Raw genomic sequence first — 144,179 nt, 5'->3', positions numbered from 1 at the left:
CCAGAGACTCGAGGGGAACCTCTGCAGCCTTTGGAGGCCGAAAAACAGGCCCATTTTTCGGCCTCCAAATACCGGAAGTGATGAAACGGGCCTGTTTTTTGGCCTCCAAAGGCTGCAGAGGTTTCCCTCGAGCCTCTGGGAGGCCGAAAACCATCTGGGAAGCACGCACATGTGCAGTGCAGATAAGTTTGGCTGGGGCTCGCATACCCGCACAAATGACTCTGCGTGCCACCTGTGGCATGCGTGCCATAGTTTCGCCATCATGGGTCTAGAAAATTCTTCCACCCATGGATTCTTGGACCCTGATTGGTACCAATTAGATTTTCCTTGTGTTACCCGTTGGATATTTTATTCCGCTTATGGAATCTACTGATGATCTACAAAGAGACAGTATTTGTTTCTCCCTGTGACCTAGGATGTTGTTAACATTTTTCTTGTTACTCCGCAAACCAATTGGTTTCTTCCCAAGAAAGGTTGAGATTTAATTGATTCCAATATCTAGAATTCTACAAAGTTGCTTCATGAAAAGTCAGGCTGCCTATCCATTCTTAACTATTCTGATTAAACATTCAGAACCCATTTTTCATTCTTTTTTAAATGTGAAGTGGAAAGTGCAGCAAGCATGACATCTTCTGAATATAAAACCTGGACCACTGCAACTTCTAATCTATATCAGTTCATCAAAATAAATTTATAATGAATGAGACATTGGGCATCTTTCTTGCATGGAGATTAAGGCATAAAGAAAGCTTATTTTGTCTGATATTATTATTTAGTAGTATCTGACCAGGATCGATGATCTGAACCCAAAATACCTGGGCTACGAACTTCCGGTTTGTCGAAGCCGCGAGCGGCAGGGATTTGCGAAGCTGCGCGATCCTGCCGCGCTAATAAAAATTCCAGTGACTACTCCTCCCTGGCCGGCAGAACTCCTTTTCCCAGGACGGTGCAGCCGGCGGTCAGTAATGGCCGCCACAAAGAAGCTGGCAGCCGGGTAAGAATGCGCTGCAGGAGGAAGTGGAGAAAGTGATTGAGAGGAGAAAGTTTTTCTTGGCTCCTAGGACTCTAAGACATATTTAATAAAATTCCTGAAAAGTATGACTTTCTCTGAATAATACCTGCCAGAAAGAAAAAAAAGCGGCTGTTTGAAGGTGCTGAAAGGATAGCTTTCCTCTTTTCCTACGGAATAAATAACTGATATTAAGAAACCTATTTCTTTTAGGTGAAAATTGGTTTTAAGCGATGAGTGGGAAGAGAGGATTAAAAGAAAACATTTGTATGCTAAGACTTTGTTGGAGCAGATGCCTTAAGGATTTGAAGACTAGAATATATTGCAATAAGATTTTAAACAGATTTGGACTTTCTTTCTCTTGGATTGATATTACCCAGAAGGAGAAAGTGAGAACTCTGCCTTGGTTTGGACTGACTGATAACTTTGGGACTGTTTTATTTTTTTATTTTTCTTTTGAATATTCTGGTTGTTGTAAGAAGAAAGAAGGGGAAAAGAAAGAAAAAGATTTAAAAACCGATTGGTTTCTTCCCAAGAAAGGTTGAGATTTAATTGATTCCAATATCTAGAATTCTACAAAGTTGCTTCATGAAAAGTCAGGCTGCCTATCCATTCTTAACTATTCTGATTAAACATTCAGAACCCATTTTTCATTCTTTTTAAATGTGAAGTGGAAAGTGCAGCAAGCATGACATCTTCTGAATATAAAACCTGGACCACTGCAACTTCTAATCTATATCAGTTCATCAAAATAAATTTATAATGAATAGAGACATTGGGCATCTTTCTTGCATGGAGATTAAGGCATAAAGAAAGCTTATTTTGTCTGATATTATTATTTAGTAGTATCTGACCAGGATCGATGATCTGAACCCAAAATACCTGGGCTAAATAAAAAATTCCAGTGACTACCAGTACAGTAGAACCTCGGGTTGCAAATGTTTCTGTTCGTGACCAAATCAGGTGGTGAACAAAAAATCCACCTGGTTTTTGAAGTGGGTCACGATTCAAAAATCGGGTGGCGAACAAAATCGGCGCGGAAAAGGAATCTTTTTCCTTTTCCGCGCCAATTTCCCCTTCTGTGCCATTTGGCGGGGTTTGTCCACGCATGCACAGATGGTCATGCTTCCGGTCACAACCAAATTGGGTTGTGGCCGAAAACCTGGAACGGATTACAATCGCGGCCCGAGGCTCCACTGTATTAGATAAGACCAAAGGGATATTAACTTTTTGTTGCCACCTGGTGTTAATCTGGAATTCTGCAACCTAGGAATATAGCCCTAATTTGAGCACTTTGGAATGGGCAACGATGGTGTGGAAAATAATAATAGATATGGTACGAGATAATCAGTTTCTCTTGATAAAGCTTTATCTCAACGCTCATACTCATTCTTTAAGTTTGAGGAAAGTTCTTGATAGAATAAGAGTTGGGGTTGGAAGATAGCGATAGCAAAAGCAATAGCATTTAAACTTCTATACCGCTTCACAGTGCTATACAGCTCTCTCTAAGCAGTTTACAGAGTCAGCATATTGCCCCCAATAATCTGAGTCTCATTTTACCGATCTCAGAAGGATGGAAGTCTGAGTCAACCTTGAGCAAGTGAGGATCAAACTGCTGGCAGTCAGCAGAATTAGCCTGCAATACTGCATTCTAACCACTGTGCCACCACACCAGATCAGTTCCTCCATTTCCCATTAATAGATTGAGAGTTCTACTAATTGTCAGTCATCATTCATTAACTTGATTTAACCTGGAAATCATTTCCCCCACAATGTAAGTAGCAAAGAGGAAGAGTTCTGAATTAAACTCTTCAAACTGCTTACTGCTTCAAACATCTTTTTTTAAAGAAAAAACATGGCCTGGGGCTTTAGGAAATGAAATGATAGATTCATATGAATAAATATATAAATATGTTCAGTTTAATATGTCAATAGTTTAACAATGATTTGAAGTTAACAACAGTTTGGAAAAAAAGTGATTTATGATCTCACCCTTGCAAATCATTGCAAGCATCTCCATGATCAAAATTTGGGCGCTTGGCAACTGGCATGTAGTTGCCAAACCCCAAATTTTATGACTGTTGCAGTGTCCTAGGATCATGTGATCACCATTTGTGACTTTCCAAAAGGGTTTCCCACAAGCAAATTCAATAGGGGAAACTAGATTTGCTTAGTAACTGCATGATTTGCTTAAAAACAATGGTGAAAAAAATATCATAAAATCAGGTGTGACTCGTTGCTTATTGATGGAAGTTCCAGACCCAATTGTGGTCATAAGTTGAGAACTACCTTTAATTTTATTTTCTTGGAGGCTGGTACTCAAAAACTTCTTTCAAAAGTCTGAAATATGTATCTATGCTGTCAGAAAGGCAGCCAGACAATGTTGCTTTATTTCTGGACACATTATTTCGGAGGGTTGGTGGCCACAATTTCTTATGGCTTTTCATTGTTGATCAATGTTAATTTGGAGTAATTTTTAGAGCACTTTCTTAAAAAATGCATAGATCAATTAGTCAATTGGTTAAGGACTTACTAATGCATTGTCAGCCCATTTGTGAATAAGTCTTATAAACATTTAAAAGCATAAAAGGAGAGGAAGAGGCGCCTTCTGAAGATGGGACTGAGCAGGGGATTATAGTATTGCACATAAAAAATACATGTAGGATATAGGCAAATGCATGTGTACATGTGTGTGTGTGTGTGTGTCCTGAGTGCAGTGCTGTATTAAAATCTCCATTACAGGCAATGGAATAAAGCATATCGACTCAGTTCAATGGCTCTTTCATTGAATGAGCAGTATACAGCAAATACCTTCTCTCTAACTGAGTCTATTAAAAATAATTCTACCTGGTCTCTATCTGTTTCTTCTGAATTTCTATTTTTAATTTTTTTACTGCAATATATTTTATTTACAGAAACATAAGTAAATGGAAAATGTATGCACATAATACCCAAAGACTTGTGAAGTTGGCATATGTATAATTTACAGCCTAATTATATGCAACTTTATTCAGAAGCAGGTTTTGTGATTCCAGTGGGATTAGCAAGCATTAAAGATTCATTTGACATTATTTATCAATTTATCACACATCATTTGTCTTTTATCAGTTCTGCTTCTTCCTTAATTTACTTATAGTATAATTGCAGTAGCATTCCTACAATCATTTTTAACTTTACATTTTAAGAATAATGGGATTATTTTAACTATAGAGGCAGTCTTTGTGTGTGTGTGTGTGTGTGTGTGTGTGTGTGCATGTACCTGTATATGCATACGTATTGTTTTATGAAAGCATAGTTATCAAAATAATGTATTTTCACATAACTCAAAATTATCTGATGAAAGAAAACAATTATATTATTATTTATAAATTGCTTTATCCAAGCATACAAACTATTATGCAATCATATATATTTAGAAAAATCACCACCAATTCCAATGAGGCTTATTCTCAGGAAATTGAATCTAGAATTTAGGGGGCGGGGTTTGCTTTAGAGAAAGCAAAGAAGTAAAGTACCATATTTTTCACTTTATAAGACACCCCTCCCCCCCCCAAAAAAAGTTGGTGGAAATGTCTGTGCATTTTATGGAGCAAATATTGCCACTCCTTTGGTGAATACAAGACAGGCTGTGGTGGAGGGGTCCTTTTGCAGTGCTGAATCCCGCCTCTTCTGTCTTTGTCATTGCCCGCCTCTTCTGCCCGCAGTGCAGGAGTCAATAGGCAGAGCAAAATATATTACAGCTTTGGGTGTGATTATAACAGAATATAGAGTTAATTTGTTACACGTTTATTAGGCTATGTTGGATGATTGATTGATTCTAATTGTCTGTTCTGCATAAAGAATGCATTGTATGTTCAGAAGCTATAGAGATATTGTATAGGGAAAATAGTACAGGATGCATGGTGGTGTATTGTAGTTAAATTTGAAGTTAGATTCTTGTTTTTTTACATACTTCTTACTTGTGTCCTCTAGGTTAACAACAATACAATGGCAGTGCATTCAGGCAACAAATCAAGAACTTCCAGACTGGATATTCATCTCCAACAAGCATTTTCAGCCTGTCTCAGCCTTGAATTGCAGCTAGAAAGTTACTCACGGTAACTTGGCTTTCTTGTTACACAGATGTGTGTAGCAGAATTATGTTGTACATATTTAAAATAGCTAGAAAAAAATGTATGTACAAAGCACAAAGGTTGCTCAAAATAAAATACTTTTAAAGTTTTAAAGCTTTATCACTGTCCCATTTTTGTTTTTATTGTTTTATTAGAAAACGAGATTCGTGCATTAAGAAACAGACAAGATCATTCAGCTGAATTTGCCTGCCTTCTCTACTGTTTTGGATTTTAGGAGTAGATGCTGCTATTAGGGCCAACAGAGGAAGATCCCTTCTATTGCAGAAGTAACTATGTACAGCTTCTTTCACCTCTATCTCCTAGTTTTCTCTACTGCAAGAATATATGCATAAATTGCTGTGGATGTTATTGAGAAGCCAGAAATTTTAGCAGTTTAGTTGACAAATAATATTAGCAGCCATAAACTGTGAAAAAATGGTCACGGGATGTGAATCATTCCTATTAAAAGCCAGTTTGAAGGATGTGGAGCAGCAGGGCTCACACACTGAAGCAGAGACAGATCAGCACGGTCCAAAACCAAACATTTGTGAGAGTTGTCCTTTAAAAGAATGTGGAATGATTAGCAACTGCAAATGACTACTAGTAGGAACTGTAACTGGGAGGGGCATCGGTGGTGCAGCAAGAGGGAGCAAATGAAGATGTAGGCATTGTGGCATCATTATACAAATCAACTCACTTGTGTACTTGCATCAAATAAGGCACAAGGATTCTTTGGGGACACTATGACCTACGTGTCATCAAGAGTTGTGGCGCGCTGTGGTTAGGATGCAGTATTGCAGGCTGACTCTGCCCACTGCCAGGAGTTCAATCCTGACTCACTCAAGGTTGACTCGGCCTTCCATCCTTCTGAGGTCAGTAAAATTAGGACCCAGATTGTTGGGGGCAATATGCTAATATTTGTAAGCTGCTTAGAGAGTGCTGTAAAGCACGATGAAGTGGTATATAAGCCTAAGTGCTACTGCCACTGCTATTTTGATATCGTCATGATTTGTTGAGGAAACATGTGGGAAAAGGAAAGGATGGGCTGGTTCTTTGAATCCCAGACAGACAATTTTGTCTTGGAGGAAGGCAATGACTAAGGGATGATATTAAAAATTAGTATTAGAGAGCAATGAGATATTGCAACATTTGGCTGCAGATCTTCCTTGTACGAATTCAGTGAACCTTCCATGTCCTATCCAGCAATAAAAATCCCTTCCATCACTAGAACAGAACAACTCATCAACAGATAGTACATTAAACCAGCAGACCCCAACCTTTTGGACACCAGGGAGTGGTTCCGTGGAGAGAGGTTTTGCCATGGACTAGAAGTGGCATGGTTTCACTGTGCCTGCATCCCATGGATGGGGCTTTGCTTGTTTGAGCAACCTGGTTTCTGGCATGCCTCAGAGGTAGGATTCAGCAGCTTCTGACCACTTCTGGAGAACCGGTAGCGGAAATTTTGAGTAGTTTGGAGAACCGGCAAATACCACTTTTGACTGGCCCCAACCCCATCTATTCTCTGCCTCCCGAGTCCCAGCTGATCAGCTGGGTCAGGAGAATGGAGCTGGAAATCAGGTTAGTGGAGTAGGGAAAGAATGGGGATTGTACAGTATCCTTTGGCCCCCCCTCTTCTAGAAGAATGAAATTCTAGGAAATATAAAAGTCAGAAATTTTCTGGATGGAAGGGCATGCTTTTAAAGCAATCGCTCCCTACGCCCATGTCCCCCTCACTTTTATCCCAGGGTGGGATAAGACATAGCCCTTAGGACTTGATGGATTCCTCTACCCATCTCCCCATGGCCCTGGAAGATTACACCCCAGCAGACACCAAGCCTGGGACCAAGCCCACAGTTCTCCTGCGGCCCCATGGGGTCGCCCAGCAGGAACATGCCACAGCGGAAGCCCAAGCCCACAGGGTACCTGCCTCTTATCTCACCCGGCTCCGCCCGGACCTCAAACCACGGGCCGCCACCACACCAGTGTTCATTTTCAGTGTCCTTTTCCTGACTAACCCAGATGGCTTTCAGTTATTGATATTATTTTAGTTTCTTATCTTGGAAAATAAAGAATTGGGAAAGTGGGGCTTTCTCAGAAAAGACAATGTCCCTGCAGCCTCCACTTACATGTGCATCGAAAATTGCCTCTAGGCATTGATTCCACCTGAAGCATCTGCAACAGATTCAATAAATGGATTATATGCATTATCACCCTGTGGTTAAATGTCTGTACTTGCTATCTAAGATGCTGAGTGCCAGATCATTTAGACACCTGTATAATTTCATTAAAAGGGATCACTCAGTATAGTTTCACAAAGAGAGGGGAAATAATCCTCCCATTATAAATTATTTGAACAGGTATTGCTGAGTGGTTTTTCAAAGATGCGTGCCGCAGTATCTCTGTAATTATGTCATTATGGGCAATTATAATCTGGGAAATGTTCCCATTTTTGGTGTGTGTGTGTGTGTGTGTGTGTGTGTTTTAAATACAAAAATTGGAAAGAAAAAAAAAAGGAAGCTCCAAATCAGTTTTGTTAAAAGGCCTCAATGATATATGTGCAGTTGAGAGAGGCTCAGCAAACAGTTGCCCCAATATTTAATGTGTATTTGCTAAGCAAATACACATTAAATTTGCTAATTTGCTAAGCAATTTCTAGAAAGGAGGAGTGCTGTTTTCACAAAAGAGGTTGAAAGGTTTAAGGGTAGAGAAGTCTTTTTTCAACCCTGGCAGCTTTAAGATGTGTGAACTTCAACTCCCAAAGCCTAGCTGGGGGATTCTGGGAGTTGAAGTCCACCCTTTTTAGAGCTGCCAAGGTTGAGAAAGATTAAAGTAGAGAGGATAGTTTGACACAGAGAAGGAAACTCTGTTCTTGAAGCAGCAGACAGATGAACGTGATTTAAACTCATATGAAAATAGAAATTTATGAAAATGCCCAAGATAGACCCCTTAAAGAGGCGAGATGGAAAGCACGGTCAAATGTGGAAGTTTCTGCAGCTTATAGTCACTCTGATAAAAGTAGCTTTAGGCCAATGCAGCATTTGTTTCTTGACCTTGGTCTATCTTTTATGTCTAATATGATATCTTTCTTTTTCTCTTTTATACCGTTTACATTGATAAAGCAAAAAAACAAAAACTCAGAAATAGGTTTTTGTGCTGCTTTTTTTCCTGAAAATTTAAAAGGACTCCACTAAATCTGCAAGAATTAAAACACACAGAGCGGCTCAAGGTCATCAAATAACTATATTAGATCATGAACCTGTTTAATTAATTAGCCATAAGAGCATTAATAATAATAACCCAATATATTACATTTGGTTTCCCAATATAAATCAGTGGGAAAATAAATCACAAATGTGATCACAGATCCTTTCTGTAAGTCACAAAAAAATTCAAAGAAACTAGTTCAGGAACTACATGCAGATTATTACCACAGAGAAAAACTCCATTGACAGGACCGCTCTCCTTTTCTAATGTGTCAAAATAGTACAACTAAACCATGAATAAAGAATAGAGATGAGAAACAAAAGGGCAGAGGTTCTGCATGCAATTGAAGTACTATAGATGGAAAAGAGCCATCAGATGTTGCAGGGCTAGCTTACCATATTTTAATAATATAACAGAATGATGCACAATCGCACTCCTTTCATAAGTCAATTACATTCCAAAATCTAAGATTACTCCACTGTCATCTTTGAGGGTATAAATCCTGGAAAATCTTAAATCCAATTAAGATCAAGTCATCCATTCCATCTATATTTCTATAGAGGAAATGCCAGGCCACTATAACTTTTCTGTTTATTCTTTGTAGTGAGCAGAAAGGGTGGGCTTTTTACTTGCTATGATAAATAGCTTTTCACTTGCTAGGGTAAATATTCTCACGGGACTTGGTAGCTAAGCTATGCCTGTATTCACACTTTTTGTGATTCCAAATTGGCAGAGTTTGCAGTTGGCACACTGGTGCCAACAACTTTTTAAAGAACAGCAAACGTGTGGGCTGTTTGTGTCCCCACAGTTCATCGTTCTGCCACTAGGTAGAAGCAGAACATCTTAGAAAACGGCTTCCGTGGCTGAAAAGCCTGATGAAATTATATAGATGTTTGTGCACGTCGATGCAAGAAGCTGCAAGGTTAAAAATACTAGATGTCTGTAAGTCCATTTACCTGGGAGTATGTCCTTCATCAATCAGTGGAGCTTACTTAACCACCATCCCACCGTTTATCTCATTACTTAATCAATTTGTTAACAAGAGAATATTAACAAAGGCTATATATATCATGCTAGTTGTCTCTTCTGCATCTACAACATTTAAAGAAGAGGGTGCATTGATTTAGTTTTCAGACAGACATATACTATGCCCCGACACCAAGAAAAATGGGAAAAGCAATTAACTAGAAATCAGAAGTTGTCTGGTGTGATCTGCAATGTGCAGGATTCTCTGGCTGGTGTCCCAGGTATGTTGAATTACAACTCTCGCTACTGGAATCCAGACAGTCTACACAGCTGCCTGGAATATTTCATTGAACAGAAAGGTTGGACATAAACCAAATAAATTAAATTGACTAAAAATGAATAGCCATATTGGCTGTGGATAACGTGAACTACTGTCTAGTATTTTCTAGAGGTTATCGGCTAGGGAAATCAATCAACCAATCAGAATAGAGCTGGAAGGGACCTTGGAAGGATTCTAGTCCAATCCACTGCTCAAAGAGGAGAACCTATACCTTTTTCAGACAAGTGGCTGTCCAGACTTTTTTGTTTTTTAATAATTTTTTATTGGTTTTTAAAAACAAACATAAACAAACAAAACATAAAAACATCAAGCCATCTTCCATAGGTGTGCATACAGTGTGCCGGTTGGTTTACAAATTGTTTTGTGCTTCCATTTTGTAGTCTTCAATTACAATTACATTGCATATAATCTCGTATTTTCAATCAAAAATTAAATACCTTAGTATCATTATTAATCAATCATTTGACTATACTTTTAATCATTCATGTTTTACAAGATAATCATAATTTACTCAGTTTGTTTTATAACAGTTCATATTATCATCCCAAATCTATCCTAAAATCATTTTGTAGATATAATAAGAAAGAAGTACATCTTTATATATTTATTATTTTCTAAGAGTCTACATATTTCATTACTGTATTTTATTGTCTAACCATTGATAGAATAGATCCCAAATTTTATAAAATTGTTTATCCTCTTGTTCTCTAATTTCAAATGCCAATCTACTCATTTCAGCATATTCCAATATTTTCTTAATGATTTCCTCCTATGATGTTATTTTCTCATTTTTCCAGTTTTTAGCAAATACAATCCTAGCCGCTGTTAACACATTTACAATCAGGTATTTCAAGTCTTTACTATATATTTCAGGTAAAATTCCCAATAAAAATATCTCTGGTTTCAAGTCTATATGTTTTTTTGTCATTTTTTCCAACCACGTGTGGATTTTAGTCCAGTATTTTTTAGCATCCACACAAGTCCACCACATATGGTAATATGAGCCAGGTGTCTGATGACATTTCCAACATTTTTCGGATTTATTCTTGAACATTCTTGCTATTCTTGTTGGGGGAAAATGCCACCTGTAAAACATCTTATACAAATTTTCTTTATATGCTGTTGACATTGTCATTTTATAATTTTGAGACCACAATTTTTGCCATTTCTCTAAATCGATCCCATATCCAAAATTCTTCCCCCAAGCAATCATAGTTTCTTTAACTTGTTCTTCTTCTAATATAATTTCTAATAAATATCCATACAATTTTTGCTGTCCAGTCTTTTCTTAAACCCTCCAGTGATGAAGTATCTACAACTTCTCCAGGCCACCAGGAAAAGTTAAGATAACTTTTTATTCCTAAACAGGGCATTAAAACTAGAGAAATAATTTGGTTGCTTTCCTTCAGTTGTACAGATAGACCCAATGCAACTAATAGAGGAAATTGCTCATAACACGTAATTTATAAGATTGCTTTGTGGGGGTTTGTTTGTTTTTCTGCTTTTCATTTATTAACTGACTCAGCCAAGGCATATGCACAACACTTTTCTATTAGCTAAATAGAAATATGTATCTGTGATTTTGGTATCCAAGCAATGCACCTCATCTGTATGCATGACAGAGCAATATTAGCTTTTTATTTCAGGTGCAAAAATATTCAAGAAATTGTTGGCATTGTGTGAATTAGCAACAGGAATCGACAGTGATCTAAGATATGCCTTCCCAGGCAACAGTCAGGAGTCTGGCAGCACCTTCCCAGAATAATACGTTTTATTAAAAGTAACCATCTTGGAAATAAAGAAACTTGGCCAGCATAATCGAGTAAGGGATTGCTGACACAAATACATCAAGCAATTTTGAGCTATCTGCCAGTCTCCACAAATACAATGGATTTGTGAAACAAGTTAACACATTAACAAGTGTTAATTAATAAGGTATTTGTACCGGGTCTCACATGTAACTTACCTACCTTGCTTTCCCCTGCGTCTTTCTCCATCTCTCATTACAGATTAAATCCTACCTTAGTTTAGCCACACCTTTGCATCTGATGAAGTAAGTGCAACTCAGAAAAGCTTGTGCCTTTCAATAGTGTTTCTTAGTCTGACTGCATGCCTGCTAAGAAATTCTGGGAGCTGAAGTCCACACATCCTAAAGTTGCCAAGAAACACTGCCATAAACTAACATGGCTGTTCCAATAGCGTTCCCCAAACAAAGGAAATTATAAATACACCATTATGCAAATCTTTATGAGGTTGGTTGTATAATGTCCAGAAGAATTTTGGCATGGAAATATAAGAGCCAGATAGAGCAAAAGCTGGAACCCAAAACCAGACTTGTTACTTTTAGACAAATTGTGTTCCAATAGATTCTATTGAAAGAAAGAAAGAAAGAAAGAAGGAAGGAAGGAAGGAAGGAAGGAAGGAAGGAAGGAAGGAAAGAAAGAAAGAAAGAAAGAAAGAAAGAAAGAAAGAAAGAAAGAAAGAAAGAAAGAAAGAAAGAAAGAGAAAAAGAAAGAGTGTATCGACTAGTTTAGTCAAGAAATGTACAGCATTGCTATCTATCATAGTTTAACATTGCTGTATCTGTTAGGATTAATGTTACTATTTCAGCTTCATACTCACAGATAATGGTGAAATGTTGAGGAATCTTATGACAGAAATAGATCTGGAGAAAATTTTAAATATTTCTCTTGCTCTATAAAATTAAGAAAACTGCTCAAGGTCCCACCTCTTTGCCTTTCTCTCCCATTGTCTCTCCATCTCTAAAGATAAAGCAAAACTGAATGGCATTTTAGTCTAGTTCAGGGGTCGCCAACCTTTTGGACCTCAGGGACCACCAAACTCATAATTTTAGATCCCAGGGACCACTAACTGGTTCTGTGGGTGTGGCCTAATTTGTGGGTGTGGCTTGATGGTCATGTGACTGGCTGGGCATGGTTTGTATGTAAATATTATGTAAATATTTATAAATATTCAATATAAATATTGAGTTTTTATAAAAAAGAGCAACTTTTACCCAAAATCAGGCAAAGCAGACAGGCAGATTAAGTTGCTCATAGAATCACAGATTCACTTAGAGATCTGTGTTTCTGCCATTGGCTAGCTCAGTCTGTCACATAAAATTTGCTTGCAAGCAAACTCATAAAATTTGCTAGCAAATTCACAACACACCATGTATGTAAATATTGAATTTTTTATTTAAAAAAAGAGCAACTTTTACCTAAAATCAGGCAAAGCAGGCAGATTGAGTTGCTCACAGAATCATTCAGTGATCTATCTATCTGCCATCGGCTAGCTCAGTCTCTCAAATTTGCTTGCTGTGAGTCTGCGCTGAATTTGCTTGCAAGCAAACCTTCAGTCCTGAGGGAGGTTGCTTAGCTAGAAAGCAAGAAATCCAACCATTTCCTGCTTCCTAGCTAATCTAAATCTCCCGGCACAGCAGAACTGATGATGGCGGGAAAAAGGAAAAATAGCAACTTAGCAGCCAAGTTTGCCGGGTAAGGAGTGAGTAGGCGGTGAGGGTTCCCGTGGGCCATGTGAGCTGAGCAGCCTTGTGTTTCTGAGCAGCCTGGATTAATTGCTTTGGGGGTGTGTGTGCTCTAGAGGTGAGATTTCTCTGTGGCCCACCAAAATTTTCTCATGGCCCACCAGTGGGCCGCGGCCCACCGGATGGCAACTGCTGGTCTAGTCTGTCCTTAAAAACCATTTAGATTAAGTGTTTTAGGAATGTACACAACACATTCATTTTTATTGCTCCAGGGGATAAGACCTGAACTAATAGGGATGTGACATAGAGGATTTTGATTTTCCTGTTGTAAAAGCTGTTAATTCATGCAACATGTTGGCTCAGAAGGTGTTAGATTATTTGTGGTAGGTCACTGTGTAGTATGACTAGGATAATTTATTGCAGGATAATGGGACATGTGAAATGGATTAATTTTGCAAAAAAAAGTGTGTGGTCAATGTGGTCTCCTATTGACTGGAAAACAGAGGCTATAGAAGTTCATCTGGAAAGATGGGCCTTAAAAACTAAAACAAGTCAGAAGGTTGCGAATTATGATTCAAGAACAACCTTGTCATCAAATGGCTATTATGTGAGAGTACAAAATGCCCAGCATGGAGAAAAAGAAGTGCAAAATCTCCCTAATGAATTGCTAATGTGGTTAAAACCCTTGCACAGTAGATGGCATTTTAATGCAAATTTCATCCCTTCCAGCACTATTGATGATCTTTGTCTTTTCAGTGGAAAACTTCTCTGCCCAGATGTGAAGTGATCCAGTTACAATCTCCATGCCTGGCCTTCTGCCCAGGATACTGTTCAACAATGTAGATCTTTAAGGATTTCCTCCCTGTTAAGGTCCTTACACTTCCCTTCCCACTCCAGCTTACTGGCTATGAAAAAGAAAAGTTTCTTTCTCATTAAACTTTCTCTGTTTCCCAGGGGTACAGAAAAAGGGGGGAGGGGATGTGGGGTGGGGAGGGAACGGCACAGCACTATTGGCTTGGTGCCAACATTAATATTGAGTTCAGAATTTCCTGTTGTGAAAGGCCCCAATAGAAGCAGAAACGTAACTATTGAGATTGTAGCTCCAGTGAGTTTCATCTCTGGCAACGAAGATATATATATAATGTCCCCTGTGCATCATGCCCGGCCACATACATTGGACAGATCAATAGAAGAATAAGTACCCGCCTGGATGAACACAAAAATGCAGTCAAAAAGCTGGAACACACTTCCTCACTAGTCCAACACATGGAAGCTACAGGTCATAGCATCAACTTCAATGGCACCAAAACCCTGGCCACTATAGAAAACCCCAGCCACAGAATTATCAGAGAAGCCATAGAGATTGAAAAAAGACCTGAAAGCATGAATAGAAGAGATGACTCCACCAGACTGTCAATTATCTGGAAGCCTGCACTCTCAAACAAAAAAAATCTCCACACCACAAGCCAAGCAAACACCTGGGCACAAACAGACCCCCCCGATACCTCCAGCTCAAACACACCCCAACCAAGCACCCAGGTGAAACCTAGCTTCCTAACAAATGATAGCCGTCCATTTACTCGGAGCCAAGCTGCACTAAAAGCCTCCAATACAGGAAACACAATGTTGCCAGCTAATCAAGACAAAAAAAAAGCTACAAAACAGACAGAAGATATTAGAAACACCAATCAAGCAGAACACAGCAAATTACAAGACCAATAAACACAGACCAAGACTCCCAACCAATCAGGATGAAGAAAAAACCATCCTGGCACAGCAGTAGGCTAGCACCAAATTTAAAACTGAAACGGCTGTGAAAGTCTGACTCACAGACGAACACAATAAAGAAGCCTGATGATGGAGATGAGATTCTGCCGAAACGTTGCTACAACTTTAGAAGCACAACTATAATGACATGGGAAAATACCTGAACAAAGCTGAATACCATATATATATATATATATACACACACACACATATATATTTGTTTTCGTAGATTTTCAGGTGTACAGGTATGTAGGTCTAGGTGTTTTCGGGTCTTTTCCCGTGTAAGATTAAGAGTATCTTGGCGATGTTTTGGCGAGGTCCCACTCGCCATCCTCAGGCTGGTGCTTTCGGTTTCATGCCAGTGCAAGTAGTGTGTGATCGGAGCTGCCGTCTCTCTATAAATACTGGTGGTGGGGGCTGATGTGCTGGGCTGGTTGGCTGCACTGCTGCCTCCTGATTGGTTGATGGAGTTAATGTTGGTATAATGGGCTGTGTGATAGCCTTGTGAGTTTTGTTGTGGAGATATCCTGGATCTTGTGCTGTAATCTCCTGGGTCGTTTGTTTTGTAGTGATCTTTTTTCCATTAGCCTCTCGTGTTTTAACGCCTTGGGTAATGGGTTGTGTGATGGGCTTGCGAGTTCTTTTGTTGTGGTATCCTGGGTCCTGCATTGTAATCTCCTGGGTCATTTGTGTTTTGATCTCTTTTCCATTAGCCTCCTGTGTAGTAATGGCTTGGGTAATGGGTTGTGTGATGACCTTGTGAGACTTATTGCTGTGGTATCCTTGGTCTTGTGCTGTGATATCCTGGGTCATTTGCTGTGTTGCAACTTCTTGAGTTCTTGTGGTGTAATTTCCTGAGTTTTCTGATGTGATATCCTGAGCGGGTGGCTGTGATGTAGCATTCTGAGTTTTAGTCTGCCACCTGCTCAGGATATCACATCAGAAAACTCAGGAAATTACAGGTGCTTGATTGCCCAGGACCTCAAACCATGTGGTCCTGTCCACCATTAAACCATCTTTCCAAATAGCCTCCATGTTTCCAGTGTCTTTCTCTCCACTTGAACCCAGAATGACATTTTTTTTCCAACAAGACATTTCTAAATTGGATGGGGAATTTCTAGTGAACCACTATTATTACAGTCAGAAGATCTCAGCAGACTTGGAGACAGCATGAAACAAGCAATGAATTCTTTGCAAATACCTTAAATCAGGAGGCTTACATGCTTCCGCTGATGAGAAAAGATTATATTTTTGCAACTAAAGTTATTTTGAGGCTCCAAATGCTTCAAAATGCTTCTCTCCCATGGGGGTTCTTTGATGTAATCACTAATTAACAATCGCAATGAATTGGTAGGGGACGGCTACCATGAGACTGTTATTATCTTGGCGAGGCACGTTCTGAGTAACCACCGTATGAACAAGCATGGGTAATTCCTACCTTTTACAATTTGTAACGCATTGGCCGTCATGGCAACCATATGAAACAGATTGCTGAATAGATGCTGGTGACTTGCCAAAGGATTTTTTTAAAAAATTCTGACATGGATTTGTGTCAAGGCTGCAATAACTTTCTTTCGTTATGAACTTGGTATTTGGCATTCAATTAGTATTACATTAAAGGCTCATATCGTTGTAGGTACAGAGTTATTTTTATTGCAACTACTTTTGATGTTCGCATTCTCCTTCTTGTGAAAGCAGACTCTAGAGCTAGCTAAACATTTCTATTTGGAAGAATCAGCTCTCGTATGAGAAATTCCCAAGGGCAAACTTTCTCAGCCTCCGGCCGTCCAAAATGTGTGAGAAATGCAACTCCAGCTGGCAATTCTGAAAGGCGTAACCTCAACACTTATTGGTGACAATATCAAATGGTGGAAACCTACTTGGGTGGGTGGCACATTCTGTTAAAACAGGGTTTAACTATGGTTTACTGAAAATAAAGCACAATTGGCTGCATTAGACAAACATGCCACTGAATTGCTTGACTTCATGGACACATTGATGATTTGGTAGCAATAGAGATAATATCTCAATGCTGTGTTATAGTTTTGAGGATTTTGTTTTTTATAAATGTTTATTGGTTTTTAAAACAAACATAAACAAACAAAACATAAAAACATCAAATCATCTTCCATATATGTACATGCAGTGTGCTGGTTGGTTTACAACTTGTTTTGTGCTTCCATTTCATAGTCTTCAATTATAATTATATTGTATATAATCTCGTATTTTCAATCAATATATTCAATACATTAATATCATTATTAATCAATCATTTGACTATACTTTTATTCATTCATGTTTTCCAAAATGATCATATTTTACTTAATTTGTTTTATGACAATTCAAATTATCATCCCAGATCTATCCTAGAATCATTTTGTAGATATAATAAGAAAAGAATACATCTTTATATATTTATTTTCTAAAAGTCTACATATTTCATTGCTATATTTTATTGTCTAACCATTGATAGAATAGATCCCAAATTTTATAAAATTGTTTATCATCTTGTTCTCTAATTTCAAATGTCAATCTACTCATTTCAGCACATTCCAATATTTTCTTAATGATTTCCTCCTGTGATGGTATTTTCTCATTTTTCCAGTTTTTAGCAAATACAATCCTAGCTGCTGTTAATACATTTACAATCAGGTATTTCAAGTCTTTACTATATATTTCAGGGGTACTTTAGAAGACATTATATATGGGAGTCTCTGTGGTTAAATTGGGAGAAGATTAAAAGACAATGTTATTTGAAAATTCCAGTCTGGCTATCGAGTATTGAAGCATTTTCTTATCCTATAATATACAAAAAGGAACAAACATTAAGATATGGTGAAATATTGAATGAAAAGGGTGAACTTAAATCTCTACAAAAACTAGAGGAACAAGGTATAAAGATGAATTCGTTTTCATATGCGCAAATACATTCAAGGTATGATAAAGATTCTAAAACAGAAGGTTTCTATGATAAATTGACCGACAGATAAGATTTTGACAGGTACTGATGAAAAGGTGATTAAAAAATTGTATGGATATTTATTAGAAATTAAACTAGAAGAAGAAGTTAAAGAAACTATGATTGCTTGGGGGAAGAATTTTGGATATGGGATTGATCTAGTGAAATGGCAAAAATTGTGGTCTCAAAATTATAAAATGACAATGTCAACAGCATATAAAGAAAATTTGTATAAGATGTTTTACAGGTGGCATTTCCCCCCGACAAGAATAGCAAGAATGTTCAAGAATAAATCCGAAAAATGTTGGAAATGTCATCAGATACCTGGCTCATATTACCATATGTGGTGGACATATGCGGATACTAAAAAATACTGGACTAAAATCCACACGTGGTTGGAAAAAATGACAAAAAAGCATATAGATTTGAAACCAGAAATATTTTTATTGGGAATTTTACCTGAAATATACAGTTTTGAGGATTTTTTTACTTTCCACATTACTTTATAATTCTGGGATTTCCTGAAGATGTTCCAACCAAGTATTGAGCAGTTTCAACCCTGCTTAGTTTTCTGAAACTTAACCAGTTTGGTCTGAAGAAATGGCTGGGTTTACTCAAACCTCTAAACAAACCAAAAAAACGCAGTACATTATGGCTTAGTGCAGTGGTTGCAAACCAGTGGGCTGGGGGCCACTGCTGATCCATGAGAAAATGTGGGTGGTCCATAGAGAAATGTCACCCCCAAAGCAATTAATCCAGGCTGCGCGGGAACACAAGGCTGTGCCACCCACATGGCCTGTGGGAACATAGGCTTGTGTCACTTGCATTGCAAACAACATGAGGTAGTGAGGGGAGGGGGGAAAGGACAGAGCGGGGGAACTTGCCCCACTCGCCCCACACGCCTGGCCTGGCCACCAGGCTGCTTCTTTCCAGTTCTTTCTTCTTCTGCTTTTGGCTGCATGCAAGGAAAGCAGCAAAAGTCTTTCTTTCTCTCCCCGAAACTCCGCCAGAAATGAACCGTTGGGACCCTGTAAGGCATCCTGTTCCAACAGGCTGCGCCGGCACAAGTCTCACAAAGACTCACTTCTGGTGGAGTTTGGGGGAGAGAAAGAAAAATTGCTGCTGCTTCTGCTGCTTTCCTTGCATGAAGCCAAAAGTCTCTCTCTCTCTCTCTCCCCCTGAGAATGGAGCTGGAGACGGTATCCTGCGATCCCAAATAAAGAATGATCAATTGGTAGGAAAATGGGGTGGGGAATTTTTCTGCAGACTTTTTTTTGGGATTTCCCCAGGGTGTCTGGTTTGTGGGATTTAAAATTATGAGTTTGGTGGTCCCTGAGGTCTAAAAAGTTGGCGACCCCTGGCTTAGTGCACAGACATATCACATATGTATATTGGCTTTATTTTGTATTGGATTTCTTACTTCCCGAAACAATTCTGAATATTGGAACTTGACTGGTGATTGTCTTGAAATTAGATTTCAGCCCTAACAATAACAACAATAACAAACATAATTCCTTGGGAAGAACAGATAATTTAATTTACTTAATTTACTTAAGTCAAGAGTATATAGAGGAATCACACCTTATGTTTGCAGCTGGACAATGTATTTTACAAGAAAACAAAATAGATTAGCATATTCAATACTGATATCAAGGATTAAATAGAAAATCATTGCGAAAGCAGATCAGATTAATTCAGAGAGTTGTTGAAATCTATTTGTAGACTCAGAAGACATTTTGTACTAACTGGGGACATTTTGTACTAACTGTATGTATTAGCTGTCTTCAAGCAGAGATTTGGGAAATTCCAAAGACATTTCTTTGTGAAGTTCCAGACCCTCTTACACAACAGTTTGCTCTGAAGTCATTGCTTATAAAAAGATTAGGATTAGAAAAACTAATTTGTGTTGTTCCATGATTCCTCAGACATCAATGCTTTTTACCATGTGGCCTGGCAATTTTTTGGATTTGCAAGTTAATGCATTTTGAAGGATCAAAATTAGGGAAAACTCTTAAGAATGTTGATGAAGAAGACCACTAATGATGCTGTTTTCAAGGGTCATATAAACTGAAGATTAGTAATGATTTTTTGAAAACCCACTGTACATTGTACACTGTACAAGGACCTTGGAGTACTCATCTCAAATGATCTAAGTGCTAGAGCCCACTGTAACTACATAGTCAAAAAGGCATTAAGAGTTGTTAATCTAATCCTATGTAGCTTCTTCTCTGGTAATATCACACTACTAGTTAGAGCATACAAAACATTTGCTAGACCTATACTTGAATACAGCTCATCAGTCTGGAACCCATATCATGTATCTGATATTAACACAATTGAGAAAATCCAGAAATATTTCACAAGAAGAGTTCTCCGCTCCTCTACTCATTGCAGAATACCTTATGCCACCAGACTTGAAACTCTAGACCTAGAAAACCTAGAACTATGCCGCCTCCGGTCCGATCTAAATATAGTATATAAAATCATGCATTGCAATGTCCTACCTGCAAATGAATACTTCAGCTTTAATCATAACAATACAACAGCACACAATAGATACAAACTCAAGGTTAACCGCACCAAACTTGACTGCAGAAAATACCGGGGTCAATGTTTGGAATACTCTACCTGACTCTGTGGTTTCTTCCCCAAACCCCAAAAACTTTAACCTTAGACTGTCTACTATTGACCTCACCCCCTTCCTAAGAGGCCTGTAGCGGGCGTGCATAAGTGCACCAACATGCCTACCGTCCCTGTCCTATTGATTATTTTTATTTTTCTTATAAGTATCTATCTCATGTATTCAAAACTATATTTATTCTTATACCTGTATCTTGTAAGCGACTGACAAATCAAATAATACTAAATACTATTGGAAATGCATATTTTCCCAAGCACAACATGAAAAAAAAAATTAAAAAGCTAAACACAGCCAGATGTGGTTAGTACTTGAGTGGTAGGCTATCCAAGAAATACTAAGGCTGTAGGCTTTCTTTTAAGTTTTCTTCAGGAAGAAGACAATATCAGGAAAACAAGCAGTGCCTTGCTGGATTGAACTCTTGGTTCATCTAGTCCAACAATTTGTTCTCACACTGGCCAACCAGCTGCACAAAGAAGTCCATTATTTCCAGCAGAGGGCTTCAGAGCGATTCCACTGTCATCAATGCTAACAGCCAAATCATTTCTGCAATGATACTACCACATAGACACGTCCATGAAGCTATCAGGAGTCAAATCAGATTTGCAGATTTTACTTTTTAAACTATTTGGCTAATGAAGTAGATCACTCTTTCTTTTTGCCTCCCTGCCTTGTAAAGCTGCATTTCTTGAAACGCTTTAGCGCTTCTGTCATCAGCCCCCTTATTTTTCATACAATCAGTAGCCTGATTGTAACATGCATTTACATAACAGAAACTAAATGTGGATTTGTGCACAATATTCTTCATAATGAACTCTGCCTTTATAATTCCATCAAGGGTTATCAGGAAATGCGCTGTTGCCCCTAGCCTAGATGATCTCTGATCAGCACAACTACATTATTCTGTACCACAAAGAAAGGAAAAAAATATATATCCAGAGTTAAAACCCACAGGATTAGCTGCTCTTGAGGCTACAAAACAAACCTGTTTTATAGCTTAACAGGTAAGACCTCAGCCAAAAACTAATGGATACATTAAAAAAACAAGATAAATACTTGCATAAGCTTCGCCTTACTTTGACGGTAGGGGAGGATATCATACATATAATTGCAAAGTTCTCTTTCTGTAGTATGGAGAAATAGTTTTTATTGGCTCGGTTGTTCTACCACCAAATCCGTCTGAGAACTGGTTCTTCCTGAAGAAACTGATCTGATCTCAAATTGCAATGCAGATCAGTTTCTTTGCAGAAATGTCTGGCTGCTATAGATTAGAGGGAAGACGTGTTAGGGAGGGAGGGAAGGGGGACCTTCAGAATATGTGAATGACAGCTACTAATGAATCAGCAGTTGTCGCTACTAACTCTAGGTCAGTAATGAATTGGAGCAGATTGCAAGCTGGATTATAGGTGATACGAGTCAACACCTTGGAATTCCCTTAAGCCTTTTCTTACGCAGTGAATGTTTTCTACCAACAGATGCTGGACATTAACCTTTATTTAACATCCAAATAGGAGCTGCAAATAATTCTATTTGCAACTGAATTTCTAAGCAATTGCAGGAGGGTTACCAGCTGTAGAAGATGCACTTTTAATTGGAGGCTGTGGTCCTATGCAAATTGATTTGGCGATCAGACTGAATGAACTCCCTTCATAATTCACAAATGCTAAGCAGTCACGACAAGCATTGTGTCTCAGACATCGTGATCTGTAAACCGTGGTTGATAGTTTAATGTGTAGGAAGGAGAATCCGTCTGGTTAAATTCCAAGCCAGGAGAAAGATGCTGGAAGCATCCTAGAGGCTGGGGGCTGATTGGAAAGAAAGTCCATTTATTGATGAACAGAACCACCAGGGTTTGTGGTTCCTGACTCAATGGTTGAATGAGTGGATGGACCTTTATAGGTTTCTGTGACTTTGAAGTTTGAACTGTGCTGGGGGTTGTGCAATGAAGGGGCTTGTGAGCAATTCCCATTGTGGCTAATGGTTTTCGTCCTGTGTTGGATCCTGGGTGAGGGATTGCTTGTTCTAATCCTAACATTCTGCTTTTGTTAGCTGTCAGACTTTGCTGCAAGGAGTTTCAAAATGTCCTGTCTTAAATGGGCTTCTGCCGGAAGTATTTGCTTTGCTTATCAATGGAGCCATCTAGATAGTTTGCTTCATCTTTTCAGTAAGCTCTTCATCTCCTTAAGTGCTGGCATCTGCTGTGGGCTATTAAGAAAGACTTGGGGGCTGCTTTCTGCCTCTAAAACATGTTTCTCCATTTCTTCTTTAGGGAAATATAATATTCTGCATTTTTAATATTTCTCAAATTATTTCATTATTCTGGGGTGGGGGCTTCCCACAATTGGATTAAGACTCACGCCACTAGGGAATACTGGGTTGTAATCTCACCTCATATAGAAGAGGCTAAGAATGAGGTACGCAATGTGGTCCCTAAGTAAAGGCATGTAAGGTACAAATATTACAGAACTTAGCTATAGAATTACATCATACTTTTGTTCGGGAGTTTGCCGATTATTCCCCACAAAAACAACCCTGTGAGGTAAGTGGCCTAAAGCTACCCAGGGAGTTTTCATGGGTGAGGGAGACAAGAATCTGAATCTCTATTCCTAATACTATACTAGGTTTCTCTCCTCCCACCTGTTGTGATTATGTGATAAAGATGTAGTGTTTGGGTATTATATTACTGAAACAGTTCAGTAGTCCTTCAAAGTGATAAGTATATGTAAGCATATTGCAAAATATATGTACAAGTAAGATGGCATGATTTAAAAGTATATGCATAACATGTTGGCAGATCAAAGCTGCAAAAATCCAGACGGTCACTGGGCAATAAGAAAGAGACATCAAAAATAAGATTTGGTTTACATACAAGTCAAATACAGATTCTTGAATGATTGGACCTTCTCAGTATCTTTCTTATCTTCAGCTATATTTTTTTTTAAAAAAACTATTCAGCCTTTTCCCCACAAGGAGATATCCATTCCATTCTTCCTATTTGGACAATCTTGAACTATCCACTATTGACGTCACCCCATTCCTAAGAGGTCTGTAAGGGGTCTGCATAAGTGCCTACTGTCCCTGTCCCATTGTCCCCATTTATTCGTGCCTATTTCCTGTATTCTTACTCATGTTTATACTTATACCTATTATCTTGTAAGTGATTGACAAATCAAATGAACAAAATATATAAAACACAATGCTGATCTTTCTTCACACATCTTTTTCAGAAAAGGTGGAGCTGTTAAATAACAAGTTTAAACTTTGAAGAAAAATAGTGCGTGTTCTCTTTCCCTCAAGCCAAACAAAACTTTATCCTGCCTTAAAATGATAGAGGAATCTGTGACCCTTCAGATATTGTTGAACTCAAATTCTCATTTGCCCAGCCAGAGATAACAAAAATTATTATCTACAGATGTTGTAGATATCCACAAGTTTCCCGCCTTGACCAAAACTACACTTTTTATTTCCAGTTCATCATATAATGCTAGCCGAAGATGCTACAGGCGGAATAGGCTCCAGCAGTGACACCCTCTGAGAAGAGTAGATGGGAGAGACCTTTAAATTGTGTTTAATTTTGTGTTTCGCAGCTGCGTCTTCTGTAGCCTATATAATGGTTATATCAATCTCACAAATGTGACCTTGGGCAATATAAAAAGGCAGCTAGTCCTTGACGTATGACTGTTTATTTAACGATGGTGTAGAATTAAAATAGGCTTGGAAGAGGTTCTTTACAGCCAGGAAACCACTTCCCTCCCTCCATCGCCAAATGTTGCACCACCACTCCTGTGGTCATAAGATCAAGACTTGGGGTTCTTGGCAACCTGCTTACAGTTGTGACTGGTTGCCCCACAATTATATGATTGCCATTTGCAATCTTCTCTATTGCCTTCCTCAGAAAATGGGGAAAGAAGCTGCAGGGAAGTTTGCAAAGCTGCTGCTGCCTGCCGGAAACTGGGCTGGCTGAAAGAGCTGCCTACCAAAGGGAGCTGAACTCCTTTGACAGGGTGCAGAAATGGAGCTCAAATTCTGAAAATCTGTGCCCCTTCCCCACCTCCACCTCTCCTCCATTCCCCCACCCCCCATGCTGTTAACAACCCACAAGATTGTTAACAACCCCCAACTGAGAGTGTCAGGATGGTGGCTGTTACCAAAGCAGACATGAGGGCAATCTCATGACAGCACACTCAACAACTGCTTCACTTGACTGAGATTCCAGTTCCAGTTGTGGTTGCAAACCCGAGAACTACATCTGGTGAAAATTCAGCAAGCAGGCATAATAAAATATAGGAGCAAACAAGCCCAACTCCAATCATACAAAAAAGGAAACAGACATAGGTGGGCTGCAAGACTTAGGGGCAAGGAATCAAATCTGCAAGATTTTGCTATGAAAGTCAGTCTCAATAAAACTAGGTGTAGCCTACTTATGTGGAGTTGCTTTCCCGGTCTGGTCTACTTAGGGAAGCTGATTAATGATTGCATTTGAAATTTAAACCCAAAATGGACCTGAGGTTTATGTGCTGCAAATCTCATTGCGTTGTACTCCACTTCTTCCACCTCCTTCTGATTCAGCCAATTGGGGAGGTGTCTGTTTGAGTCACTTCTGAATACTGATTAGACACCTGCAATGTTTTATTCCTTCTTGCCTTGACAATGGAGCCTGCATACCTCCTTCAAGCCTTCTTCATTGCTCTCTATCGAAGGTGATAATTTTCTTCTTCTGCTTCATTGTGTCCCAGTCTTGGAGCCCGCGTGGATAAGTCTCCGCTGTTTTTGTTGGTAAGGTTTTTCAGAAGTGGTTCTGGGGTCCTTTCTAGGGCTGAGAAAAAAAATGATTGGCCCAAGGTTACCCAGATGGCTTGATGTCTAAGGTGGGACTGGCCTCATGGTCTCCCGGTTTCTAGCTTGATGCCTTAACCACTTACACCAAACTGGCTCTCATAAACAGAGAAGCACATTTGGTATAAAATTGCGGGGTTCCTGGAATAATGAACCACATGTGACAATATGCAGTTGAGCATCACAATGAATCACAAAGTAACCCCCGTCATGTAATGACCTGTTTTCCTGCACCCTTGCAGGTCCATGGAGGTCAATGGGCACCCTTATCCGGTCGTTTGGGAATGGGGCTAATTTACAGAAATCCTCACAGGAGCCCTCCGGGCATGTCTGTGGCAGAGGTGGCATTCAGCCAGTTCTGACCAGTTCTGGAGAACCGGTAGCGGAAATTTTGAGTAGTTCAGAGAACCGGCAAATCCCACCTCTGACTGGCCCCACCCCCATCTATTCTCTGCCTCCTGAGTCCCAGCTGATCGGCTGGGTCTTCTTTTGTTGCCCTGCACAGGAGAACGGAGCTGGAAAGCAGGTTAGTGGGGTGGGGAGGGAATGGAGATTTTTCCAGTATCCTTCCCCTGGAGTGGGCTGGAAATGGGGATTTTACAGTATCCTTCCCCTGCCACACCCATCAAGCCACACCCACCAAGCCACGCCACACCCACCAAGCCACGCCACACCCACAGAACCGATAGTAAAAAAAAAGTTGAATACCACCACTGGTCTGTGGTCCTTTGGGGAGGGCCTCATATTATGTTTGGTCCCCTCTGGTGACCTCCCAGGAGGTTAAAAAAAAAATCAAAGGAAGAAAAAAAAAATATCCAAAGCTACTGTGGTTCGTTTTCTTAAAAGAACCTCAAACAGCTGCATGAATTGTATTTATTATTTATTAAGCTTACATCTGGCTAAGTGCATTTCAGTTTATGAACCAGAGAAGGAAAATATTGAACTACTTATTGATTTTTTTAAAAAAAGAAAAGAAAAGAGGGCTGCCGAATCTGGGCTGCAAAACTCCAAAGGATGGTTAGAAGGCAGCAGGTTTTCTGTGTCTGCTTCCATCTAGGGCAGGATTCTTCAAACTTGACAGCTTGAAGACCTGTGGACTTCAGCTCCCAGAATTCCTCCTCCAGTTATGTTCGCTCAGGAATTCTGGGAGTTGAAGTCCACAAGTCTGAAACTTTGCCAAGCTGGAAGACGCTTGATCTAAGGATTGTTTCGCTTTTGCATTCCTGAAACAGTAGCTCTAAAGGAGACCACACACCTCCAGATATGCTTGTAAGTATAAAAGAGATCTGGGAAGATTACCTGGAACCGGGCTAATCTGCCTAGCACAAGATATCTGATACTCTATTTATAGAGGTGTATGTCCTAGAGGTCCCCGCATAGGTCATAGGAACTGATGATTCATACTAGTCCGTATTTAATGTTAGTTAAGAGGTCAAAAGCATGTGAGTTGCTGCCACCTTTTACAGTAATTTTTCCACGTATCTTTCCCGGTAGTTTCCCTGGCTGATCTATCATCAATGCTATATTTATTTCTTTAAATAAGGGCTATTTCATATACTTTTGCAATAATGCATATCAAAAAGATATTACTTGTGTTCACCAGCAGGTATTTTAAGCTATCACATACAACAAGAAGCAAACCAATTTATATGACTGCTTAATGGCACCAAGCATCAATTGATATCTACTGATAAATGTCTGAAAAAAAATTGTTTAACAATACAGCAGAATCCTTATTGCGCTTCCCTTACAGGTTAGTTCTGCTGCGCGCTCTAAATTAACTAAAGTAGGATACCAACACTGATCATACGATCCCTTGGCCATCGCAACAGTCATAAGTACGTACGAACCAATTGCCAAGCATTCGAATTTGGATCACATGATCGAGGGGATGCTGTGAAGGTTGTAACTGTGAAAAATGGTTATAACTTGTCACTTTTTTCAGTGCTATTGTAACTTTGAACGGTCACTAAATGAACTGTTGTAAGTCAAGGACTAGCCTGTACTCGTATCTTGAATGCCTTGAATCATCTAAAGCAGGGGTTCCCAACCTGGGATGCTCGCACCCCCTGGGGGTGCGAGACGATATTCCAAGGGGTGCGAGAAAAGTCCAGGTAAATAATAGGATATTGGCTATATGTTGGCATTTTTATTTATTATGCAATGGATTAACTTTGTTTTCATTTTAGAGTGAAGTATCGTTATTTAGTGGCCGTCACATACATAGCTGAAAAGATTCAATCCTACCATATATTTAATGCGTTCAGTAGTTCCTAAAGTCTAAATTTCAGGGGGTGCGAGGTTCGAGTGAAATTTCTTTAGGGGTGCGGGGCGAAAAAAAGGTTGGGAACCACTGGTCTAAAGCCAGGGGTCGCCAACCTTTTGGACCTCAGGGACCACCAAACTCATAATTTTAAATCCCGCGGACCACTAATATGAATTTTGACTGGCAGTGGCTTGTTGACATTGGTGGGAAAGTCGGTCCCGTATTCCAGAGCTTCAGTAGTCACAGGACTGGCCCTTTGATCATCCCGGAGCAGCTGCTCCTCCGGGTACAACGGCCTGCCATGAACTGGAGGAGCTGCTCTAGGATGACCAAAAGGCCAGTCTCGTGACTACTGCAGCTCTGGAATATGGGACCGACTTTCCCACCAACGTCAGCAAGCTACCCCGGAGCAGATTTCCCTCCCCCACCATTGGTCTTACCTTCCAGTTCCAACTCGCGTGGCTCTACTCAAGGTAAGGTTTGCGCTTGACTGAAGGGTGGGGGCCAGCGGTTGGGCAGGCCATGTGGGCGGTGCAGCCTTATGTTCCCGCGCAGCCTGGATTAATTGCTTTGGTGGGGTGCTTTGGGGGGGGACATTTCTCTGTGGACCACCAAAATTTTCTCATAGACCACCAGTGGTTCCCGGCCCACTGGTTGGTGACCACTGATCTAAAGAAACATATTCCTACCGCAGTTACTTTACTCTATTTACTATTTGTTTAGTGTTGAGTTTATTTTTAATTTAAATGGAGCTCAACCTCTGGTGATTTCATGGCTGTGAGAATGAATTTTTGGTCATGATAGGATTTTGCTCCTACCTTCTTCTAGGAGTCCACCCCCCCTCCCAACTCTCTAGTCTAATCTTCATCTCAGAATGCCCTGGTAATCTCCCAACCAAGTACTAAGCTTGTCCCATACAGTTTAGCTTTTTGAAAACAGCTAAGATGGTTAAGTTCTGGGCATTGTGGAATTTAACATGAAAGGGGCTCTATTTGTTTTCTTTGTTGTGCTGATTGCTCTCTACATACATGTGTTTTACCTATGGAACAAAAGCTTAAACTTTTGTCTTCATGTTATGCAATTAGGCAGCATAAATTTATCGGCCCTCCCATCATGTAATTACCTAGGATCTAAGAAGCATATTAGAAAAGGCTGATGTTTAGCTTATAATTATTCCTGTTTACCTGAAGGACATAATTGGCTTTTTCAAAATAAATTTACTTTAAATGTACATGACTGACTTAAATTTAGTCCTCATTTGATCTGAAAATGAGATTGTTATAAAGCTGCTGCTTTGCATTTATTGGATATCCAGCTGCAGGTATTATTTAATTGGGGTTGATTACCATAATCAGATGTTTGAATTGATTTGAATTGGTTTAAGAAGAAAACAATATTTTCAAAGGTTATTTTCAGAAATTTGAAAAGACCAAAGAATAGAATACTTGATTCATCATATTGTAATAATTTTTGGTTGGTTTCAACTGCACAAAAAGACTGCTGTGGAAAAAGTTCATTAAAGGGACGTTAATGCAAAGTGTTACCACTATCAGGGATGGAGTCCCATTGTGGTCTAAATCCTTGGCTAGCTAGGGAATTCTTGGAGTTGAAGTCCACACATCTTAAAGTCACAGTGACTTAGCTCTCTCACAATGTTCTGGAAAGAGGTAATTGCATGCATTAATTTCTCTTTAAGACAAAGGTTAACATTCTCAGATGCAGACATTATTTTGAATTATATGCCTATTATATGGAAAGTGATAGCTAAACAATGAAAATGAAATTTCTCTCTGTTCTTGTTACAGCCAAGAGATTTATAGTTCTTCAATATCGGACTGACAAATTTAAGGCCCAATTCCCACTGGATTACTTGAAGTTATTTGCAAGAAAGATACGGATGATGTATGGAAGTTTAAAATGACTATGGTAATCTTTTACTCAAACATATTATGTTACACATTAATCTATATTGAGAAACTTCTGTCTGTCTCTCTTTCTCTGTCTGTCTGTGTATGTGTAATATGTATGTCATATCATAACATAGCATTGCATTTTTATTACTTGTTTTTTGTTGTTGTTTTGGTTAGTTAGAATTATGGAACACAATCTTAGTTGGTTTTATTTTTTTATGAGTATACCAAGACTGCCAAACTTCAGCAATAGTAATATATCCTGTACTTTTGCATTTACCACCAGCATATTCTGAAACAAATTGACTGATTCTTCCAAAACTTCAGGGAACATATTCAGTATACTCCAGGCAGTATCCCTTAGCTGTTTGTTTGGATTCCTGAAAGAACCTGGCCCCATCCATGTTTATAATTCTAAGATTACCGGCCCACCTCCCCCTTTCCCCGTTCTTTTATCTGATATGCCTGACCCCATAGTGCCCTGAGCTAAAAAAAAAAAAAAATCAGTTCGGCACTTCTACACTGTGGACACAATCTCGAAACCTGTCAAAGTCAAGAGATAAGATTGCACTGTTGGCTTTTTGCTTCCAATTCAGCTCTACCTCTGTCCATCATTAAAATGGACTCCAGTCACATAACTAAGTTGGCGACAGGCTAGTTGTTGACCATATTTTGACTATACAGTAGCAAATTCAGTATGTTCATGCATAGTGCTACGTAATAATCTTGTTAGCACTACACCAATCCAGTCACTGTGGTATTTATTCAGTAATGCATGAGTAAAGGTAGCATGGCTTGGTGTAATTTATGAACTTGGTGATAGCCAGGAGCTGATGTTTGAAGGTCACATCATCTTGTGCTATGGAGTTGCTTTCATACCAATTACTGTAGACCTGTTGATTGTTCATCCCTAGCCTTTAGAGCAGAGTCATCTGTGACGAATGGAGTTGAAATGGAGGTTTGTAGTATTGCAACAGAAACTCTCTCTCTCTTTCATATGCATGCTGTATACTCACTACAAAACAGGCAGGCCCTGTATCACAACACCACATCTATACTACTTTTCTAGTTCTGGCCTATTTTGTGAACACTGCTTCTTCTCATGTAAAATAAGCTCCCAGTTCATCAGGAGGTGTCAAAAAGTCAAGCTGGCACTGACATTGTGTAACAAAGCCCAAATGTCAACCACACATTCATAAGAAGTAACAAGTGGAAGCTTGTTAAAGAGAGATGGAACCTGGATGTAAAGGAGACATTTCCTGACAGAACAATTAATCAATGGAATGGCTTGTCTCCTGGAGTTGTGGGCACTCAATCCATTTGTCAGGGAGGGTAGAGAGTTTGATTAGAACAGGGGTCTCCAACCCCTCCCCCCCTCCAGTCTGTGGACTGGCACCGATCTGCAGCATGCCAGAAACCAGGAAACAAACGGGCACATAAAACCATGCCCCCTCCGATTCGTGGAAAAGCCCCTCTCCTTGAAACCGGTCCCTGGTGCTCAAAAGGTTGGGGGCCACTGGATTAGAAGACCTCCAAGGTACCCTTCCATTCCCACGATTGTATGATTCTAATCAGTTAGCACAGGAAATAGTTCTCTTCCTCCCCACTGTATATTTGTAGTGGGGTATGTGTATGTATGTGCGTACATACACCAGAATGCAAAGGTGTCCTTTTCCTGTACGTCACTAGAATAAAAGCGAAGGATGTGGGTAGTTTTTCCTCCACGCCAGATTCTTACACTAAGGGCAGCTTTAGTGAAATATGAGAAGGAAGTCAGGTGAAGAACGGCTAAGAAACTAACCATCAAAGAAGCTAAGAGCCTGGAATAAAGACTCAGAACGCTTAATCACGTGTCTTAAGGTTGGACCGCTTTAATAAAAGTGGGTTTCATCAGTCTATATAGAACAAATAGAAGCTTCAGTAAAAAAATGGTTGATTTTCTCCATTGCAGAGTTCTCTTTGATGGGTAATTACGTGAAAGCCAAAAATATATCACAACATATTTTGAATTATTTTCTTCTTGCACTTTGTATAGCTCTTTAGAATACTCCTTTTTTCTTAAAGAGCGGTAACATAGTTCTAAATGAGACAAAAAGACAATATTGTGTCTTTTCTTCCCTAGATGAATAGCTGACACATTAACAAGGATAGTACCCCAGTCCTTGATTCATAACAGATGCATTTTACGTGAAGAAAGGATACAAGGTTTTGATAGCAGGGCGCCCAAGAGTTTCCCAGAGCGAAGAACATCTGACTCATCATCATGGGAATGCATATACACACCTCTCTACCAAGTTCCAAAAATATAAAATAACTACCCATGATCGTCCATGAAGGCACTGAAACATACATCGCTTCAGCCGAGAAGCAGAACCAGGGAATGGTTGCTAAAGCTGGTTTGAAATGATGAGGTATGATTTACCTAGACTATTTGTACTGCGTAAGTGATAAATCTAAGGTATCTAGTGAAATCCTAAATTAATGGGCACTATGCCTATTGAACTCTATGGAACTTAGTATAGGATCAGGCTGATGATAAAGTTTATATATAAAGTTTATACATATACATATACTGTATATATACATGTACATGTGGTATGAGCAATAATGGTTTTTCATACATATATACCTGTACATATACATGTCTATATACTGGTGTGTGTGTGTGTGTGTGTGTGTATGTGTTTATGGTATTGCCTTCCTTATTCTCAGTCCTCTACCAGAGGCCTGGGAGTTTAAGATTTCCGCACAGTATCTTAGCTCTCAGAATATATATTCTTTTATTCAATCATGTCTGACTTTTGGACAATGCCTGGACACATTTTCTTGGTAAGGTTTTCAGAAGTGATTGACACCGCCTTCTTCCTAGGGCTGGTACAAGGTCACCCAGCTGTCTTTGTGCCTAAGGTAAGACTACAACTCACAGTCTCTGTTTCTAGACCCATGCTTTAACTGCTATGGTTTTTAAAAAATGCCTTATATATTTAAAAAAAACAGAACCAAAAAAAATAAAAAATAGAACAGCAACAGAAAAGCAGGAAGTGAAATCAGTAATAATGGTTTCTCACACATTCATGTATATGAATATAAAGAATTTGGGGTTCTGAAATCGTTGATAAATAAGTTGCTTTGGGGACTTCATCGAAAAGAGCTGATTGCTAAGATAAACAATTTGTAACAAAGGTGATTCAATTACTCAATATAACTACTGTGTAAGAATTTTACTAAGGAGTTAGATGCTCTCTAGAGTGCACAATAGAATAACCTGCATTTGAGAATCAACATTAACTTCCTATGGGAGATCTTTGAAAATCTTCTTGGTTAACAGAAAAGATCATAAAGCTTTCGTGCGCAGGTAAGACTGCACTTACCTGGAACACTAATAAGAAGCTTACTGCTCACTTGACAAAACAATGAAGGTTGGATTGAGAATTAGGTCTACCTGTACATCATTTGTGCAATGACTTCATTATGACTTGTATCAGAAAGCTACGCTTGTAGGTACTCTTTCTGCAAACAAAAGAAATACATAGAAATCATATTCAATGTTCCATTCTAGATGCTCCTCCAGGATTGGCCTACGATAGCTGTTTTTCTCCAACCTACATACCGCATGTTATTTTCACACTTCATATTAAATCTTAAAATGATACACTGTGCCATTGCTGCATTGTGAAATTGGTTTGATCTCCAGTGTTAACATTTAGACAATGAACGGGGGAAAAAAAAACCTAAACAAGACAGGCCCTAGCAAATACAGGTAGTCCTCAACTTACGACCACAATTGACCCCAAAATTTATGTTGTTAAGCGAGAAATTTTTGATGTGAGTTTTGCCACATTTGCAGTTGTCAAATTACAAATGCAGTTGACTTTGCTTGACAGGTGTCAAGAAGGGACCACATGACTCTGGGACACCGCCACTGTCATACATGTGAGTCAATTGCCAAGCATCGAATGTAAATCACGTGATATTACAACAGCCATAAGTGCGAAAAATGGTCACTTTTTTTTTTTCAGTGTAACTTTGAACCGTCACTAAACAAATTGTTGTTAAGTCTGGGACTACCTGTACTTGAATGGGAGGCCGGGAGGAAGCCTCGTGTTAAAGCTATTAAAACGAAAACAAAACATTAACAAACCAATTCCGTTCAGAAGACGGTGGGGTCCTCCGGGGAGTTTATTTCAAGACCAGCGAGGGCAAATTCTGCGCTACTAGTCCCCATTGAATCGGCCTGCGTGAAATGCTTTCAATGTATTTTTTATTCCTACGCAAATAATTTTATTCTTGATTAACCCGTTGAAGAGTTCGGCCGAATCGCGATTCTTTAACCCTTCCTTCCTCCGCGTCCACCTCCTGAAGGGAGCGCGGCAAAACGAAGCCCGCCCGCCCGCCCGCCGGGCCTCAGAGAACCCCGCTGACGGCCGCCGGGCCAAAGAACCGTCTCTCCTCCCTTCCTCCCACCTCTCACCGGGACTCCCGGACGGCTCCCGGCTCGGAGCCTTTGCCAATCAGATGGAAACAGGCGGAGCTGAGAGCGTCGGAGGCCGGCCCCTTTGCGCGCCTCGGAGGCAGCCGGCGCCGGCGATTGAAGGAAGGCGAGAGCGGTGACGGCCGCGGCGGCTGCGCAGGCCTCTCGTCACCGGCCTTGGCTGGGGCGCTGAGGAGGGCGGGGGAGGGTGGGGGTGCCTGGCGGCCCAACAAGCACCTGCTGCTGGTGCCGGCCCCGCCGAGGGCTCTTTCTTGGGCTGGCGGTGAAGCGAAGCGCCCGCGCGTCTGTCGGAAAAGCGGTGGCGCAATCCGGAGAAGCTGCGGCAACGAGGCTCCGGGCATCGCGACGGTGGAAGAAGGGAGCTTGAGCGAGGGCATCGCAGGCTTGGCAGCGTGGATGAAAGTTTGGTCCGAATTCCGTGCAGGGTGAGGAACAAAGCCGTCCCGCCATCCCCCCCGCCCTCCCTTGCCGCCCGCCTCCTTCCTCCTCCTCCTCCTAGTAGCCCACACGGAGAAGCGCGGAGCCCTTTCCCCGCACCGCGTCCTGCCTCTCCTCCCTTCCAGCTTCGCTCCCTTCGCCGTCGCTTGGGCCTCGGCCACCTTCCCCCCCAACCCCACCGCCGCAACTCCCCCCGATGGAGAAAGGAGCCTCGACTTCCCCCTCCGTCCCGCCTCGCGTCTCCTTTTGCTCCAAACTGGACCCAGTCCTTCCTTTTATTTTTTATTTTGTGTGTGTGTGGGGGGGGCTCCTTGCTTGGAGAGAGTTGGACTTTGGAAAGCCGCCCCTTCCCCAACCCACCTCCGCCCCGTCCAAGAAATTGCTGTAATCTTTTTTTTTTTAATTTTGGGAGGGAGTTCCCTTGACCGTTTTGGGGCACCTTTTTTCCCCTCTGGGGCTTGTTCATAGCTGCCACTTAGGATCCTCTGAAGTTTCTCAGGTTCCCTGGCTCCTGTTTAGCACACTCCCTAATCTAGTGCGGTGGTCTTCATAGAATAGAATAAGAATTAGAATTAAAACTAGGAATAGGAAGAGAGAACAGAACAGAACAGAATTTTTTATTGGCCAAGTGTGGTTGGACACACAAGGAATTTGTCTGGGTGCAAATGCTCTCAGAGTACATAAGAGAAAAGATTCATTCCTCCAGAGTCAAGAATCATAAGGTACAACACTTAATAATAGACATAGGATACAATAAGCAATCAAATTCTACTAGAAAACAGTCAGTATAAATGGTAAGGATGCAAGCCCCACCCCCCTATGGACAGGAGGACCTTTCTACCCTGCCCAAAATCCTGAATGCCTTTGCTGGAAGGAATGGAGGCCGAGCAGCAGCAAGTTGCAGGGATTCCTCAGGAGAAAATTGTAGTTTTTTGGGCCTCTTTTCAACTCATTTTATTCTCCACCGGTAACCTTCCTTCTCTTGGTTGTTGTTCCTCCACTGCCACCCCCCCTCCAAAAAAATATCGAGGGACATTGTCTCTGTCCTTTGAGCAAGCAACTTTCTGTCCTTGAAACAATTGCTGCTTCTTACATCTCTTCCTCATTCTGTGGTATCCTTTCATCAATAGAGGAAATTGTTTCCTTGCTTTTGTGCCCTGATTTGACCCAAACTTGCGATAATTATAAGTAGGCGAAAAGGTAATTTTCTGGGCAACAGTATGGAAATAGTTTGTCATTCACCTTCTCCTAAGGTGTGGGCTTGATTTGCCAGTCTCCTTAACAGCTGAAGGATTTCCTGGTGGTGTCCTATCCAAGGACTAATTGGATCAAATCAGTCAAGGTCAGCCAGATGCTCCTGGTTGCTGTGACTTGCTTTCCCCTAGGTTAATATTAAGGGTTTTTTTTTTTTTTTGGAAGATGTGGCTAGAAGTGTGAATAAGTGAGTTTCTTTTAAATATTGTCCTTGGGACTGGTGAATAAATAGAGCTCTTGAGTGGGCTGTTTACTTTTGCAAAAGTTTTATTTGTTGTAGAATTAGTGGGGTTCTCTGAGTGTTTGTTTCTTAAGCTTGACTGCTGGGAGAAGCGAACTATGCGTTCTTTGTTTTCTCCCCCTGAAACATGTCTTCAGTTATAATTTGTAGTACCCTCAACTTACAACCATTAATTTATTCATTTGAAGTTACAACAACACTGAAAAAGTAACTTGTGACCATTCTTCACACAACTTTTACAACATCCCCATGGTCACGTGATCAAAATTCAGAAACTCGATAACTGGCATGTGTTTATGATGTTTGCAGTGTCCTGGGGTCATGTGATCCCCTCCTTGTGACTTTCTAACGGTCAAAGTCAATGGGGAAGCCATATTCACTTAACAACAATGTTAGTAACTTAACTGCAGTGTTTCATTTAACAAGTCTGGCAAGAAAGGTCACAAAATGGGGCAAAACTCATTTAACAACTGTCTTGATTAGCAGCGCAAATTTTGGGCTCAGTTGTGGTCATAAGTCAAGATTTACCTGTACATGTTGCTTTCAAGCTTTTCAAACCATGGCTGGCAGATGTGGTAGCAGAATTTTGTTTATTAGCTAGTAGAGTTATGTTGTGCTTTCACATTCTCTCTTGGGGTATCTATGAAGTGCCTTTCTCTAACAAAGTGGCTGCACCTTGAAAAGAGGCACCTAGGCTTTAAACTGTTGAATACAAGTCAATGTCCAAATGATGTATAGAAACTTTTGGAGACTCAATCTAAACCATTGCCCTGAGCTTTAAATAGTGTGTGCGGTGTTTGGTTCGAAAACATGCTGGCAAAGTGTTGGCAACTCCTCAAAGAAGCCACACCTTTTTCTGGACTGGCACATGTATGTGTGTGTGTGTTCAAAGATCTTATGGAGGCATGACACAATGCAATCACATGTCATTCCCCGTTATTGTCTCCTGAATTCCAACGTGTATTTTCCTAAACGTAGGAGGATCTGCTTACAGGTACAGCAAACGTACCAAATGCTACAACTGAAGCATTCTTGCTTTCTCCAGATTTGAATACTGTAGATTGCTAGGCTCCACCTTTGAACTAGTAGATGTCTTACTTTTGCTTCAGAAACCAGTGGTATGAACCAGAGGATTGCAATTGTTTTCTTTTAGTCATGAGAGATAGTTCCCGAGAACTGGTGTTAAGAATAAAGTCGGAGACTTCTGATATCAGTGGTAAACAGAACAGCATTCTTCATTCTGTGGTTTGCAGGTGTGGTGGACTTTATTATCAGCAGGACAAAAGACCAAACATTGCATGGACAAAAATTGAAGTTCAACCATCAGCATCTCAAGATTAGAATAGAATAGAATAGAATAGAATAGAATAGAATAGAATAGAATAGAATAGAATAGAATAGAATAGAATAGAATTATTGGCCAGGTGTGATTCAACACACAAGGAATTTGTCTTGGTGCATAGGCTCTCAGTGTACATAAAAGAAAAGATACATTCATCAAGAGTCCAGAATCACCAGGTACCACACTTAATGATAGTCATAGGGTACAATAAGCAATCAATTCATACTAGGAAACAGTCAATATAAATCATAAGGATACAAGCGACAAAGTTACAGTCATACAGTCACAAGTGGGAGGGGATGGGTGATAAGGAGTGATGAGAAGATTAATAGTAATAGTAGTGCAGACTTTGTAAATAGTTGGACAGTGTTGGAGTTATTTGTTTAGCAGAATCAATGTATCTCTAAGGACAATACAGAATCACCTGACACTTGAAGAAAATCTTTGCCAGGACGGTCCTTAACAATTTGAGAGCAAATCCACCAGGATTTCTGTACTTCAGAGTTACATAATGTTTTCATGGCAATGATCCTTTTTGATCTTTGAGGGGCATGCAAGGAGGTATATTCCAAATAGCAGGGAGAAGAATAAAAGTTCATTTTGACTCTATTTATAGTTACACTGACTTATACAGTGAAATATACAAATCTACAGAGCTGTTCTTCTCACCTTCAAGCCTGCCTGTGGGTTTCCCAGAAGCAACTGGTGGTCAGAACATTGAACATGATGGACAACAATTTCTTTGTTGCGTTTATATCCCACCCTCTCCTCCCATTCGATCTCCATCCAAGGGTTTTTCCTCTGTTCTTCTTCACCTTTCCCTGCTAAAGAGATGCATAAGACATGTGATGTGAAACAAGCAAGCAGGTTCTTTTCAAGGGATCTGCTGCCCAACTTGTATGAGTTCAAAGGAATTTATTTGCTTCTTTTAACAGGCTGGAACTTCACTTCTTCTTACTACCTGAACAAAAGTATATGACAATATTTCATTTTATCCGTACAGCTGAATGATGGAAAAAAAAAATCTAATTTTGGTTTCATAGACCTTCCACAAACTCTGTAGACAACCTGCTCATCTCCCTAAATGCTTTTTTAAAAAGCAAAGCATAGATAAGGGTGGGTGATGATTTCTATGTTTGACAAGAAGTTGCTGACAGTGACAGACAGTGGTTATTATGGAAATTATTACCATCAAAGCTTAATGGAAATTTGTTAAGAATATTATGCTAATCTCTAAAGTGCATTAAGCACATCATCACACTAGTCTAAGAAAAAGACATTACAAATGATGTCATCCATTGCTACTACAAAGTTAAAATAAAATTCTCTCCAGCAATGTAAAAGAAATGAATTGTTTTGCTTATAATCATACAAATACATTCAACAAGAGTAATAAGTCAGATAGAGATTAATAATAAGCATTGATTGCATTATTATTCCACCTTGCTTCCAAGGAGACCAAAACATTAGAGCAACAATAAAATAAGTTTGGCAGACCAATACCACATCTGTCTAACATCACTCATTCCCCTTCTGATCCGAGCTGGGTTTTCATCAGAAGTTTTCCAAATAAACCAGAAAAACTCTGTTCTCAAGGGACAATGGCAGAAGAAGAAACAGACCCAAATACTACTACCAACTCCCATAATCTGGTGCCTTCCAGAAAAACAACACTGGATTTATTTATCTACAGTTTGTTGACTATTCTACATCTGGCCAAGTTAATTCAACACATTAAGAAACCACATGATGATTTGGGATGCATTTTGAGCCAAGCCACTGAATCAGATCACTGGTCCATCAAACCAGTATTGCAAACACCTGGGCAATAGATTTTCAGGGTTTCCCACTGAATTTTTCATTCTATTCTATTCTATTCTATTCTATTCTATTCTATTCTATTCTATTCTATTCTATCCTATCCTATCCTATCCTATCCTATCCTATCCTATCCTATCCTATTCTATTCTATTCTATTCCACAGAATAACCTCAAACTTCATTATTGCGTAGTAATATAATGGTATTGTGCATGTATCTCTATCCAATGTGAAGCATCTATGATTCCCATCACATAGATTCTTCTTCTTGTGCTATAAATTGGGAGAGAATCTGGGAGGTTGATCAAATGATGGCCTACTCTAAAACTCTGGGTGTGTACCAAAACCATGAAGAAACCTGGATGAAGCTGGCCTGGAAGTCTGGGCTGCCTCTCCCTTGTTTGTTTACCCTGGCTCTTGTCTTTCACAGGCCTCATCATGTGAGTTTCTTGCTGCTGTTAGCATTCCTTGATGTAGTTGCTTTTGAGCTTTTGTTCTTGTTAGAAGGCAAGGAGAAATGGACACTTACGTAAGAGCCTGGTAGAGATACATGCAGAACAAAGGAGAGAAACTGCAACCTGAGCCAATCAAAGAGATATTGACTGTTGCAGGAATTAAGGGTTTGGTGGTGGTGGTGGAGTTGTTGAATTCCGTCTTTGTTGATGCTTCTTGAGATATTGCAGGTTTGTGACAGTAAAAATGCAGATGCTGTGTTTCAATGGTGGGATTCAAATTTTTTTACTACCGGTTCTGTGGCGTGACTTGGTGGGAGTAGTGTAGCTTGGTGGGCGTGGCTTGGTGGGCATGGCAGGGGAAGGATATTGTAAAATCCCCATTCCCTCCCCACTCCAGGGGAAGGTTACTGTAAATCTCCATTCCCTCCCCCTACCCCACTAACCTGCTTTCCGGCTCCATTCTCCTGTGCAGGGCAACCAAAGAAGACCCAGCCGATCAGCTGGGACTCGGGAAAAGAGAATAGATGGGGGCGGGGCCAGTCAGAGGTGGTATTTGCTGGTTCTCCGAACTATTCAAAATTTCCGCTACCGGTTCTCCAGAACTTGTCAGAACCTGCTGAATACCACCTCTGTTCTGTTTTTGTTTCAAAGGTAACAGAGCAGTTGAGAGGAATGAAGCAGCCAGGAGTTCTTCCCTTGTAACAATCTTTATGAAGCCACCTTGTTTCCAACCATTATTATGTCAGTTATTTTAGATTAGCATATCTATACCATGGATCAAGAATAGTGAATTGTGAGAGAGAAATGAAGGAAGGACAGTGTCTTGCCGTATGTGAATTGCATGCACTAAATGCCATGTTTGAATCTCAGTACCTGGACTTTCTTATTTTTCTTAGAAGACGTCTTGCTTCTCATCCAAGAAGCTTCTTCTGCTCTTCAAAGAAAAAAAAGGTCTCCAAAGAAAAATAAGGAAGTCCAGTTGCCTCTTGAAAATCTCGCTCCAATTCCTTCGTGACATGTTGCCTCCTTGTATTAAGTCGTATAAAGGCAATTTGTTCTCCTTTGAGCTATTTGTAATTATGGGAAGACTTCTAAATGTGTAAATAACTATATATATTTCCATTACTTCATCCATCCATCCATCCATCCATCCATCCATACCTATTTCAAACTTCAGACAGTGTTACATATTGCTACGGTCGAAAATTGGGACACAAGTTTGATGTGGATTTTTAGGACTCTGCATTGCTGGTTCATTTTATAATTCTTAGCAAGTGGCAGACTTGTTCAGAGGAATAGTTTCATTTCCGCCAATAAAGATGCATAATAGTTTCATTTCTGCCAACAAAGGCGCACAGCCAGTGTGCAGCTCTTAGATGAAGAAGGTGAGAAGGGAGAGGAAAACTGTTTTTCAGAATTTACTGCTGAGGTTCCTTTCCTCACCTGTGAACATTTGACTTGTTTAAGACAGCATTTCTTAAAGTGGGACAGAGAGCTTCAAGGAGACGTCCAAGATCCTTTCAGGGGTCCACAGAATCAAACCATTGAAAATTACAGTACAATAATTACAATAATTTGTAATAAGTGCCCTATTAAAATCCCACCAAATAATTGTGATCACCCATAGCAGCAGTGAATGCATCCATTTTAATTTTGAATACAGTAAACATCAATAAATACAACCCATATAGACAAAAGCTCTTTGGGGCTCCTCCATAATCTTTAAAAGTGGGAAAGTTCCTGAGAGAAAAAAAAAAGTTTAAGTAACACTTTGTTTTTAAGATATAACAACTCTTTTTCCCAGTTCGGTTCAAAATGCCAGAATGGACTTCCAGCCTCATGAGAGTTAGAACCTGAATGCTTTAGCATGTGATTTCTTGTCTGTTCCCAGGGTAGATATATATGTGTAGGGGTGTGTGTGTTGGCCGAGGAATTCTGGGAGTTGAGATCCACACATTTAAAACTCACCAAAGCTGAGAAATAGTGATCATTACTCTGAATTAGTGCTTTGGTGAGTTTAAGATGTATGGATCTCAACTCCCAGAATTCCCTAACCACGTGCCTTAAAGTCGCCAGGGTTGTAAATCGAGGATATAATGTGACAGAGATTTGGAGATACTATTAAAAGGGGCATTTTTAAAAAGTTAAGAAGTCATTTAGTTTGGAGGAACATTCTAGTGCGCACTTTTTAAAAAGAGAGGGGAATTATGCTCTTCGTTTTTGTGATATGCTCGTCTATAAATGACGCAATGGATATGAATTTGAGCAAACTCCAGGAAACAGTGGAGGACAGGGTGATGGGATTGGTGTACTATGATCCATGGAGTCATGAAGAATCAGACATGACTTAGCGACTGAATGATGACAACATCCATAAATGGCTGTACTCTAAAATTATGCTTTAAGGTTATCTTCAGTGAACTGAAGAAATGATGTTTTGCTCCCTGAAGGAACCCTTAAGTTTATCTTGCCCTCCCATTTGGTTATTTGCCTTCTCTTATTGATGGTTGCTTAACAATGATCCTATCTGGATCAGAGTTAATCTTCACAGAGGTAGATATCTCCTAGAGAATTGTTATGTGATGTCAGTGGCTACATTTGTGCAAATATATTGCGCCATGTTCCTCTTCCTTTAACAAAGAAGGCCAAGAAATTGGTTTGTTGTGATCCCTCTTGTGTAAAATAGCTTAAAGGCTGATCCAGAACAATTCACGTGAGGTTTGCAAAGCAGCTAATATTTTAAGTTGGTAGATAGGAGATTGACTACAAGCTGGTCAACAAACCAGTGCTATTTTAATTTTAATTTGATGGGGTCAGATGTCACCCATCATTATACCCAATTAAAATGAGAAAGAGTTGCACTACTGGATTAGTTAGTAACTTACTTAGTTTTGTGTGTGTGTATTAGTATTTATTTTTAGTTTTATTAACAAATAAAATTTGAATCACGAATCTCAATTTGTAGAAAGAGCTTTCAGTATAAAGCTAAATAGTGAAGAACACAGTGGAAGGAAAGATGATAATATTTCATTTTGGGATGGAGACTAGAGGATTCAACTTTAGCCCGATGGGGGAAAGTTCTTGAGGGCTTCAGCCAAATACATTCCCCCTCCTTGCTACATCTCCTATGGATTACTTTGGAAAGGACTATGGCTAGAGCAGGGGTCCGCCAGCTCTTCAGCTAATTGACCTTTTTATAAAGTTTTGTATTCTTCATCAACCCTCAATTTATTATATGAAAATAATGTAATAAATATTATTTTAACTAATGAGGAGTGGAAGAAGAGGAGGAGGATAGAGAGACAATTCAAGGCTGCTCTTGCTGTTGGGTGACCATCCAAATTTGGATGCTACTAGCTACCTCATCTTTCGGACCTAGGGACTAGCCTGGAGCTCTGCAGAGACCCCTAAAATTAATTGACCCCAATCGACTTTCCATCATTATCAACTTTCTATTGACCCCCACTCCCAGCCATTTATTGGCCCCCTTCAAATCCCCAGGCATTTTTCGACCCTTTGCATACTTCCATCAACCCTTGGAGGTTGATACTGACCATTTTAAGAAACTCTGGGCTCGAGGAATGACATAAATGGCCGTCCTTTTGTTTGTTGCCTTGAGTTTTTCTGCATATGAATATAATTAATAAATGGGTACATAAATAATTAAATGTAGTATGAAATAGGAGACAGGGCTGGTCTCTTCTACTGAGACACGAATACCTGTGGGTGATCATGGAAAGTCAATTTAGAGTTGTTTTTTGTGACAGTAAAGATAAGTGTCTAAACTGATAGATAAAAATGTATTCTAGATTAGGCTCTTCAATGTATAATTCCAATGCCATTTATAGTTTACAAACCTTTTAAAGGCTTCCTGTGCCGCCTCTGACTATTTATTTTTTGCTGAAAATGGACAGTCCAGTGTCATTTTGAGCCTTAAAAGCAAAGACCTCCCCGTCACTGTTCCTGCCCACACTGTAGTTTTTGCCTCCCCAAATATTACATTCGACCTTTGGCCAGCAAAAAATTGCAGGCTTCTTTTTTTTTAAAAAAGGAGTCAGGGTGTTCTTATTTTATAATTTATCTTTCTAAAGCAAAATGGTGTTAAGATACCCTGCTGTGTTGTCGTTCTTTTGTCCTGTGTTTTAATATAGGGGCTGGGAAGAACTGTTGTTTTATCAGCTGCAGCTGTTCCGTATGGCATGGGGTTTTTTTTTCTTTTCTTTTACCAAATGGTGTTATTGGTTGTAACATCCAAATTGTTGGTCTTAGCATCCAGTTATATTTCCCCAGTTTTTGAGATGTAGGAAACCAGCGCCAAGAAACCAGAAGTGCTAAAATCTTTCCAAAAAAGTGCTTTTAAACCTAGAGTCCCATTGTGACCAAAACAATGTGTAATTGTTTAGTTTCTGCTGCCGTATCTCCTTCCTGTTTAACATTTTTATTAATAGCTACGAGGCCTACATATTGTATATTGGGCAAAAGAAAGAGACACCTAAAGAGACACATAAAGTCTAATCTTGTAATAGTAAGCCCTTCCTTTGTTTTAATTTCTCCATTTGATAATGTTGTTTTAGGCTTGTTTTAATCTCTCCATTTGATAATGTTGCAAAAAAAAAAAATTAGGTAGAAGCTTGCTTTAAATACACAGCCTGCAAATAAGAACAATTTAGATAAATTATTCTGAAATAGTTTTTCATTGCATCAATGATTAGATCCTGTTTCACTGTGTTTTTGGATAAATTCCAGGCATGTGAAATCTGTTTAGTTTTTTTTTATTACAATCCAATGTCTAGAAGCCTCAAGTAAAAGACCTACATGTAGAAAATTATGATTCCAGGAATTGGAGTCCAAGAATCAGATGAAACCACTGATTCACAAGCATGTAGAGATACCAAAGTGTTCTTCATTTCACTAATACCATTTTGAATGTTTTGGAACAATGCTTATGTTCTAAAGTTAAATACAAATAGACTTTGACATCCTTTAGGGTTTTTTTTTGTTTTTTGTTTGTTTTGCAAATCAAATGCAGACTTTTTTGTGCATTAAAATCAACCGGCTGCCCTTGCTAGATTTGCATAAAAGCAAATGAAGTAGAAAATGGTTTGGCTGCAATTGATGTGGCACAAGTCTTGCCTGACTATCATGTGTTTTTCTCAGTGTTCTGGTGGTGCACAGAAGAAACTTGGGTGGGAAATAGCTTACCTGCTGAAGTCTGTAGCTACAGAGAATAAGGCCAAAGCAACTATCTCCTGCATTGAGAAAATGGCTTGTTGATCCATGGCCCTGTGATTGCAGTGGGTGGGAACTAGGCTATGCCCTTATTGTTTTTTGGGGAGAGAGACAAGAGAGGGGCTTAGGAGATTTAGTCCAAGGTTTGAGTAGTGTAATTGTTGGGATAGAGCATTACCAGATTTTCTTTATTTAGACAACACATGCATTGTATTATATTGCTCTAGTGCAAGGAACAATTTGTATTGAGTAAAGCAAAAACTTAATTGCACCAAATTAGTCTATGGAGATTTGGGATTTCTTTTAAATAAGACAACCACCTCATTATATTACTTTATTGCAATTTACTACAGGATAGCATTCAGTTCCTTCCAATTGAGATGCTTAATGAGATAAATGCAACCACAGGCTTCTCAGAAACAAACTTTTATTAGTATATTGCAGTTTTCAGGTATGAAATTATTACCACATTTTTAACCACAGGATGGTTATAACAGTAAAAGTTATTCTTCATAATATTATTGCTTTATTTCAAATGTATCAAAACCGATAAATATAATTATATAATTTATGGAAACAAGTAGGTATTGACATGATAGCAGTGTGCCAATATCTAAAGGGCTGTCACAAAGAAGGGGTCAACCTATTTTCCAATCCAAAGCACCTGAAGGCAAGACAAAAATCAATGGATGGAAACTAAATCAAAGGGAGAATCAATCTAGAACTAAGGAGAAATTTCTGACAGTTAGAACAACTAATTAGTGGATCGATTTGCCAGGAGTTGTGGGTGCTCCAACACTGGAGGTTCTTAAGAAAGATTAGACAACTATTTGTCTGAAATGTTATAGGATTATAGCCTGAGCAGGGGGTTGGATTAGGAGAACTTCAAGGTCCCTTTCAACTCTTATTCTGATTTTCTTCTTTTTTGTTGATTTTTTGTTGATTTTTTGGGTGGGATCCAGATTCTTTAATGAAGGATCATCAAAAATCATGGTTGCATTCAACAAGCCCTAATTCTATCAAAAGGATAATATTTATGCCAAGTTATCATGACCAGCATGATACCAACTCTGCCCATTGTGTACTTTCTAGTCCAACCCCCTGCTCAATCAGGACACCCTATATCAGTGGTCCCCAACCTTTTTTGTACCACGGCCCGGTACAAATGATCCACGGACCGGTACCGGCATCAGCACGCACGACCAAGGCGAGCCGAGCGACCGGCCAGCCAGCCGTCCCCCGCTTCTCCCCGCCACCTTCAACTCCTCCTTTGTACCTTCTCGCGGTCAATGGGCTTTTCGGGCTCTTAATCTCCTCCTGAGTAACGCGAGACTCCACCGCCATCGGGACGGCTCTTCGTTCGAAGCCCCCCCTTCGACGAAACTAAGGTGCGAGGATTCCTTCAGCACCCAAACGCCGCTTTCCAACCGACGACCGACAAGCTCACCCGGAAGCACTTTCTCAAGCGCCGTTGAAACAAGATGGCGGCACCCAAGCAACCACTAGCCACCATTCTTTGCGGCCCGGTACAAAATGATCCACAGACTGGTCCCGGTCCAGGGCCAAGTGGTTGGGGACCCCTGCCCTATATCATTTCAGATAAATGGCTGTCCAGTCTCTTCTTAAAAACCTCCAGTGATGGAACACCCACAACTAATAGAGAGGGGGAATTAGCTCTTAATCAATCAATCATGCCCAGTGTGTTCTCCCATTGGGGCTTCAAACCAACTGGCAAAACCAGCTCCTAAGACTCTTGCAGAAAGTCAGAACGGTGAGAGCCAATCTCACCTCAGAGGGCCAGAGCCACATCAGAGTACGCTCTTTTCCTGCACCCCACCAGTTAAAATTCCTTGACTGACAGGATCTGTGGTATGCACCCTCTGCCAGTGTGGGTGGGGCAGTTGAGTCTCATCAGGGTGAGATGGTTCCTCAAGTAATCTGGACCCAGGCCATACAGGGCTTTAAAGGTGTTAACCAACATCTTGAACTTCACCCAGAAGGAAGTGAACTGGCAACCAGTGCAGCTTGCAAAACAGTGGTATGACATGGGCCGCTTCAGGAGCCCTAAGATCTGCCTCCACCACAGAACTGCCAGTCTGGGCCAGCTGTACCTTCCTAATGCTCTTCAAGGGTAGTAGCCCCATGTAGCCCAAATGTGAGTTGAACAGGGATGGAATGACTGAGTTCATGGACTCCGGATCCAGGAAAGGCTGCAACTGGAGCACAAGGTATCTGCGACTGCCACCTGCTCTTTGAGCAGAAGTCACAAGACCAGGAGAATCCCCAAGTCGAGGACCTGTCTAAGGTAGTGCCACCCATCCACTTAAGTCCCAGATCTTGGAAGCTCCATGCACCCAAAGCCGCTTAATTGTTCTCATTGTCAGAAGATTTCTCCTTAGTTCTAAGTTGGCTCTCCTTGATTAGTTTCCATCCACTGCTTCTCGTCCTCACTCAGGTGCTTTGGAGGGTAAATTTACCCCCTCTTCTTTGCCCCATCTATCTCTTTTCCTTAGATAGACATACCCAATTCTTACCACTGTTACACAATCATTGTCGCGGATACATCTCTTTCACTTACATATGTTCATTTCTATATTCTCAGTGACAACCTTGTCTAAACATTGAATGTAGCAGTGTGAACCCAACGCGTGTCGCCACATTGACGAACTATCGCAAATGATGGTTTATGAAAAAAATGTCATTTTTACCAGTAGAATGGCTGCCTTGATATTCTTTCAGTCTGTCTCTGAGTTTCGTGTTACACCTCTGAACTGAAGACTGCTGCTTACCCTTTTTTCATCTACATACTGAACTTTCGGATTATTATTTTTTTGCCCTTTCCTTTCCTTAGGCTTTTGCTGTAGCAGATGTTTTATCTCCATGTTCTGAGTCACCCTTCTTTCACCCACATTATGTTCCATGTCAACCTTTCCCAAGCTTAGCACTTCTGTTTAGAAGTCCATCTGTAATATAATTGGAAGATGGGAGTGAAGAGGTGGCTTGCAAGATTTTCCCAGGTTGACCAGACAGGAAACACTGCACGATGAGCTAATTCTACTTTATTGTAAGGCTACCAGAATCTTGCAAGTCTGATTGTGCAAATCTCCCGCCATCTTTTTTTACAGCCTGAAAGGTTAGGAAAATTCTTTTCTGAATCACTTTCTCTGCCCATTATGCAGCTGTGGGCTGTGCCCTCTCTTATCCGATTCTTGCCTGGGCAGCATCTCTTCCTTATCTCCCAAGGTCATTCCATCACACCATCACACCTGTCTGTAGTTGCAATGCCATTTTGATAAATTAGTAGGGGTTTGGGTCACAGTTTTTCCTAGTTTCTTGCTGAAGGGGAATGATAAATTATCTCCAAGATATACAAATATAGTACACAGGGGTGTGCCCTCGTATATATACACACGCAGGGTGCTTTATCAGAATTTGCTTAATACTTTCAGTTACAAAAAAAGCAATCAGCAAGAAAGTCCTTCTGCTTTCCATTATGGAAAACAATGTTATGCACTAAAGCATTTTTTAAAATAGCAATTGCACTTTTGCTATCTAGAAAGTCTTTGGTAATTCACTTATGTCACTTTTTAATAACCTCAAACTCACCATTGTGTGTAGACTTCTAAGACCATGTTGAAAGTTAATTTCAGTGTTCGTTTAATTTAAACTAAGGATGAATTTTCAGTTTTTTTTGTTTTTTTTTGCAACATTCCCGGATTGGGAGATTTGCTCATAATCACTCATGCCCTCAATACCTCTCATCTGGACTATTGCAATGCACTGAACATGGGCCTGCCCTTGAAGAGCATTCAGAAGTTTCAATTGGTGCAGAATGTGCTACACAGGTAGTAAAAGGAGGTTAGGTATTTGACACATGTAACACCATTCCTTCATGAGCCAGTGTGTTTCCAGATAAAATTCAAAGTGGTGGTTATTACCCTTAAATACTTATATGGCTTGTGGCTGGGTTAGCTGAATGATTGTCTTCTCCAAGTTGTTTCTACTCATCCAATTTGTTCAGGCAGGTTGGGCATGTTGCAAGCCCATTAGCCAAGGAATGTTAACTGGCAGAAATCAGGAAATATGCCTTTTCTGCCACAGTCCTTGCCTTCTGAAATATTCTCCTTTCAGACATCAGGATGACCCCAATCCGGTTGGCCTTTCACAAGGTGGTGGAGATTTGGTTGTATGCCAATGCCTGGGACCCAGTTACATTACGGGCCCTCCTTTCTGGCTGTATACCATCATTTTCACTCGGTACCAATATATTTATTTTGTACTGTTTAAACTGCTTAAATTGTTTTTATATTTTAGGATATACACTGCCCAGAGTCAGTTGTTGAGACAGGGTGGGTGTATTGCAGAGATTCAAACTGAGTTAAGAATGAATCTCCTTATCTACCCCTTGCTTAACTTGAGTGGTCTAAAAAGGTTAAACAACATCAGGATCAAGTAGTACTTGAACGGGAGACCTCCAGAGAATGCCTGATAGGCTAGAGTGGAAAATAAAACAAAATATGGAAGACAGCAATAGCAAACCAATTTTGTATTGCTTTCTATAGGCATGACTGTGTAAGTCACAAGGATCAGCCCAGCTGAGGCTTGCCCTTTGCATCATGCCCTTGGGACCTGTTTTCCAAAGTGCAATGTTCCTTCCTTGCTTTGTTTCCTTTGCTTGCTTGCTTCAATTACCCTTGTTTTGGAGCTGTGCTGGCATTGGGTTTTTAATTTTAATGTTCACTCTTTTCTTCATCTGAACACTGCTGTTACCTTATTAGCTCATACAATAATACAGTAAGCCTGTCCCCTTGAATTAATTAAGCAAGTAATTAAGCAAACTTATGGACACTGATCTAAAGCCCATATAGCATGCACAATCTATCCACATCCCTAGACAGATGTTGGGATCATTAAGCACTAAAATTAATTTAATCAGGATTTAAACACCAGGTAACACAGCGTTGAATTCAGTGTTGTTTACATCTGAGTAGATATACTTAGGAGTGCCATGTTTGATTTTTGATTGGCGAAAAGTTGCTTTGAACCTGTTTTATGGTGACTTGACTAAGTTAATCCTTCTGTAATTGGATTTATTAATTTCTGTGTGAGAGTGAGGATGGATGACTACTTGGAAATCGCATTCTAGACTTTGCGCTTGAGGTGGAAAAAAAATGAAACTTTGATTTGGGGTTTTATGGATTACATAGGTTTGTTGTTATAGAAATGGCTAGTTTGTATTATTATGTAAAAGTAAAAAGTTGAGCTTTGATGTTATTATCTTATTCTACTGCACCAAAGGGAGTAAAAAGTCAGCACCCTTTCTTTCTTTTTTCCCCTTGCCCTACACTTTTTCCCCTTCCCTTTTTCCTCTCCTATTTTCCTACTATTTTCTTTCGCATTTTTGTATTATATATTATAAGCTAATAAATAAATACAACGATTTTTTTTAAAAAAGAGTGAGGTTGATTGATATATACCGAGGGTGCCCCTGTTTTACTAACAATTAGTCAGTTAAATAATTTTAGTTAGCAGCTATAAATTCATACCAATATTATTTATGTATTTATTTTGCTCTGGGCATTTTGAGAGTGTTGTTTCCGACAGGCACGCATACACACCTATACGCCTATATATTCAAGTGCTTTATACACACTAGTGGAAAGAGGGGAATTCCCCCATCTGCCTAGCCTGGTTTGCTTGGGAGTGAAAGATCTTGATATTCATCATTTTGCTGGCTTGTGAAAAGCACATTTTAATACTGCTTTAACCTAGATGAAACGGAAGCATTTTTGTTAATAGCTATGCTAATTAAATGACATTTGCATGAGTTGCTGTCATCCTGCTTATGGCATTACAAGGCCAGGATGGAAAGAAGCCCTTTAATCTGACCCATTATTGCTGTTTTGATGTTCTTAAATTTAGAACCTGTGTGTTATTTTGCATGACCTTTACAGCTAAAAATAAAGGTAAAAAGCATATAGTAAAAGTTACTGTTTCTGAATACCAGTGGTAGTAGACCCTGAATGTAAAAGGGACACTGCATTTGTTCTAAATAATAATAATAGAATAGAATAAGAACTTTATTGTCACTTTGAATGTATATTAACCGACATGCATTAAAATGAAATTTCATTGCACACAGCTCTCAAAGAATCACCACCTCCAATATATACTACATAAGCACGACTAAATAAATAAATAATTATGCATATACCACATATAATATATGACACAGAGAAACAACACAGTCTAGTTCAGATGTATATATGTACATGGCAACAAAAAAACACCCCGAATCTTGCAAGTTTACCAGATGGGTGGCATAGGGAACAAAACTGTTACAGAATCTGGTAGTCCTGCTAGAAATACTTCGAAACTTCCTCCCAGAGGGGAGCAACAGAAACAGACTGTAAAGTGTGTGTGTGGGGTCCTCTAACAATGCTTTGAGCTCTAAGCACATACCACTTATAAGCAGTATCCTGAATGACGGGGAGCGAGCTTCTTATAATCTCGGTTGTCCTTACCACTCTCTGTATGGACTTTCTATCTGAGGCATTGCTGCCACCAAACAAAACAGTGATGCAGTTTGTTAAAAAGCCTCTCAATTTGTGCCTCTGTAAAAAGTAGCCAGGACAGAAGAAGAAAGATGTGCTCTCCTCATCCGACGCAGGAAATGCAGATGCTGGTTTGCACGTTTCACTAAGGATGACATGTGGAGAGACCAGTTCAGATGGTTAGTTATCTGCACCCCCAGATAAAAGAGTTTGCTATTGGCTGGGAACAGGATGCTGAACCAGCCAAATCTTTGTCATGATGCTTGGTATTAGTTTTAGGAGGCCCTCTGCAAGAAGAAAGGTTTCCCAGGGTGCCGTTTTGGGTTAATCAGTAGATCTCTTATCTCCTAAACCTTCTGGTGGCTTTCTCCTCATAGGTTTTCCACAGAAAGGCATGCAGATGGTTTTAAGGTGGCAGGAAAGGTGGTATGTGTGATTTACACAAACTCACTATTCTTTTATTTTGAAAGAATCACCACCAATATGATACCCTCTAGATCCGTGATGGCAAACCTATGGCACGCAGGCCAGAGATGGCACACAGAGCCCTCTCTGGGCACACGTGCCGTTGCCAGCTCTTTTGGTTTCTGGCATGCTAGTCTTCACACACGCCAGAACACCAGAAACCCGAAGACCAGCTGGCCGATGCGCATGCGCATGCTGGCCAGCTGGTCTTTGTGCATGCTAGAGCGCCAGCTGCTCTTCGGTTTCTGGCGCATGCATGAGTGTGTGCGCGCGCTCCCATGTGCACGAAGACCAGCTGGTGCACTGCACACATGCGCACTGGCCAGCTGGTCTTCGCTTTCCGTTGCTCCGGCACACGCGCACACACTCATGCTTACTACGCATATGCACCCACATTTTCCAGTTTGGGCACTTGGTGTCGAAAAGGTTCTGCATCACTGCTCTAGATATATTAGACATCTGGCCACATTGGAGATGGTGAGAATGATAGTGCAGCATATTCTAAGGCCACCAGGCGTGTGCCAGTTTTTCAGATACATTTCTTTGTGGACTTATGGTATTTAATATGTAATGCTTTTGTAAATCCTTTTTAAAATGAGCCTGGCATTCCTTGTGTCTTGTCTAAATCATATGCCCAGTGACTTATCTAGGTATTTCTAAGTGTTGGTATTCATTTGGCTTGCCCAGCAGTGGCACAGTGAGATTCTAGCATGTGATTCAGTGACTCCAGTATAACTCCGTGCCTCCTATGATTAATATAGCAGAGCATGCTGTTATCTGTAAAAGGTAAATGATTTTTTCTTGGCTTGACTCAGGGAGCATAATAGCTGTGGGAATGACTGCTGAAATCCAAGAGCCAACTAGTGATAGTGCCCTTCCAATTCTGATAAACGCATAGACTTCAACAGGCCTCGCTGTTATCTTGGGGTGGGGTGGGGGGAGGACAAATAGAATTCACCCTAATTCATGGATTATGAATTCTTAAGAATTCAGCATACACATGTGAGCTCAGAAAAAAAACAACATCTTAAAAAGCCGAAACATTTATTTTAGTGCTGAATATAACTGAATTAAATTGTTGCATATGTAAGGATTTGTCTCATGTTTTGAAATTGGGGAGGGCAACAATTTAAGGATAATGACAGGAGAGAGCGATTAAGGTTAATCAGTGCCTAAAAGAGAAAACCAGTTTGGTTTAATTATTAAGGTGTTGCTCCAGAAACTAAGCGTTTGTGGGTTCTAGTCCTATTTTAGGCATGAAAACTGGCTGCGTGACTTTGGGCCACTTCCTCTCTCTCAACCCATAATAACATCAGCCTCAGGCAACAAGTTGGTTGGTCAATGCTTTTCACAACCAATGAATCAACATTCAACTGATTTTAAAAAAAAGTAAACCAGGGGTATCAGACTTAAGGCCCAGGGGATGGATCCAGCCTGCGAGGTACTTAGATCTGGCCCCCAGGGCCGCTGGAAACAGTGAAGGACCGCCCCGTGGTGCCCCTGCCAGTGAAAATAGAACACGCAGCCCTTCTGAGCTCCATTTCACTGGCAGAGAGTTGAAGGAAACTGTCACAAGCCGAAAACGGAGCTTGGGAGCCGGTTTTTGCTGGCAAAGTGCTCAGGCCGCCACAGGCGCCCCCAATACGAGTGACGTTGAGTTGGCCATGCCCACTGGCCATGCCCCCCCTGAGGTCAAACACAACTCTGATGCGGCCCTCAATGAAATCGAGTTTGACACCCCTGAAGTAGATTGTGCACTTGGGGGGGAAAAAGCTGGGGGGAAAAGAAATCTATCCCTGAAGTATGGTGATTCTGATTTTTTCAATGGGAAGAAGATATTCGTGACTTTCTGAAATGAGGAGTTTTGTGTAAGCTCATGTAAATATTTATTTTTGGAAGATTTCAGAGAGGGATCATATTATTACACAACAGTATGTTTCCAATAACAAGAAAGGGACTAGCTATTTATTATCTTAAGCAAGAGCAAATAGTCTTGTCTCAGCAAAGAACTTGAATTTGTTGCATGGACGGACTCAGTCTTGTAGACTAATGATGCTGAGCCTAAATACTTGTGTGGCTTCCTATGAATCGTTTATATAATTGGGATGTTTACTAATAATGTATATATGGAAACCAAAATAGACTCTGTGTAGGTAGCTGGTGGGAAGACATAAGATAATTTTTTTAAAAAATTGAAATGCCACGGTTTCTGTTTTTCTCTTTGTGCTGACAAATACTGCAGAAGCTGCTCCAGAAAGATTTTCTTTTTTTTAATTATTGTTATTCCTTTGCATTAAAAAAAGCAGAAATAGAAACATGATCATAGAGGCTCAAATAGGCTTTTTTTTGCAGATCTCCTAGTATGCCACAGTTAACCTTCATTCTGTTGTTTTTATAAGGCCAGGTTTTCTTAATTTTAGAAAGAGGAAGGTTCATTTCTTTACACAGCCTAAGTTAGAAAAATATATTACAATTGTAAATATCTATATGAGCTTGAGGAACATAAATGTTGCAGTCCTCCATATTTAGTATATTGATCCAAGATAATAGTTTTACAAACAAGGCTAATCTATTATGGAAAATATCAATACAGCTAGTAAGAGGTGACCAGATGAAATTTATTCTTCATTGTAAGTTTATTTCTAACTTTGCTGTGTTAGTTATTTTACAATACAATTTGTCACGTGCATAATACCATCAAAGTAATGAAATATATGCTCCAGTTTTTCAGTGAGTCCAACAGCCCACACTAACAAAGAGTCAGTTTCTTAATTGTTGAATCAATTCACATGCATTAGGATATATGGACTATGAACTGATACTGGATTTATTGTAAAAGATTGGTAGAAAATTTCCCCAAGTTCTTCAAGAATCTTTTCAAACAAAGAAACCATTCAATACGTAGCAATTTCTTTATCTTTTTTTTTTTTTTGAAAGAAATAACAAAACAATTTAAGTTAAAATACGGACAAGAAAAGGGATTTTTTAGCATTTAGTTGATGTTTCAATCAATCGTTTCTTATGGTCAAAGACCAGAATTAAAAAATTAAAACATTAAAATGGAACAGAACAAGATGTAATAGTATATTACTGTTAGTGGTGAAGTCATTGATGGACTTCAATGTTTTTTGCAATTATTTTGCACCAGAGATAAATGTTCAGTCTCCCTTCCCATTTTCCTTTCCCCTTCTTTTCCTTTGTTAAAAATAAAATTTATCGTTACATTGACTATTTAATTTAGTTTTAGTTTAATTTTGGTTCCAATTAGTTGATACAATAAATAATTAAATATGCATAATAAACATAATGATCATATGGATACAAATAGTTTATGCAGTATACTGTTTAAGAAGCTATTGTTAGGACTGAAGGAGAATATCTAGATTTTACTGGAGTAAAATCCTTAAAAAACTGATAAATGTGTAGTTTATGGCAAAAATCTTTTCCCAACCTTCATGGGGAGTTTGTTCTGTGTGATGAATATCACTAGAGAAAACACTACCTCTGTTCTAGAGTTTAATGAGCACCAATAGTCTATGATATGGTTAAGTAAACATTCTTTTCACTGACATAAAAAATTAAATATTAGTTGGTTCTTTTATCATCCTCTCAATATCTTTATGCTGGCTGACTCCCTTCAGGCCGCCATTTTTGTTTAGATGATGTGTTTGTTTTCATTGTTTTTTGGTGTGTCTTCTGGCTGCTGGCAGCTAGATATCATCCATTCTCTTCATAGTCCCTTGCCTTAGTACTATAGGTAGTCCTTAATTTACAACAGTTCATTTAATGATCGTTCAAAGTTACTGAAAAAAAGACTTATGACTGCTTTTCACACTTACAACCATTGCAACATCCCCAGTGGTGGTATTCAAATTTTTAAACTACCGGTTCTGTGGGCATGGCTAGGTGGGTATGGCTTGGTGGGCATGGTAGGAGAAGAATACTGCAAAATCCCCATTCCCTCCCCACTCCTGGGGGAAGGTTATTGCAAAATCCCATTCCCTCCCCACCCCACTAACCTGCTTTCCAGCTCCGTTCTCCTGTGCAGGGCAACCAAAGAAGACCCAGCCAATCAGCTGGGACTCGGGAGGCAGGGAAGAGTTGGGGGCGGGGCCAGTCAGAGGCGGTATTTGCCAGTTCTCTGAACTACTCAAACTTTCCACTCCCGGTTCTCCAGAACCTGTCAGAAATGGCTGAATACCACCTCTGAACATCCCCGTGGTCACGTGATCAGAATGCAGTGGCTTGGCAACTGACTCATATTTATGACTGTTGCAGTGTCCCAAAAGGTCATGTGATCCCCTTTTGCAACTCTCTGACAAGCAAAGTCAATGGGGAAACCGGATTCACTTAACAACCGTGCTATTAACCTAACAACCATCATGGTTCACTTAACAACTGTGGCAAGGCAGGTCATAAAACCGGGCAAAAATTTATTTGACAACTGTCTCGCTAAGCAACAGAAATGTGTGCACAATTGTGGTTGTAAGTCAAGGACTACTTCTCCTAGTAGGTTTTAGGTAAGATTCTGTGTGCATGTCAGACTGCCTAGTTGTCTAGGTTTGACTTTCCTCCTATTTCTTTCCTCACCTTTCCCTAGAATTTTGTGTTATTATAATGGGTGGTGTTAGTATCGCCATATGTGTGAGTGCCAAAAATCTCATTCCTTCTTAATCAGGGGTGCCCATGGGACAGAAGAGAAGTCTTGCATTCCTTACATAGTTTTCTTATCCTCCAGTGCAACTTATGCTACCCTTTTGCAGAGTAGCTGCTATTCCCCATTTTTGGTTATGTTTCGACTCAGTGTAACTCAGTCGCACGCAGTCTAGCTAATCAGATTTGAAACTATTGCCTATACAGGAGAGTCCTTGACTTATAACAGTTCATTTAGCGACCGTTCAAAGCTACAATGGCACGGAAAAAGTGACTTAACGACCTTTTTTCACCGTTACGACCTTTGCAACGTCCCCCATGTTCACGTGATCAAAACTCAGATGCTTGGCAATTGGTTCATATTTATGACTGTTGCAGTGTCCCGTGGTCATATGATGCGGTGCTAGGGTTGGCAGAAGCTGGGACAAGTAACGGGAGCTCACTCCGTTACGCGGCACTAGGGATTCGAACCGCCAAACTGCCGACCTTTCTGATCGACAAGCTCTGAGAAGTAAAGTCAATGGGGAAGCCAAATTCACTGAACAACCGGGTTGCTAACTGAATCAGCTGAAGTGATTTGCTTAAGAACTGAGTCAAGAAAGGTCGTAAAATGGGACAAAACTTACTTAAATGTCTCACTTAACAACAGAAATTTTGGGCTCCATTGTGGTCATAAGTCGAGGACTACCTATACAGGATGTCCAACTGTGTAGAGGAGTGATGAGGTGACAAATGAAATAGAGAAATCTATGCTAGTCCCTATGATTGATAAAGAAGAGAAGAGGAAGCTATCCAGAAGAAGCTTTTTGGGTCTGTAATCCTTTTTCTTAGGACTTTTCCAGAAGGAACTTTACCTCTTATTACATGTGACGCTTAGGAAAAGTAAGCAGGTTCCAGCCCTTTGTATTGGTAGATTATCTGGTCTATGAGCTGATCATGTCATGTCAGGAATCCATTCATTTTTAAGAAACTTTCCCTTAATTCCATAAAATTAACATCTTCTACATCTTCTCTTGGTGGAACAGCTTTTTTTTTTTGGAAAGCCTTTTCATGATCTTATCTTTTTAACCAACTCTTCTCTTTCAACATATTTGACCCCTTAATTGGGATAAAGGTAAAAGTTCCCCTTGCACATACGTGCTAGTCGTTTCCGGCTCTAGGGGGCAGTGTTCATCTCTGTTACAAAGCTGAAGAGCCAGCACTGTCAGAAGACGTCTCCGTGGTCATGTGGCTGGCATGACTAAACGCTGAAGGCGCACGGAACGCTGTTACCTTCCCACCAAAGGGGTCCCTAGTTTTGTACTTGCATTTTTTACATGCTTTCAAACTGCTAGGGTTGGCAGAAGCTGGGACAAGTCACGGGAGCTCACTCCGTTATGCTGCGCTAGGGGTTCAAGCTGCCAAACTGCCGACCTTTCTGATCGACAAGCTCAGCGTCTTAGCCACTGAGCCACCGTGTCTTCTCCTCGCTCATTCACTTGCTTAATGACTTAGTTTGGTTAGTTACAATTAAGGGCTATTTGTCTTCACACGACCCTGGGCCCTTAAGACGTTGAAACTTTAAAAACACAAGATAAATAAAATTAAACAATAAAATAAAAGCAAAGACCGTACACACCCAGAAAGAAGCAGTGCAATATACGATAGTCAAACGATTTTACAAAGGGGCATTACCCTCCTTGCTTTCCCAGAGATCAGCTTTTGCACTTCTTTTAGCTCAGTGAAGGATTGAAATATAAATAAGTTCAATGAAAATCAGTGTTATAATTAAAGAAACTGGGCCTTTATTATTGCAGCAAATACATATTTTAAAATTCATAGCAAGCTCATTGGGAACAAAAGAAGCATTAATAGATTTCTTATTTTAATAAACCAACCTTTAGTGAGTCTTGAGTATATTAATATTGTTGGTGATTGAAAATTAAATTACAGGGAGGTTAGTTAATCAGTGTGTCTTGTACTGAAGGATAAAGGCATGCCAAGACCTGTATTAATTTTACTAATTTATTTCATCAACATTAATGTCATAAGAAAAGTCTCTCTTTTAAAAAGGGTAGAGTGTTCCACCTTCTCTGTTTGCTCAGAATTGATTTTTTTTTCCTGTCCCTTTTTTTCACATAGCTTCTTTGTGCATATGAAAAGCCTAGCTTGAGGGGGTGTGAGACGGAAGGTGCTTTATCTATAACGCCTGCCACCTTGGTTGTCAAGTCATGGGAACCTCTTCCAGTTTAAAGTATGGAAAATGGCGGCTGGCCTGTTTTTACTTTCAGAGCTGCCCTTTTAAACCAGGAGGAGCATTCCCCACCCCCCAGTTTCCTTTTTTAGTGGCACACCTCTAAATCTGTTCTGATGGTACCACTTAATTTGATAGTGTTGGAAGAAATATCCTTCTGGGTTCAGTTCAAAGTGGGAAAAAAGACACTGGAAACATGGAGGCTGTTTGGAAGGTTTAATGGTGGACAGGAACACATGGCCTGGAGCTCCAGAGTGAAAAGGAAGGATGATCACATGCTTCAAGGTGAAGGAAGAGATCAAGAAAAGGGCTGAGGTGCTGAGAGTGCCTGGGTTTTATAACCTTTGTTGGGATTTGAATTGGAGCTTGTATTCTGATTGGTTGTCAGACTCCCATGAGGCCATGCAGGGGCAACTCTGTAGGCTGTCCTGGTCAGAACCTGCTGAATACCACCTCTGAACGTAGTGTCCCAACCCCTTATCGTCTTTGTTGTTCTTCTGTGCGCTCTTTGTAAGGTCTCAACACCTTTTTTGTATTATGGTGACCAGAACTGGATGCGATATTCCAAGGGTGGTCTCACTGGTGCAGTGTAATGCGGTGCTGTCATTTTTATTTACTTATTTATATCCTTTATTTTTACAAATAACTCAAAGTGGCGAACATATGCAACATGCCTTCCTCCTCCTGAGTTCCAGGCTTGGTTGAGCCTTGCTGGATGATGATGCACTGAAAGGGCTTTTGAGCAATTGCTGTAGATTTACCTGGAGATCTTTGCTATGTAAAGTATTCTGGCCCAGGCCTTAATGGCCCACCCATTAACAAAGGTGGGGGTGAGTTTCTGCTTCTGAGTTTCTACTCTTTTTAGGAGAAATATTCTGCCTTTTTAATATTTCCTAGGATATTTCAATTTTCTAGGAGAGGGGTGGGTGCTAACTTCCTACAATGGTATGATTTCTTGAAAAGATTTTCTGCCATTTTAAGTGGGAGATACATTAACACAGGGGTGTCAAACTGGCGGCCTGCGGGCCGGATGCGTCATACACAGGCCACGCCCACCCCAGCTCTGTGTCACATAACAGCAATGGGACGCCGCGAGTTTGACACCTGTGCATTAACATTTTACTTCAAACCTGAAAATAGTCTACAAGCCCTCGCCATCCAACGCGGAAGGATTTGGGGGGGGGAAGCAATTGTGGGGAGCATGAGTTACCTTAGTGGGTCAGGGGAGTCCTGTTCTATCACTAGCCCCCCTCAATGACCTCCCCCACTCCGAGATACTTCATTTGCTTAACAACCTGTGCATTCGGTTAGTGAATGCGTGGCCGAAAGGAATTTTTCACGTTCATTTTACGTGATTCACTCCAACGAATCCTCGGGTTATGACTGTAATTGGCAGGCTCCATTATATTCGCAACTCAAAGATTACCTGTATTAGTTTTTATGTCTAGTAATTGTAATTTTTAATAAAAACCACAACATTAAACAATTAAGGGTAGTTCCACGGCTATGAAAACGTACCTCATTCCTGGTTTTGAGTTCCCATCGCTCAAATGGATAATGGAATGATGGGCATTATAAGCAAGATTATACGTTTGCCTACTTTTAACACTTAGCTGGGAGAAAAGTGTTTGAAGCTGTAAAAAAAATAAACAGGCACAGAAAAGATGAGTTTTAGTCCCCAATAAACCTCATTTTTTCTGAAAACTGAAGATCACCTACAAGCGATTGAAGCAACTGGTGCTTCCCACACTCTTTCCTAATCAAGACCATTGATATTCCCAGCAATATTGATTCAGCTTCTGGAAATTATGTGAGTGGTTCAGATTTGAGCTAGCTGAATAAGATAGGCCTATTGCTTGCAAGAGGTTTTCCTTCTTCTTCAACTCTCTCCTTGTTTAATAGTGCCAGTTGGAGCTGTTCTGTTCCTTGTTAGTGGCAGTGTTTTCCTTACAGCTCCTACTAAAATGTGTTTATAAATCGGCTGTGTGGCCTTTAGACTTTTTGTATGAACTAACTGAAGTATGTAATCAGAAGCTTAGAATTCCTGAGCACTGGTAGTTTTGCAATCTGGATATGGTTTCCGATTTTGAAAACAGAAATAAAACCTGGAGGCTAATGAAACTTGCATGGAAGTGAACAATACTAACTATGAATAGATAGGAGAAATTTTCCCATCTGTTGGCGTTTTATGTTTTTCAATATGAAATGTGCATGGTTTTTTTTACTTTTGTTTTTTTTACTTTTGTTTTTGTTTTGTTTTACAAGCCAGTTTTCCCAAGCCTGTTACTTGCAGCTGTTAAGCAAGATCTTATTATAACCTGTGGATTTTGTAAAATATTATGTAAAGTCTTTAGTACTTACTGCTGATCCTTTGAACTGGTGCTGTGCTGAAAAATTCCTTGCATTTTTATCATTCATAATCATTAAGGCTGCTGGAAACAAAACGGCTTCTGATTATTTTTCCCAAAAGAAAATGAAAATTTGATGAGATTCTCATGGAGGAGAGAGATGTGGGGAGAAATGGCAGTTTTTCACTACGGAATTCTGTCTTGGCTTTCAGCAGCCAGCTTCCCTCACTTTCCATTTTTTTTCAATTCAATTTCAAGGGAAATTGTGAACAATAGTTTTTATTTAAATCGTAATAAAATCGTTTGCATGAACTACAAACGTATACCAAAATAGGATGAAGGAGCTCTGCCAGAGGTTGTTTCCTGAAGAGATAGCAAACTTGGTGTTCTCTGCTACCTTAAAATAATCAAGTAAGCTCAATAAAGTATCAGAAGAATTACATCTCAAACTTAATGCTAATACAATAATAGCAATAAATTACGATGGATAATAAAACCCTATATTTATTCAAAACAAAAGGAGGGAGAAATAAATAAATAAATCTTAGAATTATGGGGCTGGAAGGGACCCCTGCCCAAGGCAGAAAAACTTATACCATCCCAGACAAATGATTGTCCAATCTCTTGAAAGCCTTCAGCAATGGAGCACCAGAAATCCAGGAGACAAGCTGCTCCATTGATTAGTTGTTTCTCACTGTCACGGAATTGCTCCTATTTCTATTTCTAGGAATATTTCTACATCTCTCTGATGAGCTTCCATCCTTTCCTTCCTTCTTCTCCTACTCAGGTTGATCCCCTCTTGACCTCCTTCTTCCCTGTGACAGCCCTCAGGTCTTCCCTGAGCCTTATCTTTACTAGGCTAAACATGCTTAGTTCCCACAGCTGTTCATCATACAATGTAGTCAGTGGTGGGATTCAATTTTTTTTTTACTACTGGGCATGGCTTGGTGGGCATGGCAGGGGTAGGATACTGTAAAATCTCCATTCCCTCCCCACTCCTGGGGCAAGGTTTTCTGCAAAATCCCCATTCCCTCCCCACCCATCTAACCTGCTTTCCAGCTCTGTTCTCCTGTGCAGGGCAACAAAAGAAGACCCAGCCAATCAGCTGGGACTCGGGAGGCAGAGAATAAATGGGGGTGGGGCCAATCAGAGGAGGTATTTGCAGATTCTCCGAACTACTCAAAATTTCCTCTACCAGTTCTCCAGAACTGGTCAGAACCTGCTGAATACCACCTCTGAACGTAGTCTCCCAACCCCTTATCGTCTTTGTTGTTCTTCTGTGCGCTCTTTGTAAGGTCTCAACACCTTTTTTTGTATTATGGTGACCAGAACTGGATGCGATATTCCAAGGGTGGCCTCACTGGTGCAGTGTAATGCGGTACTGTCATTTTTATTTACTTATTTATATCCTTTATTTTTACAAATAACTCAAAGTGGCGAACATATGCAACATGCCTTCCTCCTCCTGTTTTCCCTATCACAACAACCCTGTGAGGTGAGTTGGACCGAGAGTGACTAGCCTAAGGTTACCCAGCTAGTTTTCATGGCTAAAGTAGGACTTGAAGTCACGGTCTCTTGTTTTCTATCCTGGTGCTTTAACCGCTAGACCAAAATGGCTCTCACTTCCCTTGATGTTCCTAGATGCTATCTCTTCTGTTGATGCAGACTAGGACTGCATTGGCTTTTTTGGCAGCTGCAGCCCACTGCTGACTCATACTTAAATGATACTTAGAGTCCTTTTATGTTACTACTATGTTGAGCCAGTTACTGCCTATCCTGTACCTGAACATTTTGTTTTTCTTGCCTAAGTGTTAAGACCTTACTTTTCTTAGCACTAAACTGCAGCTTGTTAGATAGGACCCAATGCTGAAATCTTTTAAGAATCTAAATTTTGACTGTCCCTTCCAAAGTGTCCCTTCCAAACACTGCGTGTTTCCCTCCACATAGATATAGTTCCATTCGTTAAACATTCGTTAAGACCTGGATTAGTCATCAGTAGTATGCAAAGAATACCTCATGATGGAATATTCTAGAATGTTTTCTGGGCTTTGCTGATCCATTCTTTTGGAAGTAAATCTTTCAGAGTGTTTCTAATCATCACTAATACTACAGTAGTGGAAGATTTACTCCCATATAACTTCCTGGCCACCCTTGAAAATAACTGAATCACTATGGACTATAGGAAGAACAGAAACTTCCAGATTTCCCAGGAAATTGCCAATACTCTTAGTGCAGCATTTTGACATTTTTAAGCAAAAGGCACTTGAAGAATTTAATAATGGGTGCTCAAATTACTTTTTGGGATGGGGGGACAATTTCAGAAAATATGTAGCACTAGAAAGAAAGCCCATGATGAAGCAAATGCACTTATAATGATCTTAGTGATTTAAAAGGTACTCTATAACTATTAGCTTAGTAACCAATAGTACATAATGGGACAAAAAAGAATGGAATCAGGATTTATAGCTCATACTTAGATTTTCTGAGACTTCAAAAAACTGTTTGAAAAAGAACATAATAAACATATTTCATTTCACTAATATGTGCATCTTAATCTTGATGGTACATTATTAATGGTAGAAGAAAAAACTTTTTACAATGATCTGGATGAGGTATGCAATATATATGAAGTGTAATAAGTTATGCAGTTCAGAAACTTTTTTCCTATAGAATAATTTCAAAATGTTTCTCAAATTTTAATTCAGAAGGGTTATTGAAAAGGAGTAAAGCACGGTAGTGTAATTCTAAGTGCATTTGTTAGAGAACAAGCCCCACTATATTCAGGAAGGGCTACTTCTAAATATCCATAAGGTTTTCTTTTTTAGCCTATATGGATTTGTCATTATAATTACCGTACTTTAAACTAGCTGGTTTAGACAGCTTGAATATATCGATCTATATACATTACGTTTCTGAAGTTTCCACGCCTCAAAGAATTCTCCTTCAAACTTTTGTGTTACGTAAGGATATACTGGCCTCTTACATGTTGGCAGCTAAAGAAAAGCGTCCTTTTAAGAGGAGTGGATTTATTCCAGAGTTTGATATACTAGTTGGTTCAGCAAAACATCTTATCATAGTTTACAAGATGTTGGGGTGTGAGTTTCAGTGAACAAATGGCTGCTTTCTAAGATGCATGAACTTAAAAGTATATATGTGGAAATCAAAAGAACGTGAAAATGACTCTTAAATGTTAAAGTTACTATAGTATCTTAAAGTTACTATAGTTGGAAGTTGTTTTTTATATATATATATATATAAAATAAAACCATAATCACAATCTTTCTAAAAGTCTTTTGGGTTTTTTATGACGTGGGTTGGGCTAAAAGGTAGGTGTTGCTTTGCTTCTCTGTGGGCCAAGCAAATGGGCGGTAGTGAGGCATATGATGGAAAGGTAGTGTTTTGATAATGAGGTCTACTGTTACGTGTTCTTGTATGCATTTAGTTGTAGTATCACACAATATGAACTTTGGGGGAAAATACACCTGAGGATTGGGCAAAAATTGACCTTCATGTAAGAAGACCTAGATGTAAAATAAAAATGAAAGATGTGCCCTTTGTCTTCTCATGGTGTTGGAACACATGGATTTTTACTTCACAAGTGTTAGAGAATAGTTTATGGTGAATTTTCAGACTGCTTACAAGGAACTTGAGACGGATGGGACTGTGTGTTGCTGGTTTGGCAGGACACCAATTAAGAAAAGGGATAGCTAGCATTACTAAATGTTAGTCAGTTGTAAAAGATTATGGGAAAATATATTCCTGTATATGAATGATATTTAATATATCTATGGTTGTGTTATGTGAATAGGAGAATGCCATAAAAGAAGAAAGAGTCAGTGACACATAATATGTTATCTCCAGGAATGCAGATCTGCATATTTCATGGCTTGTTTTAAGTGTTTGAGCTTTTTTTGCTCTAAGCCATTTCTTCAGATTTCTGAGGATTTTCCTCTTCTAATTCGTACATGTTCCCAGCTGTCGATTTTTTTTTTTCAGTTCAAGTCATACTTGGTTTGAGGTCATAAGCATGGGACAAGAGCATTATGTTCTAAGTACGGTGATATTGGGAGTCTGCTACTGGCTTTGATGTTATAGCCTGTAAGTTGCTTCTGGATCGTCTGCAAAGATTGTCTAGGGAGGACACTTTTACCTTGGTTCTCCTTCCTGAGTAGATTGTTACGGATGATGGCAGTGGGGGCTAGTAGGAGTGGTTGGGTGTATGGCTTCTCTTTTGTGGACTGCCATAGGGCTCAACTCTCCCCCCTCCCCTAATAACCACATGAAGCCAATGATCAAGCAAGTGATCTGACGGGACATGTGAGGTTTCATCAATACGCTTATGGTGCTTGGATATATCTCTCTCCAAATAAGAATTGCATTTAAGCTTTTGTTCCCGTGACTTGTAAATGTTGGAATGGGGTGAAACAGGTTTAACTGCAGTTGTCAGTATGGAAGCTTATGGATTCCAGTAGGATTTCATTTTTGATTCTGGATAAGTTTTATGCTCATTTGCTGTATGAAGGACTGGCTGTGTATTCCTGTTGATTCTTTTCATTTGTTAGGTAGATAATTGTTAAATTATTGTATTTGAATCTTCTTGGAATGCTGAATGTAAGCCAATCAAAGTTATTGCACACAAATCTGAAAAAAAAAAGTAAATGAACATATCAGGGCTATGTTTTCCTCTATTGGCCCTCTTTGGTACATTTCTTAATTTTATACTGATGCTAGCTTCTTAGTACTGCTTCTATAAATAATACCGGTATTAGTAATATTAGTACTTTTATCTCTGTACTATGCTGGGCTAAGGACACGTTTTCCTAAACTTATGAGAACCAAACCTAGAATTTCTTAGCTCATACCGTACACTTAGAAACAATAAATTTCTAGATCTTTATAATGAATGACATACACTCATATTCTATTAAGTCAACTAAAATTTTATGTTGGTGGAATGTATGTTTAATTAGATAAAATACACACACTTTGACCCAACAGTCATTTTCATTATGTGTCTGAGGGAAAGGAACGTGGATTTGATAGAGATTTATTTAGTACTGACTTATTGAAATCAGTATAAGCAACTGATTTAATGTATCCCATAGATTTAGCGTATCTTGTTTAAATATGACTGAATCTGAATGCAGTCTGAAACTTTCATGGGCAAAAAGTATTAGCTTTCTGTAGAAAGTCATTTGGTAAAATAAAATGTGAATTCAATTTTTTTTTTTAAAAAAAAACATGGTTTCTGCAGTGTGATGGCTTTTAGTAATAAGGACATTCTGTATAATATAATTACAATATTTCTTCTATCACAAGTGAGGGCCACTTTATTTGTTATTTCAATTTACACGGCTTTCAATCTGAAATATATGACTTTGGGTTGTCACACAAATCCAAAATAAACCTTCCTATCTTTTTAAGTGTTCAGTAAAAGTCTTTCTCAGAGTGTTCCCATTTAAAGTGAGGACTGTATGGAGCAGAAAGCAAACCTTATCAGTTGTGTCTCCAATTGTGACATAATATCCCTTGAAATATTTTTGACCTCTTCCTCTCTTGCTTTTAGAATGATTTTGGAAACTTCTTTGAGTTCAAATGGGAAGAGAAATTGATAATTTTTAATTGTTATTTTTCTGATTGTTTTTATTCAGATCACTATAGACTATAAGATTGCTTTGGGTATTCTTGGGCACTGCCAAGAATTGTGGGATTGATGCAGTACAGAACTTATACATGTCCTTACAATAATCTTATACTTTCCTCTCCTTCTTCCATTTGTGTTCTTCAGGGACGCCAACCGTCATGTTAAGATAAAGCAGAAAGGTGCAGTGCTGAACATGCTAAAGAGGCTGGACAAAATAAGGTTCAGAGGACATAAGAGAGATGAGTTCCCGGACTTAGCAGAATCTCCCAATGCTTCAGATACCGAATGTGGAGATGAAATCCCTATGAAAATACCTCGTACATCAGGCTACGATGAACTGAGAGACCCTGTAAGTACTTAAGATGTTTGCACATTTTATTGTGGTTGCGCCAGTGGTGGGATTCAATTTTTTTTTACTACTGGTTCTGTGGGAGTGGCTTGGTGGACATGGCAGGGGAAGATTACTGCAAAATTCCATTCCCTCCCCATTCCACTAACCTGCTTTCCCGCTCCATTCTCCTGTGCAGGGCAGCAAAAGAAGTCCCAGTCACTCATCTGGGACTCAGGAGGCAGAGAATAGATGGAGGCGGGGCCAGTCAGAGGCGGTTCTCCAAACTATTCAAAATTTCCGCTACCAGTTCTCCAGAACTGGTTAGAACCTGCTGAATACCACCTTTATTATTATTATTTTTTGTTGGTCCCCAACTATGCATTATGCTTAGCTATGTTTTGTTTTCCTTAAGAATTAATTAATTCATTACCCATTATTGGCAATTATGTTTCAGTATATCTGGAGATTTCCTTACAGAGGGCTATATTACACTCAGACTTGGCTGTATCTTTATCTTTTGATTTAATTTGGGTTGTTTTATAATTATTGATGTACTCACAAATTGTGAGGTGATTTTATAAATTTGACAAACAAACAAGCAAACCAAACTAAAAAATAGGGCATGTATACGCTATGTATGCAGTAATGTACTCATTTGCATCTAAATATAATTATAAAGAACTTTGAATTTGATGCAAACAGTTGTTAGGAGGAGGATGGCATATTTTGTCTTTCTTGCTGCCTATATACTGATTGGATCTGGAGATCTCCTGAAAAAGCAAAAAATGCAAATATGAAGGGAAGTGACTTTGGTCCTTCCGTATTGCATCTTTCTGAGATAGGAATCTATATTGAGAGTCTGTATTGGACCTTGAGTGAAGAGCTTTTTCTTATTAGAGCCAAACTTGATTTTTTTTTTCTAATTTCAGGTTTGAAGAAGAATGAATATAAATAACAATTTAGTAAAAACGTAATCTCTTTATTTTATTTGAACTAACATGGTCTTTAAGTCTAGAGCAGCCAAAGGCAACTAAATTGTACTAATATGATAAAGGTTTTTTTTTTACATTCAAGACACAGTGAAAGTAACAAGATCTCCCTAGTGGTTGTTCTAAAATGTTGTGGACTTGCTTGTTCCAAACTCCTCAGTTAAAAATAACTTGCTCTGTGCCATGTCATGAGAAGATAGTGGACAGATGAGCTCTTATATTGACTCCATGAGGTGACCTTGAAAGGTGAATTAGAAGGTTCATCAAAGCAAAACGTTCCCAAGGCTAGTATGGTTAAATTTGTTTTCCCTGTTGCTGGTTTTCTCACAAAACTAAAAACCTTTTATTTCTTTCTGATTCTTTTATACGTGTTTTAGGTTCCTCTTTTGCTTTATTTGTTAGCTCTGAGTTGAGTTGAAACTCCTGAGTCATTTTTTTCCCCCTTCCATAAAGCTTTATTGCAAAATAAAGCTGAAATGGATGCTGAAATGTTTCTTTAAACCACTCTGTTCACAGAGCTCCCTAAATTTCATCGAATAAGCCAGAGTTAACCGCGTTCCACATACAATATCTCATAAACCTGGATTGGTTTACTGAACACAGTGGCTGAGTTTGTTTAATGATTAAGCCAAAACCAGACAACTCACATAATAGACCAAAAGCACTGAATAAACACAGGGAATATTTTATTTATTATATTTATATCCTACCATTCATCCAGGAAGTTTAGAAAGTGCTATATTATTTTTTTTCTCATTTTTCCCCTACAATAACAACCCTTTGAAAAAGGTTCAGCTAAATTAGTGACTGGCTCAAGGTCACCAAGTGAGCTTTCAGGCATTTGATTGAATGTGAGTCTTCTTTGTATCACCCCAGCATCTTAACCAGGGGTGTCAAACTCAAGGCCCATGGGCTGGATCTGGCACATGGGATGCTTAGATCTGGCCCACGGGGCCACTGGGAAACAGCAAAGAACTGGCCTGTGGTGCCTCTGCCAGCGAAAACAGAGCTCGGGAGGGCTGCCTGCAGCCCTTCTGAGCTCCAATTTCACTTGCAGAGGGTGGCAGAGGCCATCGCAGCTGAAAACGGAGCTTGGGAGCCCGTTTTCGCTGGCATAGCTCTCAGGCCACCACAGGCACCTCTGACGTGAATGACATCAAGCTGGCCACACACACCCGGCCACACCTTCCCTCTCAGAGGTCAAACACAATCCTGATGTGGCCCTCAATGAAATCGAGTTTGACATGCCTTGACATTCCCAACCATCACATGTCAGAAGCTTTTTTTACATTTCTGGTATAATCAGATCTGTCCTTAACTTTCAAATCTCTTTGTGGTTTAAGCCTCTGTGTATCTTCAGAACCAGCTCTCTCATTTCCAGCACTCATTTCTCTTGTTCTCTGCATTCATCTCGAGAAGGTAAAGACCCAGAGGTGGCATTCAGCAGGTTCTGACCAGTTCTGGAGAACCAGTAGTGGAAATTTTGAGTAGTTTGGAGAACTGGCAAATACACCTCTGACAGGAGATTTTACAGTATTCTTCCCTTGGCCCACCCATCAAGCCCCGCCAACACAACCGGTAGTAAAAAAAATTGAATCCCACCACTGTACAGACCCCACCCTCCATGAGTTTAGGGCTCTGAAAGCATTCTTTCTTGATAGTGGCCTGCACTGGAACAGTGTTCTGTAGTGATTCCCATCCAGCTAACTTTTCTCAAGATTGTTAAAACTACATATTCCATTAAAAATTTGGTGTTGAAAGGGGATTCAGGTTAACTCTGTTATATTTTGGGGATTTGTTGCACTGGGGGTTTTTATTTGTGTGGATATTGTTATTTTAATGGTCCTAAGCCTCTGAGATAGGTGGTATACGAAGTTTGTAAGTGTGTATAAACAAATACATAAAAGTAGATACAGATACAGATTAACAGAGTTGGAAGGGACCTTGTAGGTCATCTAGTCAACCCCCCTGCCCAAGCAGAACCTACACCATTTCTGACAGGTGCAGTCCAGTCTCGTCTTGAAAGCCTCCAGTGATGAAGCTCCCACAACTTCCGAGGGCAATTTCTGTTCCATCGATTGATTGTTCCCACTGTCAGAAAATTTCTCCTTATTTCCAGGTTGAATCTCTCCTTGATCAGTTTCCATCCATTATTCCTTGTCTGACCTTCAGGTGCTTTGGAAAATAGCTTGACCCCTTCCTCTCTGTGGCAGCCCCTCAAATATTGGAAGACCACTATCATGTCTCCCCTGGTCCTTCTCTTTACTAGACTAGCCAAGCCCAGTTCCTGCAACTGTTCATCGTATGTTTTAGCCTCCAGTCCCCTAATCATCTTGGTTGCTCTTCTCTACACTCTTTCTAGAATCTCAACAAAGATGTGTGGTGATCAAAACTGGATGCAGTACTCTAGGTATGGTCTTACTAAGGCTTTATACAGTTGTATTAGTACCTCACTTGATCTTGATTGTATCCCTCGTTAATGCAACTTAGGATTTCAAGTATTTCAAGGAACATTGCTTTTGTTGTCATATCTGGATGCTAGTAAGCTGGCTACATATCAGTGAAATGAGTGAAATTTCTTTTGCAGCTTTTCGGGCTCTCCCATTTTTGCAATTTAACTGTTGAGAATCATTGCATAATACGGTGGGTGGATATGACTGAAGAAAAAGATTTGTTGCACCAAATATAGAATAGAAGCTTGTTGAATATAGAAGCTTTCCAACATTTTGCTGAAGTTTAATTAACGTTGGCGCTGCTAGATTTAACTGTTCCTCTGTCTCTTAAAATTAGGTATTGCATAATTCCCTCTCTGACAATTTTTAACTGAAGGATAAAATATTAATTGCTGAAATACTTCTCTGCTGCCTTATAGTACACAAAGTAATAAAAAAAAAAGCTCCCCAATCAGAAAAAAAGATTGAAATTTATAAAACTGACAGTTGCAGTGTGAACTTCTACGGCAGTATGTCACTTAGACTTGAGGGACAAAAGGGCATTTGGGGAACATGTCAGGATGTTAACTTAGCCCTTGCAAGCAGTTCCTTAAAGCAGCTACATTTTTCCTTGGGATTGTCCATTTTTCCTCTGCAGTTGAAGCAGTGTCAGGAAAAGACACATCCACGGTGTTATGGACCAGGGGCTCCATATGCATCCTGGCATGCTCGGAAGAATGTTTTTTTGTCTTTAATCCTAAGTGCTACTGAGGCCTATCAATTTCTGATTTGAGCTATTGTTGGGAGACACTCAGCCAGGAAGAAGGGAGGGCAAAATTATTTTTGAGTTCTTACAGAGCCACAAGAGATCCAAAATGGACCCCCCCCACTTTCAGCTTCATAAAGCCTTATCTATCTGTTCCCAGGCTAAGGCCACCAGTCTGAGGAGGTTCCTGTATAACAGGCAGAATATAATAATGCTTGAATTCTACACATGTGGGTGTGGGGTTGCTTGGGCTTGACAACTGTTTAAGTTAAGAGAATAAAGAGAAATGTAGAGAATAAAGTGTGTAGAGCCTTAGAGAGAGGCCAAGGCAACAAGCAAACATATTGCTTAAGCCTAAACGATGAAGAAAGTATGTGTAAACATCTTAGACATATGTCTCCCTAATTCACATGAGTATAATAACAAAGAGAAGAAAGAAAACACAGTCAGACTTGGATGATTCTGCTTCTATAGCCAATATAATAAAAAAAAAAAGCCATTTTAGTCTTAATGTGGAGTTGATTTATTGAACTGATCTACATTCTGAGGCTGACATTTTTTTTTCAATTATTTATTCATCACAGCATTAAGATTTCTGTTGCATTTCAGTTCCAATTGGCTTTGACCAGCATACAGAAAAAAAAAAAAAAACCACACGCAATGCATTAAAAATGAAGAAAACATAACATAAATAATATAGTAATAGTGCCCTCTGTCAGGGGCAGGCCCAAACCAACCCCAAGGGCTGGAAGAGACCTCAGAGGTCCAGTCTATTCTTGAAAACCTCCAGCAATGGACCACCCGCAACTCCTGGAGGCTAGTTGTTCCATTGATTGTCCTCACTATCAAGAAATTTCTCCTTAGTTTTAGGTTCCATTTCTTTTTAAAAAGCTTCCACCCTTTATTTCTTGTCCTGCCCTCAGGTGCTTTGGAGAGCAAGTTGACACTCTTCTCTGTGTTAGCATCTTCTCTTTGATAGGGTAGGCCTGCCTAGTTCCCTTAACTGTTCATTGTATGGTTTAACCTCCAGATCAGTGGTGGGATTCAGTTTTTTTTAGTAACGGTTCTGTGGGCATGGCTTCGTGGGCGTGGGGTGGCTTGGTGGGTGTGGCTTGGTGGGCGTGGCAGGGGAAGGATACTGTAAAACCTCCATTCTTTCCTCACCCCACTAACCTGATTTCCAGCTCCGTTCTCCTGTGCAGGGCAACAAAAGAAGACCCAGTCGATCAGCTGAGACTCGGGAGGCAGAGAATAGATGGGGGCGGGGCCAGTCAGAGGTGGGATTTGCCGGTTCTCTGAACTACTCAAAATTTCCGCTGCCGATTCTCCAGAACTGGTCAGAACCTGCTGAATCCCACCTCTGCTCCAGATGTCTTTTCATCTCTGTTGCTCTTCTCTGTGACGTCACTAGTGCAGTATTCTTGTGATCTAAACGCTATCCTTGGTTTGATATAGTCTAGGACTGCATTGGATTTTTTGGCAGCTGTAGCACATTGCTGGCTCATACTTAAGAGGTGGTTCATTAGAACACCTAAATCCCTCTCTCAGTTACTACTGTCGAGCCAGTTACTGTCTATTCAATACCTATATGTTTAGTTTTTAATGCCTAGGTGTAGGACCTTACTTTTCTCACCAATGAACTGCATCTTGTTGCTCAGTGTTCACTTTGTCAGGTTCTTTCGGAATCTTGAGTTCGTCTTGTTAGCAATGCCCCCCAGCTTGGTGTTTTTCTACAAATTTGATGAATTCACCTTCTATCTCCTCATTGAGATCATTTATGATAATGTTGAAGAGCACCGGACCCAAGAGAGAAGCTTGAGGTGCCCCACCACATGCTTCCCCCCTATAAATATAGTCTTATCGAGGCCTACCTGTTGGGTGTGATTATTCAGCCAACTGCAAATCCATCTCTTGGTGGTACTGTCTATTCCACATTGTTCTCTCACCAAGAAATAGGCTCTGGTCTACTTTGTGAAAGGCCTAACTAAAGTCCAAGTATACCATGAGCACAGCATTTCCCTGATCCAGTAATTTAGTCACTTTGTCAAAGAAGGCAATAACATTTGTCTGGCATGATCTGCTTTTAACTAACTCATGTCTTCATCTTGCAATTGCCTTGTTTGTTTCTAGGTACTCACAAATTCTCCACTTGATTATTTTTTTTGCAGGATTTTCCCAGGTTTTGATGTCAAGCTGACTGGTTGATAGTTTCCAGGATCCATTTTTTCCTCTTTTAATAGATTGGAACAACATCAGCTCTTTTTTAGTCTTCTGGTAGTTCGTCTGTGCTACAAGAGCTTTGAAATATTATATTCAGTGGCTCCGAGATTGCATCTTCCAGGTCCTTTAGATCTCTGGAATGTAAACCATTATTTTTTGGGCCTACCTCGACAAATAAACAATCTGAGCGTTGCCTTAGTAGTGGCCCATGCCTTCCGTCTCTCAAAGCCATTCCCAATACCCATTACATCATCTCATAACAATCAATAAAAGCAATAGAACAAAAACAGAACAATCCTTTTCACTAGGCACCAGACCAACCAAACTATTAACCTTCTGACTGAACCACCATTTTAGCCTAATGCTTATGTAATGAGCCTGTTCATCATGGCTTCTGAAAGGCTAGAAGGGTAGGATTCCCTTAAATTTCAGATGGAAGGCTATATCAAAAGGCTGGGACAGCTAAATGGAAAGTGCACCTCCAAGGCCCCATTTGGGTCCTGATAGATAACATTGTTTACATAATAGGAACCCATAATATATCAACTCTGCCAGCACTTACAGGCTGGGGAGATACCATAGGCTCCATTACATAAAGCTTTATGTAGGGCTTGTATTGCAGTTTTAATGTGATTTCTTTCTCAAATCATTAATAAGTTGTGCAGTTTTCAAAATTATAAGAGAGAAGGTGACTCTGGAAGAACGGATTGTTCCTGCTAAATAGTCTGGCTCAGAAGTAAGCTTGACTGAGTTCCTTCAGTCCTACTTTCTAGATAAATCAATATAAAATTATAGCTTGAAAAGGTACTGAACCCAGGGTACTTATTTCTGAACAGGCATGCTAAATGTCCCTTTCCTCAGTAATTATGTGAAAACCTTGCCTTCATTTATAATTTAAAGTCATTTCTGCTTCACCTTCTAAGAACTCTACGTTGATGTGTTTAAAATACTGTGAAGTTAGATTAATATCTTATGGGGACAAAGTTAAGTGCTAAGCAAGTGTAACTTTCCATTTGTGCATCTGGGTGTATTAATAAGAAAATAAGACTGATGGGAACATAGGAATTTGGGGTAAAAATAAAAGCCCAGAATACAACTTGTTACATCATTTTTATTGTTGAAGCATTGGCCTCTTGTAGTTTAATAGGGGATGGCGATTAGAATTGACTGTGGAATTATATCCAGTTACATGGAACTGAATTCTGTTATATTGATTCTGGATCACTTGATAGTACCTCAATCTGCATACTTTTAACCCTGATTTCCGTGGCAGAAATACTTGTGATTCCCAGTGGCTCCTTTTGAAGTATCACCATTTCTCAGAACACAGTAAAAGCATTGAAGCAGATAACGGGAGTACAATTTTAGCCTTTCAGAATGACACTAGCCTACCTGCCTGTTTACTGTTAGGTCAGCCATTGATGATACGACGTTATTTTCCACAGATGACTGCATAGCCAATCTTCCATAAAACAAGAAAAAAAGATAAAAACAGGAGTGATTCTGATTTCCTTTTTAACATGCAGAGACAAATAAAAGGACTGCATAGGAATTCATATTCCTAAAATGTTGGGGGAGGGGGTATATGTAGAAAATTAATTTCTAGATGTATGTATATTGAATGCCTTGAAAGAAAATATCCCACTATAAAATTAAAAGCTCTTAGGTCTGAATTTTTTGCATTTGCATCGGAGATAAGCTTCACTATATTTAAATGTACTAAACAAGGATATTAGCACATGTTTCAGTTTTACTTTCAATGTTTGTGTATATATTATAGGTTTAAAAAGTGGGAAAAATGCATCGCTGCCCAGATAATTCTTGATCAATGTATATGTTTTCCTCGCAGATCTGTGGTTGAATTTTCTGCTTAATTCTTTATTTCTGAAATGTAGTTTTTACAGATTCATCCTTTCTAACTTATCTACATCTCTTGCTACAGTACCATTTTCCCGGAAGGGGAAAAACTATAATTATCAGTGGCAATATATTTACCTTCAAGTGATATCATTTTAAACGTCATAATAACACAGATACGTTTTGAGGCAAACTTTGTTGTCTGCATTGTTTTTCCCACCAGTTTTCCCACTGAACTGCTATCAGCTCCCGTTAATCCCTACGCGACATGTTCTAATCTCAAATGCAGCTTTAGGAACAATAATTTAACATATTAATATATAACATATTAATAGAATAACAATTGTGCCTTGACTATTAGCTCCTTTCATGCATAGCCATCTGTTCTTACAAGATGTTTTAGCATTCATTCACCCTCTCATACATATGCATCTCTTCCTTTCTTTAAGTTTATACCGTAGTCCCCAATTTATGACTGATCTCTTAATGACCATTCAAAGTTTTGATGGACAGCCCCTCCCCCACAAAAAGCTACTTGCAACCTGGCTTCAAAGTCACAACATCACCCTTTTTGAAGTCACATGACCGCATTTTAGGAGCTTGGCAGTGGGGCCACATTTGTAGCTGTTTGCAGCACCCCAAGGTCCTGCGACTATGATTTATGACAATTTTTCCAGAAAGAAGTCTTTATGTCTGGTTTCCTGCAACCCCCCCCCCAAAAAACAAAAACAAAAAAACCACTGCAAACAGTGGGTCACTTAATGACCATCATATTCGCCTAACCACAGTCACAAGAAAGGTAATAAAATCAGGCCCAGTCACATGTGGTGATGTGCTTTATGATAATCATAGTTTACAACCAGAATTACAGATTAACAGAGTCATCTAGTCCAACCCCCCCGCCCAAGCAGAAGACCCTACATCATTTTTGATAGATGGCACTCCAGTCTCTTCTTGAAAGATTCCAGTGATGAAGCTCCCACAACCTCTTGAGGGCAAACTGTCCAATGGGTTGATTTCTCTCACTGTCAGAAAATTTCTCCTTATTTCCAGGTTGAATCTCTCCTTCAATTTCCATCCATTTTCCCTTGTCTGGCCTTCGGGTGCTTTGGAAAATAGCTTGATCCCCCTCCTCTCTGTGGCAGCCCCTTAAATATTGGAAGACAGCTATCAATGTCTCCTCTGGTCCTTATCTCCACTAGACTAGCCATGTCCAGTTCCTGCAACCGTTCATCGTATGTTTTAGCCTCCAGTCCCCTAATCATCTTGGTTGCTCTTCTTTGCACTTTTTCTAGAGTCTCAACCAGTGGTGGTATTCTACCGGTTTGGCCCGGCTCGCCCGGCCGGTAGCGCCGATTAGCAGCAGAGACCGAACCCGTTCTTTCCGACTCTCTGCTGTTGGGCCCACCTGTCCCCCAGGCTCCCATACTAACTTTTATGTCCTGCTTTGGAAGCGCATCTGCTTTGCGTGGCATAGCAGACCGCTGCACGGCAGCTGCTGAAGCAACAGGGGGTGTGCAGGATTGTAGGAGGTGAGTTGGAAAGCCGCTGCACCTGTGCAAAGTGTGCATCGGGCATGCGCGCACACGCAAAGTGTGTGGATGTGCACCCAGCCACTTCCACCAAACCGGTGGTAAATTTTTTTTTGAAATGCACCACTGGTCTCAACATCTTTTTTTATAGTGTGGTGATCAAAACTGGATGCAGTACTCTAGCTGTGGTCTTACTAAGGCTTTATAGAGTGATCCTTCTCTTCACTAGACTAGCCATGCTCAGTTCCTGCAACCGTATAGCTTCTGTCTTGCTTGGAAATTGATATACACACACACACACACACACCCTCCCTGGTATTTTTATTTATTTTTTATATATTTATATACCCAAATCTACATGAGCATATCAATCTGTCCTGATCTTTGTAATGCTGCATTATCTGTCCTATTCTCTCTCTGTGTATTTTTATTTATTTATTTTATTTATTTATTTATTTGATTTACCAATTGTTTACAAGATAATAAGTATAAGTGTATACATAGTTGTGAATACATGAAATGGGTACATATAAGAAAAATAAAACAAGAATAAGAGAAACAATAGGACAGGGACAGTAGGCACGTTGGTGCACTTATGCACGCCCCCTACAGACCTCTTAGGAAAGGGGTGAGGTCAATAGTAGACAGTCTAAGGTTAAAGTTTTTGGGGTTTGGGGAAGAAACTACAGAGTCGGGTAGAGTATTCCAGACATTGACCACTCTATTGCTGAAGTCATATTTCCTGCAATCAAGTTTGGTGCGGTTAACATTGAGTTTGTATCTGTTGTGTGCTCTTGTGTTGTTATGGTTGAAGCTGAAGTATTCATTGACAGGTAGGACATTGCAATGTATGATTTTATATACCATGCTTAAATCAGACCGAAGACGGCGTAATTCAAGGTTTTCTAGTTCTAGAATTTCAAGTCTGGTGGCATAAGGTATTCTCCAACGAGTAGAGGAGTGGAGAACTCTTCTTGTGAAATATTTCTGGACTTTCTCAATTGTGCTAATATCAGATACGTAATGTGGGTTCCAGACTGATGAACTGTATTCGAGTATTGGTCTAGCAAATGTTTTGTATGCTCTGGTTAGTAGTGTGATATTACCAGAGAAAAAGCTACGTAGGATTAGGTTAACAACTCTTAATGCCTTTTTGGCTATGTAGTTGCAGTGGGCTCTAGCACTTAGATCATTAGAGGTGAGTATTCCAAGGTCCTTTACAGAGCTTGGGTCATCAACAAGATCTTGACTATTCAGCTTGTATTTTATTTTCTGATTTTTTTTGCCAATATGTAAGACAGAGCATTTATTTGTTGAGATTTGAAGTTTTTAAAGTTAATATCTCAAGAATATTACAGTGGTAGGAATCTTTAAACATTGCAAGTTTTTTCCCCCCTCTCCTCACCCTCCCTGATCCCCTCAAACTGTTCTTGCATATTCATGAGAGAGGGTTTATCCTGAGTGCCGCACTCTTCAGTTTACGGACTTCCTAATTGTTTAAATGGCCCTCTTGAAACCATGGCCCATAATTGACTTGGAAGGATCCTTATTTGGAGGCAGCTTCTAGCCAATCAGAGGGAATTTAGATAATGACGTTTCTTGCTGCAGAAATCAAAGCATTTGGTGTGGAGGTCTGAGCAGGCGCACTGATGCGAGACACGCCGCCGTGAGGGAGATAGGGTTCCTTTCATAAGCTTCCATTGATTCATGTCAGCAGGCTAATGCTGTACATGGCTCTGCCCAGCTCTTGGTTTGCCCCAGATAAACTAGTAAATAAAAGAAAACCATTGCTGATCTACTGCTTTGTATTTGCATTTTGGAGTGTGTGCCAGGGGTGTGTGTGGAATGCTCTTGCTTCTTTTCTTCCTCCAGAGATTGGTTTCTGAGCTGCCAGCATCTTTTCTCTTTTCTTATAACCCCCTCCCCTCCCTCCCTCTCTCCGTAGGCTGGTCCTGGGACTGTCATCATGGCGACAGGAGTTCCCGATTACAACAGAACAGAGTCTGACAGATTAAATGAGATCAAAGGCCACTTGGAAATTGCCTTGCTGGAAAAGCACTTTCTCCGTGAGTACAAAGAAATTGAGTTTTTCTTTGTTCAGTCAGAAGTATACTGCACACAGTAATCGCCAAACTAGTTTGCTTTCCATTCAGTCTAAGTTCAGAATATTTTAATGATGGATAGAAGCAGGAATTGGGTTATGATAATAAAACAAGCCCATTTTTAGATTCTGTTATTAACATAGTTCTTTTACGGGTAGTAAAAGTGGTTTTTGTATAATGGTTTAAGTGTTGGGGCTTTAGTCTGGCTTTGTTTAAATTGTATGTGCATTTAATTTCTGTTTATCAAATTTATTAAACTGTGGCGCACACAATGAACCCATGCATTTGATATATTTTCAAGTATACTCTTTTAATTATGTACAGTATAAAATTAATCTATAAGCATTAAAAAGCAGAAAAGGACTGCAGTCATTGTAAATATCTAAAACTGCTTGCAAGACAAGTCACACAAGGAAATGCTATATTGCTATAACATTTTGGATAACAAGGCGAATTGCAACTGAATTAAGTAAAAAGTGTTTGAAGCCAAAGCAGGATGTTTTGGAACGTTCTCCCAAACATCATAAATCTCTGGTTAGAATGTACAAGTAAACAAGGAATGGCATCTAAGTAATTATTTGTCAAAACTGGAAAGGAGTGCAGCATTAGTTTGTTTAACTATTTTGTGGCAAGATACAATTGATGTGGAAAGGAAAAGCCCTGTGGAAAAAAAAAAGAGAAGTGTGCATGTCTACTAAATAAAAGGAATAGCAAGATTGATCTATTTGATTCCATCGTATCACTGAAGGTAATATCTCCAGTATACTAAGATGCCCAAAATGTATCTGATAAAAATCCAGCAGCAATCCTTTATCTGCCTATAAGTTGTGAAGAAAGGATAGTGCGTCGGCCCTTACTAACCTACTTTCCAGCTCTGTTCTCCTGTGCAGGGCAACAAAGAAGACCCAGAAGATCAGCTGGGAGGCAAAGAATAGATGGGGGCATGGCCAGTTAGAGGTGGCATTTGCCAGTTCTCCAAATTATTCAAAATTTCCACTCCAGAACTGGTCAGAATCTGTTGAATACCATCTCTGGTTCAGACTGGAAACCCAACCCATGAGTGCTAATACTACATTTCCTGTAAATTTACAGTAAGACTCTTGTAAGTCTGAAAGCACTGTCCCTCTACCCCACCTTTACATTCCAGAGAAATAGGGAGGTTTCCCTTCTGAAATGCTTTCTCTACCCGCTATCTCTCTTCTGGTATCAGATTTCTCTTATTAGACGATTGCCAAGGCTGTGGCTCTTCCTCCTGTCTTCCAAGATTATGCTCACGCCTATTACATAGTAGCATATCTTCTACCATTTTTCACCCATTCTAAATACCTGAGCAGAAGCAGGGATCCGTTCCTGGAAGCATATGTTGATATCAGGCTAGAATTCCAGAAGAAATCAATACATGAGTATATATGTCTTCTTCCCTTTGAGGTAGACCAGGCTAGGAAACCAAAGTTATGAATGTTAATATTAACTAAATATTAATTTTTATTGCAAAGTTGTAGTAACAGAATTTTGCAATTCTCAATGGGCTTCCTCTTCCTTCCTTTTATTTTCAAGAGAACTAGGGTGAACAGTTCAGTCTGTTTTCTCAAATTAACATTTCAGTATTGGACTCAGATTTTTTTTGTCCATTTCCCTGGTTGCAGCTTTTCATTCTGTTCTTCAAGGTTATTCTTACTGCCCATTACAATATGTATATTGCTGGTAGAGAAATCTAGGCAGTTGCTGTCTATTTAAACATAAGGGAGATTTTGGCTGAATATAGGAGCTCCATTGCCAGAGTGACGAGGGATAAAACATTTTTTAAGTGCAGAACAGCCATATAATTCATATAATGCAGCATATAATGCAGCTAAGACAGGTTTTTTAAGGCACTATAATTATAAGAAGGAGGAGGAGGTAAAGCACAATCAAACTTGGAAAATTCAGTTACCATAGTTTAGTTTAGTTTATTGTCATGGCACCTCATACAATGAAATTAAATGCCATCTTCAGTGTACATTATAATTATAAAAATAAAACACAAACACACATCCTTCACATTCTATAGTCCAGGGGTCTTCAAAGTTGGCAAGTTTAAGACTTGTGGACTTCACCTCCCAGAATTCCTCTTCCAGTCACGTTAGCTCAGGAATTCTGGGAGTTGAAGTCCACAAGTCTTAAACTTGCCAAGTTTGAAGAGCCTTGTTCTATACGATTGAATTGAAAACCCGATATTGCATTAATATTGCACTATACAGTAGAATTCAATAGAGTTAGTGCCCTGCGATAGAAGCTGTTTTTCAGCCTATTCCTTGTCCTTGTTTTTATTATTCTGTACCATCTGCCAGATGGTAATAGTTAAAAAAAAGGGTTCCCAGGATGAGATGGATCTTTAAGAATGTTTTGAACTTTCTTAAGGCAGCGGGAGCTATAAAGTTTTTCCAAAGGTGGGAGAGGACAACCAATGATCTTCTGAGCAATGATGTTAACCCTCTGGAGTGCTTTCCTATCTGCCACTGTGCAATTGGCAAATCATACACAGGTGTAGTAAGTTAAGATACTCTCTATGGTGCAGCGGTAGAAGGTCACCAGCAGTTTTTCATTCAGGTGTTGTTTCCTGAGAAGTCCCAGGTAGTATAATCTCTGCTGGGCCACCTTCAATTTTGCCTGGAGCTGATTTCTTGGTCTACACAGCAGAGCTGACATCAATCTTGCAAGTCTCACTGTGCTATACTTCCTCTTCCTTGTTGTAGTTCATCTCCAACAAACTCATCTACTTTATTCTTTATAAAGGGCTACAGGGGCACTTAATCTAACACACACCATTTTTTTGTGAGACAACCAAATATTACCAAATATGGAACCTTGAAGACTGCTTTGTATCAGAATTTTAGGAAACATTGTGAAGAAAGTAACACAGATACTTCTTGACCTAAGACCACAATTGAGCCCAGAATTTATGTTGCTAAGTGAGAAATTTGTTTAGTGAGCTTTATCCCATTTTATGGCTTTTCTGGCCGCATTTGTTAAGCGGAACACTGCATTTGTTAAATTAGTAACGTTGGTTGTTAAGTGAATCTGGCTTCTCAATTGATTTTGCTTGTCGGAAGGTTGCAAAAAGGGATCACATGACCCCAAGACATTGCAACTGTCATAAATGTGAGTCAGTTGTCAAGCATCCAAATGTCAATCATGTGACCATAGAGATGCTGCAGCAGTCATAAGTGTGGGGGGGAAAAAAAGGGTTCCCAGGATGAGATGGATCTTTGAGAATATTTTGAACTTTCTCAAGGCAGCGGGAGCTATAAAGCTCTTCCAAAGAGGGGAGAGGGCAACCAATGATCTTCTGGGCAATGACTTAAGTCACTTTTTTCAGCTCTGACAAATAATCTGTTGTAAGTTGAGGACTACCTGTAGTCCATGGCTAGGTTAGAGGATAAAGAAGGGCTAGGTAATTAATTTTTCCTAGGGGCTCACATGAGAAATTGGAACTCCTGTGAAGGGCTGCTGTTGCCCCACTCCAATCCTGCACTGCCTTCCCTAGCCTCTATTGCTGATGCCCCACCTAATGCTGCATGCTGGCCTGGGACAACCTGCAGGCAGGATGTGGCCCATGGGATGTATAAGGTCCAGGTCTGGGTCAGAGTATTATTCAGCCGATAAATTGTGATACTTGGGTTCATTGCTTTCAGCTTCCCAAATGATTCATGCTCTGTACTCCCATGGGTATTCTCAGTTCTTATCTCACTTGAGTTATTGCAGATTTGGAAGAGGATGACTTCTCAAGATTTTGAATATTTTATAAATTTTGAGTCTCCTCTTGCTAGAGCTGACTTGGTTCAAGCAAGATGTTTATAGACAGTTGAATCCAAACAGTTGTCTGGGTATTGTATGCTGATAAAGCTTTTAGAACCTGCCACAAGTTGCAAACTAAGTTATCATATGATGGGAATAAAATGTAATGAATTGTAAAATAGGATGGGCTTATATGGGCCATCAAGTTCAAATCCATGCTTATGACCTTCAGACTTGCATGAGTCACATCAGGTCTCCCAAGTAAACCAGACAGGAAACTGGATGAACTCATGCTATTTTAAGGTAAAAGAAATATATCCATTATCTACCCTGGATGAGTAGAAATCATTTGATCCAAAGGACCTGGAAGATATAATTTCGGAACCATTGAATGTAATTTTTCAAAGCTCCTATAGCACAGGGGAACTACCAGAAGATTAGAAAAGAGCTAATGTGGTTCCAGTTTACAACAAGGGGAAAAATAGATCCAGGAAATTATAGATCAATCAGCTTGACATTAATACCTGGAGAAATCCTGGAAAAGGTAACTAAGTAACAGGTTTGTAAGTACCTGAACAAGGCAATTCCTAGAAGCCAGCATGGGTTTATTAAAAAACAGAACTTGTCATACAAATCTTATTGTCTTCTTTGATAAAGTGACTAAATTAGTAGACCGGGGAAATGCTGTAAACCTAGTATACTTGGACTTCAGTAAGATATTTGACAAAGTAGACCACGGCTTAATTCTTGGTAAGATATAACAATGTGGGACAGACAGTACCACCTCCAAATGGATTTTCAGTTGGCTGACCAATCACATCCAACACACAGTCCTCAATGGAACTACAACTATATAATGGGGAGCATTCAGTGCCTCATGGTTCTGTCTTGGGCCCAGGGCTCTTCAACATCTTCACAAGTTATCTAAATTAAGGGATAGAAAAGAAACTCATAAAATTTGTAGATGACACCAAACTGGGGAATTGCTAACATTTTGGAAGATAAACTCAAGCGTCAGAAGGATCTTGATAGACTTGAGGGTTGGATCCTATCCAACAAAATGCAGTTCAGTGGTGTATTTAGGCAGGAACGCCAAACACTAGATATAGAATAGGTGCTTCCTGGCTTAATAGTAGTAACTGAGAGAGGTCTCTAGATATCCTAGTGGACCAAGTATGAGCCAGCAGTGTGCAGCAGCTATCAAAAAAGCCAGTGCAATCTTAATGCACTAGTGAGGCCACACTTGGAATATTGTGTCCAGTTCTTGTCACCACAATATAAGACCATTAAAAAGAGATCTAATCCAGAACTAGGGATAAATTTCCTAACATTGAGAACAATTAATTAATGAAACAGCTTGCCTCCTGGAGTTGTGGGTGCTCTATCACTGGAGGTTTTCAAGAAAAGATTGGACCATAATTTGACTGGGATGTTATAAGATGTTCTGCCTTGAATCACATGGTTGGACTAGAACAGAGGTCCCCAAACGTGGCAACTTTAAGCCTGAAGGACTTCAACTCCCAGAATTCCCCAGCCAGAAAGCTCCTGAATCTCTTCTAACCCAATGATTCTTTGCTTTATATCTATTAGACCTGCAAGTCTGAAGGTACAAATTTCCTTCTATTGCTTTTAACCACTTGATTTATTATGGCGAGTCCTTCCTAAGTTTCTTTCTCTGACAGTTAAACCCCAGGAGTCTCCTGTGCCTTCTCTTTGATTGTTTCCAAGGCAGCAGTGCCTAGGATGCCCAAGGTCACCCATACATTCATTACCCATATATACATTAGATGTACAAGAGGAAAAGATTGTGCCATTTGGGAGAAATCAGTTGCGTTCAAGATGCTTGGAAATACCTACCTTGATATAGATTGAAGGAGTAGCCTCATACTGAAAAGTTTCTCCAAGTGCTCTTGAGAAAACTCAGTTGGTTTTGAGATGGCTAGTTCGTGGAGGATGCGCAACTAGCTCCCACGCTGCCTTGTTTTAAATGACAAATGTGTTTGTTCACCCAGCAGGGTGACAGCTTCTCTAGGATTAGTCTTTTCAACTGCCTTTTAAAAATAACTTTTTATTTTAATTGTATATTCTGGTTGCAGAAACAGTTTATTGAAAGCATTTTTATTATCCCGTTGGTGCAATGCACTGCATTCCTTTGGAGGCAGAACAGTATAAAGCAATAAAAAATCAAATCCAATAGCAGTAGCAATAGCACCTAGACTTATATACTACTTCATAGTGCTTTACAGCCGTCTCTAAGCGGTTTACAGTGGTAGCATATTTCCCCCAACAATCTGGGTCCTCATTTTATTGACCTTGGGAGGATAGAAGTCTGAGTCAACCTTGAGCTCCTGTCAGGATTGATCTCCATCTGTAGGAAGAATTATTTACCTCACAAAGTTGTTGAAGTTGTTTCCACATGGAACGAATTTAAGTTCGTTCCACATTGAACTTACAGTTTTATTTGCTTCTTTTACACTTTTTGAGACATGTGTTTCTTTTTCATTTTCTTTTTAATTGTAAGCTACTAGAGTTGTGGAAGCGGGCAGCCTCAATAATTGAAAAAATTAAATGAAACGAAGGCTGTGATTAAATTAAATGAAGATTGGAACAAAAAGTAATGGGTGGAAGATTATTAAAGGGATATCCAACCTGGAACTAAGGAGAAATTCCCTGACACTAAGAACAATTACAATGAAAGAAGCTTGCTTCCTGAAATTATGGGGTGCTGTATTGCTTGAGGTTTTCAAAAAATGATTGGACAACCATTTGTTGGGAATGGAATACGTCTCCTGCCTTGGATATGTGCTTATGGGCGTTACTTTTAATTAGTGGGCTGTTACAAGAATGTTTGTGGAATGAAAAAGAATTATGCAAAGGTAGGATGGCTGTGTGGAATGCTGAACTATTATACTCTGTACTAAAGAAAATCCAGCATGAGAACACAGGCTCAGATAAAATAATCTCCCGATTCCCTTTTCAGTTCCCTAATTATGTGTGATAAGAGTAAACAAATTGCATACTCTTTGGGAATTGTCCATCTCCCAGACATTGACACAAGTCATCTATATTCCCTCTCTAAGCCAGCTCACGCAGTTCTTAATGTTCCCTCTCCTACAGCTCACTCTGTTCAGATTGAATCCTGGATGGGTTGTTTTTTTTTAATGTCTGCTGAGGCCACTTTCAATAGATCAGTTGACAGCTAATCATCTCAAATAGTGATCTGGCTTTGCTGACCTACATTACCTCGTTGGCTCTCTAATGCCTGGCACCTTACCAACTAGAGTTCTGCTACAGAGCTAGGATACTGTTATAATTACAGTACTCTACTGTGCCCTTCTGCTTGAAGCTAATAAACAGTTTACTAGCAAAATATTTGAATGCGTTGGACCATTTTCTAGAAACTAAAGATGGTATTACGCTTTTACCCAGCATGCCCTAATCAAAATAAGAATAGCAAATGCTAAATAAAACATGTCTCTTCCTTGGAAGCCCTGCTAGATTCCTTCCTTCCTTCCTTCCTTCCTTCCTTCCTTCCTTCCTTCCTTCCTTCCTTCCTTCCTTCCTTCCTTCCTTCCTTCCTTCCTTCCTTCCTTCCTTCCTTCCTTCCTTCCTCCCCTTCCTTCCTCCCCTCCCCTCCCCTCCCCTCCAAGGTCCTTTCCAACTCTAGTATTCTGTGTTCTGTGTTTTTCTCAAATAAACTAACTTTATATTCCTTCCTTTTACTTCTATCAATCTAGATTAATTCAAATGTCACAGTACTTGATTTCTTTTCAGTTTTTTCTTTGACTGTTCTCATGAAATTGTTCAAAACTTTAATAAGCCTCTTTTGTAAATCAAGTATAGGAAAATCTGATGCTCTTTGTTTACGGTATTCATAGCTCTTCTAATTATTAAGACTTCAGTCAGTTTCCTTTTTATGTTCAGTGTAACTAATCTTTTTTCGTGTCATTCCTGTAGCCATTTGTAAATGCACTTTCAACTCAGCCTCAATCCTGGCAAGTAAAATTTGTTCCCCTTCCATAACATTTTTTAGACCCAGTTTCTTCATAGAGACAGATGTCTCTGTTGATACTATTAATTTCTGAGTCCATTTTTCAAAAAATATGCTTCATTATGCCCGATGTTAGAATATTTTGCTCCATTCTAGACTTGTAAGTTAAGTTTATATGCTTTTTCCCCTTAATTATAATCTTCAGTTCCCTCTAGTGTTCAATTTTTAAAATCTTATTTTAAAAAAAATTCAGAACAAAATCATTTTATGGAATGCATGTTTAAAATAGCTTCTTTTAAAATAAAGTATACTTTAAAAATATGTTTTGAACCAAAACTGGTTCTTAAGGCTTAGCGAAGTACATAAATTGTGTATAAATCAAATTTATATACTAATCCAGGAGAAATTGATTATTTCAGATTGCAATTCACAAAAGATTAACATTCAAATCTAGGTCTGGGTTTTACTAAATGATGCTCAATTAGTTTCTTTCTCATATTAGTTTGAAACTTTAAACAATCATTTTCTTCTAAACCCTTTCTACAGGTAGGCCTCAATTTATGACTGCTCATTTAACAATGGTCCAGAAGTATGGCAATCTTACAAACCACCCCATGGATATGTGATCCTGATCTGGGTGCTTGGCAACTTGTTTGCACCCATTGCCTAGTGCCTCATGACCATGTGATCACCATTTGCCATCTTCTCTGCTGGCTTCCTCAGAAAGTCAGCGACGAAGCCATGGAAGGAAGGTTGCAAGCTACTGCCACCTGCTAGAGTGGCTCCCTCTCATCTCTATGGCTAGCGGAAAGAGCAGCCTGCTGAGGGCTGCTGAAACCCTTTACCAGGGTGCAGAAATGGAGCAGGGGATTTTAGTTCCATTCCTGTATCCTGTGAAAGAATTCCCTTCAGTGCACTGAGGGGAGCGGAAATCATTTGGCAGGCAGCACTGTCATCCAGCCCCCAGAATGGAGAAGAAGCAAAAATCCATGCAGAGAGCAGAGAGGCGGCACAGTAAAGCAAGCAGCATGGGATGATTCAGACAGGTGGGGAGGAGGCCAAGGTGAAAATCCATTTGGATTTTGCCAGGAAGGATTTTCAGCTTCTGACCTCTCCCTACCAGGGGTGGGATTCAAAAATCCCAGCAACCGGTTCGCTGCCTGGTTGCTGGGTGGGCGTGGCCATGGTGGGCGTGGCCTACCGGAACTTCCAGGAAGGTCGTTTTCGTCTTCCCCAGGGTCCGGAGGCTTCCCTCAAGCCTCTGGGAAGGTGAAAACGGCCTCCCCCCTGGGTCCAGAGGCCCCCCGGAAGCTGTTTTTGGACTTCTGGAAGGCCCATTTTTTTGCCCTCTGAGAGCCCCCATGTGGACTCTGCACTTACCAGCATTCAAAATAGGCCACGTGGACATTCCTGGGAGGGGCAGGGAGGGGCGGGCGGGGCCAGTCGGTCGGTTCATGTACCAGTTCGGTGAACTAGGTGTAAATTTAATATCCGGTTCGCTTGAACCGGTCCAAACCGGCTGAATGCCACCCCTGCTCCTGACACCCCACGCTCTTTACCCAAGACTTTGCCTGCTTAATAATCCACAAGTTTGCTTAATGGCTGCAACTGAAGTTCTGGGATTGTGGTTGTTGAGCAAAGCGGTCACATGGGCAATCACGTGACATCTTGACAAGCTTCACTCAGCAACCGAGATTCTGGTTTGAATTGTGGTTGAGGACTACTTGTACACGATTCTGTCTTTTTATATCCTGAACTGAGAACTTTGAGGCCTAGCGTTGGAAATTTATTCCAGCTTGCAACTTCGCATTGAACCCTGAGTCAAATAATGCAGTTTCACAAGACCCAGTTCTATGTAGATATAGCTGGTAAATGAGATTGGAAAAATGTGCACCATATGATGTGAGGAGTCCTTTTCTTCTCCGGGCACCAGAGAAAGAACAGAGGGCTTTAGGAACAGAACAATTGCCCGCATTTCAAGTCACAGAGAGATTTTTTATCTGTAGCTCCTAGTCAAATCTGGCATATTTCTGATCCTGCTCTGTTAGATTTCAGAGCTATTTGCTGACAGAGTCCTGGCCTCCCTTACATAATTTCTTTGCAAAATTCCATTGGGTTGGAAAGAATAACAAGGCAGGGCAAGCATGCCAGACATGGCTTCTGGAATTATTTCTCACCTCTTTATCTGCCACCACCATAGATGCATCTGTGTTAGTAAAGCAATACATAGCGTGTGTGTGCACATTTTTTTCCTCAAGGACTGGTATGTTTACTAATTATTGCCTCTGTGTAGGTGTGTATCAGTCAGGGACAAGGTAGAATGGGTGGATACATGTTATGTAAATAATAGAAGTAGAAAAGGGAAGGAGGGAAGGAAGGAAGGAAGGAATTAATTATGTGGGAAGCCCAGGAAATCCTGCACTTGCTCCATTCTGCATCATGTGACAATGAGGAAAGCAGGAGGGACATTAGATGGACGAGTCCAGCCTTATTTTGAGCTGCTGTCCATCTGTAATGAGGATTTCCCCCACACCCCAGAGTTTCTTTTTTTTCCTTTACAGTTCCCAGCTGGAACCAACCCATTTTGAAACTTAAATTTCCTTTTGTTGGCCTTTCTTGCTGCATGAGATTTGGTTCCACTGTGTTTTTGGGCAGTCATTCTGCTGGGGGATGGATGGACAGAGTCCTGAGACTGTTTACTTAATTCATTTCTAGCACTCCTCGTAGATGGAAAGAATAAAACTGCTCCAGAGTACTCATCCGTGATGATATCCCCTATCTGAAATGCATTGCACGCCAATTCTTTTTCATTGCCAAATGTCTTTGCCTGGGTCTCCTATAGAACAAAGGAATATCTGAACAGCGCCCGATTAAGACTTCTTGCTAAAAGGACAATTCACGCCACAATAATGAACTGCTTTTACAGAGAGAATCCCTCTGTGCTCCATGGTATGTTTCTGAATTATCTTAGATTGCCAACCTGTTTACAAATTGTGCTTTTACCACATCAGAGATGTAGAAAATCATAGGTCAGTGAATTACACAAGCTGTGCTTAATGAGAAGTATCCTTGTCCTTTTGCCTTCATGTTATTTTAATGACCTTTTAAGAATTGTTTGCTCAGCTACTAAGCTTATAAAATGCAGGTGGTAAATGGCAGAAACTAGTTCAGGCTCTTTCTGAATCATCCTAGGCATATCCTAGTTCTAAGATCTTTATTCTGATGCCACACTGTCATTTGAAACTCGGGGCAAGCAACATTTTTTTTTAATAGAAGGGAGTAAATGATGTCACAATTGCTTATGTAACTGCAATCATGCTTTTTAAATAGATTTTATTTATCTGTTCCTCTTGTTAGTGTATACCCAATAATTCTGGAATATGTGCTATAGATGTCCCCTTTATTGTTAGCTCTGGGTCAGGTTTTCTTGATCTAATATCAGCTATTGCTTAAAACGTGTTGAACCTTTCTTATGCAATCAGAAGATACCAATTGCACGTGAAATATATCATATTCCTAATCTGTAACACTGAGATAAACAATTCTGCCTGGAAGCTTTTCTTGTACTATTAATATTAATATTACACAAAGGCCCAACTATAGATAGTCCTCGACTTACAACAGTTCACTTAATGACCATCCAAAGTTACAACGGCACTGAAAAAAGTTGCATATAACCAGTGGTAGGATTCAAATATTGTTGCTACCGGTTTGGTGGGCGTGGCTTGATAAGTGTGCTTTGCGTGTGTGCACGCACTTTGCGTGCATGTGCATGCCAAACGTACACTTTGCATAGGCGCAGAGGTGTTTGCGCAGGCACACAGGGGTTCTAACTCGCCTCCTGCAAGCCTGCACGATGCCGGTCACTTCAGCAGCTGCTGCGCGGCACTCTTCTGTGCTGCGCAAAGCAGCTGCGCTTCAAATTCAGTGGATAAAAGTGAGTATGGGAGCCCAGGTGGGTGGGCGGGCCCAATAGCAGAGTGTCAGAGATAATTGGTTCGGTCTCCGCTGCTCATTGCTCCTACCGGCTCGCCAGAACCGGGCCAAACCGGTCGAATACCACCGCTGTGTATAACCCCTTTTCACACTTAACGACCGTTGCAGCATCTCCATGGTCATGTGATTTACATTCAGGTGCTTGACACCTGGTTCATATTTATGACTGTTGCAGTCATGTGATCCCCTTTTGCGACCTTCTGATAAGCCAAGTCAATGGGGGAAGCCAGATTCACTTAACAGCCGGGTTACTAATTTAACAACTGCACTGATTCGCTTAACAAATGTGGCAAGAAAAGTCGTCAAACGGGGCAAACTCACTTAACACATTTCTCAATTAGCAACATAAATGTTGGGCTCTGTTGTGGTTGTAAGTCAAGGACTACCTTTCTTGGGGGGACTGTATGTCTCCCATAGTATCCACCCATCCATCAGTGTGATCCAACAGAATTGGCACACTCCGAATCCCATTCCTTAAAACAATTTTTATTTGATGAAACAATTTTTATTTGATAAAACAATTTTTATTTGAGCCTCTTCTGCTGTAGCATCAATCCTGTGGGACAATGTTCATATTGCAATAGGCCTTACAAATTTGGTAAATGATTAAATATTACATGATGGTAATGTGACGTTTTCCCAGGTTTTAACGTTGTTAACTCAGGTTAAAAAAAACACACCTATAGATGATGCCATTTGGCACAAAAACAATGGCTACTTTGACAGTAATCAAAGGTAACTGTAATCCAGCCAGCTAGCCTTTAAAAGCTGAATACAGTGATTCAGTTTGTTGACGTTATGTGTAGTGTCTTCAGTGTAAGCCAAGCTTTAGGAGTGTAAGAGCTATTATTCCTATTAATGGAACTCCAAGTTACTTGTTTCATTCAGATCACCCTATTTTTACCCTCTGTTGTAAAATAGGAAGCCACCATTAATAATTGGCTCTATAGTTTTAAAGTACTACTGTTTCTGACCTGATGCATAGTTTCAGCAGTTACTTTAGTCTCCATATGAATGACAACTTGTTAACACCTCTCACCCAATATTGACTATTGTGATTGGCAACAATAATCCAGAATATTACATAGATCTCCTTCTACTTCCTGTTCATTTATTTATTTAAATATTCATTTAAATATTTATTTAAATATTCATTTATTGATTCGTTCATTTCCTCAAGAGGGCAGAGATTAATCCTTCTGGAAGGAAAGCAAGTAATTTAACCCTGAGTTGTGGGTTTCCTTAAGATGACCAAGAATCACTCACGAATTGCTTCTGTTGTTAAAATGACAACCTAGGTGTAGTTTTACTCATGTTGTAATCCAAGGAGGCAGTCTGGTGTACTGGAATTGATGCAGAACATGGGTAGGTGATATGGATTATGCAGCCATGTTGTCTGTGTGACAAACAATAATGTTGTTCTCCTGAAATGCTATAGATGCCTAATAATAGAGTTGTGAAATCCAGAGTTTCATCCTTTTCCTGAATGCAGTGTGTGAGAGTATGTTGTTGTGATTCATTTTTAATTCAGTGATTCATGTGAAAGTTGATTCTATCCCTATAAGGTGGAAGAGCAGTGGCTTGGCTCTTACAAAGGATTTTCTACTATCTTCGATAGTCCCAAAGGAATTTACGCCAGAATGTTGTAGATCCACAGGTGTAGCAGTGAGGATTCCTGCTGTGTGATTGATTTTGTTAAGATATATTGTGATTTATTTTTCTTTTTTTAAAAAAAAGAAGCTTTAACTATTCTACGGGAGAATTGTAAGCTGCCTGGTGTTTTGATTGTTTAGACTGGCACAAAACCTTCACAAGTAAGTCTATGGTGAGAAAACATAATACCTGGATTATTTTTCTCCCCTTTTTAACAGAGGAGGAGCTAAGAAAGCTGAGAGAAGAAACCAATGCTGAAACGCTTAAACAAGAGTTAGAAAAAGAACGCTTGAGGAGGATAGAACTGGAACAAAAAGTCAGTGAAATTCTAAAAGCAAGGTAAGGACGAATCTGTCTACAAGGTAAAGCGTAATTTGAGTTTTAAAAGAGAAATGTCTATTCCTGATAGCAATGAATACATATTTGTATCTACCCTCTTATTTTTGTGTGTTGCTTTGTAAGATATTTTATTTAAAAAGTGGGATTTGAATGCAAGAAATTTTGTCTTCTCTAACCCCCTATTTTCCCTTCCCACCTTATCTTTTTTCTACCATGGGAATATAGAAAAGAAATACTAAATAATACAATCGTGTGAATTTTAACGGCTTTTCTATGAGTATGCATAAGGATTGCCATAAAATAGCATCTGCTTCTGGGAGGCATTTTGCCAAGGGAACAAGGGTCTAGATGATTTGAAATAGTCTGATCATCCATTTGTCTGGTATAAATTACATTCTGTCACTTCTTGTAGTTTACAAGCTGCAAGCAAGTTTTATCACATAACACAACTATAATTAGTGCTAGCAGTGCCTTACTGGCAAATTGGGGGCTGTAATTGTATTTGTTATTTCTTATATGACCACACCTACTATGTAGTCAACAATGGAACCAAATCTACATGGGGAGAAGCATGCAGTGGGATATCTGAAAGTTCTTTCTTGGGCCCAGGGCTCTTCAAAATCTTCATAAATGATTTAGATGAGGGGATAGAGGAGAAGTCATGAAATTTGCAGGGGGGGGAATTGCCAACACTTTAGAAGATAGTGACAGTGACTAGCACTGATTTATTATCTAGTTTGGGCAATAAAATATCTGCAAGAAAACAAGTAAACTCAGAGAGCACCAAGGACATTTCCACCCCGAGCTGCAAAAATTCTCCTTTATTTACCTTATGTGCACTTATATACAGGACATATTTTAGATTAGTCTTCCGTAATTAGATATGATCTGGGGTGGGCTTGATGGAAGTTGTAGTCCACTGCTTCTTGATGACTAATATCCGTCTCTTATCAAAAGTGTGAACCTCAGAAACTTAATAAAAATATTTTTAAATTAGACTGATGACTACAAGGAAGAAAGCTAAAATGTATTCATCTGACTTGGTTTGTGGGAATGAATACTGCAAGATTATGTGCAGCCCTAATCTGTACTCTTGATTACACAGACACACACTTGCTAATGCTGTAATAGTATTTTAATGATTTATTCCAAAAGAATAACCAGACACATGCTTTCTTTGTTGTATGGATATGGGGTACGCATGGATTCCGTCTCTCCTCCCTTGGCAATGCTACTGGCTCAGTACAGGAGGAAAGAGAACGGGTCTCAATTGCTAGCATTTTCCTAGCCAGCTATTGGAGAACAGCAGATAATTTTACTTGTTTTCAATATGCATTTCAACCCTTACAACTCAAAATTGGCCTTTAGTATTTAAATAACTGAAGTACTTTTGAAACCGTTAACCACATTCAAATATATTAATAGATATAGATAAAACCATAGGTATAAACCCATATGTATACTCTCCAAGATTCCTTTTAAACTCTGAATAGACAATCCAATGTTTTGGATATCTGTGTCTGTTGTGAGTACGTCCCAAAACATTTGGGATAGACTGGGCTTCCTCATAGCAGTGGTGGTAGTATTCTGCCGGTTCGGCCTGGTTTGGCTGAAACAGTAGCTCTGAGGATCATCTGTGAGCGAACTGCTTTACTCTGACAATCAGCTGCTGGGCCCTCCTGCCTGCCCAGGCTCTATACTGATCTTTATTTCCTGGTTTTGAAGCTCAGCTGCTTCGCGTGGCACAGTGGATTGCCGCGCATCAGCTGTTGAACACACAGGGAGAGTGCAGGATTGCAGGAGAAGGTCAGTATCAAACCCTCTGCATGCACGCAAAGGGCGGCCACCAAGCCACGCCCACAGAACCGGTGGTAAAAAAAAGTTGAATCCCGCCACTGCCTCATAGTATAAACTCAGCATTGCTTATTGTGAGGGGAGCAATATTAGACAGTAAGTCTCTTAAGATGTCTAAAATCTGAATATAAGGTGTTTCAAACTCTGTGGGGCACTTTTAAGATGCTCAGGTACATTATTGGCGAGGATTTCATGTTTAATTTTTGCACTACATATGCTAGCTATAGAAATTTTTTTAAAAAGTTTGTTAATTCTTTGGCATTCCATCCTGGATATTTCTGAGGTGGAGATGGATTTGGGAATGTAAACTTATACTTTGCTGCTGTGTAAAATTGTATGGCATGAACCATTCATGGCCAGTTGCATGCTATTCTAATTGCAGTGTGTCAAAACACAAATTAACTTGATATTGCCACCAATAACTTTACAGAAATCAGTCGCAAGAAAATAAGATGTTAAAACAGATACGGTATCATTCTACAAGAGATATCTTGTGTGGAATTTTGGGATAACTTGAAATCATACTGTATATATTCTTGGCTAGGCAGGGCTGCTCCTAAAATATTTCAGTTCATATATTTTAATATCGTTAATCATTAATGCAATCAAGTATCTTTCTTGAGTGCCTCTCTGATTGAAATCTTCACTTCTATGCATGATTTCAAAGAAGATGGTATCTCATTACAGGCATGCTGCAATCACTCAAATGTTTATTTGAAGAGGGTGGGGTAATTATTTTTTGCATATTGCATCTTTCCAGGAGAAACCTGCAAAGACTAGTACACAACTGTATCATAACTTGAAAGAGTGAAACAGTGAAGGTTCATTTATTTAGTCAATCTAACAATGCCCATCTTGATATAATGACTCTGGACGACAATAAGATACATAAGACACTCAAAGTAGTAACAAAAATCACCCAATGTACAAAATTTATACTGACCACCAAAGTAAAAACCCAATCTAGAAAACAGATCCCAACTACCTGCTTACCCACCTGCCTGAGTCTTTCAGGAGTTGGGATTGATTTTGTAAATATCAGTTTGTTCAGGGCCAATCCAATCTCAGGACGAAAGGTGCTTCAAAGCAGGGGTCGCCAACAGGGGTGGGATTCAACCGGTGTTACTACCGGTTTAGTGACTACGTTTTGCGTGTGTGTAAAAATACCTTAAGCTGTGCCGCCTGGACAGCTGAAAAGTGCTGCGCGCAGGTGCGCAGCGTTTGAAAAGCCTCTTTTTTCCTTTTTCAACCTCAGCTGTGCCGCGCAAAGCAGCTGAGGTTGAAAAAGCAGGAAATAAAGGACAGGTAAGAGCCTGGGCGGGCAGGTGGGCCAAACAGCAGCAAATACAGAACCAGTTCGGTGTCTGCTGCTCTTCAGAGCTACCGGTTCTTTAGAACCAGGCAGAACCGGTAGCATCCCACCCCTGGTCACCAACCTTTTGGACCTCAGGGACCACCAAACTCATAATTTTAAATCCCACGGACCAGAAACCCTGGGAAAATCCCCCAAAAAGTCTGCAGGAAAATTCCCAACCCCATTTTCCTACCAATCTTTTTTTTTTAATTTGAGATCGCAGGATACCGGGGTGTGGGGGGAGAGAGTGAGATGTTTGGCTTCATGCAAGGGAAGCAGCAGAAGCAGCAGAAGTCTTTCTTTCTCTCCCCCAAATTCCGCCAGAAACGAGTCTTTGTGAGACTTGTTGCACAGGCTCAGCGTCTTGGAGCAGGATGTCTTGCAGGGTCTCAAAGACTCATTTCTGGTGGAGTTTGGGGAGAGAAAGAAAGACTTTTGCTGCTTTTCTTGCGTGCAACCAAAAGCGGAAAACGACAGAAGTGGAAAGAAGCAGCCCGGTGGCCAGGCAAGGCACGTGGGGCGAGTGGGCAAGTTCCCCCCTCTGACCTTTCCCCCCTCCCCTCACTACCTCGTGTTGTTTGCAATGCAAGTGATGCAAGCCTTGTATTCCCACAGGCCATGTGGGCAGTGCAGCCTTGTGTCCCTGCGCAGCCTGGATTAATTGCTTTGGGGGGAGGGGTAACATTTCTCTGTGGACCACCAAAATTTTCTCGCGGACCACCAGTGGTCCCCAGCCCACTGGTTGGCGACCACTGCTCCAAAGGACAGATGCTAGAGCAGAAAAGCCCCATTTTGGGGGGTTCAGTAAGGCAACATCCTTTAATTAATGGGACCTGCAGCATGCATCTCCTTGTCAGACCTAATGGGATGAGTTGGAATCAGCCAGGCGGTAGGTGATGTTGCAGATATGCCAGCACCGTGAGAAGAAGTGTTGTATCTGTGACAACCAGCATTTTGAATTGCACCCAGAAGAATATTAGGAGGTGGCCCAACTCGCAGAGCAGTGGTATAACACAAGTACATTCAGATGTGCTTCCCATAACTTCCTGCATGCCAAGTTATATTTTGTTGGAGCTTCCAGATGTTCTTCAAGGGCGCCTCCATAAAGCACTAATCCATTCAGAAGATGAATAAGGCATGCACGATCATGAGCCTGGCGTCTTGGATGCACCTGAGCGTCTTTCCCAATTTCAGAATAAATAATTAAATTCAGACAGGCAAGCTAATGAGGTGACGCCATTATTATTGACCTTCTTTCATCTATTATGCCTTGTTTTACTTCTGTATTTACAGTTTTCACATTTTTTAAAAATAATTATTAATGATAATGGTTTTAGATGGTTATTGTTTCAATTTTGTGGTATACTACCCAGAGGTGCTTGTTTGTGACATGGGTAGGGTACTTAAGTTAGATATATAAATACATTTTAAAAATAAAATAAATTTCATTCTCGTACTTGTGATAGGTAGTCAATCTAGAGATTGTTTAAAAGAGGCATTTGCAACAGAATATGTTGGCAAAATGCAGCCATTGCCTTCAAAGTCTTACAGAGCCCGCCTTAAATGTTGCTCCAGCTTGGCTGTTCAAAGCAGCTGCTTTGGTTTATCTTTCTTGTGGAAATTGTAAGATAAGAAATCCCTTCTCTCTGTTCCTTTGAAATATTGACATTTTGTTTGGTTCTGTTTTTGGTCTTGAGTTGTGTTGTTCAATGAATGTATTCTAAATTGCACTTGTTTTCTTAATCTGTTTTAGAGCAGACGAATCACCTCCATCTACCCAGCAGCCCCCCAAAGCACAGAATGGAACAGGTATACCTGGCTCATTACTACAACTGTTGATGATTACAGATGGGCTTTAATTGTAAGAGTGCGGAAGAGCAACCAGATCAAGAATGCCCCTGCTTAGCAGTAGAGTTTTATAAATGAAATATCTAGCAGAATGTGCATCTCTCTGCCTTAACGCATTCTGTTATGTGGAAATTGCAGTCCCTTTCTACACTGAAAGTGAATAAAAATAAAAGCTGGCTTTTAGAAAAATCTAAATTTGATTAGTTAATTTTTTTTTTTGAAAAGGATCAAAAGGAACTCAGCCATACCCTCAGCTCAGCATAGAAAAAAAAAATAAGGAGGCTGAGAGCTAGTTAAACCAGCCATTGTATTCTCTGTCCCGTGGACTACCAGTAGAAAGAATTATTCCAAGCAGAACATGGGAAAGAAAAAAAAGAAAAAAAAATTCTAGTGTAAAAGTCTATGCATTCCCAGGTATAACATATTCTCCTTGGCAATACTCATTAAAAATATACTACAGAAAATTATGGATTCAGAACTATCAACAGATCCTGATCAAATGTTTGAGGATGATGGAATGTGAGTTTTGTCATATCTGGAAATTATCAGATTGGCGACTGTAAAGGCCTTCCCTCTGCAAAAGAAAAGCAGAGAAAATGATTGATTTATCTCAATCAAGCTTTACCAAAACCTACCCTGCAAATAGGCCCTGTTCCCCAAGAATCCTATAAATAAGACAGACCTTTCTTTGTTGAAATTTATCAGGGGTTGTTATGTTATCTGAAGATGGGAATTACACTATGGAGGAGATGGCATCCGTTGTTGCCTCAAAATAAATATATTACAAGAATAAAATCAAAATAAATAGTTTACAGTAGTTTTAACCTAACAAGTTCTCTTTGTAAAATACATGAATAAATACAAATTTTCAGAAGCAGTTAAATTCATAATTGGTTACTTTGTGAATGGATGGATGAATGCAACATTTCTTGAAACGGAGGACTTGAAATAATATCTATGGGAGTTCTCATTCATGCATATGAGCTCTTCTGCAAAACTGTTTTATTTAGTATTTTTATTAAATTCACACTTGGAACACCTGGTTACTTATATGAGCCACAACTGAAATGGTTATTGCTGTGTTATGATCTTTTATGTAAACTTTAGTTTAGTTTAGTTTATTGTCATTGAACCTCGTACAACGAAATTAAATACCATGTTCTGTGTACATTATGACTATGAAAATAAACACAAACACACATGCTTCACATTCTGTACATCGAATTGAAAACCCCTGATATTGCATTAATATTGCACTATACAGTATAATTCAATAGAGTTACTGCCCTGGGATAGAAGCTGTTTTTCAGCCTATTTGTCCTTGTTTTTATTATCCTGTAATGTTTGCCAGATGGTAATAGTTCAAAAAAAGGGTTCCCAGAATGAGATGGATCTTTGAGAATGTTTTGAACTTTCTTAAGGCAATGGGAGCTATAAAGCTCTTCCAAAGAGGAGAGAGGGCAACCAATGATCAGAAGACCCTCTGGAGTGCTTTCCTATCTGCCACTGTGCAATTGGCAAACCATACAGAGGTGCAGTAAGTTAAGATACTCTCTATGGTGCAGTGGTAGAAGGTCACCAGCAGTTTTTCATTCAGTTGTTGTTTTCTTCTCTCTCTTTAGAGCATCAGCCCCCAACCTTTTGGGTACCTGGGATTCAGTGCATTTAGACATGGATGGAACTCGATTCCAATATGAGAATTCCTGGCAAGCCCTTTTGCCAATGAACAAGTTTAGTTTCCTGATGTTTTAGAGCAATAGATTCTGTTAATATTAATTATCCTGCCATCTTATGAATTTCTGGTTGTGCTTCAGAATATTACTTACTTCTGTAAGTAGTTTTGAACTGATAGTTTTGGAAGTCACTTAAAAATGTGATGTGTTTTTTTATTATTAGATAAACGCAGCCACATGGTGTGTTCAAGAGTTCAGAAGTGGATTTATGATAAATTTGGAGAATATATTGAGGACTTTAGATTTCAGCCAGAAGAAAACACAGTGGAAACAGAAGAGCCGCTCAGTGCAAGACGGTAAATTATATTGGAAGGCTATTTGCTTATGTAAAGACGATAAACGTAAAAATCCCTTCGATCAATGTACTAGATAACAAACAGTATAGCGTTAATTAAAGGCATGTCTATCATATACCCTAAAGCTGGAAATGACTAGCACATATGTGTGAGGAGAAGCTTTACCTTTAATTCTATCATAATTTGATATTGGCTTATATTCTATATCATATAGTTCTTAATTGTTACTTTTATATTTGATTTATAATGAAATGGAATTTTAAAACTACTAATTTTTGTAAATGTATTTTTCTTTGTTTTTCTCTCTCATTTTGTTTATGTATGCGTATGTGTAAGTGTGTCTTTGTGTTTCTGTAATCAGCAACAGTGTGTATTACCGTTCCATATTTTTAATTTAACTCTGAACTTGCGAAGATTTTCTATCTTATCTTTAAAGACCATATGCATATCATTTTAGAATCAAGTCTGCATTAGATGTACTAATAGCAAACAGAAATGCATTAATTTTCAAAGCGGCTTATTATGTTTATTCTTTACTTTCAGGCTAACAGAAAATATGAGAAGACTAAGTAAGTATTTAACCATGTTTATATTGTTGATAATATCTGTAATGGGATGACATACCAAATGCAGATGGGTGACATTTCAGTAGATCTTGTTCATTCTGAGTGTAAGAATGCAGATCGGCTAGATCTAAAATATGCACTACAAGCAAGTGATAGATTTATACGTTCTGTTGCTGTCTCTTATACTAAGAGAGGCAGTGTACTATGATGGTTAAGGATTACTAGCAGGGAATGTCAGGTTTTAGGCTAACAAGTTTTAGATTTTGGGCTAGTATTCTGTCTCTGAATAAGTTTACCTGATAAGGGGAAATAAGGAGACCTGTGTATGCCACAGAACAAGCAAACAAATTAGATTTAGGATGCTTCTAATATGAATGATTTGGGGATAAGTTCAGATGAACATGCTCATTGTTATGAATTTCAAGAGGCAATTTGCATGTGTGAAGTGGATCATAACAAGAGCAAAGCCCCTTTATCATTTTTCTGTTTCATTGGAGGCTGTTTTGTATATTAATTTGTAGTTATATAAATGAAGTGACGTAACTCAGTCGATTATTCAGTTTCTAGCATCTGGACTTTTGAAAAATCACAGATAGTTTTGTTTAAATACAAAAGTAATAAGAGGAGATTGTGGATACAAAGATCATACAAATGAGTGACCACAGATTATCTGTAAAAATATTCTGAATGACATTTGATTTGATTTTAAAAAATTAACTGTCTCTACTTTTAGTCTTTGTATCTTTTTCTTGTGCCATTTTCAATTGTACCTGTAAACCACACGCCTAAGTAGTTAAAGTTATATCTATATTTTCTGTTCTGCCTAGAGAGAGGTGCCAAACCTGTTACAAATTTTGTGAAGAATCTTTCTGCCTTATCCGACTGGTTTTCTGTCTACACTTCTGCTATTGCCTTTATTGTAAGTTGTTCTTTCTTAGTTGAGCAACATACAATTTGACTAACAGAATAATGTTCTGTTATTTAAATTCTGTTATAGAAAAGAAAATGATGACAATCACTAACGATTCTGCCAATATTTGAAATTGTTTATGATTTCTTTGAAAACGTGGCTTACAATTAATCTGATGTACTACATTCAGTGAATTGAGGTGGTCCTTAATTTATAATTGTAGTTGAGCCCAAAATTACAGGTAGAAGTAATTGCGATTTTAAGTCGAGTTATTACATCACTGGACCAGATTTTTTTTTTTTGTTATTTTTTGTGGTTGTTAAGCAAATGCCATGAGCATTAAGCAAACATGGCAGTTGTTAAGCAAACCCATTTTACCCACTGGGTAATTTTTATCAGAAGCTGGAAGTAAATGCCAGAATTGTGCAAAAAACGTTGAGAATTGTCACATAACCATGGGACACTGCAAACAGCCATAAGGGTGTGCCAATTGCCAGATGCCCAAAATGCAAGGGAGAGGGTTAATTCATCATATCTTCAAAATCAGTCACAAGTAGTTTTTTTTTGGGGGGGTTCATCCTAATTTTGAATAGTTGCTAAGTGATCTAGTTGTAAGTCAAGAGTTTTAATTGGAAAGCTCAGAACATCTGTAGTTAAAAAAAATCAAGCTGAGGTATGTTTGGTATTTTCACCTGCAGGTAATATTTCTTTATAGAATACAGACAGTCCTTGACTTGTGGTCATAACTGATCCCAACATTTTACGACTTTTCTTGCCACAGTTGTTAAGTGAATCATTGCAGTTGTTAAGCTAGTAACCCGGTTGTTAAGTGAATCTGGCTTTCCCATTGACTTTGCTTGTCAGAAGGTTGCAAAAGGTGATCATATGACCGTAGAACACAGCAATGGTCATAAATATGAATCAGTTCCCAAGCATCTGAATTTTGATCATGTGACCATGGGGATGCTATAATGGTTATAAGTGTGAAAAAAGGTCATAAGTCACTTTTTTCAGTGCCGTTGTAATTTTGAATGGTCACTAAATGAACTGTTGTAAGTCAAGGACTACCTGTGTTATTTCTACCTTTGCCTCAGACTTAATATATCTTTAAGAAGTAACTCTTAAAGAAAACCTTTCAATTGACTAAGTATTGCTTCTGTTATGATAGGTTTTATACCATCAGAATCATGTTCAGTGAGATAGATCACTGTATAAATTTGTTAAACTAATGAACAGTCATACAAATAAATATTTTATGGTTCTTTTTAATTTAAAGAAATCTGCAACCATGCCTAAAAAGATACTGCATGTATGCTTCCATGAGCTTCTGAACAGAGACTGCATAGAAATTTAAGAAATACATGACATTAGGAATGCTTTCAAATTTACATAGTGAAAATAATGTGTTCAATATCTAATTCAAGGTATGTAGTGTTGCAATGAAAGTTTCCTATCCATTGCTGTTAATACTTTTTAACATAATAATTGCATGGAAAGATAACATGTGGTTTATTTGTTCTTTTATTTGTAGATGTACATGAATGCTGTATGGCATGGCTGGGCCATTCCTATGTTCTTATTTTTAGCAATTTTGAGGTTGTCCCTAAATTACCTCATAGCCAGGTAATCACTCTTTAATATGTTGTCAATAATAGGTATGTTACAAATACTGGAGTATATTACTGGTAGAATTTATACAATTTAAAATGGTGTATGAGTTTGTCTAAATAAATAAATAATGCATTTTTATATTGTCTTCCTATTTAATGCACTTAATTTAAAAATTGGTAACAAAATAGGAAATTCCAGGCTTTGGTGGTGTCGTGCTTTAAATTTTTTGTACTGCACATGGAAATATCCAGTTTCTAGCTTTTTGACTGTCTCAGTGGATGGCAGTATCTGGTGGAGGGTCTAGGACAACTCACCACATCCAACTCGCCACCGCCATCTTGCCACAGCCAACCCAGTGCGGCCATTTTGCCACGGCCAACTCACTACAGGACAATTCCACATGGGATAACTCGATAAATGTTACCTGCTACTGTTTCTTCACATTATTTCCATTTTTTGTCAGTGGCAGATAACATTTATTGAGTCGATTTATGCCACATGGAATTGTCAGCAAGTTGTCTGAGGTGAATTGCCTATTCCGCCTGGCTGACCACGTCTGTGCTGGGAAGCTAAACGGAGTTGGGCTCAATTCGTACATAGGTGAAAGACCACCAGGAAAATCCCAGGTTTGTTGGCTAGACTGGGGAGATGAGAAACTCCTTGGGAGAAGGTGATAGTAAGCTATTACCATCTGGTTGGGCTTCAAGATTTAGTAATTGTGCTATAGGGAACAAAATTCCTGATGTTTCTCCAGAAACCACGTTGACATAATCAGAAGCAAGATGGTCTGCTGTATAGACCACAGGCAACTGAGTAGGACTGGTTGGGATTCTGTATTCATAACTGGATGTCCTGACTGCTAGATTATGTTTAGCCAAGCTGGTTTCCAATTGTTCCACATTAGTGAGGGCTAGTCTTCCAATCTATTGTCAACCAAACTGCACAGATGTCCCATCTAATTACTGAAGTATTGACTTGAGGGAGCATTTACTTATAGTACTTAATGTTATAGATTTCTTCCATGTCAGAAATATGTTACTTAAGAACTAGTAGCTGGTAGTGCTAGTTCATCAAGGAAAATATTCTTTCAAGGGCCATTCAGGAACTCCCAACCCTTCCTAAAGAGTAAGAACCTGAAATGTTCCCTATTACATAGATTAAATAAATAGGTTTTGGTCTTGTTTTTCATCCAGGATTTTACTTTACTTCTACTCTAGTATGACCTTATCATCACATTTCGATTATTCTTGCAAACAAAACGTGATTTATGCCCTCTGTGTTACGTTTAAATGGAAAGGAGACAAATCGGTTAAATTGCCTTTCAGATGTTTGGGGAATATGAAATTCAGCATAATTGTAGCTTCTTTATTACAAATTTTAATAAGAGGAGAAAGTAAGCAAGAAATCATAGCATTTGGATTGTTGGTGTGTTAGTAAATCCTTCCCTAACCCTTTTTCATCGCATTTTCATGTGCCAAATTTATACCAAATATTATTGTTACTTCTACTGTTCCTGCATTTCTTATAATGGAATGGCTTAGACTCAGTCAGCAAGTGTGTCCCATTGAGTTGAGCAGAGTCTATTCAGATCCATTGCCTGCAAAATTGCTGCCGTTGTCTTTATAGCAAACATCCGCACATTGAGAATAGCTAATGTGAGAAGTGATAATTGTAATCAGGAACTGATTGACAGAATCATGTGGCTTTCCAAAAGAGATAAACTTTGAAATATGGCCCCATTTCCTCTTGTATTTATGGAAATCCTTTTACGCAACAAACGTATAGAGGGAATTCCAATTTTTAGGAAAGTTGAAGTATAAATACTTATTTACTATATTTCAATTCTGTGATGGAATATTTTATTGATCATAATAAGCATGATGTTAAATCCTGATTGCCTAGTCAAATAATCTACATTGAATCAATACTTTATGTGCAACAACATTGTTGCAGTAGCCTAATTATTTCTTTATTTCTTTTTTAAAAGTCTTAGCTATGCATTTTATTAATTATTCAATCTAATGTAGTCTATTGAACACTCAGGACTACAAGACCCCTTTAAGATGGATGTCAGGACTATATTAAAGAAAGTTTTTTAAAATTTGGAAAGATATATTCAGTTGCCTTCACGAGTTGCTTTTCAAAAGGATTTCTTCTGTTTCATTGTTATGAAGCCACATAGAAAACCAGTGTTCCTCCCTCAATGCAAATACCTTTTTTTTTTTAGAGGGTGGAGGATACAATGGAGCATTGTGCCTGAAGTTTCTGAGCCTATTGTAAGTCCAAATGATGCTTGAGATAACTTTTGAAATGTTTGTATGAACGTTTTGATATGTTTTAAATTTACGCAGCTAGTCCTCAGATTACAATCGCAGTTGGGACCAGAATTTCCATTGCTAAACAAAGCAGCTGTTAAGTGAGCTGTGCCCAGTTTTATGACCCTTTTTCCTTGGTTGTTAAGCAAGTCACTGCAGTTTTTACACATCCCACTTCCGCCATTGACTTTTCTTGTTGGAAGCCAGCTGAAAAGGTCACAAATGGTGCCCACATGACTCCAGGACATGTTGTAAACATATGCCAAGTACCCAGATTTTGATCACATGTTCATGGGGATGCTGCTATGGTTGCAATAGCAATAGCACTTAGACTTATATACCGCTTGTCATGCCCTTGTTAGAGTCTGACTCTAAGGGAGAGGAGGAACAGCCGACAGGGAGTGGAGGTGTGACTCCGGAGGCTGTGGAGGAGGCTGGGGAAGGGCAGAGGCCAGTTGGGCAGTCAGAGGAAGAACCAGGCCCATCCCCTCTTCAGGGAGGAACGGAAAAGGAAACAATTTGGCTTACGAGAGAGGAAGCGGCCATGATCCCCCTCATTGGTTGCAGCTGGAGAGAATAGTATATAAGAGAGACGGTTAAAACACAGCGTTGCCAGAAGCAAAGTGTGTGTTATTTTGGGCTGAAGTTATCTTGGTTGGTGTCCTTCCAACAGATTGTGCCTTGTTATCTCCATGAAGTTGGTAATTACTTATCCTGGTCCGTTGTGGAAATTCCTTCATTGTAGTTTGTTTTTATTTCACCTCTGTCTGCTCATTAAGTTTGGACTGTATTGCTTTCTTTTGAAGACTATTTTTGAATACATTTTATCTCCAACTGAGAATTATTGAACAGTGGGGCCAAGTTGGAGGCATGAAAGGACATTTATTTACATTTTGGATTTTGTTATGTTTGTGTTACACTCCTGGTCATCACACTGCTCCACAGTACTTTACAGCACACTATATGAGCGGTTTCAGAGTCAGGCTATTGTCCCCAACAATCAGGGTCCTCATTTTACCGACCTCGGAAGGATAGAAGTCAACCTTAAATATGTCAGGATCAAACTCCTGGCAGTGGGCAGACTTAGCCTGCAATAGTGCCTTTTAACCATTGCGCTGCCACAGCTCATAAGTGTGAGGACTGGTTGTAAGTCACTTTTTTCAGTGCTGTTATAATTTCAAATGATCACTAAACATTTGATTGTAAGTTAAGGACTACCTGAACTATCTATAAGGCATTTTCTAATTTGATAATTTTAAATCAACTCAACTTTAATCATATTGTGACTTCATATGTTTTTTTTAAAATATATTATATAAAAGACCATGGTATACTGTTTATTTAAAGAAGAAACATGGAATACTGTATATGACTTATATGTTGAAGTATCTGGAATCTAATATATATGAAATTCTGAACAATGACTTAAAATAATTTGCCAGTGTCAGGGTATGTCTAGTTATTTCTCTTTGAGGGCAGCTACATCACTGAGGTCTTAAGCTCGTTAAATGTTAAATCTACATTATGTATTTTAATAGTTTATTATGTGTTCGTAGTAGGATGAGTTTAGTTGTTCAGGCACCAAGTTGTCTTTCAAATACTCTAGTTGCAGTCGTTCCAGACAATGAATTTATTTTAACATGGAAAAGGTGTGATCCATGTGATCATACTGGCCAAAACATCTGGATTGGATTAAAGTTTGCAAAATATGTAAAACAATCCATCTCCAATTCTTTTGCTATTGTTTTATTTCTTTGAATCTGGGCTATGGATTGTACTCCAAATTCTCCAAACTTGCTAGTGCAGACTTGGTACCTCGAGCACAGAAGTGAATGTTGTCCACTAGCTGTGTTCAGCCTAGTGATTAAAAAAAAACAACAACATTGGCTACAGTCTGGCATATATTTACAAAAGCCAGATCTGGTTGTCACCATAAAGTATGTATTATTATATGAATGAATAATGCTTGGTAAGCCTAGGGCTCTTATTCTTCCCTCTCTCTGCCTTAGGGGATAGCTTTGAGGAATATATTGGATGCTTTTGTTCCTTTTTAAAATAATGACACTTTAAACCAGAGGCAAGCTGGTTAGTTTTAAAGTGCAGTTTATGCAGCTGCTTTGTTTCAGTAAATTAGTAGTTAAAATAAGCCACAACATTATTGGAGAGTATTTTTCCTTTCTTTAAGTTTAAAGTCACACATTCATGGTTTGATGACAAATCATACTTACTGTTTTAGGAACCTCCCAAAGAAGACTTAACCGTGTCAGAAAAGTTCCAGCTTGTTCTGGATGTGGCACAAAAAGCACAGGTATGAAATCTTTGGCATCTCTATTTAGCAAGTTGCAGGTAGGAATCTGAGAGAAATCTGCACATGAGAAATGGTGCTTGGAGAGTATAGCCTACTGGACCAGAACGTTTATGAAAGGTGGCTTGTATTAGTCACACTTGATTTTCCCACCTCATTTGAGAAACAGCAGAAGAGTGGTGTGGTGGCCTAGAGGTGGAGCTCTCGCCTCACAATCAGGAGGCTGTGAGTTCGATCCTAGGTAGAGGCAGATATTTCTCTCTCTGGGCACACTGAGACTATATCTGCTGAACAGAACTCCGCATTGGCAACAGGAAAGGCATCCAGCTATTAAAACACTTGGCTAGCTCCATTCAGTTGCCCAGACTCCACCTCACAAGGGATTATGGGGTTGTTAAACGACGATGATTTGAGAAATAGCAGAACATAGTAAATGTATAGAGCCACGATGGTGAACCTATGGCACACGTGATGGAAGTGGCACGCAGAGCCACTTCTGCCAGCACGCAAGAGGTCTCCCGGAAGAGCCCCACTGTGCATGCGCACCCACCTGATAGCTGATTGTCGGGTATCTGGCGCACATGCATGGGAGGCACGGGAGAAGCGCATGCATGCGCAGAGCTGCGTGTTGGGGCATGCGCATGCACAGAGACGTGGCGCACACGGGATCATGTGCACATGTGCAGGGGGCGGGGGGGCGGGCGCATTGCCTTCTGGTGCTGGCATGCGAGTGTGCGCAAACACAATTTTCAACACAGGAGACGAAAAAGGTTAGCCACCACTGGCATAGAGTTTGAACTACTTCTTTTTTTTCATATACACAGACGTGTATTCTAATCTAATACTCATTTTCTTTCTTGATTACAGAATTTATTTGGCAAAATGTCAGATATACTGGAAAAAATTAAAAAGTAAGTTTCTATATACTTCTCTTTTTAACAACATATTTTTCATCAGGTCTGAATGATGACATATATAAATGCTGCCTATTTACCTTTATTTTCTGTTCTCTCTCTCTCTCTCCAGTTTGTTCATGTGGGTCCAGCCTGAAGTAACGCAGAAACTATATATTGTTTTATGGGCAGCTTTTATTGCATCCTGCTGCATTCCTTACCGGATCATTGGGCTTTCAATAGGTAAAACGATTACATTTTCTTGCTTTCTTAAATGTTAGAATTCCACGTCCTGCTAAAAAATGAGCAATTGGTTTGGTTTCCAAACCACCTATGCAGTTGATGTTATAACATCACACTGTTTGGAGATGGCTAATCAATTTACCTGTTCTTAGCTGTCAGCAATGTTCTTTTTATTTCTCTTTATTTTTGAGTTAGTTTACCATATTCAGATGCGGGTTACTGAATCAGGTACAAAACTAATTAATACAACAACAATCGTAATTGCTCATTTGTGTCAATCATCAGTCAAGATAACAGCAGAAATACAAAGACATTCAAGAAGCAATACTATAAATGAAATATCGAACTAGAGGATATGAGGCTTATCTGAGCTGTTTAAAGTAAAGTATAGCATCTGCCCAAGGCCTGAAATCAAACAAATGATTGTTAGCATTGTCGTAAAATAAAGCAAAACGTAAGGAGCATAATTCTCATCCCCATTGCTAGCATAAGGAAATTGTGTAGGTACAGTGTATAATGTAACCAATTTAGCTATTAACTGGGTGATGTTGGTCTAGATCAGGGGTGTCAAACTCCTGGCCCGTGAGCCGGATGTGTCATGCACTGACCACGGCTACGCCCGGTTTAGGGAAGGGGGAAAAAGTCCCGATACGTCACATGACGCCGTGAGTTTGACACTCCTGGTCTAGATGTCTGACAAAGGAAGTGAAATGACTAGCTCTTCTTCCACCGGTACATCTTGTAGGAGAACAGAAATTAGGGTGACATGTAGGTCCCTAGAAAAGTTGCAGTTTAATAAAAGGTGGGCCACACCCTAAATTGCCTTGGAGTTACCAGGAAATCAACGTTCCAAGACAAGGACCTTATAATGTTTGTGTTCGATAAAAGCGTCAAGGAAAATGATAAATTGGGCATTATTTTCAAAGCCTGAACTTGTATATTCAGCAGTACCTATAAGTTGAATAATTCTACTTGTAACGTTCTTTGGTGACTTTCCTAATCATGATTTCTTGTGGGGCAGCTCTCCTCATAGAATCCTGCTGTGCAGCAGGTTTAGACACTTCTTACTTGACTATTGGTTGCAATAAAGTTTGAAATTCTTTTTTTTTTTTAAAAAAATAGTGGCTATTACCAACTTCAAGTGAGTCACTATATCTGAGCCTCTTTCACTTTGCACGCTTGCTTTCAGGATGAATTTGGGTGAGGGAGGCACTGCAACTTTGCAGAAATACTTCCTGACAAACTATGTAAGTTTGGAAAAAGAGGCAGCTGCTTTAAAGGTCCAAAGAAAGCATCTTCAGATAGGCCCCTGCATATTGTTAAAGACCTCTTTCATAGTGCAGGTAGCCCTTGACTTACAACAGTTCATTTAGTGACCGTTAAAATGTTACAACAGCACACTGAAAAAAGTGACTTATGCCCGTTTTTCATATTTACAATCATTGGAGCATCCCCATGGTCATATGATCAAAATTTGGATGCTTGGCATCCGACTCATATTTATGACGGTTGAAATGCCCCGGTGTCATGTTTTGCAACCTTCCGACAAGGAAAGTCAATGGGGGAAGCCAGATTAACTTAGCAGCTGTGTTACTAATTTAATAACTGCAGTGATTCACTTAACAAATGAGGCAAGAAAGTTTGTTAAATGGGGCAAAGCTCACTTAACAAATTTCTCACTTAGCAACATAAATTCTTGGCTCAATTGTGGTCGTAAGTAGAAGGCTACCTGTATTTGCAAATTAGTATTTATAGTATAACTAACTCTATACCCGTGCTTCGCTACAAAACTATGTGATCGGGCTTAGTTTTGGGGGAGAAAATAAGGGGAAAGAAATCTACCTCTGCCTACCAGCTTCCATCAGTATTCATCTGGCTAGCATCCTGTCAATGTGTGAGAGAGTTGAGGGCTGTTTGGAAACTCAAACAGTATTTGGTGTGTGAACAAGAAGGAGACAGCAAGGAGCCTGGGTGTGGCTTAGCTCAACTGTTCTGTACTAAAGCTGCTTGGTGCTATGAAACTAAAACTGAAACTCTTCTCCATTTGGAACAGATTTCTTTTCAGGTGGAAAGGGGAAGTAGAACTCCTTAGCATCAGAGCGTGTTAATAATAATATACGAAATACTAATGCTCTGATGGTCATTTCGAAAAATCCTTGCTTAGGGAGCACCTAGAAGCCAAGAGGAACATATGTGCCAAATTTCAAGTTTGTAGGCTTTACGGTTCATTTTGTGATGATGCATGAATGGTATTTCACTTTTATATAGAGAGATTTTGTTTTCATACTTCAGTCATGAAACTTTCCTCATTCCAACCTTTGACTTTCTAATTATGCAGGACTTTATGCAGGAATTAAATTTTTTCTGATTGATTTTGTCTTCAAACGGTGTCCAAGACTACGGGCAAAGTATGATACTCCTTATATCATATGGTTGAACTTGCCTACGGATCCTCAACTCAAAGAAAGGGCTAATGCTACAGTATCAAGACGGGTAATTCTTTCTTTCTTTCTTTCCTGTTTCTTCCTTCATAACACAACTTAACAACATCTGTGTAGCTTCAGTGAGCAGAGCACATAGAGGGCTAGTTGTTCATGGTTCAGGCCCAATATTTACATTCCCATGCACTTACTTAGCTTACTATTCCTGTCTGCCCACTTCTTTCTAAAATCTTCAGGAATAGGAATGCTTTTAAAGTAAGAGACTGTTCAATGGAAAAAAGGATTTTAAAACAATTTAGAGAGTGCCAGGTTGTTGTTTTTTAAATTAAAAAGGAAATGCTTTCCTCTAAAATCTGAAAGATTGTAATATGTTCTTAACAATATTTGAATTCACAGAAAGAAAAGAAAGTTAGATTTGGGGTATACAAGTAAAGTCCAACTAAGAACTTGACTCTGCTTGTGCCATTGTTCAATATAAACTAATCTTTAACTTTGCTCATTGTGCAGCTGTAATAATGGCATATATCTGGAGTAATGATAAACTTGGCTATGTTTATGGAATTAAAATGTAGCAGCTTGCCAGATTAGCAGTCTGGGGCTGCATGTTTAATCCATTGACTTGTTAAGAAACCAACAATTGCTTCTTTGTGCTTCAATCCTAAAGCTATAGTTATTGTTAAGACATTGAATACGTTGTTAAGAGCTAAAAGATAAAGAGTTCCTCCTGTATGTCCTGAACAAATGTTTGGTTTGTCTACAATCAGGTAACATATAACGGTAGTAAAAATTGAAATTTCTTTCTTTTTTTAAAGTAATAAAATACTTCTAGCCTTAAATCAGGGGTGAATAATTGGTGTCTCTGTTACAGTTTCTTTCACCCTCCAAGTGTGGTAGCTAAAAATAGACACTACAATAAAATATATATGTTTTGCTATCTTGAAGGGAGAACATGTATATAAAGCATGCAACTAAATCCTAAATTATGTTTTATCTGACTCTTTGTCCTGAATGTTTAAAGTGGCTCCTACGTGCTTCACAATGGATCTCCTGATAGATATTTCCATCCTTGTTATTAGTATAAGATACGGGTGTCAAACTTGTGGTGTCACATTGCCATCATGTGATGTTTTGTGACTGTTTTTCTCTTCGTGGAGCTGGGGGGGATATGGGCTGTACGTGATGCATCCAGCCCCTGGGCTGCAAGTTTCACACCCCTGGTATAAAAGATCCACTAATGCCCCCATCAGCATCTTCCACAATTAGTCTCATTCAGCTAGTGCCAAATGATTAAAGAAGTGAAAAGCAAAGTTACATTCATTCTAATCGTCACTCCTTTCAAAATCATTTAAAAATTAAAACACACACACACACACACACACCCAAACACTACAGAATTCTCTCAAATATTTTTGTGAACCAATTTCAGCTAAATCCTCATTAGAGGAAATTATTAAACATCACCAACTTGTGCAAAGCAAGTCAGGAATCAAAGATGGGAACATCTAGCCAGGCACCCATAGTTTTAATAAAATTCAAAAACTGTGCTCTATCCATTGATATCTTTTAGGGATTTTTTTAAAAAAATATTGGATCTAGTCTTTTGGTATGCAAAAAAAAATATCTTGCCAATTCACTCAGTTCGTATTTTTATTCTGCATATGATACAATTAAATAGGTTTTGCTTTTTTTTTCTTTGGTCATCATCACATTGTGTTTGTTTGTTTGTTTTCTCCTCCTGCTAGCTGTCAGGTCATGAAAAGGTATGGATCTTAGAGTGGAATATCTTCTGTCTTTCAGATGATCATTTGTGTTCATAATGAGCAGCAATTTTTCTTTCTTTCTCCCGCTATCTCTTCCCACCTCTGTCGTGTATGCAGATGTTTACTGTAATGTTTACATTTGTATTATTTGCAGTAATGGGTCTTCATTTGAATCCAAAGACCCAGAGGCGTAGAAACTGTTTTTTTTTTTTTTTACTATTAATGGATCAATTTTGCATTGTGTTCAATATTTCCCTATTCAGTTGAAAACATGGTTTGATAAACTTGATGTGGCAGAGCGCTTATATAACTATTGCTTTATTTAATTCTACTTTGCTTGATTAATGGAAGAAAACTCTAGAAATGTACACCATTATTAACAATATGATATACCTCCAAAATTAATAGTCATGAAAGTCCTCTTGCTTATAATGATTTACGTGTTACAGTACTTTGAAAAATAATTGATACAGAAATGAAAGATGCCTTCATTTAAACTTGGTGATAGACCAATCTAGTTGCCTGGGCAGCTGGGAATGTTGGCAATTGTAATTCATCCCAAATTTAAATCTGTGTATATTGGAGTATATTTGCTGTGTAAATGGCCACTTGATACAAAACAGCAAATTAAGCTTTGGAGCCCATGAGTCAAAATGCATAAAGTTATTAAAAAAAGTTTTTCTGCCCCACCATTTCCCTCTTACAATGCCAAGGAATAGGAAAGTATTGTTATAAGTAGTCCTTGACTTAAAATTGCAATTGGGGCCAGAATTTCCAGTGCTAAGCGAAGTGGTTGTTATGTGAGTTATGCCCAATTGTATAACCTTTTCCACTACATTTGTTAAGTGAACCACATGATTGTTAAACGCAACCAGCTTCCCTCATTAACTTTGCTTGTTGGAAGCCAGCTGGGAAGGCTGAAAATGAAATCACATGGCCCCAGGACACTGCATCTTGACATAAATGCATGTTGGTTGCCAATCATAAATTTTGGTTCAATGACTATGGGGATGCTGCGATGGACCGATTGTAAATTGCCTATTTCAGTGCCATTGTAAGTTTGAAGAGTTCCTAAATGAATGGTTCTAAGTCAAGGACTACTTGTATATAATCAACATTCCTGAATCAGTGTTGAGCTTATGCTTATTAAAAGCTGGCTAGAATAGAAGTGGACTTCCTGTGTAAGTGGGAATGTGAATGGAATTTCCCGCCTAAAAACATCTACTGTATTATCAAGCTTATGAGGTGGCTTGTGGTAATATTTTGTCGCCCATTTCCCCCGTCTTGTAATAGTCCTGCTAACCAATTTTTGCTGAACAAATATCATGCCAACTGAATCACTTGTTTTTATGACTTTGATGAGATCCTACTTATGGCTTTTGGGTGCTTTGGGAACATGTATAGCTGCAGTGTTTTAAATTGCACCATAGTATATTGATGCTTTATTGGTGGCAGGTCCTGCAACCTCACGGAAAGCTCCTGTCTGAAGTTCTCATAGTTGAGATTGGGGGTCTTTTTTTGTTTCTGAATGTAAGATGCATTTTCTTATCCCTCAAAAGGATGTCCCAAAAAATGTCATGCCCTGTTTTGGGCCACAACACAGATCAGTTACACGATATACAGTCCTCTGGAGCAGGGGTCCCCAACCGTCCGGTCTGGACCGGACCGGGGCCAGGAACAAGCCTTACCGGGCCGCTGGTTGCTGGCGCCGCCATCTTTTTGGTAAAAAAGCAATTTTTCGTCAAAAAGATGGCGGCGCTAGCTGGTGAGCTTTTCCGGTAGAAAGCCATTTCTACCCGAAAAGCTCACCAAGCGCTGGCGCCGCTGATTTGATTTAAAATCACTTCCGTGACGCCACCGGAAGTGATTTTTCGTCAAAAAGATGGCGGCGCCAGCTGACGCCGGAACCGGGCAGCGGCGCCTGCTGACGCCGAACCGGGCCAAGCGCCGAAAAGGTTGGGGATCCCTGCTCTGGAGGATTCAGTTGAAGGAGTTGCACAACAGTATGCTGTGCATGGCAGCCTTCAGAAGAGATCCTATGTCAAGTAAAACTACTTATATATGAAAGAGCTTTGTTGGAATTCACCTTCCTGTGCAATTGTATCACACAATGCGTCTGTGCATACTTTATGAATTCTAACTCACAGCCTGATGTTAATGGAATCCTTCACAAGTTAATCAACCCTGGATATTTTGGAGAGGGATTGCGGCTGCATCAGACATGGGTTTCTAGCACTGAAGCAGGACATTTCCTGAGGACAAGGAAAGATAACATAACTGAAGTTTGTATGATTTCTGCAAGTGTAGTAAAGCCAAGTTAATGTTGTTTCAGCCTCAAACAACTGCATCCCGAAGCTATGTAGGTTCAAACACCTCAACAGGAGTGAGTCGGGATGAGGAAACCAGCCGCTTTCACAATACCAAGAGAGGAAACTTCCATGAAGTATTTAATTTGTCAGAACATGAGCGTCCATTGGCAGGTACTCACACAACTTTGGAGGTAGACATTAAGTAATGAGATTTTTTTTTTAAAAGGCCCATAAAGTAATATTATTAAGAAATGATTGACATCATAATGTGATCTACTGTTGGATTCCATGTACAGCAGATCAATATTAATCTTTTATCTTGCAGTCAGCAGAGTCTCTGTGCAAGTGGGGTGCCTGGTTTGACCTTTGTTGAAATATAAATTTGAGGAATTGGAGCATACATTTGTCAGAGAATTTTAACTTTTACCCTGGCTTGAAATATTTACTTCAGTGTCTAGAAGAGTTTGTATGCATTCTCAAGATTTAGGTTATGTTGCTTTGGTGACTTTTAAAAAGAAAACTTACCACATAAATCAAAGTTTATTGAAGATTTAACTCTTCAATATGAAGAGTTCTTTACGAACAAGTTTTCCTTGTAGGAGCTTCCTTGCCAACTCTGTATATAGAACTTTTAAATGTATCTGAAATGTACCAATATTACAGCTGCTTCCTGTATAAAAGTAAAATGGAATAATTGTACTATTTTGTAGTGTGTGAAAATGGCTGGCGCTGCTGCTTGATAAACAGAGATAGGAAGATAACCACTGATTACATCAGGAATGGAGTTCTCTATGTTACTGAAAAGTAAGTGTTTGCTTGATTTACAGCAGAATGTTAAAGCTACTGCCACCTGGGCTGCAAAAAGATCACTAGCTGGCGCTAGGGAGCTATTTTTCTTCCATATTCTAGTGTTGTCCATATTTCTGCCCCCCTGATCTGATGTCTCTATTTAGGTGGGGGTGGTGGGGTGTGTGGAAGTTAAGCGTTTTTGTGAATTACAAAAAAAGTATTTGAAAGAAAATAACTTTCAGAGCTTTTTGTGAATCTATAAAAACGTTATTGAATAGATTAAAGATGCTTGCCATAAGTCTGGTAAGTCTGAGATATAATATAAAGGTTAATGGAAAAGAACATTTTATAGAAGGCTCCAATAAAAGAGTGAACTTGTTTTCAGTGGGGTTTTCTTAGGTGAGGTCTTCATTGTTTTGCACAAGGACAAATTCACAGTTAATATGTGATTAAAGGAGAAAGCCACTTTGGTATTGTGATTAAGGCATCTGGCTAGAAACTGGGAGGCTGCGAGTTCTAGTCTTGCTTTAGATACAGTCATCTGCATGATCGTGAGCCAGTCCCTCTCTCTCAGCCTTAGAAAGGAGAAAGGAAGGGCAAAACACTTCTGGAAAATCTTGCCCAAAACCCCTGCAGGGTCTAAACCAGGCAGGCGCCAGAAAGGCAAAGAGAAAAAAAAAAGTGATAAAAGCATGCCATGAAATGGTAAGAACACCAGAAAATATGTAGTTTGGGCTGATTGGATAAAACAAAAGGTACCCGGCTTCAGCATTTAAATATTAAAATTAAATGTAGATGCTTCCCATCTCACTAGCCAAATGTGATGACCCTGGGAATGGCACAAAGGCAACATAGTCAGATAATCAGTAGAAGTCCCTTTATTAGCTCCAACTTTGCCCCCAATGTCCTGGTTACCTTCTGGCTGGAGAAAAACTCTCCCAGGGACAGCCTTTGGCTGCAGAGAATCAAGTCCAAAACGTGGCCAACAAAAACTCTAACCATAAGTCCAGTCAAGTCAAGATGAGGTAATTAGTCCAGCAGGGCAGGAGAAGGAATTCCAGACATGAAGGAACGGCCGTAATTCAACATGGTTGGGAGGATGCCAGGAACACAGATAATCAAAGTCAATACAAGATAAACTCACGTTTGCTTCCAGCAGCTGCCGTACTCAGCATGCATCTCTTTTAAACTCTCTTCCCAGGTGTGGCTAATGAAGGGAATCAGGGCCCTTTCCTCCCCCGTAAGCCACGCAACCCATATTGCTCTCTTCTCCGTTCCTCCCTGTGTGCCCTAGGATGAAGAGGGGTTGGGCCTAGGTCTTCCTCTGAACTCCCTCTCCCTTGTTCTACCTCTCTCCTGCTCTGCCCAGCCAGACTTTGCCCTTCCCCAGTTTCTTCCACAGCCAACAGAGCCACACTCCCACTCCCTGTCAGCTGTTTGGCTTCCTCCTTGGATTCAAACTCTGACAGGAGCATTACACCAAAATGACTCTGAGTGGCTTACAATACGATACATATTAAGTTTTAAAATTTGAATTTATGTTGTTATTATACCGTCTGTCTTTGAGGGAGATGGGTGTCTAGAAATGCAAAATATAAATAAATAAATATAAATAACTCAAAGGCAGCATTTTAAATCATTTAGGATTTTTTTTTTTACTTTTTAAAAACTTTTCCTTCTTTCCTTGCCCTTAGTTACTTATGCTTTGAAAGTTCCAAATCTGGTTCATCTAAAAGAAATAAAGTTATAAAACTTTCAGATATAACAGATATTCAAAAGGTAAGTACTTGACGTTTCTTCAGTGTTTTGTTTTAACTTCTTTTATGTTGAAGAAGCTTATCCAACATGTCATGTTAAAAAAAATTAAACCCTGTATTAAACAGCAAATGGATGCAGTGAAATTCTGTAAAATAAAGCCTCAGATTTATTAACACTGATTAAGACTAAAAAGCTCATCCATTCACAGCTGCCCCTAGATATTAAGGTTCAAAAATATATGACCCATTTAGCATTAGGTGTAGGATTGATGTAGGAATACAGCATTAGCTGTAGGACCCTTCATGCCTCAAAAATAAGTTGGAAGGAATACTTTAGACCAGGGGTCCCCAACCGCGGTCCGCGGACCGGCCGGGCCGCGGAACAAGCCTTACTGGGCCGCTGGTTGCTGGGTGCCGCCATCTTTTTGGTAAAAAGCTCTTCCAGTGAGCTTTTCCGGGTAGAAAGCTCACCGGAAGCGCCGTCATAAAAGATGGCGGCGCAGCGCTTCGGTGAGCTTTTCCGGTAGAAAGCCATTTCTACCCGAAAAGCTCACGGAGTATGCTGGCGCCATCTTTTTGCGAAGCGCCCGTGATGTCACCGGAAGCTTTCGCCATAAAAAGATGGCGGCGCCCAGTTGACGCCCTGGTACCGCGGCGCCCAGCTGATGCCGGAACCGGGTCGCGGTCGAAAAGGTTGGGGATCCTGCTTTAGACTTTCACCTCTGTGCTATTCTTTAAGCAAGCTCTTATTTTTTTTCTCCAGATTTCTGTGCAAGCATGAAAAAGATGTAGTTGCCCTAAAGAGCTGTTACATCTTTTTTACCAAGATTCCAAAGAACCTTGAAAACAAAGGACTGTTTTAGTGAATATTAGTGATTTGCTATACTTATATGAGCAGCCTGAAGTCAATCTTCCAACTGATTGCTAAAATATGTGCAGCTGTAGTAAATTGTACCTCTACTCATCAATTAATTTTTTTGCTGATCAAAAGTCTCTTTTCCTTCCTGGGATTAAATTTAATTCAAGAATGTCTATGTTGGAATATATACATACACAATGTATAATAATAGCAATAGCATTTAGATTTATATACCACTTCACAGTGCTTTTACAGCTCTCTTTCTAAGCGGTTTACAGAGTCCACATACTGGGTCCTCATTTTACCAACTTTGGAAGGATGGAAGGCTGAGTCAACCTTGGGCTGGTGTGAATCGAACTGCTGGCAGTCCGCAGAATAAGCCTGCAATATTGCATTCTAACCACTGCACCACCCTGGCTCCTATTACACGTTATTATTATTAAAGTGGTATTTTATTTCTGCAGTTAAATTTTATCACAACTTAGTGTACTGTAATTCTTATTCTTATCCAGCACTTGGAGGTAGTCAGGGTCAGGGAGGGAAAAGAACAAACTGTGACCTATCCTTAGCAAAGCCTGAATGGCTCTGGTTTTGGCCCCTTTGGAGACCTCCATTCTCTAGCTCTTGATGGGGTAACATTTCCCCCAGACTGATTTGTTGCATTAACTTAAGAGTCCTCAGATTCCTCTTGCATGTGACATCACTGCTGCACAAGCTGTACAATTTCCCAGTCATCTTTTAAGGGCAATTCAAGGTGTTGATTACCACCTTTGAAACCTTGTAGGTAGGGCAAAGGGCCAGGTTACTTGCAGGATTGTGTGTATCTCCAGGGGCTTCAGCTCATTCTATCAGATATGACAGGTCAGGGTATGTTCTGAGTTACTTCTCTGAAACGAGATCACATAGCAAGACCCAGGAGAGGTGCTTTTTCTGTCACAGCTACGGACCTTTGAAAGAGCTTTTCCCCTGAGGCGTGGAAGATTGAGAAAGCTGACAATTTCTTCAGATATTAGGTGGGATATTAATGGAGCCCAATATGTTTGCTGTGTTATGAGTTGTTCTAAGGATAATATTATGAATGAGCCGTGGCGGTGCAATGCTTAGAATGCAGTATTGCAGGCTAATTCTGCTGGCTGCCAGCAGTTCGAGTTTCACCAGCCTCAAGGTTGACTCAGCCTTCCACCCTCCCGAAGTCGGTAAAATGAGGACCCAGATTGTTGGTGTCAATACGCTGACTCTGTAAACTACTTAGGGCTGTAAAGCACTGTGAAGCAGTATGTAAGTCTAAGTGCTATTGCTTTGAATTATTATTCTAAATTCTGCACTATGTTATTTCTATGTACTATTTGGTAACACCCCAGGGTTACTTGTTTGAAATAGGCAACCCTATACATGGTCTACATTAAGGAAATGACAAAATCACAGAACTGTGGAGTTGAAAGGGAGCACAAGGATGAGATAGTCCTACGCTCTACCCCAAATCTTCTCTTTAAACACCTTTTCACTGAACGATCTTTACAGATATAGAATGTTGGTCGTGCCTCCAAATAACATTCATTGACTTGGTTTCTAGAAATGCTAAATTCCATGCTCACATTGTAGTTACTTTGCTGTAGAAATGGCTGGCAATGATACATTTTTTAATAAATTGGTTTCTAATTTTTTAAATAACCAGAGAAAAAAATGATTCTGTTTCTGTTTCGTTAACAAGGCATATTGAATGTCTGTGGTTAGTGTTTTCCATCATATGCAGTGTTTGATCTATAATAAATCCTGACTCACTGAACCAGAGGGACGAATTAGTCATGATTAGCCTATGTCCAATTATTTTGATGGATTTGTTCTGTGCATAAGTAAATCTGACACAACCATTTGGTTTAAATAATAGTTTCAGATTACCATTAGCCATGTAAGTATAAATCAAGCACGGGGGTTTCAAAAAAATGGTAGGATTAGGCTGTTTTGATCAGTACTCAGTTATTGGTGTTTTTTTTTTAATCTTTATACAGTCTAGTGGTTGTATTTGACCTCTGTGTGGAACATGATTGTAGAGCAGCGGCCCCCAACCTTTCGGGCATCAGGGACTGAATCTGTGGAGAGAGGTCTTCCTGCAGACTGGAAGGGGCAGTCTGCCTGCATGCAGTGGGTTGCCTGCATACCACGGATGGGACTTTGCTTGTTTGTGCGGCCCAGTTTCTGGTATGCCGTGGACCGGTTCTGGTCCATAGACTGGGGGTTAGGGACTCCTGCTGTACAAGAAAATAGTGATTCTCCTTGGTCCTTTTCCTCCACTGTGAAAGCAACATTCAGAAACACTTATCTCAAACTAGCTTGATACCCATGCTTCGTTACGAAACTTTGTGGTCGGGCTTAGTTTTTGGGGAGAAAAATAAGGGGGGAAAAATTCTGCCTCTGCCAACCAGCATCCATCAGTATTCATCTGGCTAGCACCCTGTCAGTGTGTGAGAGAGTTGAAGGCTGTTTGGAAACTGAAGCAGTATTTGGTGTGTGAACAGGAAGGAGACAGCAAGGAGCCTGGGCGTGGCTTAGCTCAACTGTTCTGTATTTAAGCTTCTTGGTGCTGTGAAACTGAAACTGAAACTCCTCTCCTGCTTGTGCTTTGCATTTGGAACAGATTTCTGTTCAGGTGTGGAGGGGGAGTAGAACTCTTAGCATCAGAGCATGTTAATAATAATATACCAATGCTCCGAAGGTCATTTTGAAAAATCCTTTCTTAGTGAGCACCTAGAAGCCAAGAGGAACATAAGTGCCACATTTCAAGTTTGTAAGCTCTACGATTCTGGAGATTTTGTGATGATGCATGAGTGGTATTTTGCTTTTATATATATAGATGTGGGCTATTCTACATTTTAATACATTATTTTAAGAGCTTTGGATATCTAGATAAGATATTGTTGTTTAAATTTCTGCACTGGTGAAACCTACTTTTTCTGTTGCATGTGAAAGTATTCAGTATGTAAATCAGGTTTTTTTGTGTGTTTTATTTTAGTACAAAGTACTTTCTGTTCTCCCAGGATCTGGGATGGGTATTGCAGTATCCACACCATCTACGCAAAAAGTAAGTAGTCAGATCTGAAGCATACATACTTCCTTTGCATGCTGGTTACCATCACTTGACAATTTTATCTGTCTGGAATGCTGGTTTTATCTCTTTTGGAGCACTTCTTAGTTTGACAAATGTGAATCATTTTATTAATGAAAACTATTTTTTTATTTAATGGAAAAAAATAAAACCAATGCTTTCCATCTTCTCTCTTCTTCCATTTTTTCCCCTTTTCTGTAATTCTTATAGTTTTTTTTTTTTTTAACAAATTTTATTCAGTTTTTCACATAAAAACAAAAAGCTCTTTTTAGTGGACAACATATTTCCGGGTCATCACTTTTACATACAAATATGACAATAGTTATACATTCATATATGCATATTTAATTCTATTATTACCTTTTCCATTCCAAACTTTTAGAAAGGAGAGAAACAAGCAAATTAATCCTAGTCTCTTACATTAATCTCAATCAAAACATCTTTTCGTTTCATTTCAATTATTTCAAATATAATCCTTTAATATTTATTTTAAAAATAACAATAACAATATATGTTTGCCTAATAAAAAAAGTTACCAATGTCTCTCCTTCCTTTTAATAGTCCGTATTAGCTTATTAATTTAAGTAGTTCTTTAATATGTCATATTTTCTTTCCATCACACATTCTTTCTATAGATTCTAGATTAATACAAGTTTTAACACAAAAGAAAAAGAAACAAGTATAGGTTTCCCCCCTTTTACTGCTTTGAGTGTGACACCTCAGTGGTTAAAATATACCTTTATTCCCTCATCTTAATTCCCAATAAACCATTATTTTTAAGTAGTTACAATAATAATAATTACATCTTTTCATTTGGATTCCGCAACATATTTTCCCCCCTTAATTTTATTTCTAATTTCCAAAAAGTAAAAGGGGAAAAATTGACTATTCAATTTCTGGTCACTGATATTTGACCTCATTTTTAAACATCTTCACATTCATTTCAATTATTACAATTCCTTCAATAAACCTTAATTTTTCTTTTAAAAATAAAAATGTATTTCATCTAATAAGAGTTATCAGTATCTATCCCTCCTTTAATAATCTATATTATCCTATTTTCTAAGTATATTTTTTTATTTGCAAATATATTCTTGTTACCCCTTGTCACCCTGCAGAATCCCCTCTTTAATTCATCAACCATTATCTCTGAAAAAGCAAATTTCTTTTCATCATTTTACTATTTCCGTATTTCTTTATTTCATGCACCTGTTTCTTACTGCTTCTCCTCCCCCTCTTTTCCCCATATCTTTTCTCATTCTGGTTTATACCCCTCTCTTTCTTGATATCTTCCTTCCCACTTTTCTGCTGGATCTTTCTACCTCTCCTGATTTCACAGGTATTCCCCCTTTTTATTATCTTCTTAAATCTCAACTTTTTAGCCTTCCTTCTTTCCCCTCGTCTTTGTAGTGTTCTTTGTGTTAATTGTCTATTTAAAATGTCTTATTGAGTCGACTCCTCCTCATCTGAAGCTCTTTCTTCTTGTTCTTCAATCGCCATTTCCATTCCTTCTAACACAGAGCAAAGTGATTCGCCTCTTTCCTGTAGTAATTCTCTCATATTTTTAAGTTCCATTTTTAATTCCCGAAGAGATATCATCATTACACACTCTTATATTTTATAATCGTTGAAGCCCACAAAAAACACTTTTACTTTCCTTCTTTCTTCTTCCAGTTTTCTAAAGTTGTCAATTGTTCCAGCCCTGGGTCTGTACCAAAAACATCAATCAATCCCACAGTCAGTCTTTCCTTGCTTCTTTCTTTATTCTGGTTCAGCTTTCACTTTCTAAGATTCTTACTTTGTTTCAATATTTCTTTAACATTATATCAACACAAGTTCATACAGAAACAAGATGCTTTTCCTTTTGTTTGAGTTCAAGTTTTTGTCAGAATCTGGCACTCTCTGTTATACAAAGTCTTCACCTTTCCCCCCTGTTTTTTTTATTTAGGGTTTTTCGAACCTCAATATTCCTCAATATTCCAGCACAATCCAGTCTCCAATTTGTATTATTTTTTGACCGTCTTAAGTCCAGCTTTATTTTATGCCTGTTTATTGCCAAAATATTTTAGTCCAATTTAATTAAGTCCTTAGTTCTGGCTTCTTCCTTTCCTGGTTCGAAGCCCCGCTTAGCTGTCAAAATTGTTTGCTTATTGTTTTTCCTGTCCCTTTGTATTTTTGCCGCTCACTTTTCTTTTCTTAAAAGTTCAATGTTACCTTAATCCCGGAGTACTTTTTGTTTAGTTGTTTCGCCCAGTTGTCCCGGTTCAGATGTTATCCACCTCTTTCTTCCCCCCTGCAGTTGTCTTCGGGGGGGAAAAGACCAAGCCCAGGAGGGGAGATGCGGCTCCCCTCAACCTGGCTTGTGGCTTCCCCTTACTCCACCGTCCCTCCAAGGCAGCTTCAGCCCCTAATCACAATGATCGGGGCTCTCCAACGAAAGAGCACGGACCATAGCCGCGGACAGTCACGATCTATGGTCTGTCAGCGAGGAGGGCTCAACCCGGAAACCAACTCTTATAGTTTTAAGTTGGAATGATGGGAAGGCTGGCTTGTTACTGGTCTACCAGCCCTGCTAGGAGATTTCTTAGCTGAAGAGCAAAGTAGACAAGGCATGTATATCTAAAATTTTCCAATTCAGGGACATAATATTGAGAAGAACTTTGGACTGCCTTGTTCCTTTTCCAAACTATGCTCCTCCAAAATCAGTTCAGTAGTTTCTTGAAGGAAATGCTCCAAAGTAGAGCATTTTTTGACCCTAAATCAGGGGTGTCAAACTCAATTTCATTGAGGGCCGCATCAGAGTTGTGTTTGACCTCATGGAGGGGGTGGCCAGGGGGCACATGGCTAGATCAACATCACTCATTTCGGGGGAGCCTGTGGGGGCCCGAGACTAGCTCTGCCACAGAAAACGGACTCCCGAGCTCCGTTTTCGGCTGTGACAGCATCCTGCAACTCTCTGCCAGCGAAAACAGAGCTCGGGGGAGGGGGGCTGCACGCAGGCCAGTTCTTCGCTGTTTCCAGAGCAGGACCCCGGGTCAGATATAAGAAAAAACAATTACTACAACCTGTAGTATTGAGGACCTGTACACTGCACGAGTCAAAAAGAGGGCTGTAAAAATATTTACAGACCCCTCACATCCCGGACATAAACTGCTTCAACTCCTTCTCTCAAAACAACGCTATAGAGCCCTACACACCAGAACAACTAGACACAAGAACCGTTTTCCCCCGAAAGCCATCACTCTGCTAAACAAATCATTCCCTCAACACTGTTCAACTATCTAAAAAGTCTGCACTACTATTACTGTTAATCTTCTCATCACTCCTTATCACCCATCCCCTCCCACTTGTAACTGTATGACTGTAACCTTGTTGCTTGTATCCTTACGATTTATATGGACTGTTTCCTAATATGCTTTGATTGCTTATTGTACCATATGACTATTATTAAGTGTTGTACCTGATGATTCTTGACTCTTGACGAATGTATCTTTTCTTTTATGTACACTGAAAGCATTTGCACCAAGACAAATTCCTTGTGTGTCCAATCACACTTGGCCAATAAAGAATTCTATCTATCTATCTGTCTTCTACCTAAGCACCCCACGGGCTGTTTCCAGGCTGCGGGCTTGACTTTGACATCCCTGCCTGTGCTGACCCTACCCTGTTACCAGCAAGAAAATCTCAAACAAACGCAGCAACTCAAACCTTCTCAGCTTTAATCTACAAATAACTTCTTTGTAGATAAAAGATGGCTTGCAGCCAATTAGTCCAACCAGAAAAGCCTTGACAGAATTCTTCAGACAAGCCAGGTGGACATACAATGCTGGGTCCTTAGAGCGTTTTTGCCTTTTGCAAAAGCAAAAACCTTTTGAAACAAGGCTTATATTCCATGGAGGGAGGGGCCGTTACATTGCATCCTTACTCCTGAGTCGCCTGTGTTGCTCCAGCTGTTCTCTTCTATCAATCATCCTGTGCTCACGCGCACTTGGCACAGGCTCCTCGGGAACCTCCTCGTCACTGCTGCCAGCCCCCACAATCCCTGAAGGCAGCAGTCCATTTCCTGATGGTCCTGGCCCCTCATCAGAGTCCTCGCTCTCCTCAGCCATCTGCACCTGCTGCTGGCTAATCATAACACTGCCCTAGATCACAACGCTTCTGTTTCAAGAACAGTTGCTTTCAGAAATCATCAGACTAGCCCCTAACAGCATAGCAGTTTGGGGGCAAGGGAAGGATTTAAAGTTATCTGGAAAATCTTGGCCCTAAATTGAGGAGTTCTGTGTATACCCAGTAGGTCTATTTTAAACAAGTCAAAAATTGAGATGAACGTCCTTTTGGGTACTGTATAGGATTCTGCTATTAATTCTTACTAGTGTATTGGAATGCTCACATTTTAGTCATTCTTTTATTGAACTTCTTTGGTTTTTTTTTTCTTTCCCACCTGAAAGCCGCTCGTGTTTGGTGCCATGGTACACAGAGACGAAGCTTTTGAGACTATTTTCTGCCAGTATGTGAAGATAACCTCTGCAGCATCTGCCAGTGAAAGCTAGTATATCATCCTTGCCGGGTTTTTATAGGAAACATCATGAATTTTACTCACCCAGTAGTGAATAAAAAAGGTGGAACATCCTTCATCATCAGTCCTGCAATAGTTTTCTTTGTTGCATATATATGTCTTACATTACAGAAAGTGTATTTTATTACATGCCTTCCATGGTTTCTGTTGGTTTTTATTTACTGGTTTTTTTTTTGTAATAAAATAAAAGAACAGTGAAAATGCTATCGGCACTGTTAACCTTGCACATTAAGCACTTTTAATGTTTGTTCACTGACATTAAAACGCTTAGGAAGATTCTTAGTAAAACTAGCTTGAGGGGTAGGCCTTGTCCTAATTAGACATACCCTGAACTCTGCGGTTCATCTGATATTTCTTTAGCTACGGGTTCTGCACACACCCACTGCACAAATTCCATTGATTTCAGTGGCATTATGGTGCAAGTTTGTGATTGAATTTAGCAAAAACTGTCAAGAACATGATTTGTTTTCCTAAACGAGGTGTAAATAATAGTTGAAAGTTATGAGTATTTGAAGCTGTGCTTCCGGAAAACGTTCATACTGACTTCTGTATCTTTTCAAAAGGCATTTATAGGTTTAGAGACAGTTTGGAGATGCAATTAAATCTTCAGATAGTCAGTGTGCACATTTCTTCTCGGCCTACCTTACACATCTTTCTTTGTCGTTAATCTTATGTCCCTGTGTTGACATAACAAACGTTTCCAGTGTTTTCAATAGCGAAGCAACTTTTTAGAATTATTTGGCATGCTGCATTATCCTGTATTTTCCTTAAAATATTGGATAAACATGAAGTTGAAAGTTATCACAAATGTGCCCATTGGAGTGGAGGAGGAATAATGGGAATAGTGTTGTATCAATGTACCACAAGCTCTGCACCCTTTGTAGTACTTTGAAATGTCATATACTTATAAAAAAGGAGTGCTACAACATTGGATTAACATAATTTTGATGAAACCCCTGGATCTTGCTGTTACCCTTGTATGTGTCCATGATTCTTTTCCTTTGGTATTTTAGTTTCTTGAGAGCTGTAGCCACACTTTTTGTAGTAATTAACTTTGTGTGTGGTAGTCTTTAATCATGAAAAAGAAATTGAGTAGATGGTTAAAACTCCACATGTTAATTTAATATTTTATAAAGGTGGCCGTGATACATTAATTTTGGTTTCTTTTATTTCAAAGCCAGTTTTTGAAGAGTGGATGGTTCCTAACAGAGAAGCAGTAGATCCTGGAATCTATTTTGTACTCCAAATGATCCCCTCAGTTACTTTTTATTATATACGTAGAGTCAATTGTTTACAAATACGATTGGAACTGTCAAATAAGAAAAGAGAGAATCCTTCTGTGCTATGAACTAGTCTATCCCAAGCCAATCCCTTGTTTTACATTATGTTGTTGACTTTGTTACATGCATTTGCATGTAACATGTCACTGCTGTTAAGCTTAATTATTATAACTTCAGATGTCATAAGAAGATGGAATTTTGCAAAAAAAAAAAAAAATAGAAATGAAGGAAGCATGACTAAAATTGTGGGTAATAAATGCTAGAAAAGTTTAACAAACTGATTTATGTGTGGGGGAAAAAATTGTTAAAAAAACTTCTTAAAAGGATTAAAACACACGTTAATTATTGGTCTAGAATCAGGATCTGAAAGGTTCATATGCTCTTATATTTTCTATAAGGTAATACAGAGATTTTCAACTCAGTGGTAATGCAAGCCCCTAAAATGTTAAAATGAATTTAATATATGTGATTTTCCATGATGAATTAAACTCATGATTTCAGTGGACTTGGGATAAGGCAAAATATACCACTGATTTTTTAATAATTAAGATGCAATTCACATAGAAATTGCAATTCATATAGAATTAAAACATGAGAAAATATTGCAACTTTATAACATAAAACCTTTTCACTGGAAATAAATGGTAAAGCTATCAAACCATAATTTTAATGGTAAGAATGCACTTGTTTTCTTCTTTATGACCCTTGAAATCTGGATTTCATTTTTGAGATAGCTGCTCTCATACTGTATTTTGTTCCATGTTTATTTTGAATTAACATTGCCTTTTATAGCAGCAACTGGTTAAAAAATAAATAAATCCTAACGTTGCTGTTGGTGTGATCAGGCAGAGTGTGAGCAACATCTTAATGTGATCTTGATTTGCATACTCAAAACGTTTGTAGCACCCCTCAAAGTTGGTGATGAGGGCCTGGGGCTTGTGACCCACAGTTTTGAGAACCAGCACTGTAATGTGGAAAAAAAGTTAGTGATGGTAAAATGTCACCTTTTTTAGTAATGCATTTCTGTATTAACATTTTGTGATATATATAAAGGCTTCATAAAACTTTGAACAAATAAGGGTTTTGCCAGGCATAATCCCAGCAAGTAAATGTAAAGATGGGGATATAAACATTGTGTCAGATTAACATTTTTACTAACCTAAATCAGAATTGTATTACACAGAATTGGCGTTTTTCCCGTTCTTTTTAAAAGTCCCTTGGATAAAAGTCATGTTTATATATTTAATCTTATTAATTAAACTTTATTAAACCCAACATGGGTTTGTTAAAATAGATCATACTAGACACACCTTCTTCTTTGGCTTCTTTGACAAAAAAGACTAAATTAGTGGATCAGGGAAATGCTGTGGACATAGTTTACTTCATCTTCAGTAAGGCATTTGATAAAATAGACTATAGCCTATTTCTTGGTAAGAGAAAAATGTGGGATAGACAGCATCACAGATGGTTTTGTAACTGGCTGACCAACCACACTCAACATGCAATCCTCAATGGAACGACATCTACATGGAGAAGGACATGCAATGGGATACCTCTTGGGCCAGTGCTCTTTAACATCTTCATAAATGAGCTAGAAGAGGGGAAAGAAGGGGTGCACATCATATTTGGAGATGATACCAAGCTGGGAGGAATAGTCAACACTTTAGAAGATAGGCTCAAGATCCAGAAGGATCTTGGCCCCCCATTAAACAGAATTAAATTCGGTAGTGAGAAAAGTAAGGTCTTTATACATAGGCAAAAGAAACCCAAAACCAAATGCAAAGGTGTAGAATAGGTGATACCTAGCTCGACAGCAGTGTCTGTGAGAGTCCGAGTTGACAATCACTTAAGTATGACCCAGGAGTGTGCTGCAGCTGCCAAAACAGCCAACACAGTTCTAGATTGCATCAACAAAGGGATGGTATCAAGTTCATGTGAAGTGATTGTGCCCTTTATACTGCACTACTACAGGTAGTACTCCATTGTACAACCTTTCCTGCCACAGTTGTTAAGTGGTACACTGCAGTTGTTAAATTAGTAAGATGGTGGTTCAGTGAATCTGGCTTCCCCATCTACTTTGCTTGTCAAGAAGATCACAAAAGGCATAACCCTGGGACACTGCAAATGTTATAAACATGAACCATCTGCATTTTGGTCACGTGACCATGAAGATGCTGCAATGGGTGGATGTGTGGAAAAAAAACAGTCATAAGTCACTTTTTTTTTTGCTATTGTAACTTCAAATGGTCACTAAATGAACTGTTGTAATTTGAGGACCACCTATATATTACTGAGGGCAGGACAAGAAGTAATAGGTAGAGAATCATTAAAGAGAGATCCAATCTAGAATTAAGGATAATTTTCCTGACAGTGGAGAAGGGTGGGTGTCACTGAAGGCTTTCAATAAGAGACGGGGCAGCCATTAGTCAGGAATGATACAGGGTCTCTTGATGGAGGAGGAGGTTAGATCAGAAGACCTCTGAAATCCCTTCCTGTTATTCTATGTTCTGTGAGATTTTCTCTGGGGAAAATAATAGATTATATTGTTTACCAAGCAAGCTATTTTTCTTTCTTTTTTCTCCCTTCTATATCATTTTCAGGTATACTTTTTAATCTTCAGTGTGTTTCTAAAATTACTGCTTCTGATGAAAATCAGATAACCACGTTTGTTTGTTTTTTGTAGTCACTCAAAGACTTGTTCTAGAACAGTGTACTCCAACTTCAAGATGTCTAGATTCAAGATGGCAACTTCAAGATGTCTAGATTTTTGCTCCCAGAATCTCCCAGTTCTGGAAGTTGAGGTCTACACATCTTAAAGCTGATGAAGTTGAAAACTATTATTTTAGAAGGTGGTTGCTTCAAAACTATTTGTGAGGTATGGTCATGCCACAATGGTAATCTTTGATTTTTATATTTTCAGAATGAAACAGTATCCATAAATAGCTTTCAATTTTCCCCTGTTATTCTGTGATCTTACTAAAATGTTCAGAATAAGCTGTACTTTTAAAAAGTACATCCCTTAAAGAAAAGAGACTGGAATAGAACATGTATTCAAATTAGAATGTGAAGACCATTAATGTCTGTATCGTGTACATGAAAAAACAGGCATTTAGGAATTAAGTGAATCTTATCATGCAACATTTAGCTCAGTGTCCAATCCTTAATTTTATCCCAGCCTATTTCTGCACGAGGATATAAATTCTCCTGCCAAAATTAAAAAAATGTCTCAATTTGTGTGCATATTTTCCTGATCTCTCCTGTACCCAATTCACCACTTCAACGATGAAATATATAATTTTGTAGACGTTTGATGACATTCATTTGTAAAAAATACATACACATTTCCACCCATACACAAAAAGGTTGTAGGAGATGTGAAATGTACATTTCGCCATTGCAGTGCAGTCTAATTTAGACAAGCATTTGGAAAATTAGGTGAATATGCATTAAAATGGGAACTATTTTTTTCCCCTTCCTTGCTATAGCCATCTACATTTTTGTACTGAAAGGACTAATGCATAATTAACTTCTGTTCTTTGTGATATGGGATAATTGATCTCATGCCCTAAAAATAATTTTGGGTGTGCTGGACCATCTCAGTTCTTTTTTTTCGTCCTTATATCCTGAAATGCTGAATATTTGTCAATCTATTCTGTACTCAGGCAATCACTCTTAGGTTTGATTTAAATTCATCTCTTTCTATGGGATTTTCATTACCTACTTACTGAATGTAGCTCCATTAGTGCTACTAATACAAAGTATTACCTTACAGTAGCATTTAAAAAAAATCATTTTATAAATTTGTTGTTCTGATACATATATAGTAATATCTCCTGTGGCTCATGATGATTTTTTAAAATTTAGTTAAATAAGATCTTTTCCTAGAAACATAGTGGTCATGTTGGAGACCTTTTGTCATCATAAAAGGATATGAAAACAGATCACAACTTATGTTCCCTCCCTAAACTGCTAGAATCAGAAATTTTATTACATTAACATATTAATTTTGCAGGATTTGACTCTAGGCAAATCATGTAGCACCATAATGCAAAACTCTTGCAAAGTCAGTGGATATGCTGTATAAACTGAGGGGGGATATTGTAGAAGTATGGGAGTGTTTGACCTGCAAAAGAAAATCTGGTAGTTTATAACTAATTATGTACATTTGGGCAGATATTTTTTTTTCTGCTACTAATCATTAAAAAGAATGGATGTGAAATACTTTTTATGTCTATATTTTGAAGTTGTAAATAATACATTAGCAGTGTAACTTGTTCAGACAGAGTTGTACTGTATGAAAAACTGAACTGAAACAATTTACCCTGTACATTTTTTAAGAGAACTTTCTTCGTTAAAAAAAAAAGTGGGGGGGGGAGGGGAATAGGGTATCTTGGTATAAATTATAATTTTTATTTAAATAAACCCTAAAAATGCTTTCTGCTCTTGGTTGTTTTTCTTCATGGGAATTTATTTGTTTAATATATTCATATAGCCACCCATCTCAAATAGCTCTGGGCAGCATGTAACACAGCAACAGTTAAAAACTCCCTGACAATCTAAAACAAATAAATCAAGCACATAATGTAAACATATAAAATAGAACCTAAGAAAGTAGGAGAATAAATATCACTTAATCTCATACAATTACCTTGTAAGTTGTTCCTGGGATCCCAATGCTGGTAAAAAAAAAAAAAAAGTTTTAAGGGCCATCTGGAAGGCTAATGGGAATAATGGGCCACGGAGTGGGGGCCACAGCAGAAAAGATGCACCACTTGGTTTCTCTTAGATCAAGGGTGTCCAACCTTTCACCTTCCCTGGGCCACATTAGAAGATGAAAATTTGGTTTGGGCCGCACATAAAATAAAATAACAGTAACGATACCTGATCATCCAAAAACAGTGGGGGAGCGCTGCGCGACAGTGATGGCCGCAGCGCAATACAGTTCAACTGGCTCATCTACACTCCGCACAGGCCGCAAGATGTGGCCTGTCGGAGCTTCTAAAATAGACGGGGGGCAGGTAAAGCTGGCGCGCTGGCGTCACTTTTGTGATGCGCTCACCCATACTCAGCACAGGCCGCAAGATGTGGCTTCTCGGAGCTAATATAATGGATGGGGCGGGTGAAGCGAGCTGGTGTGCTGGCATCACCATTGTGACGTGCCCTGGCCGCATTCCGGCCGCAAGCGCCGGCAGTGTAACTTGAAACTTTGGAATTTCTTAAAAAATAAAAAATTGCACTGGGCCGCATTATGAGCCGACCTGGGCCGCATGTGGCCCATGGGCCGCGGGTTGGACAAGCCTGTCTTAGATGAATCTTCTTAGAGGGCAGGATCTTAGAGTACGTTGCCTTCTACTGACCTGGTAGATGGATGGGCCGATGTAATTGGGAAGAGGTGGCCCCTCAAAATGGTCCCCCCGCTTTAAAAGTCAAAGCGAGCATCTTGAATTACACACGGAAGCAAATTGGGAACTCACGCAGTGCACAAAAGAGGTATAATAACTATCAGCACAGATGCATTCTGCATCAGCTGAAGATACTCTTCAAGGGCAGCCCCATGTTGAGCCTGCTACAGTAATTCATTCCGGATGTGAGCAGAGGACGAGAGACTGTGAGTATAGCAAGGCGCACAACACAAAGCTGTGAAAAGGCTGCCACCTGTTTCTCAAGCAGACTGGAAGGAGCCCCCAAATTTCACAACAAGTCTGTCTGGGGCAGTGCCATACCATCCAATGCCGAAGATGGTAAAATACCAGAACCAGAAGACCCCAAAATCCAGATCCACTCGGTATTACCAGGTTCACCTGAAGCCTAGTTGTTCATGTCCGAAACTATAGCAGTGGTGGCTAACCTTTTTGGGCTCCAGTGCCAAAAATTGGGTGTGCGCTTGCATGCTCATGCGTGCCAGCACCCAGAAGGCAATGCATGCTCCCCACGCCCCCTATGCATGCACACACAATCCCCACCCACCCACGCCCCCTTACCTGCACTGCACCTCACAGCTGATTTTCGGCTGGTTTGAGGCCTTTTTCGGCCTCCCAGAGGCTTGAGGAAGGTTTCTGCTAGGCCCGTTTCGTCACTTCCAGTATTTCCAGAAAAACGAAGTGAGGAAACGGGCCTAGTTTTTGACCTGCAAAGCCTGCAGAAGCCTTCCTCAAGCTCTGGGAGGCTGAAAAAGGCCTCAAACCAGCCGAAAATCAGCTATGATGCACGCGCATGCGCAGTGAGATAAGTTTGCCTGCAGCTCGCGTGCCGGCACAAATGGCTCTACGTGCCACCTGTGGCATGCATGCCATAGGTTCGCCACCACAGCTCTATAGCCTTCATGCGCCAAGAGAAGTGGTCAAGTCCATCATTTCTTTTGCCAGAGGTCACCAGCAGAATAAGAAATTTGCCTCCAAGGTACTCAAGATTAGCAATTTCTGGAAAAAGAAAACAGAACTGGTTTGAAGCATAAAATACCACCCCAAATTTTATCCCACCCTCCATTTTTGCACTTGGATTGAAATATTTTACACACACCCTCGCCCTGCATGCCTACTACTGGCGGCAGGAATTTTCCTCCTGGTGAACACAAACTGGATGTTCCCCAAAGGAAAGTACAGAACGGGTGCTAAAATTCCACCCCAAATCTAATCTCACCCACCATTTTTCCATTCAGGTTGAAATATTTTTTTAACCCCACCCCTACCCCAAGAACCTACTGGAAAATTTTTTTTACAGGGACTCAAAATTTGCTGTTCTTGAAAAATCAATCCAGAACTTCATCTAAGCATAAAATTCCACTGCCCATTGCTCAAACTTCCAGCATCAGGAATTTTCGTCCAATGGACACAAAATCGGCAGTTCTCAAAAAAGATAAGCCAGAACAGGTTCAAAGCATAAAATTCTACTCCAAATCAAATTGAGATACTCCATTTTTCTATTCAACTTGAACAATTTTTCAGCCCTGCCTCTTTCATCTACTGGTGGTATCAGTAATGTTCATTCGAGAATACCAAAATCTGTGATTTTGGAAAAGAGACTCCAGATCCATTTCCAAAAATAATTTTCCAACCCATATCTTACTCCATTCTTAGTTTCTGAATTGGAGTCAAAATGGTTTTTATCTACCTGCACTGTGCACCTATCACCGGCAATAGGAATTTTCAGTGGTGGAATTCAATTTTCTTTTACTACCAGTTCTGTGGACGTGGCTTGGTGTCGTGGCAGGGGAAGGATACTGCAAAATCTCCATTCCCTCCCCACCCCACTAACCTGCTTTCCAGCTCTGTTCTCCTGTGCAAGGCAACCAAAGAAGACCCAGACAATCAGCTGGGACTCGGGAGGCAGAGAATAGATGGGGGCAGGGCCAGTCAGAGGTGGTATTTGCTGGTTCTCTGAACTACTGAATATTTCCACTACCGGTTCTCCAAACTAAAAATCTCTGCTACCAGTTCTCCAGAACTAGTCAGAACCTGCTGAATACCACCTCTGGGAATTTTCCTTCCGCAGTGTCAATTTTTGAAAAGAGACTCCAGAACTGATTCTAAGCATAAACTTCTACTCTGAATCTCAATCCATCCTCCTGGTTTTTATTTTTTTCCACCCTCTCAGCCTGATCTCCTACCATCAGCATCATAAATTTTCACATCGGAGACCCAAAATCAGCTGTTTTTCAAAATCAGATTTTGTTTTTTCTATAGTGGCCTTTTGGCAGCTGGAATGCAGCTACAAGGAATGCAATTAATGGACATAACCAATTGGTGTAAACTCCATTACAGAAATGTAAAAGAACCCCTCCTGTTGAAACGTTCTGTGTTATTGATGAAAGCCGTAGTTCTGATTTATCCAACTCAACGCTTTTCATGTTTGTCAGGACTATATTTCCAGCACTGGTGAACAGATTGTATTTCTAACACATGCATAGGTACCAAATTACAGAACACCACCACTGACTATGAATCAGATACAGAAGCATTTGTGTTGGAAATTAAGTAAATTAAACGTGTTACTATATTACTGCGATAATTCATTATTTCGAATTTATGTACAAATTCAATATCATGATAATGGCTATATTTTATTGATTTTATTCATATTAATTATTTATACCAAATTAAACGAATTGATTTGGGATTCGCTTTATGTAGAAACAATTAGACTGGTTACTGTATGACAAAGGCACTTTTGGCGATACTACTTTTTGTAGAAGATGTTAGTAATATACTGTAGCAATAATATTAATCCCAATTATCTCTTGTTGTTGGGCTTCAATGACATTAGACTCACTGCACTGGAATTATGCATACCCAGCAAATATTTTCTCATTTGTGATATAATTGTTAGTCTCAGAATATAATATCAATTACTAGTTTCAGCAGGAATCGGGCTGGAAGGGATCTCGGAGATCTTCTACTCCAACCTTACAGCATCTCAGACAAATGGTTGTCCAATCTATTTTTGAAAACCTTCAGCAACGGAGCATCCCACAATTCTGGAAGGCAAGCTTTTTCATTGGTTCATTGTCCTCCTTGTCAGAAAATTTCTCCTTAGTTTTAGATCGGATCTCTCTTTTAACAAGCTTCCATCCATTGGTTCCTATCCTAACCTCAGGTGCTTTGTGGAATAAATCGACCCCTTCTTTGTAACAGCCCTTCAAGCATTGGAAAACTACTATCAGATCTCCCATCTCTTCCCCTCCTTCGACTAGACATAGCTAATTCTCTTACCTGTTTAACATACAGTTTAGCCACCTGTCTCCTAGTCATCTTTGTTGCTCTTTTCCTTCTAGGGTCTCAGAATCATTTTTTGCGAAGAAATTTTCCTTTTGAGAGACAAGAACTTTGTGGGAATTTTCCAGCAGTTGACTGGCAACCCTCCATCTTTTGTACATCTAAATAATGACATACCATTTATTGGCAGTAAGAAACAGATTCCTGTATTCCAAGAATACTTAAAGATAGAACTTGTGCGACGTGAGTGCACTATCACACAGAATCGCTTGATGGCAGTAGCTCTCCAAAATAATTTAACTAGGTGGACAGTGTAGCTGAAAAACAGACAGAATTTTTACCAAGCAAAATTTATAACAGGAGAAATTATAAGAAAGTTATTTTCTGTATTCATTACTGTTATTATTAGACTTTTAGAAGACATATTGCATTTCCTCAAGAGAACTTAACATTTCCTCAACAAAGAACTTAACGGGTGCTTGTGTTCCAGGAAGAACAACACTATCAGGCAGAAGCAAATGCCCCTTTGTTTGAAAGAAAATTGCAAAGGGATGAACTATAAATCTGTTTCTTTGAGAAATCTCAACCATTTAATCCATTTCCTTTCAAATGAACTTGATGTTGTTTTGTGCAATTGATTGCTTCTAATTTATATGCAGGCAAATAATGGTTTTGCGGGTGGGGAACTTCATTTCTTCGAGAACTTTTTGATGCAGAAAAAGGAAATTTAAAGTTTGACGAATGAATAGCTTAAACAGTAAAGTCATTCTGTAATGCTAAAAGAGGTTTCTCTAAGGCCATGTTGAGACATTAAATTCAATTTGGCAAGCTGTTGAAATATTTTTTAGCTGTTCTGAGAGTAGAATTAAAGGCCGACGTCTGATTAAACCAAGACATACTACAACATTCCATTGTAGTTTGCTATTTAGAAAGCTAAATGTCAGGGAGAGAGTTTTCTCTTTTTATTTAATCGGAGAAAACTTTTCTTTTAAAATGTGAAGGCTTTCATTACATGAGATTGCTTGCATCTCTTTGGGTCTTCAGACTCAGCTTTATTCTTAGTAAACATTTATTATTAGAAAACTTAAAACATAAACAAACACAAGGAAACCTGAAAAAAGAAATAAGAGGGGGTGTACATTTGGATGCTTGCCGTTCAATCTTCTAAGGCAAAAATTCACTACTTGAAGGGCCTGCAAGAGTAATTCTCATCTAAGGGCAGGTTATTCATAGATAACATCTTTCTAGTAAGTGGAGTGGTTGTCAAATTGAGTGTTTTAGGTCATAGTTAGCTCTTGATGGCAGGTAGACAAGGGTCCATAAAGTTCTGGTAGCTAAGATCCTTCACACGAAGCCCACAACCTGGTGAATCAAAAATATATGCCTCAAGTGCAGACAGTGACAAGTTGGTGTTTACAGATTACAGATTAACAGAGTTGGAAGGGACCTTGTAGGTCATCTAGTCCAACCTTCTGTCCAAGCAGGAGATCCTACACGATTGCTGACAGATGGCAGTCCAGTCTCATCTTGGAAGCTTCCAGTGATGAAGCTCCCACAACTTCTGAGGGCAAACTGTTCCATTGGTTGGTTGCTCTCACTGTCAGAAAAATTCTCCTTATTTCCAGGTTGAATCTCTCCTTGTTCAGTTTCCATCCATTATTCCTTATCTGGCCTTCAGGTGCTTTAGAAAATAGATTGACCCCTTCCTCTCTATGGCAGCCCCTCACATATTGTAAGACTGCTATCATGTCTCCCCTGGTCCTTCTGTTCTCTAGACTAGACATGCCCAGTTCCTGTAACCGTTCTTCATATCTGTCAGCCTCTAGTCCCCTAATCATCTTGGTTGTTCTTCTCTGCACTTTTTCTAGAGTCTCAACATCTTTTTTATCGTGTGGTGACTAAAACCGGATGCAGTATTCTAGGGTGGTCTTACGAAGGCTTTATAGAGTTGCATTAGTACCTCGATCTTTATTGTATCCCTCTGTTAATGCAATTTATGATTGCATTGACTTTTTTGGCTGCCACTGCACATGGTTGGCTCATATTTAATTGGTTGTCCACTAAGATACCAAGATCCCTCACACAGTTACTGCTATTAAGCCTGGTATCACCCAGTCTATATGTGCACTTTTGGTTTTTCTTGCCTAAGTGTAAGACAGAGTTTTCTCAAAATGAGATTGATATTGCAGACCACTTTAAAAAATGTCATTGTTATGCTCCAGCAGCCTATACTTAGTACTTTTTAAGTTCAAGGTTTCTTCCAACCTGTATCCACGCACTACAGAGATGTCAAGGCTCCAAAACTAGTTAGGTTTCTCGAGTAATAGGGTGCAATAGAGTCAACCCAAGTCTGTTTACTGTCACTGCATAATAGTTACTCTAATGGTGGGTCAGTTTGATTATGTTGAACATATCTTGCATCGTGTGTGCTTGCAGAATGTGATTTAAAGTTTCAGGAGTCCAGCAAACACCTCTGCATAATTTGTTTGTACTCATGTACAAGCCTCACGTATCTTTTGATACTAGGCCACCCATCAATTGAATTCCTCTCAAGTAGAGGGGCAGAAAAACCCAGAGTGGGTTCAATAGCTGTTCATGGCTGACTGAATCAACACAAGAGACACTCAGCTCCTGCCCATTGATTGATTGTGCCAATAGATTTTTCTGTTCCGTTCTCACTTCTGCCTTGGTGGAAAACAGTGAGATAATTGAGTTTACAAGACGTATTAATAGATTCTCTCTAATGTGTGAAAGGCCCTTTGATGCTTGATGTCCAAAATGAAATTAGATTTCAAAACAATTTTAGAAAAGTGAGCTTTTTGCATGAATGGGATAGATATTGAAAAACAAGGGGCAGCAATATAAGCATTCCTGATAACAGATCATATAATTCAACCTTTCAGAGTGTGCTCACTCAGAATGAGAATTTCTTAACACCAAGGGTTACCTCTCCCTAGTTATCGGTGGTATTATTCATAAATCAATGCCAGACAGGGGGGTTTGACTTTGGCAGGGATCAAATCGTCTTCTTGACCTATGCTGATGATTTAGTCTTGTTACCTGAAAAATGCCATCGTCCCCTTTTCACAGTTGATCTTTCTGAGCTCCTCAACAGCCATAAAAGTAATAAAATAATGTAACAGAATGTGTTACCTTATAGTGCATGGAAACTGATAGGACTAGATGATTCCAGCAATATATTGCAACAACAGTACGCTAACTCTTAGATTTTAAGTTTTTGTATAATAGAAACTTAGATTGTTGAAATAAGGAATTCTAAATGGTTTTGATTAAATGGTGTATTGGTAATTCAAGAAGGATATGTGGCTAGAAAAAGAAAACTAGTATCTTCTAATAGCAATAGCACTTAGACTTATATATTTTGCAGCCCTCTCTAAGTGGTTTACAGAGTCAGCATATTGCCCCCAACAATCTGGGTCCTCATTTTCCAACCTTGGAAAGATGGAAGCAGGGGTGGGATTCTACCAGTTCTGTCCAGTTCTGTAGAACCGGTAGCTCTGAAAAGCAGCAGACATAGAACCGGTTCTATGTCTGCTGCTGTGTTGACCCACCCGCCCACCCGGGCTCTTACCTGACCTTTATTTCCTGCTTTTTCAACCTCTGCTGCTCTGCGCAGCACAGCTGCGGTTGAAAAAGCAGGGAAATAGTGCTTTTTCAAACGCTGTGCACCTGCGCACAGCTCTGCTCAGCTGCATAGCTGATGACGTTCCACACGTGTGCGCAGATCGCAAATCGCAAAATCACTGAACCGGTAGTTACACCAGTCAGATCCGACCCCTAGATGGAAAGCTGAGTTAACCTTGAGCCAGTGAGAATCAAACTGCCAAACTGCAGGCAGTCAGCAGTCAGCAGAAGTAGCCTGCAGCACGTAAAATATAAAGCATGTAATTATTGCACATTCTTTTGAACTATCCAGGAATACCAAGCTGTTTCAAGGCAGCTACTCCACACTTCAAGCTTTGAATGTGGCTATTCAAAGCCATTGGCTTCAAGCCTATTCAGGACAGATAATAAGAGAGTTGGAAGGGATCTTGGAGATCTTCAAATCCAACTCCTTGATCAAACAGGAAACCCTATACCATTTCAGACAAAGGGCTGTCCAATCTTGTCTTTAAAAAATCTAATTTTTGCTAGTTTTACTTTCTTAAAAACCTCTAGGTAACTGAGAGATGGGAAACTGAATATTCCCAAGGAATCAAGCAATCGGAGACCATTGATAAATTTGGAGAAAACTGAAACTAATCCTACTGAAATATGTGACAGAGAATGCATGGAACAAGTCAACTTAGTCACAAACAATAAACAATAATAGTAATAGTAATAATAATAATCCATTAGCACCAGTCAATGGTATTTGTATTTTTGAATGTTCAGTTGACCGAGTTTCATGGTTAATGAATAAAAGATAATAATAATGAAAATAAACAAGTCATAGTTGTTTCAAAGATGATTTTTTCCCCCCAAAAGGCAACTCGACTGGGTTTTTTGTTTTGTTTTTTGGGGGAAAATCTTTCATTTCTCATCTGGCAAAGCTTTCTGGATGAGAATGAAACATTTTCCCCAAGGAAAAAGCAGTCCAGTTACCTTAAAGAAAAAGACACTTTGGAGAAGCCAATTGAAAAAGCAACCTAAAATGATCTAGAGACTGTCATATTTTCTGTGGCAAAATGAAGCATTTCATCATTGTATCAGTTATTTTATTCCTATTTATATATAAATGACTCAAAATGGTAAACATACCTGATGCCCCCCCCCCCCTCCTATTTTCCCACAACAGCAACCCTGTGAGGTGGGTTGAGCTGAGGGAGAGTGACTGGCCCAGTTGACTAACATGCTTAAAATGGGACCAGAACTCTTAAACTCTATAATGTGCTTAGGTTTTTCCTCAAGATGTGAGAAATTCAAGAAAGATAACTCTTCATCATTTTAAAAAAAAACATGCAGTGCTGTTTATTCTTTACTCTTCCAATAGCTGTGAGGCAGATGTTCATCTATTTTTCTTTCTAATATGCAGATTTGACTTGATGAACATATTCATGCTGAAATAGTGAACTTGTCTAGTTTTTGAAAGTTGAACTCAGTGTCTTTATTGTGCTCAATCTGTATATTTATCAATAAGCCCAAATATTGCAAAATGATAAATTAAGCATCCAATAACAGCACTCTATGGTTTTTTTTTAAAAAAAAGACGAAGTGTTATCTTACTTGAATTTCTCACATCTTGAGGAAAAAATACCAAAGCACATTATACAGATTAAGAGTTATGGTTCCATTTTAATCATGAAAGTCGACTGGGAGACTTTGGGCCAGTCACTTTCTCTCAGCTCAACCCACCTCACAGGGTTGTTGTTGTGGGGAAATAGGAGGAGGAGGAAGCATCAGGTATGTTCGCCATCTTGAATTAATTATAAAAAAAGGAATGAATGAATGAATGAATAAATAAATAAATAAATAAATAAAACATACATACATACATACATACATACATACATACATACATACGGTGGGATTCAATTTTTTTACTCCCCTGTGGGCGTGGCTTGGTGGGCATGGCAGGGGAAGGATACTGCAAAATCCCCACATTCCCTCCCCACCCCACTAACCTGCTTTCCAGCTCCATTCTCCTGTGCAGGGCAACCAAAGAAGACCCAGCCAATCAGCTGGGACTTAGGAGGCAGAGAATAGATCGGGGGCGGGGCCAGTCAGAGGTGGTATTTGCCGGTTCTCCAAACTATTCAAAATTGCCGCTACCGGTTCTCCAGAACTGGTCAGAACCTGCTGAATACCACTTCTGCATACATACCTACATACTTAGACAGTAGAAATGAAGGGTACATTACATTTTTGTAAGTCGCACAAAGACCTCCGGCAGTTTTGGGATCAAAAATAAATTCTATATAGTTTGCTGACAGTGGTTTTTCACCAGGTTATAAACTGGGAGACTGTGATTTCTAGTTCTGTCTTAATTATTAAGCCAACTGAGTGACCTTGGGCCAGTCATTCTGTATCAGCCCTAGGAAAGAGGCAATAGCAATAGCACTTCTGAAAAAGCCGTTAAGAAAACTTCAGGGACTTCTCCAGTCAACCAGGAATCAGTACTGACATAAATGTACTAAAAATAATTGTTGATTATTTATAATGTCTATTAAAACACGAAACCAACATGTACTTCACAATGACAGCTGCTGATGAATAAGTTCATATTCTGAAGAAAGTATTAAAAATGCTGAGGACAGCTTCTTTGTGACATTTGGTGTGTTAGGCATTCCTAGGTCACTATTGATGCTTTCTGATTCTTAAAAGTATATTTTGAAGTTGCTATCACTCAAATATGTGAATTCCAGATTAAACACGAACCTCCTTGTGTAGCAGTTTTCATGATGGCAACCCAAAGTTCATGCTATCTAACCTTCACACAATCTATTTTGAGAACTGTGTACTCTGAGTCAGAAGTCCTTTTGGTATGTGGAGAAATTGGGATATACTGTAACTCATATATATTTTTGATTCATGCACAGCCAGAGAATGTGCAAGATGCAGAAACAGAAGCTGCATATGTGATAGGTGAATTTGATTCAGAATCAGGATTAAGGCCTTCAAGCTAGAAAGGAGAAACATTACTTGCTTATTTGACAACCTAAGAAAAACTATTTCCACCCCAAAATACCTGAAGGCATTACAGAAGTGAAAAGGCCAGGCACATTTAGTATTTTCTAAACATCTTTGTTTGATCTGCCAGATTTGATTATTGTTGACTGGACATTTCCCAGCCAATAATTTTTTTTATTTGTTCTCCTGAGAAATCCTCAAACATTTTAAATTTGATTTAAAGAACTTTCCAGGAGAAAATTGAATATACTGCAGAGAGCAGTTCAGCTTCATGGTCAATTCGCAGTCAATAAAGAACAATAAAAGTAATTTCATTTTGTGGCACAATCCTTGTATATTTATGTTTCAGGTGGATTTTTGTAGTTGGGTCACAACTTCTAAATATGTTGGGAACTTTTTTTAGCATTAATTCATTGAACTATTTGTTTCAACTTAGTCTTCTGAAAGAAAAATATAAAAGTGACCTTATATATTATTGAACCTAGGTATGATTATGCTACATAATGTGAAGTAGTCATGTCACGTTAAGTTGACTTGTTTATTAGGTATCTACCAAATGGTTGGATTTCTATTCCTGTAAACTTTACCAACAATCCATAATTGAGAAAACTGGGTGAAAACTAAGAATTGCATGCTAGAATCTGTGACTTCATAAGTTGGATCTGACAAGTGAAGAAAATTATTGTGAGCTGTTTAGTATTGATAGGTTTCTGGCCCAAAAGTAAAATTTTATTTGTAGAGGTTTTTTAGAAGAAACATGGAATAAAAATATGCTGGTGGCTATTAAGTTTAGAAGACTGTTCAAAGAAACTTGTCCTTTCTTTTTCTTGATAGGATGCTGGGATGACATCAATTTTTTCAGGATTAACTATAAAGCTAGAGATGTAAAAGAAATCTCTGAAGGATTTCTTTTTGTGCTAAAAATTGCTTGCCAAAGCAGGGCCTGTTGTATTATAGACACCAGTACAGAATGATTCCATTTGTATCTGTTTGTCAAAAAAATAAACCTCATTGGGGAATGAAATATGCATCTCAAAAGAATGTGGGTTTCTAAGAGTTGCCCAAAGAGATTACAGGAGGGAAATGTACATTACAAAGAGTGAACCAATTAGTTTCTTAAAGAAGAGTTTCTTGGGAAATGCTTAAAGCTATGTAAATCAGTTGTTTAAAGAGACTGAATGTTAAGGAAGACTTGTGCATATAAACAGTTGCAAATTTTCTATATCCCTAGCCCTTAAAAATGAAAATCCCAAAACACCACAACCTAAAACATCAACAGTTTGTAATATCTAACACTAATAGTATGTAGGTCGGAGTTTAATTATCTGCCTGTTCCTACATGTAGTAGTTTTTTTTTTAAAAAAAAGCTGCTTCCTTGATTTGCTCTTAG

At 39.3% G+C, this 144,179-nt stretch overlaps 1 protein-coding gene and 1 long non-coding RNA gene across 3 annotated transcripts; one reads left to right on the top strand and one right to left on the bottom strand.

The window, feature by feature from the left end:
• Positions 1-30,238: 30,238 nt before the first annotated feature.
• Positions 30,239-33,000, bottom strand: LOC148130137 (uncharacterized). The gene is made up of 2 exons (XR_015750279.1): positions 32,866-33,000; positions 30,239-30,426 (listed from the first exon to the last, which is right to left on the bottom strand). It is a non-coding gene; the product is annotated as an uncharacterized LOC148130137 (long non-coding RNA).
• Positions 33,001-33,829: 829 nt separating this feature from the next.
• On the top strand, positions 33,830-126,400 carry GRAMD4 (GRAM domain containing 4). 2 transcript variants are annotated; one of them, XM_087969431.1, is made up of 20 exons: positions 34,059-34,411; positions 66,806-67,010; positions 78,734-78,854; positions 92,526-92,646; positions 97,608-97,663; positions 99,599-99,731; positions 100,275-100,300; positions 101,125-101,216; positions 102,739-102,830; positions 105,046-105,094; positions 107,370-107,441; positions 108,306-108,349; positions 108,465-108,574; positions 110,913-111,067; positions 112,758-112,775; positions 115,108-115,255; positions 115,795-115,888; positions 117,568-117,652; positions 121,500-121,568; positions 126,041-126,400. In XM_087969431.1, exons 1-20 carry the CDS (start codon positions 34,383-34,385, stop codon positions 126,140-126,142), a joined length of 1,821 nt encoding a protein of 606 aa, XP_087825557.1. In that variant the 5' UTR covers positions 34,059-34,382; the 3' UTR covers positions 126,143-126,400. The 2 variants fall into 2 exon arrangements, with proteins under 2 accessions (XP_026533439.1, XP_087825557.1); XM_026677654.2 differs by lacking the exon at positions 112,758-112,775 and having other exon boundaries at positions 33,830-34,411.
• The last annotated feature ends 17,779 nt before the right edge of the window (positions 126,401-144,179 follow it).

The sequence above is a fragment of the Notechis scutatus genome, chromosome 6, assembly GCF_049901735.1.
Source record: "Notechis scutatus isolate UNSWTSFEM ecotype Mainland chromosome 6, rNotScu1.2, whole genome shotgun sequence".
Classification (NCBI taxonomy): domain Eukaryota; kingdom Metazoa; phylum Chordata; class Lepidosauria; order Squamata; family Elapidae; genus Notechis; species Notechis scutatus.
This window is presented reverse-complemented; position numbering and strand designations above follow the sequence as displayed.

What these genes read in the sequence shown, in the direction of transcription:
- GRAMD4 (XM_087969431.1), top strand. Translation starts at nt 34,383, where the DNA reads ATGAAAGTTTGGTCCGAATTCCGTGCAGG. An exon ending in AGAAAATATGAGAAGACTAA is followed by an intron (nt 100,301 to 101,124) that starts GTAAGTATTTAA and finishes TGTTCTGCCTAG; the next exon opens with AGAGAGGTGCCAAACCTGTT. An exon ending in CTGAAGTTTCTGAGCCTATT is followed by an intron (nt 105,095 to 107,369) that starts GTAAGTCCAAAT and finishes TTACTGTTTTAG; the next exon opens with GAACCTCCCAAAGAAGACTT.